Source organism: Theropithecus gelada, chromosome 1 (genome assembly GCF_003255815.1).
Source record: "Theropithecus gelada isolate Dixy chromosome 1, Tgel_1.0, whole genome shotgun sequence".
NCBI lineage: Eukaryota > Metazoa > Chordata > Mammalia > Primates > Cercopithecidae > Theropithecus > Theropithecus gelada.
Window position 1 is genome coordinate 222,794,485 of NC_037668.1, and position 141,662 is coordinate 222,936,146.

Below are 141,662 nucleotides of genomic sequence, written 5' to 3' on the forward strand. Positions count from 1 at the left end.
GGCTGTAAGGTGTGATACACAGTTCTACTTCTTCCTTCTCAGAAGGAGAGAGAGGACAGGTAGAAGGGAGACTCCACAGTCCTGCGGGGAACAGATGGAGAGGGGAGGCTTGTCCATTCTCAGCAACACGCCAAGCAATGGCTCTTGTAGCTGGGTGGACAGAGACCCAGAACCAGAATCAGTCTCTCCCCGGGGTAGGGCAGGAGTGTGGAACACTGGTTTTATTTCTCTGTCTGGGCAAAGCCAGTGGGGAGAGAGTCACAGGTCCCAGGTGCTGTCCCTCCTTCTTGCCACTGACTTGAATCTCCACTTGGCAACTTCTCAAAGATGTGCTCTTCCCAGGGCAGGAAAAGGAAAAGCACCACATCAGCGTTCAAAGGTCAAGCAGTGGAGCGCAGACCAGGCCAGGGGTTCTGGGCAGCTCTGAGTGATGGGCAGGAATGACACCAGAAAGCCTGCCTAACTCTGTGCCTGGTGGCGGTGAGCTCAGCCTCTGGCAATGCCCATTTCCAACACCTGCAAGCAGAAGTGACTCCTGCCCACCCCCAGCCCTTTACTAAGAGCAATTAGGACAGTCCTGCGTCTCTCTCGCAAAGCGGTGGTCTAGGGAAGACCTGGCTGTTCCCCACCACGCCAAACTCCGGGCCCCACACCCTGGATGCCACTCGGTGGCTTGCTGTGGACCACTGTCTAGTAATTTACAGGCGCTCTGGAAAACCTGAAGAAAGGCATTCTCCCCGCAGGCTCAGGCTCTGCCTCACTGTCCGGCCTTGGAACTACCACTGGTCCACTCTGGACCTCAGACTCTTCATTTATACAATGAAGTTGTGCTCCCAATTATCCCCACAACCTTTACATTTCTAGCTCCTCGGAGAGGAAGGGATACACACATTCCGAGATGTCACTCCTCATTCAGAAGTCACATGGGGAGCCCCAGGAATAAGAATGCACAGCCCGCAACTTTAAAGGGCTGACAGTTTGACAAGGACGCAGAGACGTAATGTATAGTAGTAGATACAGATCCTTGTACATTTGTTCACACCCATAGAATGCACAGCGCCAGGCTGAAACCCAAAGTAGACGACGGACTTTGGGTGAAAATGATGATACAATGTAAGGAATGCACCACGACGCATGTGTAGGGGGCATATGGGAAACCTCTGTACCTTCCTCTCAAGTTTTCCATGAGCCTAAAACTGCTCTAAAAACAAAGTAGTCCTTGTCCAGGCACAGTGGCATGCGCCTGTAGTTCCAGCTACTCAGGAGGCTGAAGAGGGAGGATCCCTTGAGCCCAGGAGTTTGTGGCCAGGCTGCGCAACAGAGTGAGGTCCGGTCTCAAAAAAAAAAAAAGTCTTTAATTTTAAATAAATTATCGTAATTCGGCCAGGTACAGTGGCTCATGCCTGTAATCCCAGCACTTTGGGAGGCCAAGGCGGGCAGATCACGAGGTCACAAGATCAAGACCATCCTGGCTAACACGGTTAAACCCCATCTCTACTAAAAATACAAAAAAAATTAGCTGGGCGTGGTGGTGGGCGCCTGTAGTCGCAGCTACTCAGGAGATTGAGGCAGGAGAATGGTGTTAACCCGGGAGGCGGAGCTTGCAGTGAGCAGAGACCGTGCGCCACTGCACTCCAGCCTGGGCAACAGAGCAAGGCTCTGTCTCAAAAAAAAGAAAGAAAAGAAAACTGCTAAAAGAGTAGGTTTCCAATGTTCTCACCATAAATAGTAAGTGTATGAGGTAATGGATATATTAATTAGCTTGATTTAGTCTTTCCACAGGGTCTACATATATCAATCTGTTGTACTCTGAGAGACTTTCTCAGGTTATGCTTCAGCTGTCACTGTGGACTTCCAGCTTCAGGGTTTCCTGGGGGGACGGGCTGCCCTCTTCTACCTCCAGGTAAGACTGATCCAAGCCAGCATGTAGCAGTGCTCCGTGAGGTGGACACACCAGAGACACACAGGGATGGCCCAGGACCCTGGAAGCAGAGGGCATCAGTTCTCAGCTCAGCCCCCGACCACTGCCTGGGGCACACGCCTCACTGAGTCAGGTGACTGCATCTGCAGCTGCCTTATGCACCCTTTGCTGGCAGCTTGTGCAGAGTAAACAAGAGAAAAAAAAAAGTCAATCTTGTCTGTACATACGTGATAGCTGCATTCTTGGAAAATTCAGTCCAAAAGCTATGTTGCCAAATGCCTTGCCTTTGTATGTAAAACTGCTTTAGATTCTAAGCCCCAATCATTATAACTTCTGTCCACCTAGACGTTCTACAGTCTGAGAGATTGGGACAATCTTTTGTTGTTCAAGACCATTCCCAAGGTTACAGGAGGTCTGACGTCCCTATTTCCTGCCCATGAAATGGCATGAATCACCACTGCCACCAATAATCATTGTTATCATGCTAAAACACCTCCATAAATCAGCAAAACACTTCCCAGGGGATTGCACCTCCCTGCTGACAACGGCTACCCGATGTTAAAGGGTTTCGTTAATGAAAAGGTCAATATTGACAGAAATAAAAAAGAACACATCCATCAGCTCTGATTGGTGCATGAGATGGGAGTTAACAGCCACAGATCTCCAAAAGAACATGTCAATAATTGTATAATCATATCTTGGTGTATCAGTCACATGGATTAGATTGTGTTGCAGTAGAAACCTTCACACCCTAAGTTCCAGGGGCCTAAGTGTCTCCCCCACACGCCATGTCTGATGGGCATTGACAGAAGCAGGCTGCTCATCCTTCCATCTCAGCACCTCCACCTGGTAGAACTTTAGCTTCCCATATGACTTCATTTTCACACTGCAGTAGAAAGAGGATGAGGTGAACCTCCTAAAGTGGCTTCTGAAGCTTTCCCTGAAACGTGACAAATGTCACTTCTTGCCAAAGCGAGTGAAGTGCAATCCAACACACATTCAGGAGGGAAATAAATAAATATTTAGTGACTAGCTCCAATGGCTGCTCTGATGGATTCCAACTCAGTGCCCACTTACTAACTGTGCAACATGCGCATATTGCTTGGCCTTTCAAATCTGTTTCCTCATCAGTAATCGCAGCAAAAATTATAGTAGCTGCTGCTTACCACTCCCTTATTGTGTGTACTAAACATTTGACATTTCACTGGATTGACAGAAAACTTACAGGGTGAATGAGGAAAATATATTTTAATGGCAATGTCATGAAAACTAAACAAGATAATCTATGCAAACAATAGCTGGTGCTTTAATAATTACAACTGAGTTCAGCTCTGTGAAAGGTACGGTAAGAGGTGGGGAAGAATAGGCCAGGAGGCTCAAGAGAAGACGTCAAGGACGGAGACATAAACTTCAAGAAGGATATGGGCATTTGGGAAGATAAGACATGAATGCAGAAAACTGTGAGATGTTCTTCTTGCTGTGGCAACTCTGAGGAAGAATAAAAACAGGTTTTGAGAAAGCAGAAAAGGAAGACTAGGGGACACCAAGCCAGGGTGAAGAATAAGCTGAGGTATAAAGACAGATTGAGATTCCAGGGTCCGGGGGAGGGACCCCTACGTCACATGCAGTGAGGGCCTGGAGAAGAGTTTCTGACAGTTCTCAGTTGTGCTGTGCTATCTGGAGTTATCCTCCTAATGGATCTGGGTTTTCCACATACTTGTAATCAGCTCCAGCTGGCACCAACATGAACACTTGTCTAATCCAATCCCCTCTTTTTCAGATAAGAAATCTGAGGCGCAGCAAAGATACAAAATCTGGCTGAAACTGAATGACAATTGATCTGGATTTCCTAATTCTCTCTAATGCCTGTTGCCCTCACCCCCACCAACTGCCATCCCTGGCCACTGTCCCATCTCCCCAGTTCTGAGATGAATATCCAGGAGTGTGCCCTTCTATCCATGCAGGGTCCAGAAGAAGATATTAATATGTCCAGAGAGTCACTGACCCTCCCTGGGGAACATTATACCCTCCTGCCTCATTGATGTCAGACTTGGTCAAATGACTTGCTCCAATCAGTGCAACGTGAGCAGCAGTGATGTGTGTTCCTCTGCAGCAAAGATTTGAGGAATAGTGTGTGGTTTGCCGTGCTCCCTTTTCATTCCACATGACAAACAGTGATGCTTCATACAGACTCTTCTCTATCAGCTGGGTCCCAGGTTAAGATGACACAGAGCAGAAATGCAGCTTACTCAGATAACATGAACAAGAAATAAGTATTTAAGGTTTTAGCTTCTGCACCTTGGGTCACTTGTGATAGCACCGTTACCTAGCCTACCCCGACTGAGAAATGTGACACAGCTGTTGTCTCTCACTTGCTGTCGGCACTGTTGGCTAAAGACGGTGAAGATTCTATGCCACAGCATGTACCTTACACAAAAGTAAAAGGTATGTTTCTACTCTCTAAAACCTCAAGATGTGCAACACAGACCAGGAGTGCAAAAAGGTGGAATACAACTGAGCAGGTGCATTCATCGACGTGGGGCACATTCAAATGGCCTAATCCTCTGGCCTGTTGATGGATAATTTTCTTCAGAAGGGTCTTTTGAGAAAGGTTAGAATAGTGAAGGGTGGTACATCCAATTTTCTCCGTCCAAAGAAAACGGCAGGAAGGAAGAGAAGCCTGGGCAGGGGCAAAGCTGTTCCTTAATCACTCTCATCCCAGGCAAGAAGTTTTATTGCTACCCTACCCTTAATAATATATGGATAGACACGGGTCAAAGAGATGAAGAGATGTGAGGGTGTCAGTCATCCAGTCCCCAGCCTGGGATCACCCACCACTTTCACTACCCCAGGCAGCCAGCCACCCAGGATAACAGGGCCTCGTGGAGTGTCTGCGGGTTCGTGCTCATGTTGACCAGGGACAGATGGTGTTTGCATCTCTTTCAAGGACAGACCCGTGTCATGCAAAGGTGAAGGAGGAAATAAAGACTCTGCAAACATACTTAATCCCCACTTATGACACCCATTTGTATAGCTGGCAGCTGACCAATTCATCAAAATTCTGCCCTTCCTGGACATGTAAAATGGGTGCAAAATAACAGGTCAAAGCTCAAGTGGCCAGGAAGGAACCTGGCTGGGAGAAAATCAGGCTGAGCATGGAGCAGTGTCCACGGTAGAGCCCATCCTAGAGAATCGGGCTGAGCAGGGAGTGGTGTCTGTGGTAGAGCCCATCCTAGAGAATCGGGCTGAGCATGGAGCAGTGTCCACGGTAGAGCCCATCCTAGAGAATCAGGCTGAGCATGGAGCGGTGTCCACGGTAGAGCCCATCCTAGAGAATCAGGCTGAGCATGGAGCGGTGTCCACGGTAGAGCCCATCCTAGAGAATCAGGCTGAGCATGGAGCGGTGTCCACGGTAGAGCCCATCCTAGAGAATCAGGCTGAGCATGGAGCGGTGTCCACGGTAGAGCCCATCCTAGAGAATCAGGCTGAGCATGGAGCGGTGTCCACGGTAGAGCCCATCCTAGAGAATCAGGCTGAGCATGGAGCGGTGTCCACGGTAGAGCCCATCCTAGAGAATCAGGCTGANAGGTCAGGAGATCGAGACCATCCTGGCTAACACGGTGAAACCCCGTCTCTACTAAAAAATACAAAAAACTAGCCGGGCGAAGTGGCGGGCGCCTGTGGTCCCAGCTACTCGGGAGGCTGAGGCAGGAGAATGGCGTGAACCCGGGAGGCGGAGCTTGCAGTGAGCTGAGATCCGGCCACCGCACTCCAGCCTGGGCGACAGAGCCAGACTCAGTCTCAAAAAAAAAAAAAAAAAAAAAAAAAAGAAATATGACCCATGACACAGCCGCAGGGAGTCCTGAGAACATTTGCCCAAGGTAGTTGGGCTACAACTCAACTTTATATGTTTTAGGAAGACGTACGACACCAATCGACACATGTAAGACGTACATTGGTTTAGTCCGGAAAGGTGGAAAACTCAAAGTGGGGCAGGAGGTGGGGCTAGGGGAGAAGAGGGGGGGAAGGAGTAGGTCATAGGTGGATTCAAAGATTTTCTGATTGGCAATTGGTTGAAAAGTTAAGTTGTTTAAAGACCTGGAATCAATAGGAAGGACTGTCTGGGTTAAGATAAGGGGTTATGATCCCGGCATATGGCTCACGCCTATAATCCCAGCACTTTGAGAGGCCGAGGTGGCAGATCACGAGGTCAGGAGTTCAAGACCAGCTTGGCTAACATGGTGAAACCCCATCTCTACTAAAGATACAAAAAATTAGCCAGGCATGGTGGTACACACCTGTAATCCCAGCTACTTGGGAGGCTGAGGCAGGAGAATCACTTGAACCTGGGAGGTGGAGGCTGCAGTGAGCCAAGATCACACCACCGCACTCCAGCCTGGGGAACAGGGCAGACACCATCTCCAGAAAAAAAAAAGAGACAAGGGGTTATGAAGACCAAGATTTTTATCATGCAGATAAAATCTCCAGGTAGGAGATTCTCGACAGAATATAGATTTTCCCCACAAAATAGCTATACAGGGCCTTTTCAAAATATGTAAAAGATACATATTTTGGGGTAAAATAATTTGATGTCTTTCAGGGCCTGCTATCTGTTATGTTGGTATGTTATTGCTATAAAGAGCTACTATGTCAGTCTTCAGGTCTCTGTTTTAATGTTAATGCTGGTCAGTTGCGCCTGAATTCCAAAGAGAGTATGTTATAGTGAGGCATGTCCAACCCCCGCCTCCCATGATGGCCTGAACTAGTTTTTCAGGTTAACCTCCCAACGCCCTTGTCCAAGAGGAGGAGTCTGTTCAGTTGACTGGGGGCTTAGAATTTTATTTTTGGCTTACAGCTTCATAAATGGAAAAGGGATCCGGAAAGCAGAAGAGAGAACTAAAAGAGCATTGGTCATTTCAAAGATACTTCCCTTGTAAAAGTTAAAGCAAAGGGTACTTTCTTATCATGTTAGCTAAAATTGGCTTGTTTGAGGATCTATTATCTCTCTCTCTTGATTTCCTGGCAAGTCAGATCAACAGCTTAGTTTGAGGCTGGGATTGAGGACCTTCAGCATGAGTGACTACTTCGGTTTGGTCTTTTGGGCTCAGTGGCGGGGGCTTAGTCTAAACCAATGGCCTGCTATACATTTTATTCAATGGGAGTTAAATAAAGGGAATGTGTGTTAAAGAGAACGTGTGGTATGGCTCCAGTATCTCTGTCAACCCCAAGGCCTAGAGGGCAGCAGGGCCTCCCACTGGGCAAGGCAGGAGATCAATAAAGGGTATTCAGACTGGATGGGCCTCTTCTGGTTAAAGAATGCCCCGGGGCAATGGTTTGTGTTGGGTCCTGAAACCTGAAAGAGAGGTTTAGATAGCCTTTTCTGAGCAATCTGCACGCCCTCTTATCTTAGTTCATTTATTGGTGCCATGTGTTTAGCAGAACAAATGGCTCCAAGACCTATCCTTCCTTAGTATAGCTGATTTACAGAGCAGTTATTGGGAATTAACTGTCTGGAGCCACAGCTGTCGATATCAGCCCTCACTATGAATTAAAGTCATATGTGGATCTTTAAACATATATCCATGTCCAGTTTATCCTCACAGATTCTGATCTAAACTGCCGGGAGAGGAGCCTTAGCAACTTTATTATTTAAGTTGGGCCTGGAATGTTGAATGTGTCGGTAAAATGGCAGATGTATAAGAAGTGCTCAGAAACGTGCCCAGCATTCTGTGGTCCAGCAGGGATCCCTGAAGGTGACTCTGCCCTTTCAGGACAGCCACCGTCCTTGCGACCTCCCAGGAAATGGCTCCTCAGGGGAACCAAGATCCACGCCCTGCACCTCGCCCAACTCAGCAAGATGGAAACTCTCCTCTAGACTGTTACAGCCAGGAACACAGGGCTTCCTCTCCCCAGTGCTCCCAGTCCGGGGCACATTTCTGTCAACCTACATTGACAGAGAGGGAGACTCTCTAACGAAAATGATGTTTATTTAGGAATAGAATTGCAATGGGAATATATGTGTCATAGAAAACTATGTGTGTATTCAGGGAGGTAACAGAAGACAGTAGTTTTAAATGAAAAGTGAGGAGGATTACATAATTGTTTTGAGCTAACTGTCCTTGGCTACAAGAATCAAATAATAAAGGTGGTGCCAGTCTGAGGTTGGACAAGCAGTTGCTGGGCAGACGTCTAAGCAGAATTATATTTTTGTGTAAGGTTGTGATGGCCTTTGTGCAAGGCTGTGGTTTTTGCAGAGCCTTTTGTAATAGTTCTTCTTGTCAGGCATTTTTGTATGAGAACTCTCTGTTCACAGCCTTTTCTGGCTCTTTTTGTCAGAGCTTTTCACACAAGGGACTTGTTTTGATTCTGGTAACTTTCACACTTTCCGGAGTAGGAAGTTAGCATGTCTCATTCTACCCCCAGCTTCTTCCTACTGAGGATAATAAATTCCAGGTGAGTATGGCTGACAGGTGAAGACTCCCTTCTTCCTTGCCACTCCTAGTCATGGGATAGAGAGGATCGACCTTGAGAATACTGCACATACTGCAAATACTGAGGCCCCAGTCACCATTGCCCTAGTTCACTGGAAGCAGTCCCATGCCAATAAAAGCCAATCTGAGAAATTCTAGGGCTGCTGCACACTGTTCTACTAAGTGTTCATCTCCTAAAGTGGAGGCGTCACTCAGGAGAAGCATGCCATGGCCTCCAGAGCCATGGCTCCGAGATTTTTACCCAGGGGCAGAAGCAGGCTATAGAACAGAGAGCTCCAGCTTTGTTTCTTTGAGTAGAAAACTCAAAGGAACAAACGTCACTTGTAACTGAGTGTGAAGTTCAAGTCTAAGAGTCCTGTAAATATAGGGGGAATAAGGCAGTGGAGGTTGTGGTGAAAGACAGTTGGGAAGCAATTAGTAGATTCATTGAAGATTGCTATGGACTGAATGCTTGTGTTCCCCCAAAATCGGTATGTTGAAATTATAACTCCCAATGTGATGATATTAGGAGATGGGGCCTTCGGGAGGTCATTAGATCCTGAGGGTGGAGCCCTCGTGAATGGGATTAGTGACCTTATAAAAGGGGCCTCAGCTCTTTCACCTTCTTTCCACCGTGTGAAGACACAATGAGAAGTCAACAGTCTGCAACCTGAAGAGGGCCTTCACCAGAACCTGACCATGCTGGCATCCTGATCTTGGACTTTCAGTGTCCAGAACTGTGAGAAATACATTTCTTTTGTCTCTAAGCCACCTAGTTTATAATATTTTGTAATAGCACACCAAGCTGACTAAGACAGAAATATAGGCTGAACTGCAGGCGGGCTAGTTTGCCAGAGAGAAACAAGAGACAAGACAGCTTCAAAGAGCCCTCCTGGAGTCACAACATATTTCAGTAACTTTGGCAACTGTCCCTTCAAAGGAGCCTGAGTTTGATTAGCTAAGCCTATAAGGCAATGTATGCCCAGAGCATTGTTAAAAACAGCTGAGTAATCAGCCTCCAATTAGGGAGTTTAACAGCTGAGTAAGGTCAGGAACAGAGAGTGAAAAAGCAATCTGCCAAAACCACTGTCGTCGCACAGTGACTGTGGGCATACCAAAGGTTGTGTGCTACGAGGAGCAACGTTAGAGGCTTCCCACTGCAGGGGATGGGGAAGGAGGAGGGTGGTGGTGGGAGAATAGGCTTCATGAAAATAATCCAGCTAAGCACTACACAAATAAGCAGGAAATAACAATCACAAGCCCACCAGAGGTGGCGGGCACACCTGGAGTTGCTTGAATACGTGATCCAAAATGTCCAGTTTCCAGCAAAAGTTATGAGACATGCAAAGAAACAGAACATATGGCCCATAAACTAAAGAAAAATCAGGAAACAGAAACTGCCTATATGAACGATATATTAGTCAGGATTGTCCAGGAAAACAGAATCAACAGGATGTTTAGAGACAGAGAGAGAGAGAGAGAGAGAGAGAGGGGTTCATTTCAAAGGATTTCTTCATGCAGTTGTGGAGGCTTGGCAGGTTCACATGTGCAGGGTAGGCTGGCAGGGCTGAAAGCCCAGGGAAGACTTGTCATTTGAGTCCAAAGCCGTCTTCTGGCAAAATTCTTCCTTCTTCCAAGGAGGTTAGTCTTTTTCTATAAAGGCTTTCGACTGATTTGAGGAGGCCCACCCATATCATAATGGGTAATCTGCTGTACTCAGCCTACAGATTTAAATATTAATCTCATCCAGTATATAACCTCACAGAAATTTCTAGAATAATATTTGACAAAATATTTGGATACTGTGTGGCCTAAGTTGACACATAAAATTCACCTTCACAAGTGACAAAGTCTTCATGGCTCACACCTGTAATCCCAGCACTTCGGGAGGCTGAGGAAGGCAGATCACATGTCGGGAGTTTGAGAACAGCCTGGCCAACGTGGAGAAACCCCATCTCTACTAAAAATACAAAATTTAGCCAGGCATGGTGGTGCACACGTGTAATCCCACCTACTCAGGAGGCTGAGGCAGGAGAATCACTTGAACCCAGGAGGCAGAGGTTGTGGTAGGCCGAGATCATGCCACTGTACTACAGCTTGGGAAAAAAGAGTGAAACTTCATCTCAAAAAAAGAAAAAAAAATCTTCAAAGTAGTTCAAAGAACTAAAGGAAACTTGATTAAACAACTAAAGGAAGGTATGATGATAATGTCACATTAGATTGAGAATATCAATAGATATAAATTATTTTTAAGTGTAAATTCTGGAGTTGAAAAGAACAACAGCTGAAATAAAAAATTTAGCAGAGGAGTTCAACAGTAGACTTGAATTTGCAGAAGAAAGAACAAACTTGAAGATTGATTGATAGAGATTTTACAATCTTAATAACTGGCAGAATAAAGGATTAAAAAAATGAACAGAGCAACAGGGGGGAAGTACCAAAAAAAAAGAGAGAGAGCGATAGAGAAGGAAGAGAAAGAAGCAGCAACAACTATTCAAAGAAATAATGACTAAAAACTTCCCACATTTATTGAAAAACATTACATATAAAGGAAACTCTCTCAACAAACTGTCTCTTCCTTGGGTCTACCTTACACATTTTGGACTTTGGAATATCATTACACATTTTTTAAAAAATCAATAGTTTGGAGCTCTTTGCAGCATGTCTATGGTGGGTAGCCTGCAAAAACTTTGCCCTAAGATTTCCTCTAACCTTAATTGGTAGATGTTAGAAAATGTTACTTAAATACTATGAGAAGTTTTCTGCATCAGCAAACCTGAAACTTCTAAGTTCTTTGTTCTGTGACAGCTGCTGTCATCGTTGCTTCAGCTGAAATGAGTAAAGAAACTCTCACTGAGTAGTCCCCTTCTGCTATCGAGTCGGCACCGTTCGAGTTGGTGAGAGGACCTTTCTCACTGCCTTTTCCCAGAATTTCTCTGTAAGCTAATGATGAGGTATCTAAGCAGCGTCTCCCTTGTAAAGCAATGGGGCATAGACGTTCACTACATGTGACTGGCTTTGAGGGCAGGGAGCTTGCTGGGGAAGATGTGACAAGGAGTCTTCTGTGGGGGCATATGTTAAGTTCTACATCGTACACCCCAGGAGTAGCCAAAGTATCAGAAGTTGCATGTCAGAGTCTGGAGTTGCACTGATGAGTGGCTCTGCTTTACTGATACCAGGGTGTCATTGCTTCTAAACCCTCTCAGCTTACTGATCAAGGAGATATATGAGTGTGTATTAACACTTATGTATACACATATTTATAAATATTTTTATATGTAACTCTCTATCCATATTAAGCTAAACATTAATTCATACCACTGTCTCCAATTTTAATCCATTAACATGTGAGTACTTCTAGCCTCCTCCCCTTCCTTATCTGTAACCTCCCAGTCCAACAGAGAAACCTGGCTTTCACTATCTGCCATCCATTTACTTAATTGTTGAATTCTAGCATACATGTATAGCAGTATCAGAATTGTTACCTCCATGGGAAACAATTTTATTTACTAGAGTTCAGTGCTTATGAACAATTTCTTTTGCCTTTTGTCTTACAGATTCTAATAATTTCCAAAGTTGCTTAGGGGTCAGGTGCAGTGACTCACACCTGTAATCTCAGCACTTTGAGAGGCCAAGGTGGGAGGATCACTTGAGCCCAGGAATTTGAGACCAGCTTCAGCCACTTGGTGAAACCCCATCTCTACAAAAAAATACAAAAAAAATTAGCCAGACATGGTGGCACATGCCTGTAATCCCAGCCACTCAAAAGGCTGAGATGGGAAAATTTGTTGAGCCCGGCTGGGTGTGGTGGCTCACACCTGTAATCTCAGCACTTTGGGAGGCCAAGGTGGGCGAATCATGAAGTCAAGAGATCGAGACCATCCTGGCCAATGTGGTGAAACTCTGTCTCTACTAAAAATATAAAAATTAGCTGGGCATGGTGGTAGGCACCTGTAATCCCAGCTCCTTGGGAGGCTGAGGCAGGAGAATTGCTTCAACCCGGGAGGTGGAGGTTGCAGTGAGCCAAGATTGCACCACTGCACTCCAGCCTGGTGACAAAGCAAGACTTCATCCAAAAAAAAAAAAAAAGAACTTGTTGAGCCCAGGAGGTTGAGGCTGCAGTGAGCTGAGATTGCACCACTGCACTCCAACCTGAGCAACAGAATGAGACCCTTTCTCAAAAAAAGCAAAACAAAAAATAGCTTAGATAGGTCCGCATCTTAATCCTCCAGCCCTTTGAGTGAGGTTACCTCATAAAACATTTAGATTACTTTGTCACGGTGTTCATTTCTTCTTGTGATTCTCCCCACCTCATAAATGATTTTTAAATTTTGCATACATTAAGGTAATTCTTTGTGCTCTAAAACTCTGTAGAATTTGACAAATACTTAATGTTTTGTGTTCACCATAACATGACCACACAGAAGTTTCACTGCCCTATAAATTTTCCTGTGCTTTACCTATTTAACCTTCACTTCCTTCCCCAAAACCTCTGGCACCTACTAAAGTGTTTAAGGTCTTTTAAGTTTTGTCTTTCCCAGAATGTCATATAATTGGAAGCATATATCACACAGCTTTTTTCTGGCTAGCTTCTTTCACTTCATAATATGCATTTAAGATTCTTTTATTTTCATAATTTGATATCTCATTTCTTTGTATTGATAAGAAGCTATTCCATTGTATGGATGCAACAAAGTTTGCTTATCCATTCACCTATTGAAAGACGTCTTCCTTGCTCCCAGTTGTGGGTGATTAGGAATCAATCTGTTGCAAATATTCACATGCAGGTTTTTGAGTGGACACAAATTTTCAAATCAGTTGGGTAAGTATTTAGGAGCGTGACTGCTGGATTACATGGTAAGATTATGTTTAGTTTTGCAAGAAAGTGTCAAATTATCTCCCAAAGTGGTTGTACCATTTTACATTCCCACTACCTATGAATGTGAGTTTATTTTGCTCTGCATACTTGCCACCAGTCAGTATTGTCAGTTATTTGCATTTTGAACATTCTAATAAGTGTATAGTGGTATCTCACTGCCATTTTAATTTTCAATTCCCTACTGACTTATCATGTTGAACACCTTTTCATATTTTTATTTTTCACCTGTGTATCTTTTTGTAAGGTGTCTGTTCAAATCTTTTGCCCATTTTTAAACTGGGTTGTTTTCTTGTTGAGTTGTAAGAGCTCTTTGTATATTTTAAATACAAGTTCTCTGTACATTTTGATATTATCAGATATCTATTGTTCAAATTTTTCTCACAATCTGTGGTTTATCTTTCCTTCCTTTGAAGCATGTCTTTAGCAGATCAGAGGTGTTCAATTTTAGCAAGTCCAACTTGTTAACTTTTTATTCCATAGATAGTGCTATTGAAAAACACACCATCAAACCCAAAGTCATGTAGATTTTCTCCTGTTTTTTTTCAAGAAGCTTTATAGTTTGGCACTTTACGTGTATGGCTATTTTAAGTTAAATTTTGTATAACGTGTAACGTCTCTGTCTAGGTTCATTTTTTTGCATATAGTTGTTCAATTTATCCAGCACTTTTTACTGAAGGCTATCTTCTCTCCATTAAATTGTCTTTGCCCCTTTATCAAAGTTCAGTTGACTATATTTATGTGGATCTATTTCTCTTCTCTATACTCTATTTCACTGATCTGTGTGACTATCTTCAATTAGTAATATGCTGTCTTGATTACTATAGATGTATAATAAGATTTGAAATTGGGTAGTGTCATTCCTCCAAATTTGTTCTTCTTTAATATTGTGTTGGCTACTCTAGATCTTCTGCCTTTTCATATAAAGTTTAGAATTAGTTTGTTGCTATCTACAATAACCTTCTGGGATTTTGATTGGGACTGCATTGAAAAAAGCCAGGGAAAATCTGTGTTCCATTTTAAAAATTAGTTTTAGTTATGGTAAAATACACATTACACCAAATTTACCATCTTAGCTATTTTTAAGTGTTCGGTAAGTGGTGTTAAATATATTCTCATTAGCATGCAACCAAACTACAGAACATTTTTATTTTGTGAAACTGAAATTTTATACCCACTAAACAAGACTTTCCCACTTCACCTTTTTTCCCTAGTAACCATCATTCTACTTTCTGCCTCTATGAATTTGTCTTCTAGATATCTCATGTCAGTTGAATCATACAGTATTTGTCTTTTGTGACTGGCACATTTCACTTAGTACAATTTCTTCAAGTTAGTCATTGACTTCTTATGTTAGTCTTGTATCCCATGACCTTGCAATGCTAACTTACTTCCATAAATTGGTTTGCTTTGTTTTGTTTGTCAATTCTTTGAGATTTTCTACATAGAAAATTGTATCTTCTGCAAATAGTTTAATTTTTTCCTTTCTAATCTGTAACTTTTTTCTCGTTATTGTGTTATCGCACTAGCTAAGATTTCCAATACAGTGTTGAATAGGAGTGGTAACAGAGGACAACCCGCTTTGTTTCCAACCTCAGAAGAGCATGCAGTTTTCATCATTCTGTGTAACGTTAGCTGTATGTTTTCCGCAGCAATTCTATGTTAAAGAAGTTTTACTAATTCATAATTTGCCGAGAATTTTTATCATAAAGGGGTGTTTGATTTTGTCAAACTTTTTTCTGAATCAATATAATCATACAGTTTTTCTTCTTTTGTCTGCTGACGTACTAAATTATATTGCTCAATTTAGAAAGCTGAATCAGTCGGCTGGACGTAGCGGCTAACACCTGTAATCCCAGCACTTTGGGAGGCCAAGATGGGCGGATCACCTGAGGTCAGGAGTTTGAGACCAGCTTCAACATGGAGAAACCCCGTCTCTACTAAAAATACAAAATTAGCCGGGCGTGATGGTGCATGCCTGTAATCCCAGCTACTCGGGAGGCTGAGGCAGGAGAATTGCTTGAACCTGGGAGGCGGAGGTTGTGGTGAGCTGAGATCACGCCATTGCACTCTAGCCTGGGCAACAAGAGTGAAACTCTGTCTCAAAAAAAAAAAAAAAGGAAGAAAGAAAGTTGAATCAGTCTTATATACCTGAAATAAATTCCACTTGGTCATGGTTTAAAAGTTTTTTACACACAGTTTGCTCTGATTTGCTAATATTTTATTGATAATTTTTACATTTATGCTTATGAAAAATACTGGTCCATTGTTTTCCTTTCTTTGGTGCCTTTATCTGATTTTGATTAAGATAATGCTGGCCTCATAGAATATGCTAGGAAGTGTTCCACTGCTTCCATGTTATGGAAGAAATTGTGGAAAACTAGTATCAGTTATTCTTTCAATGTCTGCTATAATTTACCAGTGAAACCACCTGGACCTGATGTTTTCTTTTTTGGAAGGTTAATAATTAATGATTTAATTTATTTAATATATAGAACTGTTCAGCTGACCTATTTCTTCTTTGTGAATTTTGGCAATTTGTATTTTTCAAGGAATCAGTCCTTTCATCAAAATCATCCAATTTGTGAGCATAGATTTATTCATATTATCTTTTTATTATCATTCTAATGTCCGAGGCATGATTAACACTCTTTCATTTATAAAATTGATAATTTGTCTCCTCTCCGTTTTTCTTGGTTAGACTGAATTATTAATTTTACCAGTCTTTTCAAAGAACCAGCTTTTGATTTTAATTTTTCTTTATTGTTTCTTGTCTTCAAATTTATTCATTTATGCTCTAATTTTTATTATCCCTTTTCTTCTGCTTCCTTTAGGCTCAATTTGTTTGTCTATCTCTAGTTTCCTAAGGTGGAACCCTGGGTTATTGATTTTAGCTCATTTTCTTTTCTAATATATGCATGTTACTAAAAATTTCCCTCTACGCACTCTTGCTGCATCCCACACATTTTGACAAGTGGCATTTTCATTTTCATTTGTCCTAAATATTTAAAATTTTTTCTTCAGACTTCTTGATTCGTTGTTTATTTAGAACAGTTTTTGTTTCATTTCTGAATATATTATAATTTTCCAGCTTTCTGTTATTGATTTCTGGTTTAATCCCATTATGGTCAGAAAACATACTTTGTATGATTTCTATTAATTTTGTCAAGATACTATTTTTATTATGGTAAAAAAAAAAGTAGATAACATAAAATTTACCATCTTAAGCATTTTTAAGCATATCATTATGGGTTTTTTTGGTTTGGGGGTTTGTTTTTTTTTTTTTTCTGAGACAGGGTCTTGCTCTGTCACCCAAGCATAGGGCAGTGGCATGATCTCGGCTCACTGCAACCTCCACCTCCCAGGTTCAAGTGATTCTCCTGCCTCAGCCTCCCGAGTAGCTGGGATTACAGGCACGCACCACCATGTCTGGCTAATTTTTATATCTTTAGTACAGACGGGGTTTCACCATGTTGGTCAGGCTGGTCTCAAACTCCTGACCTCATGATCCGCCTGCCTCAGCCTCCCAAAGTGCTGAGATTACAGGCATGAACCACCGCACCCGGCCACCATTCAGTTTTGCTAAAAATATTTACATTGCTATGCAACCAATCTCCAAAATTTTTTATCTTGTAGAACTGGAAATTTTTACCCATTAAACATCACCCCACTTTCCTCTCCCCAAATTCTCTAGTTACCACCGTTCTACTTTCTGCTTTTATAAGTTTGACTATTCTAGATACCTTATATAAGCATAATCATACAGTATTTGTTCTTTTGTGACTGGCTTGTTTCACTTAGAAAAATGTCCTCAAGGGTAGTCCATGTTGTAGCATATGTCAGAATTTCCTTCCTTTTTAAGGTTAAATAATATTCAATTGTATGTATATACCATATTTTGTTTGTCCATTTATCTGTCAATAGACATTTGGGTTGCTTTTACCTCTTAACTATTGTGAATAATACTGCTTCGATATGAGTGTGCAAATATTTCAAGAGCCTGTTTTCAATTTTTTTGCACATTGTACCAGTCTGTTCTCACATTGCTATAAAGAAATACCTGAGACTGGGTCATTTATAAAGAAAAGAGTTTTAACTGGCTCACAGTTCTGCAGGCTGTACAGGAAGCACAGTGGTTTCTGCTTCTGGGGAGGCCTCAGGGAGCTTCCAGTCATGGCAGAAGGCAATGAGGGGGGCAAGGCCAGGTGACTTGCTCTGGCCAGTGAAAGGTGAGTGAAGGGACAAGTCTTAGGAGCCATGTGCACTGTTTACCACATCCCTTCTACCTGCCTGGAAGATGAGGTTCTCAAACTCCAGGGAACACTAGAATCACTCTAAGGGTTTGTTAAACAGATGCTGGGGTCCACTCCAGGAATTTCTAATGCAGTATTGCTGTGGGCAGAGGAGTGGAGGTGGGGGGCTGAGAATTTGCATTTCTAACAAGTTCCAGGTGATGTTTATATTGTTGATCTCAAGAACACATTTTAGGAACTAGAGTCATAGAAGGATCCTCTCTGGGCCAGGGTCTCTGAGTGATGCCTTCCTATTGAACCATGCTTAAGATGAAGGTTGGGTGGGAAATAAACATTTTTTCTATCCCCATTTCATTGTGGGATTTTGATGTTTATAGGTGAAAGAACATATCCCACACAGAAGCATAAATCTCTCACAACCAGCCGGTCCTCAAGAAAGCAACACCATTTTGATTCGAGTGGCTTTAGTTTTCCCCATGCTTTAGTAATCCCCATGGAATTAATGGTGCAGAGCTGCAGAGAGGCTCTCAGCCATATCCCAAGGCATAGTCTCCTCAGTCTTCTCCCACCTGGCACATAGGATACCTACTTCCCGGGGGAAATTCAAGGATTTCCTAGGAGTTCCTAGGGAAACTCCTTTCCCCTGCACTTTCCATGGGTCCTGCCTAGAGCTTGAGCTGACTCACAGCATCTGGTTTCCTGTTGCTGGATGTCAAACACTGTTGGAGCCAACAGAGGGTGGGACGTGCTGAAACAAGACTCATCAGTGAGCTTCCTGATATCAGAGTCATAAACCTCTGGCCGGCAATCAGCTGAAGGATTCAGGTAGCGCTGGGAATGGCCACTTCACCTAGGAACTTGGAGACAGGTCAAGATAAGGAGGGCTGTAAATCTAACCTGGGCTCAGTTAGAGTCCTGGCACGTATGAGTATCATTTGTGCTACCAGCTCGGTCACCTGCCAAGGCTTTCCTCTTCTTATCTCTGATGTCCCTCCCTCCAGCATGAATTTTCACGTCTCTCTTCTCTGCTGCTTCACTTTTTTCACTTTCTCCAATTCTTTTGGGTTTGTCTAGCTGCAGTTTTCTCTCATTCTCATCATTTATGGTTCCAGGTCAATTTTCCTGTCATTCTTATTCTGCCTTTATCTCTGTCACATCCTCTCTGAATGTGTTGTTAAAAATATATATATATATGTGTGTGTGTGTGTATATATATATATATTTTGGAGACGGAGTCTCGCTCTGTCACCCAGGCTGGAGTGCAGTGGCGTGATCTCAGCTCACTGCAACCTCTGCCTCCCGGGTTCATGCCATTCTCCTCCCTCAGCCTCCTGAGTAGCTGGGACTAGAGGTGCCCACCACCACGCCCAGTTAATTTTTTGTATTTTAGTAGAGAAGGGGTTTCGCCGTGTTTCCCAGGCTGGTTGCCAACTCCTGAGCTCAGGCAATCCACCCGCCTCAGCCTCCCAAAGTGCTGGGATTACAGGCGTGAGCCACCGCGCCTGGCCCTAAATATATTTTTAACCAACTCAGAAAAAATTAAAAAGTATATCCCAGGTGGCAGGTGAACTAAATACTTGGTTCACTTTCTTTAACCTTGGGTTTGTTTTTGTTAGTGTTATGAAGACGTAGCTCCCCTCCTCCTAAGGGAGACCATCCTAAGGCCTCATGCCCTTTTCTGTTAACAGTCCCTTCCAATGGGGCAGCCATGGTAGCTATTGCCAAATGCAACTGTTTGAAGGGAGAGGATTGTAATCTGAGGCTTCTGAAATTCTACCCAAAGTGAGAGAGGGGATCTGGTAAAAGGGGTGAAGATCAGTTGGAGACAGGTCAGATGGGAGTACAGTAGGAACTGTTATATTCCCACCCTGGGCTGCAGAGGCAGGTGGGCTCCTGGCCACTCTTTCCAAGTTGAGTGGGAGGCTGAAACCATAGCAACACTGAGGTTAGCACAGAAGGGATGTGACATTAAGCAACATCCTCTCCTTCTTCCCTAAACCGCAGCAGCCCCTGAGAACCTGTACAGCTCCATAAGCCTCCTCCAGCCTTCATTCCTGCCCCAGGCCCCCAGTCCCTTAAGACTTCCTGCTGGAAAAAAGCAGGCCCTGGCACAACTTAGATTTCCTTGTGTCGATGGGAAGAGGATCCAGCCCTTCTGCATGTTATTGCAGAAATCACAAAGAGAGAGGAAGCAGGACGGGGTAGCCTAGAAGGAGCATGTAAGATGAAGCAGCAGCTGAGGAAGAAGGCAGCCCTGCTCCTCCACTCTATCCTAGACCAAGAAGGTTCCTCTTTTCTAAATGCAGAAGAAACTCATTTTGACACTCCCTTCCTCCTATGTTTGAATAAGTCAACAAGTTTATCTGCACTGTGCAGCGAAAGCCACCTGCCTGCCTGGAGAAGGAGAAACTACTGCCCAGCACTCTGAGCTCTTCGACCTCAGTGGATGATCATCATCTCACACCCAAGCAGAAACATCCAGCAGCCCTCTGCTGCCTCCAGCCTGGGTCCTAACCAACTCTGGACTTGCTCAGGTTTCTCATGCTCCAACCCCTAACCCTCTCTGCAAACACATGCACCATTTCACATCATCCATCGAAACTCCTCGCATGGCCCAGCCTCCACTGCCCGCTGTATCATTTTAGGGCTTTAGATAACCGTAGAGATTATCTACTGAGGCTGGCCACACTTCTGGCAGATTGGAACAGTGAGGCCCAGAGGAGCTGAGTGAACTTTCCCTGTGCACACAACCCCTTGTGGCAGGGGCAGGCCAAGGACAACCCTCTCTGAAGAGTGTGGTCGGTGTTTTTAACACCTAAGCTCTCAAATGAACTAATGTTCACTGAGTACCTAGAATGAGGGTGACCCTATATCCTAGATCACCCAAGCCAGTCCCAGGTTACACCTGTCCCCTTTCACACTCAGCTGTCCCAGTTTAGACTATACATCACGTATGGTCTCTGTGCATATGTCTATTGTGTTATGTATTGAGTGAGACGGAGTCAGGGATGATACTGACCCCTTCTTCTGAGGACTCAGGACCAACAAGAGACATGTCTACAACATCGGGCCCATTCTTCAGTAAGTCAAAAGAGCCATGGGGAACTTGAGAGTAATAAGGATTAACTCGGACTACGCTAGAGAGCTGCCTGTGGTTGAATCCCAGCTCATGTGGACTTCTGACCACATGATCTGGTCCTCAAACCACAGGCAGCAGTTTGACAGGTTGAGACTTGTGCCAAGGGTAGCACAAGCAGAAGTCAGTCAGTAGACAGCTGTTCGGTGAAAATTTCCACATTCCAGGTCCTGAGAACACCAAGATGGGTGAGACACAGGCCCTGGGAGCTCAAGACAGATTTAGGAAGAACAAGGACTGGAGCTAGGGGCCACCTCTCCAGTCTGAGACCAAGGGGTTGCTTCAGAGCTTCGGAGAGCAACGCCCGGCTGTAACCTCCCGGATTTCTCCTTGACTGCAGCCCTCAGTAGTTATCTACTTATTTTTAGAAATAGGTTCTCCCTCTGTCACCCAGGCTGGAATAGTGGTGTGATCATAGCTCACTGCAGCCTCAAACTCCTGGGCTCAGGAGATCCTCCCACCAGCCTCAGGAGTAGCTAGGACCACAGGTGCACGCCAACACGCCTGGCTAATTTTTTTACTTTTTGTAGAGTCGGGTTCTCACTATGATGTTGAGGCTGGCCTCAAACTTGGGCCTCAAGTGATCCTCCCACCTTGGCCTCCCAAAGCATTGGGATTACAGCTGTGAGCCATCATTCCTGGTCTGGTTATCTATTTTTCACTGCCCTGCACCACCTGTGCACACCTGCTTTCCTTACCTGGAAGACCCACCGTGGCATTATAGTTTATCGTGTTCCTAACAAGACCTACCACAGTGTTTGTACACTGAACCATCCTGGTGAACATTTCTTAGTAAACTACACATACCCATTTGCCAACCAGTGTATGGTCTCCTGGTTCCCTTATCCCAGGGCATGAGCAACGTGGTGCAGCCTGGGGCTCAAGAATGGTGAGCAGGCATGGGTGGAGAAATTTATAAAGAGGCTGTGGAAAGGGAGAGGGAAAAGACACTAGGGAGGCCCAGGAAGGAAGTGAGCTCTGAGGAGAACAGGCCGCATCTGCAGATGTGGAACATCTTACCTCCAAAGACCAGCTGCGCTGCAGACTCCAGCCAGCTCTCACACACAGTAGGCGAATCCGAGGACACATGGGAATGCAAGAGGCCCCTGAGAAGTACACATGGGGTTCCATTCTGATGTACACACACCCCCACCCTTCTATGTGCAGTTTTTCAGGCCCTTCTGCAAAGTGCCCATGAGGCTGACCACGCAGGCTTGGAGGGTCAACGCGCAGCGCGCGCAGAGAAACGCAGCGCAAGGCTCGGCGCACTTCCTGGCAGCTGCTGCCCCCTGCCGACACTGCAAGACCTTGACAGCCCAGGAAGGCCACCGGCCGCTCTTATCTGCCAGGCGGAGTAGGATCCTCTGCAGGTGGGTTCATTCCACACCCCACAAACACGTGCAACTACAATATGTCAATTTTAAAAGATGTCTAAAGGCTGGGAGCATAACCAGGCATGGTGGCTCATGCCTGTAATCCCAGCAATTTGGGAGGCCGAGGTAGGTGGATGGTTTGAGCCCAGGAGTTTAAGACCACCCTGGGCAACACAGGGAAACCCCGCCTCCAAAAGAATACAAAAATTAGCTGGGCATGGTGGGAGGGACATACCTGTAGTCCCAGCTACTTGGTAGGCTGAGGTGGGAGGATCTCCTGAGCTGGGAAGGTCGGGGTTGCAGTGAGCCAAGATCACATCACTGCACTCCAGCCTGGGCTAGAACGAGTGACACACACACACACACACACACACACACACACACAAAGGCAAAGAACAGGGGTTCGCGCCTCTAATCCCAGCACTTTAAGAGGTCAAGGTGGGAGGACTGCTTAAGTCCAAGAGCTCAAAACCATTTTGGGCAACATTGCAATACGTCTCTACAGAAAAAAAAAAAAAAAAAAATTAAGTTAAAAATTAGCGGGGTATGGTGGTGTGCATCTGTGGTCGTAGCTACTAGGGAAGCTGAGGCAGAAAGATTGCTTGAGCCCAGGAGTTCCACGCCACAGTGAGTTATGATTGCACCACTGCACTCCAGTCTGAGCAACAGTGCAAAACGCTGTCTCATAATAAAATAAAAATTAAAAATTAAATTTTTAAAAAAGGCAGTGGGGTTGTCATGCTTGTCAAAAATCACATCCAGACAAGGAGGGAAACACAACCCTTTTATAGAGTCCACGTGCCTAGGGCAAGATGGGATGAAGCCTCCGTAAGTTAAGCGCCCTGAGGCTGCAAAGAGTTGCTGCACCTCAGATCCACTGACGCAGCACGTGCCACAGGTGCCTCCGTGCTCCCATTTTATAGGCGATAAAATTGCAGGGTCACGAAATGTGAGAATTCCCATAGAGATGTGACCCTGGGATTGTACATCACCAGGTCCTGACCTCCGAACTGCTGTGCTGATTAACTCACCTGATACAGCTGTGGGCTAAGAGAAGGGGCAAGAAGCCAAAGCACATTTCCTGAGCATCTGTTGGTGCAGGGCCTGTGTCAGGTGTTGGATAGACTGAGGCCCCAGCCCCACACTTAAGGAAGATGAAGATCAGAACAATTCATTACCAACCAGCCAATATGACGTGTAACAGGACACGGTACAGGAATGGGGCATGAGGCCCTACGTCCCCCACACCTTGACCATCTCTTCCTCACCTTAAACAAAATTTCTGGACCCTCTTTGCTGGGAGAAGGAGCTAAGAAACAGTACTCCCACTTCTCAGCTCTTCTTCCCAGCAGAACCTCCTCGGAGATGACACCCACTTCCCCACCTCCTGTTCCTGTGAGCTCAAGGGCTCAAGTGTTTGGACTCTAGAATCCAAGCGCCTAGAGCAGCTGCCTCCGTCACCTTCAGCAAGGCTGAGTACCCCCACTGTGCCTTATTTTCTCACTGTGGAAAGGAAATCATAGTGTTTATCTGTTCCATAACAGTCTTGTGGAGATTAATTAGGGGTGTCCCTGGTACGTGAAATGTATTGGGTGAGTACAAGCTACTATGACGAGGATGGGAGCAAGGGAGCACTGTGGCTTCTGTTTTCTTCTCCTTAGAAGGTTACCATTGGCTGTAACCTTCCTGGTCTCTCTTCCCGCCTGCCTTATCTTGTAGGTGGTTTTGCAAGGAAAAACAGCATGTGCATGGCACAGCCCTTCTTTTCTGGGGCTCTTCTGCACCAGGAGCCTCACAGGTCCTGCCTGCCAGACTGGGTAGGGAAGTCCAGCACTGTGTGTCATCTCAGAAAGCCCCTCATTAGGACTATACATTATCATAGACTGAAAATTAGCTGAGAGTAGATTTTAGGTGGTTTTACAACAAAAAAAAGGGGGAAGGTAACTGTGCAAAATGATGTGTCAATTCGATACCTATTTCATTACGTACATCAAAATGCCATGGTGTACATCTCCTATACATACAATTAAAAAAATTTAAAGCCCACTCACCCAAAAACATAAGCCATGCATTTTCATAGCAGCTTCTCTAGTAATAAAATATTATGATACCCATCTGCCAAGTCAGGGAAGGCAGGCTCAAACTCCCGGACAGCACCCGTTCGAGGGCTCAGTGAGTGCTCAGTACACGGTGGCCCAGATGGCCCCTTGGATGGCGTCCACAGCCACCAGGGTCACTGCTCTGATGGTGTGCCTCCAATTCTTGGCCTTCATCCTGCCCCCTGACCGCCATGGTTTCCGGTCTTCCTCCCTGCCAGCACCTTCTTCTTCCCTTGGCTGACCTCTTCTCAACAAAACTCCAAACATTGGCACACCCCAAGTGCAGCTCAGGCTAAACAAAGCCTTTTGCTCTTCCTCAAAGCTCCTGGAGTTCACATCCCTATCCGATCTCCCACCTGTGAGTTCAAGTGCCCTCAAACCCCTCCCACCCCTCAGCCAGTCAAGTCCTGACTTGGAAGTCACCTTTTATCTAGGTTTTAATTTCAGAGAAACAATGGATAATTCATAATGTCACTTACATCCTAAACACTGCAGTGGACAAAAATACCACCTACCTGAAATTTAAGTGGATACACTATATTGATAAATCTGGCATCACTACTTTTGTCCTTCCTCTGTCTTCATGCTCACATCCAGACACATCTAAGATCCCACCCCTCTGGCACTCTCATCTCTTAGCTCAGAGCCCACTCCACCCTGCAGGCCCCTTTCTACCAAACCCTCTCCTGGCACCCGTCACCTCACACAGCATGGCCCCACGAGGCACCAACTCCTCCCCTGCTTGTCTACACTTGCCCTGTACATGACCACCCTGGCCATGGGGCCTTGCACGCCCCCAAGAGCATGCATAGCGTGGCTCACTCAATCTGGTACTTCACTTCCCTTCCCTGACCACACCATCTAAAGAGCCTGTCGCCTCACCCTGCTCTTTCCTCCCCCAACCCTTGCCTCATCTTTGCGCCTTTTCTCTTCCTCCAGCAAGGACAGTAGAAGTTAACTGTTACATAAACTACTTTATTTAAATAAAACCAGTAAAGACCCTTTCCCCCTTACACACCAGCACATGCACGCACGCACACCCACACCCTCCCTCCCTTTCTGCTCTCTGCCCATGGCCACCTCAAACCCCGAGGTTCTCATCGTGACCAACCTCCCTCGACCTGTAGACCCCGTGTGGAGTCCAGATGCCCACTCATCCCAGTCGCTGGCAGAACATGGGCCTAGACAAGAGCTCTCCACTATCCTGGGGTGGGTCAAAAGGAAGGACCGGTTCTCCCAAGGCACCCAGATCTGGTGTGGCTTCCCTACAAACTGGGAGCACTGTCCCAGGCAGCTGGAGCTGCTCCCCACGGAGGGCAGGACTTTTCACCCCAAGCCAACCCCTCCCTGTAACAAAGGAAGTGAAGAGGGTTGGCAGCCAAACTTGAGTGTGCCCCGAGGGATCCTGCGGTAGGTATTGAGTTTGGGTAAGAGCAAGGGAGAGCAATTGAGCACCAAATTCCCTAACCCCGCCCTGCAGGAGGGTGCTAAGTCAGTTCAGCATCCTCTACCCAGAAAAAGTAAACACAACTGTGCAGCAAGTGAGGGTGGGAATGACGGGCCTAAGCCTTCAGGACCTCGTGACTTCACCCCCACCACGGGCCCTCTTAGGGACCCACTAGCACCTTGGCAATGTTGAGGACCCAGCCCAGCGGAAACACCGCACCCACAGGAGCCAGTCTGGAGTGGGTGATGTTCCCTATGTTGACAGTGGGGTTGGGTTTCTCCCCCTGACACCAGCTTCCTGCAGGTTCTGTAAGCTCTGCTTTGGGGCACACATTGCAGAGCGCCTCGGCTCATGAAAGGGAACGCTGAAGGGAAAGGTGGTGTCTTCCAGAGGCACACAGCACGTCTTACAGGTTACACACGCGCCGGCTGGAACAGGACGGGGGTGCAGGGCGCAGCAGCATATCCAGGGTGCCCTCCAGAGTTGCCTTAGGAAGGGGGGTGGGGCCAGAAAACCAACGGGAGGGGTGCTTGTCTGTCCCCTCCGACCGGAGTACGCAGGCCCAGCACCCATTTCCTCTGATGAGCTTCCCAGTGCCTTCCAGACCCAGTTCCCTGAGGGAAAAAGCCAAACAGATGGAAAGAGAGGGAGCAGAAAGGGAAAGCAAAGGGTCAATGCCCTGCAGATTGTGATGAGCCAGCAGCAGGGGCAGGCAGAGCGCCGAGGGCAAGCCTTCCGGACGGGTAAGGCAAACAGAGCTGCCTGCTGAAGGGAAGGGGGAGGCTGTGAGAACGCCAGGGCAGGCACAGAGGACTCGACACAGCTAGCCTCTCCAGGGAAGCACTGGAGAAGGGGACCTCCGGGAAGCCAAGGCCCCAGAGGAGAGGGCGTGAGAAGCCTGGGGGCCCCGACCGGCCCAGAACAGCAGATTCAAGCCAGGAACGCCAGTCCCTCCACTACAGGCTGACACTGCGCTGATGCCGACCCCCACGGACTCCGCCGTCGCTGCCCCGGCGCCCTCCACTCCGGGTTCCCAGCTCTTGGCCGTCCAGACTGACGTGGTCCGAGAGGCCTCGCAAGTGCTCCACGGAGTCGCACTTCTGCAGGTCCGAAGCCACCGTGCGCAGGCTCAGCAGACTCAGGGTGTCGGTGTCGGGGGCGGGGCCGGGCCCCAGGCTGCTGCCCTCCTCCAGCCCCGCGCCCTCGGCCCCCTCAATCCCGCTGTCTCCGTCCTCTATGTCCTCAGGTCCTGCTTCAGCCCCCACGGGGGAGGAGCGCCGAGGGCCCAGCGGGTGGGGAGGCAGACCCCCGCGGCGCCGCGCGTGAATCTGCTCGCTGATCTGCTCCAGGTTGCGAAGGGCCACTGAGTAGCGCGTCTTGGCCTGAGCGACCTGCTGCTCCAGTTCTGTTACCTTGGCCTTGTGCTCCTGCAGAGGACAGAACAGAGTCAGGCGACCCGTGATGCACGCCCCACCTTACCCAGCACTCTGCACTGAGGTCTGAGGGCCTGCTCCCCCCAACCCCGAGTACCTGGACAGCTGGCTCAGCACCCACCACAGACCCACCACACCCTTCCCAGCTCCACTCGCTCTCTGGGCTGTTCTTCCCAGCAATCCTGCTCCTGACCTGGGCCCCACCTTCCAGGGCCTTCCTCTCCACCAGCTCCTGCTCCTCATCCTCTCCCCACTGTTCCCCTTCACCCCAGGGCTGGTTCTTCTTCCCCATCCCTGGGTTTCTACCAGTTCTTTTCCTCGTTTACCTCCCTTCTTCCAACTACGTTCGCGCCGTCACCAGCCCCCATCCCTGCCTCCCACTCCTGCAAGGTCATCTGGAACATGTGTGCCACCACCCTTCCCCACCACTGGCCGCTGGCCTCACCTTGGCCACTTCACCAAGATGGCCCAGAAAGGCCGACCAGCATCCCCTCCAGCTGCCCTCACTTTCCATGCCTGCCCCTGCCTGCACCCCTACCTAGCCATTCCTCCTCCCCCTCACCCACTCAGCTACCTCCAGGATCTGGCTGAACTGGGCCTTGAGCTCAAAGTAGGGGCGGCTCTTGCCGATGGCCCTCCGGAGCGTCTTCTGCAGGGCTTGGACCCGAGCCTCAGCCTGTTGGCACAGCCGAGTCACTCGCTGGTGCTCCCGCTCACCTCGAAGCCGTTCTTCCTCCGCCTCGTTCACCTGGCCCAGAGGGACACATCACTGAGCCGGGACCCAGGCTTCAGTCTCTGGCATCTGCCCCAGGCTGCCAACCTGAACAATGCCCTGGGGGGAACCCAAACAGGAACATCCTCTGCAAACCCTCAACTGTGTACAGAGCCCGAGACACGCAGGGGAACAGAGCGTCTGTGAGCCTCCAGAGAGCTTATTTCTGTGTCTCTTGGATCTGCTGCCTGACCACTGAGGACCACATCACAGGCACATGCCTCTGAGCCACCTCTTCCCATGTTCTTGCCTCCTGTCACCTGCACCACTGGCTACTCAGCTTTGCTGCTGCCAGGAAAGGGACGCTGGCGCCCACTCAACCACTTGAGCATCAAGGGAATGTGTCAGCACATCACACATCTGCAGCAGCCACTCTCTTCAGGGAGCCCTCAGTGCCAACGGTTAGGGATCTGGGAATGAGAAGAGCCCGTGTGGGGAGCCACAGCTATACACTGGGTTCTCCAGGTTTCCACACCCTATGTGGGCACCGTCCAGGACACGTGGGCCAAGGCTGGATGGGGCTCTGGGGTGCTTCTGCTCAGGGTGTTGGACAGTTGGCCCACTTGTCCTGGTAGACAGGGTGGCTGGAGCCCTCACCTGCTCCCTGTTCCGGGGTAGCTCTAGACTGTACACCATCCCCTAATCCCTCCCCCAGTGCTGTGTGCTCTCATTTGCATGAGCTCTAGAGTAGAAGTGAGGTGCCTGTTCTGTGCGAGGGGCAGATGAAGAATCACAAGCCACAAACACCCCCTGAGGAGCTGACACCTGCCCTGTGCAAGCTGAAGGTGGCAGACAGGGCCAATGGCAGAGATCCTTCCGCTCCCCAGTCCCCTTTCAGGAGCTTGGAAATGATACATAAATTATACTTCAAAACTCGAAGTGTATTGTCAGAGCTCAAAAGCAGGAAAGGGAGCAGATTCTGAAAACAGACGCGAGGAGTCACACAGCTAAACATAACAAAATGTGAATGTTGAATCCAGAGTATCCACCAGGGATGAATTGTTTGGGTTAGTCCCACACCTGGAGGCGAACGTTCGAGAGCCCAGGATGACATTCTAAGTCAGAGGGAGATGGAATATGGGAGGCACTGGAGGCCAAACAGGACAGAAAACGAGGACCAGGTTTTGCCTGAAACAGAATCAAAGTTGAAAGAAGGCGAGAGTGGAGGAAAGAGTGAGGAGGTGAGGTGATAAAGACATAGCACAGAATGGATGAGAACCAGCGAAGGGGACCTGCCGGCACCGCCCACCTCACCTTGCAGGTGGCATGGTTCAGCATCTCCTGCCACGTGGGGTCCAGTCGGTTCTTGTCGGCCATGACGCCCTGCTCAGCCACAAACACCATTTCCCGAGCAGCATTGTGCATGCTCACGGCTCGCTCATACCGCAGCGCTGCCTTCTGTGTCTCCTGCTGAGCCTGGGGGGAGAGGGATATCAGGACGGGGAATCCCGAGGGACCCCAGCTGCCCATGGAGACCCGTAATAGATGTGAGGATAAGAGAAGGAGGAAGGCCTACTAGCAATGTCGGCTTCATTTCCCAAACTGTGCTGAGGATAAATGCCAAGGAAGCAACATTCTATAAAGAATATTTCATAAGGATATGGACTAGAAGAAATAAAAATTTTGCCAGTGGAGGGTAGGTGTGTGAAATCCAGCACTCCCAAAGGCTGCTAGCCTTTTGCCTAGGGAAAACAAAGGAAAATACAAACCATTTTAGTGTAAGGTGGTTAGCAACATGGACAGAGTCTTACAGAAAAGATGACCTTGAGACCATCAATTCCATGTTCAGCAGGCAAGCTGAAGGAAATAATCGGACAAGTTCAGAGACAGTCATCACAGCCACACCAACCCAGCAAAAACCGAAACAAACCTAACTTTTCAGTTACAGGACATTGGTTAAATAAATAACAGTACATCTAATATAAGAAAATAAGCTGGGCGGCTTCTGCCTGTGAGCAGAAGTGGCTTCTGCCTGTGAGCCCATCTACTTGTGAGGCTGAGGGAGGAGGATTATTGAGCCTAGGAGTTTGAGGTTACAGTGAGCTATGATCACACCACTGTACTCCAGTCTGGGCAACAGAGCAAGACCCCATCTCTTAAAAAAATGAAATATTCACTAATCAGTCCTTTAAAATGACAGCATGGATGTATAGTGATTGACCTGGAACCATGTGATAATGCTAGTAAAAGAAAGAAACAGCACACACCGTGTAATCTCATTTTGGCGGATATATATATATATATATATATATATATACACACACACACACACACACACGGACACAAGACATGAGCACATGGTTATCTGTGCTCTGTTAATCGTACTTTTATTTTCTACACTTTACGACGCGTTGATGTCTGGGGGACCTTGCTGGCCAAGGAGAAAAGGCCCCTTCCAGGGCTACTTTCTAGAGACAGTAAACTCCCCTGTAAGTGTGTCTTTCATATGCAAACCAACCAACCAATCCAAAGCCTGGATCCCCAACTAGCTCCTTTACCTACTTCTCACCCACCAAGCCAATATTTCCTCTGCCCTAAGTCATCCCAGGGCCAGGTACTAGACAATTAGAGGCCACCCCTATAGCCCAGGGCCTAGCAAAATTATTCCAACTATCCAGTCCTAAGCTTATCCAAACTTGTCTACCCTGCCTCACCTACTCCTTTCCACAAAAATCACAATAAGGCTCCACGCTATGCTTTCTCCTTCACTTCTTCCGCCTCCTGAAGGACCCCAGTTGCTTCCCAGTGTGGCCCTGCATGGCATGGTATGTCCCCTCCTCTTGGGAACAAACTCTTCTTCCAAGGTAGTTGTCTCTGTATCTGTCACCTCAACATGCAGGATGAAAACAAATCCCAGGAAACAAAATGCATAAAACGTGCATGGTAGGATTTTGGGTGGTTTTTGTTTCCTTCTTATTTTATTATGTTTTTCCAAAGGTGAACACACACTACTTGTTAAAAATAATTTGTTACAGAAAAAAGGGGTGTGGGATGGGGAAAAGAGTGAGGAGAAAGCAAAGCAAAGATTCAGAAGAGAGACATGAACCAAAGGGAAGAGGAAATGGCAGTAGATGAAAACAGTAGGATGTTAGAACTGACATATCTGATATACCCTAAAGCCTGGTTCCTGATACGCAGAAGGCACTTAAATATTAGCAGGGCTGAACTAAATGTTCTCCCACACCCTCCCTCACCATTTTATAGACCATGAGCCCAGGGCCCACGGTGGTAAAGGAACCTCTGAGCCCACAGAGCTTGTTCCGACCAGCAGGTCTAGCCCAGGGTTCTGCCCTCAGGTCTGGTGCTTTGTCTCTCAGTTCACATAGAGACAGAAGAATCCATGGACAGGCTCAGCACGTAGCCTTCCGCAAACATGGGTCAGCCAGCCATACCTCCTTAGCCAGCCGCCGAGCCTCATAGTAGGGCCGGGCTTTCTCGATGCAGCTTCCCAAGTGGGAACCCTGTGTATTCAGTTTCCTCGCCGACTCCTGCAGGATCCTCCGATAGGTGGTCCTGGCCTCCTGGAAAGGAACAAGGCAAAGGAAAGGCACATGTTTGGGTCCCAGCTCCTCTCGTTTCTCAGACACACCCCTCCCACTGCCACTGCCTCAATCTGGGAAAGAGACAGAGATGCTTCCAAGGACCAGCCCAAGCACACAAGGAAGAAAACACTCACATCCAGCTGAAGTTCCACCTGGTTGATCTCCTCGCTGGCCTGGTTCAGGTGCTCCAGCTCCTCCTGCCACAGAGAGGGGTGGCAAATTAGTGCGGTGGAAGGAAGTAGCCTTGAGTGAACCGTGCAAGGCAGGAGCAACACAGAGAGAGAGAGTGCCCCACTTGCCCAGGGAAAGGAGGTGAGGCACTCAGGAAAGGAAAGAAGACATGGAGATTGCCACATACTTTCTTGTCTATCTGGGAGCTGACATATACAATCTCACGTAATCCTCACAACTCTACCTTGTTTTGGGTAGTAAAACCCCACTTTTCAGGATGAAGAAATTGAGGTTTGGAGAATGCAACACCAATATGCACAGCGTGCAGTTGTGGTGAGTCCTCACGCTCTCCATCAGATTGCGGCACTTCCTCAAATGGAGGGGTCTTCTTGGACCTGAGGGCTCTCTCTCTGAGAGAGGATGGCCACCTGGACCAGGGCAGGGCCACTCAGTCAGCACATGTCTACTGCATACTTATCACCTCTCGGGACCCTGACACCTGAGAATTCAGGACATAGAGGTGGCAGCTTACAGCCTGTGAGGAAACCCAGCAAGTCAGCCGCAGGCCCTGGGCCGTATGTGCAGCCTTGTGAGGGGTGGGTGTGGGTGCCCTCTGGGCAGCAAGGTCACCCACCTGGGTGGCAGCAGGTCAGGGTAGGATGCCTGGAACACTTGCTCCCCAGCTGGGAGGGCTTCATAGACACAAAAGTGCCAGTGGATGGCTGGGCGCGGTGGCTCACGCCTGTAATCCCAGCACTTTGGGAGGCCGAGGCAGGCAGATCACCTGAGGTCAGGAGTTCGAGACTAGTCTGAGCAACATGGTGAAACCCCGTCTCTACTAAAAATACAAAAATTAGCTGGGCGTGGCAGCGTGCACCTTTAGTCCCAGCTACTCGGGAGGCAGAGGCAGGAGAATCACTTGAACCTGGGAGGCAGAGGCTGCAGTGAGCCGAGATCGCGCCACTGCACTCCAGCCTGGGCAACACAGCGAGACTGTCTAAAAAAATTAAGTGCCAGTGAAGAACAAAGGGCCAAGGAACCAAAGGGGAGCAGGTACCCTGGGCAGACAAGTTGGCAGCTGAGAAGGTCAGTAAGGCTACAGCACCATGGGAGGTAGTACCAGGCGTTTTTGCAATGGCAAAAGGGTCTCTCAGAGCCTGGTGCCAATGTAACAAAAGCCTGGGGGAGCCAGGGAGAAAAAAGTGGAGGCTGGGACGGGCGTGGTGGCTCACACCTGTAATCCCAGCACTTTGGGAGGCAGAGATAGGCGGATCACTTGAGGCCAGGAGTTCAAGACTGGCCTGGCCAACAGGGTGAAGCCCTGTCTCTAGTAAAAATACAAAAATTACCTGGGCGTGATGGCACACACCTATAATCCCAGCTACTTGGGAGGCTGAGGCATGAGAGTCACTTGAACCTGGGGGGCAGGGGTTGCAGCAAGCCCAGATCGTGCCACCGCACTCCAGCCTAGGTGACACAGTGAGACTCCATCTCAAAGAAAAAAAAAAAAAGGTGGAGGCTGTCTGTAGTATTCCAGGTGGCAGAGGAGAGGGCAGATCCCAAAGAAACGCAGGACGCAGAATCACAAGGGCTTGGTGGATGACTAAGGTCAAGATTAGGAAAGTGTATAGAGTCCAAGAAGCCTTTGGCCTGCTTGGGCAATGGGTGACCATGACCACAGGTCCCTGCGGAGCAGATCCTGTGGGAGGGAGAGACCTGGGGAGAAGTCGCTGGACAAGCTGGTTTGAGTGTCTCCCTGGCCCCTGGAAGGACTGAAGAGAGAAGCAATAGAACCATCCAGGGCTTTCCATGAAATGGCAGAGAGCTGAAAGAGGTTCTGGCCTCAAGTCATCCTCCCTTGCCCGAGAAAACACAAAAGTTCCCAGAGCCCCTGGTGAGCCAAGGACACTACTGAGGAGCAGTGCTGGTCTGTGCCAAGGGCCTTGTGCCAGGAAATACCTGGTGCCGAGCTACAGGATTTGCCTTCACCAGCCCCTGCTGTCTCTGGACAGGAGGCTAGACAGGCCAGAGGGACCCAGCCCAGCAAGTGCCTGCTGCCCAGACCCATGACCTGCACTTGGCAGCAATCCCACAATCACTTCCCATTCACATGGCCGTGATGTTGGCCCCCACTCACCTCATTCAGGCCTTTCAGCAACCCAGTGCGGGAGTCAGGCTGACACGCGCAATCTTCCTTTTAGTCCCTTCTATCCCTTCTATCCTCCCCCCATCCCCTGCCTTGACCCTGCAAAGATTTGGGTCAGCAAGTAAGAATACAGGAAACCAGTGTAACATGTTAATTACAGGAAAAGGAAGAACACAAAGGTAGAAACCTGTCATGGAATGAGGATGAGGATATGAAACGCACACACCTGCAACAGTGTAGACCCTGCCTAAGGAGGGCCACAAATCTGGCTCTAAACTAGGGGTATCCAATCTTTTTGCTTCCCTGGAACACACTGAAAGAAGAACTGTCCTGGGCTACACATAAAATACACTAACACTAGCTATAGCTGATGAACTAAAAAAAAAAAAAATCGTGGCCTGGCACAGTGGCTCACACCTGTAATCCTAGCACTTCAGGAGGCCGAGGTGGGCAGACTGCCTGAGCTCAGGAGTTTGAGACCAGCCTGGGCAACATGATGCAAAGCCCATCTCTACTAAAATACAAAAACAATAGCTGGGTGTGGTGGTGCACACCTGTAGTCCCAGCTACTGGGATGGCTGAGGCAGGAGAATCACTTGAATCTGGGAGGCGGAGGTTGCAGTGGTCCGAGATTGTGCCACTGCATTCCAGCCTGGGTGAGAGAGCAAGACTGTCTCCAAAAAAAAATCACAAAAAAATCTCATCATGTTTTAAGAAAAGTTTACAAATTTGTATCAGGCGGTGTTCAAAGCCATCCTGGGCTGCATGCGGCCTGCAGGCCACTGGTTGAACAAGCTTGCTCTCGACTCTCTTGAAGAGACCTACTCAACAGAAATGTAACAGGAGCTGCACGTGGAATTTTTAATTCTAGAAGCCACATTTTTTAAAAGTAAAAAATAAAAACAAAATGAGTGAAATTATAAAAATACATTTAACCCAATATATCCAAAATATCATTTCGACTTGCGATCAGCATAAAATATTATTATTATCCATACTTACACTTTTTTAAACTAAGTCTTCAAAATCCATATGCACTTGACTCTTAGGACACATCTCAACCTAGACCGTGGCATGTGGCTCCTGTGTTGGATGGCGAAGGTCTAGAAGTTGTTGTATTTGGGTAGATGCATCTACAGTGTCACACAACGCAGTGTCCATAAAATAACTATTCTGGAAGAACAGGCAGCCAACACAGCTCAGGACCCCAGAGGAGGCATAGGGTCAGCACCAGCACTACCAGACACATAGAACTCCAGGTTTCGCTGTGCCTTCCTAACAGAGACATCACCATCCACTGACATGGTCACCCTAACTGGCCCTAAAAACGCAATGTCTGTCAAGGTGAAAGGCAACCTATCTCCCTGGGGGCCCAGCTTCCTGTGGCTTGACGTGGCCTACAGGGGCTTTTAGGCTATCTGGGAGACGAGTGACCAGTTCTTTCAGCACCTCCTCTGGAATATTCTTTCTCAGCTCCTTCGCATTTGATAGATGAGAAACAACCAGGCAGAAAATTAGTGACAGACTTGGGTCTGGATCCAGCACCAACCTTTGATCTCACTTTCCTTCCACTGTGACCACCCTCCTGGGACCGAGGACACCGTTGGAAGGACATCTCAGTACAGAAGGAAGTGCTGTCATCTAGGAAAACCACAGCCTGGGTAGGAAAAGGGCAGGGCTTGGAAATGCAGCAAACATTGACTGCGGGGGTTCAGTTGGTAAAGGCCACCCTGCAATGTTCATGTGGCAAATCAAAGTCCAAGACTGGACCCTCACTGGATTCCATGGCCTAAAACGCTCCCAGTCACCAACTTCCAGCTCCTGACAAGACAATCAACGCACCGGACGGCTCAGCATCGGCTGGGTGACTACTGGAAAAAGGACAGGAAGAGCTGTTGCTGTCTGCAAGTGGCAGGAGTGGGCATTATCTTTCCATATGGGAACTAGCATCCCAACAGCACCTCCAACAATTTACAAAAAGCCATCTGCTGATGGGATCTGTCCCCTCAGAGTCACAAAGCTCTATCTAACAGGACAAGAAGATGCCTGGGGAGCAAAGCAGCCTGGAGGGCAAGGTCAGCACGGGAGGGAGGGGGAGAGCCCGCCTCGGGGATACCCAGGGAAAGGCTGAGCAGGAATCCACTGAGGACCTGGGACGGTTTTGGGCAGTCAGCAACACATTCCATTTGGCCTGCTTCACCAGGGACTCCTGGCACTCAGCTGAAATGGAATTCGAGGAGGACAAAGTCTGAATCAGCATGCATTATCCATCAGTGAGCCAGCAGCCAGCAGGGAGGGTGACCTTCCCAGGGCACAGCAGTCAAATTCCCAGGATGCCAGGACACTGAATCAAAGGCATGGGGACTCAGGCTGCAGATGCTCCCACCCCACCTCGTCTTTTGTGCAGACCATCAAAAGACTCAAGCTAATGGTAACTGGGGCCCGGGTGATGACTGTCCTGTGAAAGCTAAATCCATACTTCTAGATGAGGTCACAGAGGTTGCCAAGTCACCCTAAAGAGTTTGGAAAGGAGCAGGTAAACGAGTGCACTCACAGCTGAGGAAAGAACGTAACACTAAGAGGAGGCTCAAAAGTCACAGAACAGACCCAGGTCCATCCTAGATCCACGCTCCTTTCCTCTTCCCTCCACTGGAGCCCTCTCGGAAGTCTGAGGATGAGCCTGGAGGACTCAAAAGAACTCCACTAAGATCGTGACATGCAGACACAGTCAGCAGCCTTCCCTGGAGGGACAGCACACTCCAGGTAGGCACCAGCTGACTTTCTTCCAACTTCCAGAGGAATTCCACCATAAATGGCCATGGAGTTGCCTGCCTGCGAAGGATCCCCAGCCCCAGGTCAGAGAGGGCCTCATCCTAAGGACAGCCTTTCTGGGAGGTTCAGAAAATATCGAAACAGGTGCCCTACCTTTGGGATATACCTGGCCCAGTGGATTTGGCTCTGACTGCAACATTAGAATCCCTTCTCACCCCACCCAGACTAAGAGAATCCACGTGTCCAGAAAGGCTCAGGTAAGGGTATTTTGGAAGCTCCCTGGTGACTTTTTATGGACTCTGGATGGAAATCCAGTAAACGCACTGAGAATCCAGAGAAACGAACACCCACTTAAAGCACTGAAACACGTGATCAGAGCAATGTGCACGGTCTGGTGAACTGTCAACACTAAAAGGGACCTCGAAAGACGAACACCCCAATCTCCTCCTCATCTTGAAGGCCCAACCACAGAAAGGCAAAATGCCACCGGCCTCCTCCAGGAAGGGCTACCTCTCTCCCACAGCAAGAAGACACTAACTCCCTGCTGAGGTCAGAGCACTGGCCTAGCCACACCTGTGTCATCAAATGAGGGAAGCTATTACTAGACCTTCCCTTCCTATACAACCTACAACACTCCACAACGTGCTGTGCCGTTTAGGAAGAGAGACCAGGGTCTGGTTTACCCTCCTTGCACCAGTGACACCACAAGCTCACTGGAGGCAAAGTAAACCTTACGCCAGCTCAGTGTACTCCAACTCTCACAGAGTGCATCTGATACAAGAGTCAGTGATGACAGAATGTTCTATTTCTGCACTGTCAGTATAGCATTGAGGAACTGCTTTTTTTTTTTTTTTTTTTTTCCCTGAGTTTCCTGAGACGGAGTTTCGCTCTTGTCACCCAGGCTGGAGTGCAGTGGCACAATCTCAGCTCACTGCAACCTCTGCCTCCTGGGTTCAAGTGATTCTCCTGCCTCAACCTCCCAAGTAGCTGGGATGACAGGCACCCGCCACAACACCCGGCTAATTGTTTTTATTTTTAGTAGATACAGGGTTTCACCATGTTGGCCAGGCTGGTCTCGAACTCCTGACCTCAACTGATCCACCTGCCTCTGCCTCCCAAAGTGCTGGGATTATAGGTGTGAGCCACCACGTCCGGCCGAGGAACTGCATTTTTACATGTTAATTTTAATCGATCGTGTTTAAGTAGCCACATGCAGCTAGTCCACCCTATTAAACAGCACGGTGCAAGTATGACTTCCTACTACTACCATTGAGGACACTGGAAAAATACACAGGAGTAGCAGAGGCCAAGTAAAGAGACCACAGTGGATTCTCCTCTGCAGAAACCTCCTCCGGAGCAGGGCAAGGAAGGCTGCAGGGAGGCACATAATGCACGTTACACAGCCCTCCTCCGCAAGCAACAGAGAGAGTCTTTCCCAAAGTGGTATCTACAAACTATCACCAAGGAACAAGCAAAAAGAGTTTGAGAAAGAACTGTAGACTTGTGTCAGAGCAGAGCAAGAATGAGTTGTGCAAATTAGCTAGACCAACTGCTCACTTTACAGATGAAGAAACTGAGGCTCACAAATGTAAAGAAACTTCCATAAAAATTATAAATCATGGGGTTGGAGGTAGCATGAAACTCAGCCCAAGGCTTTTTTCACTACAACTGATTTCCTCAGAGGATGATAAATCTGTAGAATTAGCAAGAGAAACTGGCTGTTTTCAATGCAATGTCAGGCACAGCAGAAATAAATTACTGACTCATGCCAGAAACGAATGGCTCACCACTGCTCCATTATAAGCATGGACACAGCAGAAGAGGAACCCACACACACACACATATCCCAGGAACCCACACAGAGAGAGAAGGAAGAATGCCAGGACTGGCTTTGATTTCTTCCCAACTCACTGGAGTAATCCCATAAAGGTTTGCTGACAGGTAAGCCTAGGAATTTGAGCCTTCGTACGTTCTTGCTCACCCATGGAAGAGTCACCTCCACAACATGAGAGTCTTGGAGATGTGACCGGACCAAATGGCAGACTCAAGCCCCAAACATGCAGAAGCATCCTCGTCATCACCTGCCCAAGCAGCTTCCTCAGGAAGTCCTTCTCAGCCAATCTCCTGAAACACTAACCCAGCTTTGACTGGCCAGGCATCTCTTCCACATGGAGTTGGTCTTCCTCACTTCCTCACCTTCCTCACTTCCTCACCTTCCTCACTTCCTCACTTCCTCACTTCCTCACCTTCCTCACTTCCTCACTTCCTCACTTCCTCACTTCCTCACCTTCCTCACTTCCTCACCTTCCCCAGGTCTCCTACACAAACATCTGCCTGTCCTACTAACTAGACTGTAGACACTCCAAGGCAATAAACTGCTCTTCCATTCCTTTAGGAGACCCACCATCCTGAGGGCCAGGTGTGTAAGTTACTAAGGATTGGCCACAACAAAAGTTACAAATCCTTGAACATATGGGGTTTCTTTATAGATCTCAAGTTGATGCTACCTTTATAACACTGGAAAGGTCTGTTTACCAGAGTGAAACACATTATCAGAGCAATGTGGGCTGCACATCCCTGGAAGGTACTGCTGAGAAGGTGAGAAAGGGGAAAAGATTCTCTCACGCAGCCTCAAAACTGCCTCCCAATATCAAAGTCATCTCCTCTCACACAGCATCCCTAACTAAGGTGGCAGCCCCTCTGCTTCTCTGCAAAGTACAACACTCCTACCCTCCACTGACCTGAAGTGTGCCTCCTCCGTCTGCTGCCAAGTGACACTTTGCTCCTTCAGTGAAGCTTTCAGCAATGCCTGCCAAGCACTCAGGCCAGGCCTTTCTCTGCACTCCCTCAGCACTTCAGACACACAACTCTTTTGGAACTTGTCACATTACTCTGCAATGATTTGTTGACAAACTTGTTCTCCTTTCCTGCCCCAGCTGACTGGGGACAGAATAAGTCTAAGCTCTCATTCATCCGACACTCTTCAGGGAGGCTGGAATCAGGGCTCTCCTCCTCTCCCTGCTCTCAGTGTTCTCACCTGTATTCTAGGATCCAGTTCTTCCTCCTCTCTTGGGGACAATTTGGCCTCACTGCTGCTGCTTCCACCTCCTCCTGGCTCTTCTGCGACTGGGCTCCTAGGGACTTCATCCTCTGCCACTTCAGGCCGCAGTTCCCCCTGTGGGGTTTCCCGCCCTCCTGGAACCTGTCTGAGCTCAGCCATGCTGACAGGGAGAGGGCAGAGCCCTATGCACAAGAGAGGACTGACATGCTGGGACCAGGGCCCCAGCTTGGGGCTTCCTGGGTTCTAGATGGCCAGGAGAAGGGTTTCTCTTCTCAAAAGGCAGAAAACGTGGGCACAGGAAGAACCTCACACTAGGTTAGAGGTTGACATTCAAGTTGTCAGTGGGGTTCTTAGAGCTGAAGCCTTGTCTGTGCAAAAGTTCTTCCCTTCCCGCCACAGGGAGTCCACTATGAGAAACCCGGAGCAACAGCTCCAAGGCGGGGGGCAAAGGGGGCTTGGATCCTGGGCCGAGGCCTGCTAGGAGGAGCACCATTCGGGAGGGTGGAGGCAGGCGCCTCCAGGCTGTGGTGGCAGCTGGAGAGAGAAGGTTGGGCCCGAACTGAGGCTGTAGGATGAGCGTCTCTGGCGAGCTGCAGAGAAACAAAGGCCAGGTCATGGCAGCATCAAAACCGCGGCCACCAGCCCCTTCCAACTCTACATAGCCTCCCAAAAGCTACACTCTCACCACGCCCCCACCCATGTATTCCGACCAGTCCCTACCTCAACTTCTCTCCTTAGCCTTCAAGGACTTCAGATTCTACTCTTCCTCCATCCCAGCTCCTCTCGACCCAGCGCCTCCCCAGCCAGCGCCTTCGAGACTTTCCTCTGCACCCCTAGGCTTTCCTCCATCTCCTGCGGTCCCCCGCTCTTCCCACTCCACCCCCGCCCGGCTTTGCGATTCACCTTGTAACCCCGAGCCCCACCCCACCTTTTCTGTCCAACCCCAGCGACGATCTAAGCCTCCCGTCTCCAATTCCACACTCTTCTGCAATCCCAAGGACCCTACTCCCGGCCATTCTACCCAGCCATGCGCAAAAGCCCCCTCACAGCCTTACCTCAGTTTACATTCCCGTCCGCGGAGCTTCTAGGCAGCAAACAATCTTCCCCCTCCCTCCCCGCAACAAGCCGATCCAACCACAAACGACCAGGCAGACCAGAAGCGGAAATACGTCATCGGTGAACAACGCCCTCCCCCCCACGCTCTCGCTCAAGCCGGGCCTCCTCGGGAGGCCTCACACGCCCCCGCCCTGCCTTCGGTTTCCGTACAAAATGGCGCCCCACGCTGCTCAGGCTGGTTCTAGGTTGCCTCCAGACCATCCTCCACCAAGGCTGAATGAAAGAAAAACATGAATGTGGCGCTGACGAAAATTCAGGCGCGGGATGGAAGTCGAGAGTAACTGGTGAGAAGAGGAATACTAGCTATAAAATGGAGATAATAGCCTCAGAGAGAAGTGCCATCTTGCTTTACGGAGCTGCGGCGGCGGCTGTCCGGAAGCCACTTCCGGCCTGGTCCGGGAAGGCGGGCGCGGCGCCGAAAGGGAGCTGGTCAAGTTCCGGTGGCGGCTCCTGAGGCGACTCCAGTCCGGACCATGGCGGACTTCGCCGGCGAAGCAAAGTCGATTTCCAAAAGTGACTTTCCTCCCTCCGGTGAAGGCGGCGGAACCCTTACTAACGGCGTGTGAGCGGACGGCTCGGATGGGTAAATCCCAGCCCTCGAGGCCTCTGGACCTTGCACTTGAACGACATTTTGGTGTGGTCACCAATTACTCCGTGAATACTCATCAGGAACGTAGTCAACGTTAACTCAGTTAATTCACTCGTGCACCCAGGGTCAGATGCCCGCGATGAGCAGGAGTTTGTTCCATGGCATTGTGTGTCGTTACCTGGGTCCATGAACGAGCGACCCGGTTGTCACCTCTACCTGTCGCTTGGTGAGGCGGGGGCCTAGGCCTAAGGGGAAGGGCTTCAGCGTGGCATGCTTTGTTTTTACAAAAGGCGTAACTTCCTCGGAGTCAACTCAAAGTTTGCCCTACAGATGGAAAAGGCAAATGGGCTGAGTTCCCCTTCTTTTTGGATCCTGGCAAAGATAACCCAGCTAGACACTGAAGCAGTGGAAAAGACTTTATTCAGTAACCGCTTACAGAAAGGGAAAGAACTGACCTCTGTTCCGATTTCTACAGAAGTGATTGGGCATGTCAAAGGGAGAATGAAGGAAGGAAGGTGATCAGGGCCCAACAGTGTCAGAGAAGTGAAAAGTTACAGAGTTGATTGGCATAGATGCGATTAGGCCAGATGTGTCTGCTGGCTAGCAGCTGTAGAAGTTAGAGCGCTACTCTTATTTATTTATTTATTTTGAGATGGAGTTTCACTCTTGTTGTCCAGGCTGGAGTGTGATGGCGCGATCTTGGCTCACTCCAACCCCCACCCCCGCAAGTACAAGAGATTCTCCTGCCTCAGTCTCCCGAGTAGCTGGGATTACAAGTGCATGGCAACACCTCTGGCTAATTTTTCTATTTTTAGTAGAGATGGGGTTTCCCCGCGTTGGCCAGGTTGGTCTCAAACTCCTGACCTCAGGTGATGCACCCGCCTAGGCATCCCAAAGTGCTAGGATTACAGGCGTGAGCCACCACGCCCAGCCTAGAGTGCTATTGTTGCACTGATATTGGGAGGTAGAGGCTCTGCCCTTCTTGACGATCCATTTCAGAGGAATGGCTCTCAGGTCCTTTAAAAGGACCTCTTGAGTTGTAGCAGACACATAAAACACCTTAAAGAGAAGAAAGAAGGATTCATAATTGTAAGCCCTTAATAAACGCCCTGAGAAAGGGAGATCACGAGCCTATCATCAGGTGTTGGCTAGAACAAACAGTAAATTCTCCTGTCTTAGCCTTGAGCTTTCTCAGGCAGGCATTTTCATGGGGGAGCTGGGGTTATCCTAGGGACGTGATCTTATACTGCTAGAAGGCATGCTAAAGTTTGTCTCTTAGTAACTCAGAGGTTTGGATGGAGTCATGTGCCAAGAGTTCTACAGTTCTCAGTCCATTTCTTCTATCCCTTCATCCCATGAATAACGATTTTTTTAATTGAGCAGAGCAAAATATATTCCTTTAAAAGAGGTGATTGAAAACAGAGATTTTCCATTAAATTGGAGGTTTTGTTTTTAAAATTACAAAAGTGATTTTTCTAATTTCAGTAAGTCAGCAGGACCTTGAGTAACATTGTCTAAGTGGACAGCTTTGATGGATAATAATGCCTCAGTCTTCTACTACAGTCCTTTTTGTTATTAAAGTGCCATACAGAAACCATAAAAATTAAATATAAGGTGATAAACATGATTTATTTGTTTTCTACCAGTCACTTTAATTTTGTAGAACTAGAATTTCACTGTAATAACCTCATTTTATCTAAGATGTTCTGTTTACCCTAGCCTGAATTCTCCAACCTTTCTTATTCAGCACTATTCCAGTACCTGTCATTCTTATACCCCACCGCATAGCTCCTTTTCTCTGTGTAATGCTTAGCAATCACAAACTGCTGCCACTTGTTACAGATCTTTGGTGGGAAAACATTATGAATACATAGAATGCCCAGACCTCTAGATCATGTCCTGAGCTTTAGCATCCCCTTTAAAGTCTCCACTGGCCTCTTCCAAGGTTGACTCTCACCCACTGAGACCAGATGTGAATCTATCATCTATAGATTGTAATATAATCCCACAAGAGTTTTTCTGCTGGGTTTGGATAATGGTTTAGGTAGGAAGAGATTGGGCGATGCTGTGCATTGATTTAACCTAAACTTGTTTATTGAAGCCAGCCACAAACATGATGAATTAAAACTTTTGTCTAGAGCTGCACTGTCCGAAAGAGCTTTAGGCAAAGAAGGAAATGTTAATCAGCTCTGCACAGTATGGGAGTCTCTAGATACATGTGGCCATTTAGAACTTGAAATGGAGCTAGTGTGATTAAGAAATTGTATTTTTTATTTTAATTTAAATAGCTATGTGTAGCTAGTGGCTCCTTTCCTGGGCAGCACGTTTGTAGAACCTACCTTTTCTATATAATTTCTTCAGAATACATACTGAACTTTCACATCTTCAATACAAAACAGCCTCTCAGTCTCCAGTCTCATTTGTCTTTTCTCCACTTCCTTTCCCTTCCCATTCACCTCTACAGTCTGGCTCCGGATGCTGCCAATTCATAGGAATTACAAAGATAAGGTGATCCATGCTCTCAATATTGTCACATCACTGACATCTGACACTGGGTTATTTCTCTCTTTTTTCTTGTTATTTAACTTCTGAGTCACCTTTATACTGGGTTTCCTCTTCTCTGGCTTGTTGATTCATTCCTTTATGCAATATGTCTTTACTGAGTGCCTAGTATGTGCCAGAATTTCAGGCAGTGTTGAGAAAAAGGACACTATCTCAGTTCCCATGTAGCTGATAGTCTATGGTGCTCATTTTATTTTTATTTATTTATTTATTTACTTACTTATTTGTTTGAGATGGAGTCTCACTCTGTCGCCAGGATGGAGTGCTAATGGAGTGATCTCGGTTCACTGCAACCTCTGCCTCCCAGGTTCAAGTGATCCTCCTGCCTTAGCCTCCTGAGCAGCTGAAACTACAGGCACATGCCACCACGCCCCGCTAATTTTTTTGTATTTTTAGTAGAGACAGGGTTTCACCATGTTGGTGAGGCTGGTCTCCAACTCCTGACCTCAAGTAATCCACCTGCCTCGGCCTCCTAAAGTGCTGGGATTACAAGTGTGAGCCACCACGCCCAGCCGATGGTGCTCATTTTATAAACTGGTGAGATTCAAACTAATTGGAAGACAGCCCAGATACGTGTTTTACCTTGCAACCCAGTATACATATATGTGTGTAAATATATTCATTAAAAAGGTACAAGAAAAGATCTTTACCCAAATTATATGTAAAGCACATTAATATTTTTATACCATTTTTAAATGCTGGTGGAGATCTCTTTTGTTGATTTCATTACCTATTCACAGTTTGGAAACCCTGTCCTAAATGTTACTGTGTCCCAAGCCCTGATGTTAGCTTCTGCCCATCTCATGCTGCCTACTTTCCCTGAGTGCCCTTACCCTAGTGCATGGCTGTAGTCCTTACCCATGGCTACTGTTCCTTCCTTGGAGCTCCGTCTCCACAGACTTTCCACAGATCACATTCTGAGATCCGTCAGCCTTTGAGATACAGCTGGCCTGTCCCAGAGTTGCCTCTCTGTCAGTGAATCCAAATCTGATTTCATCCCCTTTCCCAGATCCTGCTCTTCTGACATTTAATATTGGTAAATGGTTCTACAGTCCATCTCTTTACCCTAGGGGAAAACCTAGAAGGCACCCCCCACATTGCTTTTCATCACACTGAGTATCTCAGAGAGATGCCTTCTGTTCATCTCATTGCTGTAGCTTCAGCTTAGACTCTCCTCATTTCCGTCATAGGTCACAACCTCAGAAGTCTTCTAAATCAGCACTTAAGGTCGCACTTAAGCAATGACGGAAGTTACTATAGTTGCACTGTCCAACATGGTAGCTACTAGTCATGTGTAGCTCTTGACCGGGTTTAAATAGCCACATATGGATCCTGTCACAAGCATCCCTCCTAGTTCCTGGCACTAATAAACAAGCAACCCACCCCTGTAGCCTGACTTAGTGAGTGAAATGTAAAAATATGAAAGCCATATGAAGATGTTAGCAATACCGTCAATTACAATGTAATATCACAAATCAACTTTACTTCTTAGTTAAATAATTTTTTCATAAATTTTTACTTGCAACTTTTATTTCTAATTTTCTCACATAAGTACCCTAAATTGCCTCCATCATTAAAAATTACCTTTTTTAGGTTTTTTTGCCTACCAATATAAGCTATCTTTTTATAGTTCTTAACTTTTTTCCTACTGTCAATTATATATTTAATAAATACCACCATTAATTGCTGATTAAACATATTAGAGTTGACAAATATATAGTAATAGAAAGCAGATCAGTGGTTGCATGGTGGGGAGGTGGTAGAGATTACAAAGTGGCATGAAGCAACTTGTGGGTAGTGGATATGTTCTCCATCTTGATTGTAGTGAGGGTTTCTTGAGGGTATATATGTATATGTCAGAACTTTTCAAACTGTACATTTCAGTGTGTAATTTGTGTATCAATTATACCTCCCTAAAACTTTTTTAAAAATCCAGTTGAAGGCCGGGCGCGGTGGCTCACGCCTGTAATCCCAGCACTTTGGGAGGCCAAGATGGGTGGATCACGAGGTCAGGAGATCGAGACCATCCCGGCTAACACGGTGAAACCCCGTCTCTACTAAAAAATACAAAACATTAGCCAGGCGTGGTGGCAGGCGCCTATAGTCCCAGCTGCTCCAGAGGCTGAGGCAGGAGAATGGTGTGAACCTGGGAGGCAGAGCTTGCAGTGAGCAGAGATCAAGCCACTGCACTCCAGCCTGGGCGACAGAGCAAGACTCCGTCTCAAAAAAAAAAAAAAAAAAAAAATTCCAGTTGAAAACTTGCTCCCAGAAATATATAATGTAAAATCTACTAATAAATGTTAATGAAAGGGACAGCCTGTATTACACTTATTTGTTTAACTTTTTAGAGACAGGGTCCTGTTTGGTCTCCCAAGTTGGAGTGCAGTGGCCTGATAATAGCCCACTGCAGCCTCCAACTCCGGGGCTCAAGCAATCCTTTTGCCTCAGCCTCCCAATTAGTGAAGACTACAGGCCTCCACCACCATGCCTGGATAATGTTTTGATTTTTGTTTTTGTAAAGATTGGGTCTTGCTATTTTGCTCAGGCTGGTTGTGAACTTCTGGGCTCAAATAGTCCTCCTGCCTCAACCTCCCAAACCATTAGAATTACAGATGTGAGCCCCCATGCTTGCCCTGAACCTATATGACTAAAAATCTTTATTTTTACCCTTGTTAAATCTGCTGAGTTTTCCAGAGGTAAATTACTTCCCCGAGTTGCTCATTACATGTCATAATAAAAACAGCAAACACTTAGGCAGTGTATGCCTTGCACCAGGCACTGTTCTGGTTTATTCATTTGATCCTCACAAAAACCAACTACAGCAAATTGTACCTTCATTTTACATTGAGGAAATTGACAGACAAGGAGATTAAATAACTTGTCCAAGGTCATACTGCTACTAAGTGGTGGAACCAGTCTTTAAACACAGACACAAGTATTTAAGATTTTTAAAAATAACTTATAGTGACACATCATATGTTACGTTTAAATGTATCTACTTACATTTTAAATGCTCTAATTTGTGAAAATAACCAAAATCAAAATATTTTCTAAAGATCTGACAGGTTTGAGGCCGGGCGCGGTGGCTCAAGCCTGTAATCCCAGCACTTTGGGAGGCCGAGTTTTTTTTTTTAATTTTTTTTTTTTGAGATGGAGTCTCGCTCTGTCGCCCAGGCTGGAGTGCAGTGGTGCTATCTCGGCTCACTGCAAGCTCCACCTCCCGGGTTCATGCCATTCACCTGCCTCAGCCTCCCAAGGAGCTGGGACTACAGGCACCCACCACCATGCCCGGCTAATGTTTTCTATTTTTTAGTAGAGACAGGGTTTCACCGTGTTACCCAGGATGGTCTTGATCTCCTGACCTTGTGATCCGCCAGCCTCGGCCTCCCAAAGTGCTGGGATTACAGGCGTGAGCCATAGTGCCCAGCCCCTATACTACTGTTCGTAACCTTTTAAAGTGGTTTCAATTATAAAAACTGATTTTATCCTACCTTGCATTTTACTTTGAAACTGATTTTTCCCCTGAGAGTTCTGCTTTGTGATTTTAATTCTGTATTTTATTTTGTGAAACACTGAGTCTAGATATGACTTTTGAACATAATTTTTATATAACATAACTCAAAAAAAATTGTCGTTAAGGACTAGGAAGCAGTTTGTATTTTAAAGGAAGTTGATCTTCAAATGTCCTCTCAACAGATATTCTACTTTTGTGCTATTTCAATTTCATCTAGTTTACTGTAGCTCTTCACAGTTAGTTTCCTGTACATGTAAAAATAAGTAAAGTAGCAATCTCTCCGATGGAATCGGTGTCTGAGTCCTTGAAGTTGACCACAGACTGTAAGTAGCACAAACTCCAATCGTTTTCTATTAAGGTTACTATTTAATTTAAAAGACATTAAATCCTCTGTGTCAACCCATTAAGATTAATATGTGTGTTATTGATTCAATTTATGTTTTCACTTATCTTCTTGTTTCCTGAAATCCATTTTGGTATGGCTTTACAATATGTTTACAACTTGAAATTAATACAAACCCTTATTCCTTAAACACCAAATAAAACCTTCATTTCAGGATTTAATCAGTATAGTCTTTCTGGTTCTTATTATTCTAAATTGTTAGATTTCACTTTTCTGTGCTTGGTTCTTTCCTCTATTTGAAAACTGTGTCAGTTGACATCTGTGGAGTTATTCGGGGAAGAACTGGGAGCTACCGTCCTCTAGAAGCCAGTATTTTTATTGTAACTGAAATTAGAATGTTTGAAGAATGGAAAACATTGTATTTAGCAATATAGGAACAAGATGCATGAAACCGAAACAGTCTTCTCAGTCCTTATACCACTAGTAACATGGTAAGGCTTCAGCATCTGATTTTTGGCATTGTGAATACCCACTGGGCTCACACTTCAGACAGGGATTTGAAATAGTGGTGTATACCTTAGCCCTACTTACTTGCCTTTCAGTTGCCCGCAACTCACTCTCTCAGTCTGGATTGAGTGCATGCTCACTCCTTTCCTGTTCATCTAATCCCTCTGCCCGACCCAGTCCCATCACTATATTGCAGAAATCTCCCAGTGGGGGTGTGTGTTGGGAGATGAAAATCATTGTCACCTCCATCCACAGACCCCTATACAAAATCCTGGCTACATGCTGAGCCAATGAAGTTTACTGATGACCTACTGCAGAATTACCCTATTCTTCCTCTTGTGCCTTTACACCACTTGGTACTTTGCACATGATGGGATGGCAAGGTCTGTGGGGGCGTCTGCCCTCCCTCAGCATGTCCTCAAAGGACTCAGTCTCCATTTCGTCTCCAACACTTAGCCCATTTCTTTGCACATACCAGGTGTTCGGAAATGTGCACCCAGCCTCTGACTGACTCTGCCCTCAAGCTTATAATTTAGTAGGAAAAATAAAGTATGCACATTATTCTAAAGTACATGGTGGCCAGTCATGGTGGCTCTTGCCTGTAATCCTAGCACTTTTGGAGGCCGAAGACAGCAGATCACTTGAGGCCAGGAGTTCAAGACCAGCCTGGGCAACATGGTGAAACCCCATGTCTACTAAAATTACAAAAATTAGCTAGGCATGTTGGTGCGTGCCTGTAGTCCCAGCTATTTGGGAGGCTGACACACGAGAATCACTTGAACCCGGGAAGCGGTTTCAGTGAGCCGACATCATGCCACTGCATTCCAGCCTGCATGACAGAGCAAGACTCTATCTTAAAGTACATGGTAAAGGATGTAAATAACAGAGAAAGTGTCTTATGTGTCTTGTGGCTTGCAAAGACAATAAATACTTTTACAATTTCTGGATGAACAATACTAGTTGTCTTCAGAAAGAAGATACAGTTTTCACTTTGAGAGTGGGTTGGCATTTGAACAGAAGCCTGAAGGATAAGTAGGTCTTTGGCAGACAAGAAAAAGTGGAGGAATAGGAGAAATGTATGCCAAGCTGAGAGAAATGCAGAAGGTAGGTGGGGAGTGATCCGGTTTAATGAAGAGTTTAAGAGAACAGAATGGAAAGACAGGTTGGAATAGGTGAAAGAGGGTCTTGAATATTACACCAGAAGAGTAAACTTCATTTGGTGGCTGTACAGACTTTTTTGACTGTTACTGAGCAGGAGTGTGATGCAATCAGAACTTTAGGGAGATTCATCTAGTAGGTTCACAGCTATTATCTCCAACATCTAGAATACTACCTGGCATATAGTAGACCTTCCATAAATATTTTGAATATTTACAGAACCACATTAAGAGTTGTCATTTATTGATGTAGATGTGTAGAGAAATAAAACAATTTGGATGTGATATTTTTAGTTGACAGATATACACATAACTTCATCCTTGACCTTTCTTTCACTACCTTTGGCATTCCTGTTACAATTATCATCCCCCACTGTGATGACTTCCATAACATAGGAAACCTAAATCCAGCTTCCTGTTCTTTCCCGGCATTATTTGAGTTTTTCCCTCCAAAGCTACACAGAAGAAAGTCATCTAATCCAGGCCTCTTTCACGTGAAAGTTTGTTAGAATTTGTGTACAGTCATTATGTGCACAAAAAAGATTTCTCTTTCTAGGTTAAATATCCCCAGCCGCTTTAATTGTGTGACCATCCTAGTCACCATCCTCTTCATGTCTCTGGGATTAGCCAAGTGTGTCAGTGCCCTTAAAAACATGACATCAATACTGAGCAATGAGTCCAGAAATGTCTAAATTAGTACATTTCTCTGGCTTAAAGACTCTGGAAATATCCTCAACTAATCATTCTCTATATAATACTACCTTATCTGTGTATGATTCTTTACAATAAAAATATATATACTTCAGGCGCATTTTCCATGTCTCTCTCAATGTTATCGCTTCCTGGTTCAGGTCCTCATCACTCCAGACCTGCATCCTGTGTCTTGCTTTTCAGCTTTCTTGCCTGCTGCTACCAGATTTGTGTTCCTTAATCCGTGTTGTCATATGCAGGTCAGCAAGCACTCATTGATCATCTGTGGTGTGCTGGCCCTGCGCTCATGCCTCAAGGGATCAATTGTTCATGAGTAGGACAAGGCCTGTCCCTTAAGCTATGGGGGAACAATATTCATCTGACTATAACAACAGTAACAACATGCGGGAGGTTGCGCTGCAGCATGGATATATCCCCAGGACTGAGGACAGAGAGGGGCATTCTAGCATAGGTTTATGGAGATAGCATTTGACTAAGCTTTTACAAATTAAAACAGAGAAGAGGGTAAGAGTTATCCAGTCCAAGCATGGCAGGTCTAAGTGTACACTAATTTAGGGGACCCCCTGAGCAGAGCTCAGGATGTGTAACAGGAAGACTGGTACTAAGTGACCTGGAAAGGAAGATTAGAGCAGTAAGGAAGGACCTTGAGGGCCATCCCTGGGCGTCTGTTCTGATGATATAGGCACACTAAAGGACGGCCAGGCTCCCAAAATGCATCTCCGGAAAACAACACTAGTAGCATTTCCTAGTAGAAGACATTAGGGTCAACATTTGGACAGGCAGTTCAACCAGCAAGCTCATGGAGAGGCAGCTGGCAAGCCGACCAGGAGTAACCCCTATCCCTGCCATGGCAACTTTGGGCGTATCATTAACTTGTGGGGTCCTCACCTAAAATATAGGATAAATGCTCATATTTCCCCTGGCAGGGTTGTGGTGAGGTCTGAGAGATAATGGGTATCCAGTCCGGCCTCGCTTACAAGAAGGCGCTGACTTAACTTCGGGGATGGCTGCCGCGGCCGGGCACTGGCTACCGCGCCGGCAGCACCGAAGGGTACACGTGTCCGGGTCCCGCCGGCGGCCGCGGGAGGAGCCGCTGGAAGGCTAGACGGTGGGCCGCCTGGCTCCCGGAACTCCGCGGCTGGCGGCTGAGGCGCGCGCCGCGCTCGGCGCCCTTTGCTCTGATTGGGCGGGACGAGGCCCAGGGGTGGGCCGACAGACAAAGGGGGAGGCAGGAATTGGTCAAGTCCGGAGAGAGGGCGGGGCCTTGGCGCGCGCGGGAGGCGGGAGTGGAGTCCCCCGGGCTTTCTCTCTTAGCCCCGCCTCCTTCCCGGCTCCAGCCGGGGCCGGCGAGGCTGAGTGGCCGCTACGCTGCTCGCTGGCCTCCCAGTCTTCCCAGCAACCGGTGACACTGCCCGCGCGAGACTGACCACTCGCCGGCGCGGGCGAGAGGGACAGGAGCGTGACCTCCCCATCCCGAGGGGCCGGACGCTCGGGCGCCTCCGCGCTCCCCCAACTCGGAGGCCTCGCGCGCCGTTAGCCCCTTCCTCGCTCCCCCGCCCCAGTCCCGCAGTCCGGGAGGCGGGGGTCGGCGCCGGCTGAGTGGGAACCGCGCGGTGTCTGAAGAGCCAGTCGGCGACCGGTGAGGGGACTGAAGGGCAGGGGAGGGCACGGGTGGCGCGGGGCAGCGGTCCTCAGCTGTGGCTATTCTCCTCCCACCCGCCTCGGGCGACTGTTGTCAGCGGCGGTCGGGAGCGCCGCCCGGGCTACGAGTGACGCGGAGACACTGCGGAGCGAGCGATTGGCCGGACACGTCCGCGCGGCCTGCTCCTCCCAGGCCTTCCCCTCCGCCTGTCCTCACCGGTGCTCCCCGGGTGACCTTCGGGGCTGGCGTCACCATGGCGAACGTCGCCAGGCTGAGCCGGCTTAAGGGGGAACGGCCGGCACCGAGTTCTGGCAGCGTTAGACGCTCCCCACTACGTCTCTGGGGCCCGGTCTCGCCCTCCGAGTCGGCGGGCGCCGCAGGCGAGGGGCTAGGGTAGGCTCGGGGTTGGGGAGGGGCTCGCCCGAAGAAAGTTTGCCCAGCAACTTGTGACGCGCGCCGCCTGAGGCGTCCCCGGATTGGCTGCGCTACTGTGGGTCACGGAGAGCGACCTGTTCAGGTGCTGTGTTCCTCCTCCCGCGAATAGCTGTGCCCCGCTCTTAAGTACCAGGCACCAAGTCCCAGATGAGTGGCCAGCTTCCCTTCTTTCATGTTGGAGCGCACAGTTCGCGCAAGTGGAGCTATGGAAGTCCCATGCTGTGCTGCTCTAATCCTGTGAGGGATTCTTAGGGGTTGAGCGGGGAAGGACCGAAAAGGGCTGCAGACTGTTTAGGATGCCTGGAGTGGAGACCGGAGTTAAGCCCCTTACTCAGAGGCCCTCTTAAGAACTGTTCAGGGCCGGGCACAGTGGCTCATGCCAGTAATCCTAACACTTTGGGAGGCCAAAGTGGGAGGCTCTCTTGAGCTCGGGAGTTCAAGACCAGCCTGGGCAACATGGTGAGAACCCTCGTCTCTACAAAAAAAAATAATAATAATAATGATAATTAGTCGGGTGTGGTAGCACCTGCTCATAGTCCTAGCTCCGCAGGAGGCTGAGGCTGGAGGGTTGCTTGAGTCCAGGAGGGCGACGCTGCAGTGGGACAGTGATCAAATCACTGCATTCCAGCCTGGGTGACAGCAAGACCCTGTCTCAGAAAACAAACAAGAAAGACTGTCCTAGGGAGAGTAAATCCTAAGCACCGGATTTCTCAGTGTTAGCAATTTATTTTTTTATTTTTTTTCTGAGACGGAGCCTTGCTCTGTCGTCCAGGCTGGAGTACAGTGGCGCGATCTCGGCTCCTTGCAACCTCCGCCTCCTGGGCTCAAGTGATCCTCCCACCTCAGCCTCCCCGGTAGCTGAGACTACAGACGAGTGCCAGCACACCCGGCCGATTTTTGTATTTTTAGTAGAGACAGGGTTTCATTATGTTGGCCAGGCTGGTCTCGAGCGCCTGACCTCAAGTGATCTGCACCTTGGCCTCCCAAAGTGCTGGGATTACAGACATGAGCCACCGCGCCTGGCGAGACTTAGCAATATTTTGACCTTTCCATATGAAACACTATAATAATAGCTTTTTTTTTTTTTTTTTTTTTTTTTTTTGAGATGGAGTCTTACTCTGTCGCCCAGGCTGGAGTACAGTGGCATGATCTCGGCTCACTGCAACCTCTGCTTCTCAGGTTCAAGTGATTCTCCTGCCTCAGCCTCCCAAGTTAGCTGGTACTACAGGTGCGTGCCACCGTGCCCAGCTCATTTTTTGTTTTTTTAGTAAAGACAGGGTTTCACCATGTTGGCCAAGCTGGTCTCGAACTCCTGACCTCAGGTGATCTGCCCCCCTCGGCCTCCAAAAGTGCTAGGATTACAGGCGTGAGCCACCGCTCCTGGCCAACTTTCTTTACTAAAGTTTTCCCAACCGGGAGGATCAGACACTCCAAGTCTGCTATCGTAAAATCAGACAGCTAGTAATGGGAAGAACCAGAATTTGGATGCCTGCCTCTCTGGTTCTGCTACACAGGTTGCAGGCTCAACCCAGTAAACCAAAGCAGAGTATTTGTATATGTAGTGGGTAATGCTATGGAGGATAGGACGACTGTAGTCAGGTCCTTTCCTCCAGGGACCTAACATTTGGGAAAATTGGATTCCGGACTAATACATCACTTTTAAAAAGCACTGAATACCTTCTGTGTGCCCAAGTCCTTGCTAGGCCGAGGGAAGCTGCAAAAGATCTTATAGTCCATTCTCTCTCATCGGGGATGCTCTGGCCACTCTGGGCTTCAGTGTTGCCTGTGTCTCAAAAGGACAGGACAAACTCCCACTATGTATGTTCTCTCCTTGTCTACATCCATACCTTCTCTATACTTCCCAGATTTCACAGGAAAATCTTTGTGAAACCAAAACTTCCAAAAGAATGTATTTGGACTGGGTATGGTGACTCACACCTGTAATGCCAGCACTTTGGGAGGCTGAAGCAGGAGGATCACTTGAGGCCAGGAGTTCGAGACCAACCTAGGCAACAGGGCAAAACCCTGTGTCTACTAAAAATGCAAAAATTAGCTGTGGTAGCTCGAGCCTGTAATCCCAGCTCCTTGGGAGGCTGAAGCACAAGAATCACTTGAACCTGGGAGACAGAGCAAGACTCTGCCTCCAAAATAAAAAGAATGTGTTGGCTCATGATCACACTTAAGCACTTGAGCTGAGAGCGAACTGTCATTCCTATTTCCACCAGCTCCTTAGACATAGACTGAATCTGAAGCTGGAAGGAGCAACTTCTTTTGAAGTATTGGATTTTGTTTGTTTATGGGGGAAGGAAGCAAGGAGTGGCAGTTCTGGTGCTCTGAATTCCATTCCCCATCCGCACCTCCTAGAATAGGACTTAAATCTTTCTGGAGTCGACAGGAATCCCTGTTTCCTGTTACATTCACTGATTAATATATGCTCCTTCCAGCTTCAGATTCAGTCTGACATGTCTAAGGAGCTGGTGGAGACAGGAATAACAGTTCGCTCCTACCCCAAGTGCCTAAGTCTGATCATGATCCAAATACATTCTTTTGAAAGTTTTGGTTTCACAAAGATTTTCCTGTGAAATCTGGGGAGTATAGAGAAGGTATGGATGTGAACAGGGAGAGAACATACATAGTGGGAGTTTATCCTGTCTTGTTGAGACATGGGCAATGCTGAAGCCCAGAGTGGTCACAGCACCCCAGATCAGGGAGAATAAAGCTGAGCAATGAGTAGGAGGGAGGTCTGGAGGCAGGGGGAGCCTCTCTGAGAAAGGGTAGAGAGTCCTGAATGAAGGAGTGAGAGGGCTTTGCCAGTAGAAGGAACTGTAAGTGGCAAGGCCCCAAAACTGCCTCCTGAAAGCCAGGGAAACTTCTACTCCACACCTATCTAGAGTGGGGAATGGATAGTTTGCTTCTATCTCATCCAGATTTCAGGGCAGTCTGGGGGTATCACAGAATCCTGGAGACAGCAGCATCACTCAGGTCCTGAGGGGTAAGAATACAAGGAGAAGCCAGCAGAAGAATCACCGCTCCTGATGCAGCTACAACTCCCACCCTCCCACCGCCAGATCCTGCCCCTCTTCTCATGGAGACCATTCCATTCCTGGGTCAGGGCCCCAAGATGAACACAGTGCACACGGAGCATTCCCTGGGGCCCCAAGTGCTGGTTCTTGGGGTTGGCATTTTACCCTCTTGTCCCCTGGCTGCCTGGTGCTTCCCTGTGAATTTCACAGCCAGGTCTTTCCCTGCTGCTCAGTGAGCTGCTGCAAGCCTCTTGGGGCCTTTACGAAGGGGTGGGGCTGCCCTAGGGAGAGTGAGAGATGGGCTACATGGCCTGCTGACTTACTCCTGTCCCCAGACCCACCTGCCCACTTGTGCTGGATGACTGGACAAGCCTGTATAGGAAGCCCAGGTCACATCGGGGTTACTAATAACACCCACCTCAAAGGACTACTGGGAAGACAAAAGGGAGACACATGTACAAACATGTGAGAGTTCTTGTGTGTTAATACCAGTAACAACTGGTATGGTTTCACCTTCTGAGAGTCGCAGTGAGAGAAGGTTTTGCATAAGTCACAACCCCAAGTCCCTACCAGGTCTAGATGTCTAGTTTCCAAAACAGCAGGTAGACTTTTCTGGAGAGGGTGGCTAGGAACTAGGGCCTTGGAAAATGAGAGGAACAGCTCCCTCTATGCTTACTGAAGGTAAGGTCAGACAGGGTGAGTGACCTTTCCTCAACTAAAGCCCTCCAAGGACTGAGGTGGGCTAGCCTCCCTTCAAATGTTCCAGGATTTGGAAAGGCTATTTGGACAAGCACTATTCAATAAAAATAAAATATAAGCCACATTTATCATCTTAACTTTTCTTTAAAAATGGGTAAAATGTATTGTGATTTATTTCATTTAACCTAATATATCCAAAAATATTTCAACATATAATCAATGCTAAACATTATTAATGAGGCATTTTCATTCTTTTTAAATACTAAGTCTTTGAAATGAGGAGAGTATTTGGCTCTTACAAACCAACTCGGTTTGAACCAGCCATGTTTCAAGTGCTCAGTCACCACATGTGGCTCTGGGCTACTGTAGTAGACAGCATAGCATGGAACAGTTCCCCTCGGCCCTATTCCCTGCTGCCCAGACCAGGTTTACCAACTCTGACTTCAAGATGACCACTGGTGTCTTGTGAATCTTGACTTTTTGAGGTCTTTTGTCCCACCCCAGAAATGCTGGCATGGCAGAACAGATAACCAGGGAAGAAACATCTTTATTCTGATTGAAAATAAAGATTTTCAATTATTATTCAATTATTCAGAAACAAAATGACATATGAAACTCAGAAGTTTATCTTGCCCCTATTGTAAAGTTTTTCCATTAGCTTATCTTCCTTCTTAGTACCTGTTTTGTTTTGTTTTTTTAGTTATATGTATAGTATTTGTATTAAATGCTTGAAAGGTACTTACATTATTCAACAATGAGAATTTTCGCCTATTTGTACATATTTCCCCCTTCCCTCTTTCCGAACTTTCCTGTACTTTTTTTCCAAAGTGAAAGAGATTTGGTGGTATAGCAACTTTAAAACTCACATTCAGTCAGGAGAGTGGGGATTACAATGATCTAGAAGTCACTCTTTTTTTTTTGCACAGGAATAATTTTTCTTTCAGGTTTCTACTTCAAGCGTGATCCCTTTGCTTGTGGGATGAGCTCCAGCATGGGGTGAGGTACAGAAGAGAGACTCGAAGAGCCTGCCTTGGGACTTAAGCGCCAAGCCTGTACCCTAGCAAGTGTCTTACTCCACATCCGTAATGGAAGGAAATGGTACTGTTGTGTATATGCCGTTTAAGTGTTAAGTGTGCATGTTGGTATGTGTGCATTTGTCTTCCTTGGGCATGTGCCCTGGGAGAGGGTGGGCTCCTAGAAACATGGTTTGAGAGGTGCCATGGTCTCCAGATACCCAAGGAGGAGGCAGAGCACTCAGTGGGGCATGAGCATTGCTTTCTTTGGCATTTGGGATCAGCCACTGAGTCTCCAGGGAAGTTTTTATTTTCAGGAGGGCAAACATTCCTCTGAACTGACATCTAACCAGAATCAGCAGCCAGTGTCTGGATTGAAAGTCTGTCTGGAGGAACCAAGAATCTCTAAAGTCTACTTCAGCCTGGGTGTGATGGCTCACGCCTGTAATCCCAGCACTTTAGGAGGCCGAAGCGGGTGGATCACCTGAGGTCAGAAGTTCAAAACCAGCCTGGCCAACATGGTGAAACCCCATCTCTACTAAAAATACGAAACTTAGCCAGACACACTGTCATGCGCCTATAATCCCAGCTACTCGGGAGGCTGAGGCAAGGAGAATCCTTGAATCCGGGAGGCGGAGGTTGCAGTGAGCTAAGATCGGGTGACTGCACTCTAGCCTGGGCGACAGGGCAAGACTGTCAAAAAGTCTACTCCAGAGCTCCTGCTTGCATTTTTTGTTTAAAAATCATACTAATCATACTCTTTATATAAGATGTCTGGAATTTAAAATACTCTAGAGCTTCCCCCAACCAAAAAAAAAAAGTGGAGTGGTGGTGTGGATGAAACAAGAATGGTAAAATGGTGAGTGATTTGTGTACTATTCAGTTTTTTGTATTTTAAAATGTCCATTAAATAAATACCCTCCTCCTGAAAACATTTCCCTCCCTTTCTTCCCCTGCTCATTGTAATTCACATTTTCCCTTTTACTTCATCTCTGCTGGGCACAGCACATCCTACTCCAGAGGCACAAGAGGAGGACATCCCATGCTGGCTACTCCTGCCCAGCGTGGTGGGGGAGCAGAAGCTCCAGAGCCCAGACTTGCAGGTTTGCTGTTTTCACTTTACCCCATTTGTATCCAAAACATAAGGACCCTGTCTATGGGGGTATTTTAACCAAAGGTCTGAGTATTTATGATGAACTTTCATCTGCTAAGAAGAAAGTGACAGCTGACTAATTTATTTTGCGTCCTCTCCCTGATCTGTTGAGCAACAAGGGGCTATACTGTACTAGCAACTAGACCTAATCTCCAGTAAGGCTGGAGACTGGCCCGTGGGCCTTGAGAGAAGTAGTCAGTGCTGAGGCTAGCCAGGTGAGGAGGGCAGCCACATTGTGCTCTTGACTAGAGGGCAGGTGAGGTTTTGTGCACATACTACAAAGGCTGACCCTGCTCCCAGACAGCTGCCCGGAGCAACTTGTCAGAAGAATTCAGGGATATCATGTGAGACAAATAGGATAATAGAGCAGATTTGGTCTCCATAAAGGAGTTTTTCTGCTACTCCAGATTCTCAGATTCCTGTGGCTGGGACAGTGAGGAAATGCTGCAGAATGTTCATAAACAATATGTTTTTCTTGATCAGATTCATCATATTCAAACCTTCACAAACAACTTGGATATCCTGACAATTAATTATAGAAAGGATGCCCCTTCCTTCTCTCCAGCCTTTCCTGAAAACGGGAAAAGTGTTTCTCAGATAATGCCACCAACTTCTAATAATGTTTTTTGTGAATTATCTATGCTCCCGTTTTACCCCTTCCCTGGGTCCTGAGTTGCTTTCTCAACTTTGGGGCTGTATACTGGCATGGGGTAGTGTGTTTATCAAGTGCTGTCCAAAGCCAAGGAACAATATTTTGGAGTTTCTCAGATACCTTCCCTTGGCCAGGCCCCAGCCCCTTCTGTAACTTCAGGGTCTGAACCCTTTGCTTAGGCTGTGACTGTGCTTCATCACATTACCCGCTTTGTTCTTCCAGCCCAAGCCTGGCTGGGTTCATGTCAGTGACTCAGGAAAGCTGGGTCTTGGAGGAAGGCGTTGGTATAGTCTAAACGCAGGGGACTTCTCACTGCCCCATCCCGCCTTGGTCATTTCCTAATGTATCCCCAGACAAGGATCCCCATCTAAGGCCAGCAAACAGGCTTGGCGTTCCCTTCCCTCAGAGCAGTGTTGATGGTTCCCATGCTAATGCAAGCTCCCCTTTGAATCCATTCCTGTTTGTTCTCCAGGACACTTGTAGTTTCCCTCCTGCCCTTCCAAGTGGTTCAAGGACACCCCCTCCGTATTTCCGGGATGCCCATGGCTTTGCTTTGTCTTGGGGAAGGGAATCCTGGAGATGGACTACCTAAAGAAGTTATAACAAATAGGGAGTTCGTGTTCCCCTCTCCATTCCTTAGGAGCTGCTGCAGAGGCTCACAATGACCTTCTCCCCACAGGCTCACGGTGCAGGGTGAACCTGGCCACAGCTTACCTCTGGAACAGCCGCAGTGTCTGCCCTTAGAGAAGAACCCTGAAATCAGACCCGTTTTTGCGGCCTCCCCGTTTCCTCTCTGTTACAGTGCCCTTTCCAGGCCTTAAGAGAAGTAAAACTTAGCCGCAGCGTCAGGAGGTGGACCCCCGAATGTGAGCGGCACCGTTCCCTGTGAACCCATCCTCACCATGTTTGCCACATCTGGGGCAGTGGCAGCGGAGAAGCCTTACGCGTGCAGCGAGTGTGGCAAGAGCTTCTGCTACAGCTCAGTGCTGCTGCGACATGAACGAGCTCACGGCGGTGACGGCCGCTTCCGTTGTCTAGAATGCGGTGAGCGCTGTGCACGGGCTGCCGACCTCCGAGCGCACAGGCGCACCCATGCCGGCCAGACCCTCTACATCTGCAGTGAGTGCGGACAAAGCTTTCGCCACAGCGGCCGCCTTGACCTACACTTGGGTGCACACCGGCAGCGATGCCGCACTTGCCCCTGCCGCACATGCGGCCGCCGCTTCCCGCACCTCCCGGCGCTGCTCCTACACCGGCGTCGTCAGCACCTGCCAGAGCGGCCCCGCCGCTGCCCGTTGTGCGCCCGCACCTTCCGTCAGAGCGCGCTGCGCTTCCACCAGGCGCGGGCGCACCCCCCGGGCACAACCTCTGACCCTGCCGCCCCTCCCCACCGCTGCGCGCAGTGCCCGCGAGCCTTCCGGAGCGGCGCCGGGCTGCGGAGTCACGCGCGCATCCACGTGCCCCGGAGCCCCGTGCGACCCCGTGCCTCCGACGCCCACCAGTGTGGCGTATGCGGCAAGTGCTTTGGCAAGAGCTCTACGCTGACGCGACACCTGCAGACGCACTCCGGGGAGAAGCCCTTCAAGTGCCCGGAGTGCGGCAAGGGCTTCCTGGAGAGCGCCACGCTGGTGCGCCACCAGCGCACACACACGGGCGAGAAGCCGTACGCCTGTGGCGACTGCGGGCGCTGCTTCAGCGAGAGTTCCACGCTGCTGCGCCACCGGCGCAGCCATCAGGGCGAGCGGCCACACGCGTGCGCCACTTGTGGCAAGGGCTTCGGGCAGCGCTCCGACCTGGTGGTGCACCAGCGCATCCACACGGGCGAGAAGCCCTTCGCGTGCCCCGAGTGCGGCCGCCGCTTCAGCGACCGCTCGGACCTCACCAAGCACCGGCGCACGCACACCGGCGAGAAGCCCTACCGCTGCGAGCTGTGCGGCAAGCGGTTCACGTGCGTGTCCAATCTCAACGTGCATCGGCGCAACCATGCCGGCCACAAGCCACACAAATGCCCCGAGTGCAGCAAGGCCTTCAGCGTCGCTTCCAAGCTTGCACTACACCGCAAGACGCACCTGGGCGAACGGCCAGCGGAGTGCGCAGAGTGCGGCAAGTGCTTCAGCCACAGCCGCTCGCTGTCGCAGCATCAGCGGGCCCACACGCGCGCCCGCACCGCTGCCGCCGTTGCCATCCAGTCCGCAGTGGGCACTGCCCTCGTCTTCCAGGGGCCGGCTGAACAGGAAAATCCAAGGTTCTTTGTGTCCTAGTTGAGGGAGGCTTGCTGAGGCTTCTCTAAAGGTGGTTGGGAAGCACCTGTATACCATGGGGACAGCTGAGGCAACCTGTAGATGGAGGTTTGGGAAAAGACGATGTGGCCTCCCGCCTTTCCAGTTTCTGTTGGCCGCCCTTCACTTGGCCTCCTGCCTCGCCTCTACACCTACTCCCTGTCCGCCCTTTTGCCATCCTGTCCTCGTATAACTCGGATTCTCTCCTCAGGTGTAGGTGCAGGGAGTCCAGGAAACGGACTCCCCTGAGTGCAAGAGCCCAGGTGTTGGTGTGTCCCTTTAACGCCACTGTGCTCTCTGGTGTTTCCGATTTTCCTGCCTTTGTTCTGTCTTCTTTTGTCCCATCTCCTTATTCCAGCCCGCATCTTCTCCTTTCCGGATTACTTTTGTTGTCCTGCCTCTTCAGGTAATGGTCACAGATTTGGCTGTTACCAGCCCTGTGGCTTCTTAACTCTTGGTTCCCTGTTAACTCTCTGCTTCTGAGAAATGTGGGTATGGAGGTGGGAAAGCTCACTTCCAGGCAGCAGGATGTCCCCATGCTAGGAGCTGCCTGCACCCTGGCAGAGGTGGCCACTCACGTGAAGGTGGGCAGGGCCCTTAGCATGGCCACACGTCCCCCAGGCAGATCAAGGGGCCTCTCAGAACAATGTTCCCCAGCCAGGTGAGGAACATTTTCACTGGGACTCAGGCCAAAACCACATGGGTCCAAAAAGCCAGGCACTGCCAAGTGGAACATGAGGTTATTTCCAAATCATGGGAGCCACCAGGAGAGAGAGGGCAGAATGGAAAATCCCCTGGAGCTGGTCAACAACTTTTTGCTTATGGCTAGTGAAATAAAGTTGTTTGTTTGAGTTCTAGATGCCAAGCGCCCCCTTTGTCAAACCTAAGGCTGCTGACCAGAGTTTGGAAGTGATCCATTCAGTTCCAAGGTCTCTTGTACCTTCCCAAGGCAGCTCAGTCATCTTGTGTGGAGGACCACTGATTCCACACTAAAAGGTGAGACTTCAAGGCCTACACATGGGGTTTTCTCTGTTAATGGCAAGTACAAGATGGCTCAGAATCATGTCTTTCTGCTCCAGCCAGTCTGCCAGGAGTGACCCAGCACTCTCCAGATTATCTCTGCCTGCTCTATTTGAGTGTGAGGGTGGGTGTCTTACTCCTCAGGAAAGGGCTGCAAAGTGTCAAAGTGAGTCTGGAAAGCGTCAGCGGTGAGGGCCTGCACCTAAGCTGCATTCTGGTACATGGTTTCAAAGGGATCCAGGATTTCTGCACCTCAGGTGCCAAAACACTCGCTCTGCCCACACATGCCTGCATAAAATACTCTGTTTATTTTGTCCTTTAGGAAGACTAAAGTAGTCCAGCTCCCCTACAGCCCAGTCTTGTCCCCATCCTACACTCTGTCCCCTTAGTTCCTGGGGACCAAGCATCTGGTGTTTCTCAAGCAGACCCTCTCCTCATTGCTCCTTTTCAGTCCCTGGAGTCTGGCTCCCCAAAGCCAAAGCTGGAGAGCTCATTGCTGAGGAAGCAGGATTGGAGCCTGAGGAGATGCAGAGGGCCTGGACCCCTCGCTGGATCCCAGAGGCCCAGGGGCAGAGATGCTGGGACAGGGCTCTAGGGAACCACTGGGTGACTCTTGAGGGGCCAGGAGCAGGACTGGGTGACTTTTGCTACGGTGGGCTGCAACACTGTCTGGCTTCTCAAAGCGCTTGCCGCAGAATTCGCAGGGGAAGCGCAAGGCAGCCACCGTCTCTGCATGCTTGCGCTGGTGCCAGTTCAGGGAGGCCTTCTGGCGGCAGGTAAACCCACATATCTCACACCTGGAGTTAGGGACAGAGGAGGGAAGGAACAGACCTCAGGCCATCTTGACTTCCCTAGGGGGTTCCTCCTGCTCCCCAATGCCTAGGTGTCCTATATATGCCTAGCTTCCAGACTCCACCTCCTCCCTTCTGGCCCCTGGCCCTCAGACCCCAATCCAGCACTCACTGCAGGGGTTTTTCTCCAGTGTGGATACGTCGGTGGATGACAAGGTTGCTGCTAGTGCGGAAAGACCGGGCGCAGAACTCACAGATGTAGTCCCGGGTGTCTGCAGGCATATGAGGAACACTCCAGCATCTGCCCCCACCCTGTGGCCCCTCCTTGGCCCACCCCACCCACTATCCCTCACCGGAGTACACCAGTATCAGACGTCAGGAGGCTCAGGTTCTAATCAGTTGTTATCTGATCATGGAGCCCGTCTGGACCTCCCTTACCTGACGGGTCATGAGGTCCCTTGACCTGATGGGTCAAGTAAGACATGAACCCAGCTAAAAGACCTCATTATTGTCCACCCCACCTCCTGCCCGCCAATCACACTCAAACCAATGAACTCCCGATGGAGATGCACCACCCCACCTCAGCCTCTAGGCTGGTTCTTTCTCAAAGGAGACCCATGCAATGGAGAGCTGGGTCCTTATGTATGACCTGAAGGCCCTGGGCGGCAGCCAAGCAGAAGCTGGGAGTCCACAATGGGAATTAGGATTGAAGCTCAAAGCCCAAGGACAGACTCTGGCACCTGGAACCATCTACCACCTATTCAGGCTTGCATATCCCACCTGTCCCAGACCCTATCAGTGCCCAGTGGAACTACCTGTCTGCAGGCAGCCAGTCCCCTCTCCTCTTTTTTTTTCCTGAAACTGCACTCCCTGCTTGTTCCAATAGCACCTGCCTGTTGCCCATGGTCAGTGTTGCCAGCAGCTCTCACAGGCTGCTGTGGCTTCTCTAACCCACCAAACCTCAGGGTCTACAGTAGAAAAGGCATCTCTGCTTTTCATGGTGCCCTTTAGACCACCTCTAACATCACCACCTCTCTGAAGACCCCACCATCAGACCACACACACACACACCTGCAGCCTCTTCCTTCGGCCCCATCACTCCCCATCCACGTAACTCTAGGTTCAGCCCCTCTACTCCTGTCAGCCACTACTCCTGCTGTCGATCAGCACTCCAGCCCTCTGTTCCCTGACCTCGCTGACCTCATCGCCCACCCTCCTTAGTCACCAGTCTCAGGTCACACCCGTGCACTGCACCACTTCAGAAATTGCTATTTCTTCTAAGATACAGTGGGTTGGGGGGAGAAAAAAAGAAAGTGTGATTTCAAACATCCTGGTTCCTGCCAGGGCCTCCTAGCTTGTGCTCTTGCTATGATAATCCCATGACTCCAGGCCAGTCCACTGGCCCCACCATCTTCCCTCTGAGCCCCATCCCCGCTCACCTGCATTTCCACAGCCATCTTTGTTGCCTTCTTTCATTCACACTACCAATCTTCCTGTCCCTCTCTCCGTCCACTGTACCTGCTTGGTTAAAGCCCAACTCAGGATAAACACAACTTTTGGTCTGCTCCAGGCCTGCACGTGTGTACTGTAGGGGGCACAGTCTGCCTCTTGGCCACTCTCTTCATCTAGTCACAAATCTTAAGGCCCCCTTCTTGCCCTACTGCGTCTGCATTTCCCTCATCAGTTTACTTTTCCAACTTTCTAGAAATACAGAAGACATTTCACACCACCTCCTCTCTCCACCAGCCTCCACCACCCCCAGCCTACCAGCCTTACTCAGCAGGGCTCGTTTCTAAAGTCGCCAAGAAACTAGAACACCCACATCTTCTGCCCACCAAATCCACTATTCAACTTGCATCTGTGCCTATATAAACAACTACTCAAACTGTTCCCCCCGGCAGCCCTCCACTGTGCCCCTCAAGACTGACCCCTTCTCACTTGAGGTCCCCCACTCCACTCCAGCATCAGCAGTAAGCCTTTCTCTATGGAATCATTCCCATCTCTGTGCCCTGAGCCCACAGCCTTCCAGCTAAGGCTCCATTTCTCTGCCCATCCTCAGAGCAAAACACAGAGCTGTCCATACTTGCTGTCTCCACTCTGCCTTGAACGCACATCTGGTCACCTGTTCCCAGCTCACATTTGGCCTGTCGCACTGGCAATCATCCCCCCTTCCTCCCTGAAGCATTTTCTATACTCAGCTCCTCAGATACCACTCTCTCCATCTTCCTCACTACTCACCTGGCTTGTCCTCTGATGGCTGGAGTGCCATGACACTCACTTCCTCTATCTAGGGACACTCTGGCCTCATGGCTCTAAATACCACCCATATGCTCATGACCCACACATTTATATTTGTATTTTTGCCGGACATCTTCCCTGATCTCCACATTCACATCTCCTGGATGTTTAATTAGCACGTTTCAAATCAAATCTCCCTTCCCAAGACCATTTCTCCCTTGTTTTCAGAAAAATCACATCACCTTCGGCATGGTTGCTGAGGCTGGAATCCTCCAAATTACCCAACTCCTCCCTGCCCACTCGGCTGTAGCCAACCCATCCTTCCCACAGCAGCCCATTTGGCTGCATCTGCACACACACTGGCCTCCAGCCACTCCTCACTGACTCAGCTGCTACCAGCAAATCCAGGCACCACCTTGCCCTCTTGCGCATCTCTGCAGTCATCTCACAGTTGAGTGCCCTGGTTCTGCTCATCTGAGGTCCCCCTATTCACACAGCAGCCACAATGGTTTTTTAAAAAGTCAGCCATGTCCCTCTGCCATTCAAGACTGCGACGGCACCCATCTCACTTAAAGCAGACGCCACACTGTCCTGTGGATGGTCTGAGGCATCCACCAACTATGTGACTTCTCTTCCTTTCTCAGCTCCTGGCCTTCCTATTCCTGGAACATGTCACCCAGATGCCACCTAAGGGCCTTCCCACAGGCGCTGTCCATAGTCTATAAGGTGCAGGTCTCCATTCCTCACTTCACTTCAGTCTTTACTCAAAGCATCTTCTCTTTCTACAATAGCAACTCCTCCTTATGCTCTCCTCGTTTCCCTAGCTTCCACTTTTCTTCATAGCCCTGGATCACTAAAGTGGATGTCTCAAGAGGGTTAGCGCTGCCTACTCTGTTCATTGCTGTACCCAGTACCCAGAACAGTTTAAAACAAGCAGGTGTTCAACACACAGGGCATGCAGGATGAGTGAGAGTCATCCCTCGGAGGGAGGTGAAGAAACCCACAGAGTGGGAGCTGCCAGGACCCCGTAGAGGGGGAGGTGAAGAAACCCAGAGCCCGGGGTGACGGGGCCCAGAGGAAGGTGGAGCTCCACCACTCACCACTGTGCAGCTTCATGTGCTCCTTCAGGTGTTTCTTAAAGTTGAAGGACTTCCCACAGGCTGGCTCTGGGCAGGAGAAAGACTTCTGGTGGATGTGCTGGTACTTTTTGTGGTGCTAGAGAAGGAAGTGGGTGGTAGGGAGAGAAGAGGCAAAAGGATAGCCACCCCCCACAGGGAGATCAATTGAGCTGACCCAGCAGGCATGCTCCTCTGTCCCCTTCCTGGCCCTGTGCCCCAGCAGTTCTCCCTGTCATGGCTCATTTCCTTGAGGCTCAGTCCTCACCTCCACCATGAGCCCCACGCCCATCCCATCCTGACCACTCAACTCTCCTGTCACCCTGTTCTGTGCTTGACTTCCATGATCTCAGCTCCTTGTCACACTCTCACCCTGCAATGTTCCCTGTACAAAGTATCACTCTGGGTGACACCCCTGGTTCACCTAATCATGAATGCACTACCTGCTGCGGAGGGGAAAGCAGTTTGGGTAAGTATGATGATCCTATTTAATGTCAATATTCACGTGCAACAGTATCTCCCCAACTGCCTGCTTTTTAATACTTCGCCATGGATATTTATATGATTTTCTTCTAAATCTGCTTGGGAAACACACACACACACACACACACACTCAACCTAGAACACTATTAAGGGTAACAGGCTCTTCAACCTTAACTCCTAAATATCGAAGTCATTTCTCTTTTCACTGGCCTAAGTTGGCATCCTCGCTCACTAAACTGCATGGGCTGTCCCCTTCTTTAGAATCCCGTTTTTCCACAGTTACACTTCCAGGGGCTGCTTTGGTCTCCTCCATAACAGACTCCAGAAGGTCTGACATGCCCTGCTGAATGCTCTTCGCAGCCTAGAGCTGCCCTGTCATCCCGGTCGTTCTCCCTTTTCACTTGACTCCTCTGTCATCTCCTGTGGGCAGCACTCTCCCCGTCTTCTACCCTCACCTCCATCGCAGTGTCTGTGGCCCTCCCCAGCCTTGGCACCTGCTGTTCCAAGTGCTCTGTCTGACTGTAGGGATTGGACCCTTCCCCCTCTGTGCCTCAAATTTCTCAGCCAGCGAGTAAGATTGGGGACAGGACCATCTCCTAGCCCACTTCACTCTAGGAATAGCCTCTCAAGCCAGGAGATGAGGCAGCCCAGGCATGGACTCTGAAGCCAGGCCACCAGGCTCAGAACCCTAGCACTAAGACACACTAGCTGAAGAGCCTTGAGCAACGCCTAACCTTTCTGTCTGCAAAGTGGGAATAATATCAGCACCTAATCCATGGGGATATTGTGAGAACCAGAAGACTTCACACATGTCAAGTGCCCAGGACTGTCAGCACCTCCAGGGGAGCCTGATGCATGCCACTTCATCTCTGTGTGGCCTCCACGGAACAAGCAGTAGAGGGCCGCGGCTCTGTGCGCCTGAGGCATGGTTTCATCTACCAGTTGTCTGACTCAATGATTACTAATTATAGGAAAGCTCTGCATGTCCCTCATAACCCTCTGCTTCCCAGCTCTGAATCCTCCCATGCCTTAAGATCCTTTTCCTCAGTTTCTCTTTTAGCCCTTTTCCCTCACCCCAGCAGCCACACAGGCCCCAACCTGTGCCCCTCACATTCAAATACTGCCGGTTGGAAAAGATCCTTCCACAGCCAGGGAAGTCACAAGGCATCAGCTCTCTTTTGGCAGCTTTCCTGGGGAGAAGAATGGAGAGGAGCAGGATGACTCCTGCCTGCCCTTCTCTGCCTCCCTCCTGTGGGCCCTCCCCAGAACCCCATCTCCCCAAGTCCTACCTAATTCTCTTGGGGCCAATCTGTGCAGTGTCCTCATCCCAGGCCGGGGTTGGAGCAGACTGGGCCTGACTCCCAGTGCTATGGGCAGCAAAGAGGGAGCAGAGGGCCTCGAGGGAGGGCCACATCCCAGAACGCCCCTGCCCTTTCTGTCTCAGCCATCAGGTTACCTGGCCAGGGCCTCAGTCTGCTGGGCCGCTTGAGGGGTCCTGCTGAGCTCTGGCTGCACCCCGACTTCTGCAAGTGGAGGAGCTCTGGAACCCAGTGAGGACGCTGACAAGGACGGCACAGCAAGAGGAGTGGAGAGTGCTGCAGGGGCTGGTGGTGTCTCCCCCTCTTTAGGCGTGCAGGTGACAGGGGAAGGGAGTAGTCTGGGGGCATCAGGCTCACTACTGAAAGGAGAACAAAGAGGAAGATGGCATTAACTCTCTGGGCAGTCAGCTAGCCCCAGCCCGACCCTAGCCCCTAAACTGAAAAGACCTCAAACCTGAAACAACCCTACCCCCACCCTAGGCTCCCCATTCATATCTGCTTTCAGCCCTCAATCTCCCTGCGCCTGACTTCACCCCTTTTCACCCACGCAGTTCAAAGCCCCTAGTTCTTTTTGCCTTCCTCAAAACCCACCCTTCCCTCCACACCAAGCCCTTCCCTCTAGTCTGTAAAGCTATGAACTGCCAGGCCAGCTGCCTCCCTCTCTTGCTCTGCTCAGCATTCTCCCTCAACCCCAACTTGCTCATCTGGGGAAGAGCTGTAGGTCCATAAGCTGGCATCACTGAGCATCTCCTCTTCATCCTCATCATCGTCCTCTTCTTCCTCACCCTCTTCCTCTCCTGGAGGTGGGAAGGTCTCTGGTGGGGGTCCCACCCTCCTGCAGGCCCAAAGAAGGCAAGTCTGAGGTCCTGCTCCCTCATCCTACCATCTATGCAATTCCGCCCTTTCCCTCCTACCCACATCCTCACCTGGGCAACCTGGCCTCTTGAGTCCTCTCATCATGCTCAGATTCCAAATCTGTGGGACAGGCAAAGTCAAAAGGGAAGGAACTCTGGACTCAAGGGATGAGGACATGTAAAGTTCTAAGGTCTGAAGTGATGGGAGACTCCTTTTTTTTTTTTTTTTTTTAAATAGAGATAGGGTCTCACTGTGTTGCCCAGGCTGGTCTCAAACTCCTGGGCTCAAGCAATCCTCTTGCCTCAGCCTCCCAGAGTGCTAGGACTATAGGTGTGAACCACTGCACCCAGGCAGAGACTCTTGAGGAGGAGGGAGCAGAGGCTATTGGAGTAGGAGGAGCTGTTCTATTTCAGAGATGATATTCACACAGTTCACAAAACTATACAGTCAAAAATCTCCTTTCCAATACTGTCCCCCCATCGCCTACTTCTTCCCACAGGCAACCTGGTTTCCTATGTGCCTTCCAGAGATATGTTATACATTCACAAGTACTTACACACACACACACTCATTTTCCCCTTATTTGTATTTTTCACCAATGATAGCATACCATACACTGTATTTTGTTCTGCTTTTCGTGCCCAACAATGTATTTGATGATATATTTCTTTGTCAACATAGAGTTTTTCCATTGAAAAAGGATGATTTTTAGAGAACAGGGTTCTGAGCTACAGAAAATGGGAAACCTCTTTCCTCCCTTTTCTCCACAACTCTGCTTTTTCCCAGCCTACCTGCAAGCTCCTGCCCACTCGTGGCCTCAGAACACCAACTTCTCCGGGCAGTATGTGGAAGGGAGGCTGGCTTGGGTGCCTCTGAAGGTGTGGGGCTCAAAGAGGGTCCCCAGGAGAAGGTATGGCCTGCTGAGCACTCCCACACAAGCCCCCCATCTTGGCCGCCAGGCCCCCGAAGGCCGGGCACCAGGCTGCACTCTCGGCTGTGGGCATGAGACAAGAGCACCAGATACTGCAGACGTTTTGGAGGCAAAGGCTCAGGACCTGGAGGGGTGGGGGAAGCAGTCAGGCTGAACTGGGAAGTCTCCTCCTCTCACCCTGGAAAGCCATACCCAGGGAGCCCTGTTCCCTCAAACCCCAGGGCAACCTCAGCCACAGTCCAATTTATCATTCTTCAGAACCTAGACACACTGGATCCTGAGACATTGCTCCCTTCCCCACCCAGAGGTTGCTCCCATCAAACTACCCCGTGCTCCCCAACTCACCCCACCCTTCCCAAACTCACTCAGGGCTCCCTTTGAAAGGAGGGTGTTTCTGGGTCACCCTGTGGCCCCTCTTCCCTCTGGCTCTCACCCCCTGCCATCCCCTACCTACCTGCACAGAGGACACAGCCTGAAGAAGTGTACCTGCCAGGAGGAGAAGAGGCAGGTCAGGACTCAGGTGGCCAGCCACCCTCGGCCCTGGGCACTCACACATGTAAGGGGCCAGCCCTAAGGGCCGCTATTCGCTGAGACCATGAGGAGGGGAGCAGGACCCTGGGAGGCCACAAGTCACACAGGCCGTCCTGGTACAGTGAGAAACCTGAGGGTGGAAAAGAGCAGCAGGACAGGCCCTGGAGAGGAGGCTAGGGGCTGCTGCCTGGGTACCCTCCCCCAAGCCCCTCTCCCGGCCCCTAACCGGTCCAACAGGAACTTGGCGAGCTGCGAGTGCAGGGAGAAGCCCAGCCGCTCCTTGAGGAGGCACCACTGCTCCATGTGGCCGCCCAGGCGGATGCGGCACTTGCTGCGGCGCGCGTCCAGCTGCCGCCGCTTCTCCCGCCGCCTGCAGGACACGTCCACCGCCGGGGAGGAAGCCATGTGCACCAGAGGCTGGAGGGTGGAAGATGTCTTCAGCGCCCAGCCGATCCTGGGGGTCGAGGACCCGGCTCCACCTGTCGTTGGGGCCTCAGTTTCCTCATCAGTGAGGAAGACTCACTGATCTATGCAATTCCGGGGCAAGACTAAACTATTTCAACAGCAGTGGCAGGTGTGGAGCAAACCCCGTCCTTCTGCGCTACAGGGTGTGGAAGCTCAGCGCTACCATGTGGGTGTCGTCGGGGGGGAGGCCGGCAGACACAAGCAGGCAGAACAAAGGCCTGCGCCCTCCAGTCCACTGAAGTGGAGCCGTGGGGAAGGGGCGAGAGACTTTCACGGGAAATTTCAACTGGGCTGGAGGGGTCCACACATTTCATCTTGAAGAGGGCAGCGGCCTTTACCGCTTTGTAGGGGAAGGAAAGGTCGCGTCCTGGCGTGCTCCTGGGAGCGCTCTTCACAGTTGGGACGAGTGACGGTGGGGCCGGGGTCAGAGGCCTGGAAGGCGCCCCCCACCCCGTCTTGGGCACCCCCACTTAATGCTGGCAGTGAGTGGAGCGGACCAATCCCAATGGCACCTCCCAGGTTGCCCAGAACCCCGTCGCGACCCACCCCCACCCCGACATTACCTGTGCGCCCCCACTCGCCCTCACCCCGACTGCGCCTGCGCCTGCGCCTCCCGGGCGAGGCGAGCAGCCCCGGAGCTGCTGGAAGACAGGGGCCCACCTCGCGCGCGCAGCGTTTCTCTTTTAAGAAGAAACGGTGCTTCTCGGCGTCGGCTGCGGCATCCCGGAACTGAGGCCCGCGCCCCAGAGGGAGGGGCGAGTCGGAGGCCGACGGCGTGCGCCTGCGCACTGGGTGCCCCGCGCAACGCCCGCCGGGAACCGTGGTTCCCCGACTCGAGTCGCCCGCGCGTGTCACGGAGCCCCGCGGCAATTGTGGTTGCGTCGCTTCTGTGGTGAGCGTCTGCGCTTGGTGACCAAAGGTTTGAGGGAAAGTGGAAGAGACAGGGTCAGGCCTCCTGCGCTCCAGCCCCAGCCCATCGGCCTGTCTGGGGCGTTGCCTCTTCGCTTGTTCCAGTTTTGCATTCACCTTCCATTTCCCCCTCACAGTTGCCGCCCGCAAACGTGATGCAGAACCAGACACTTTGAAAGCCAGCTGGAGCCCTCTGACCGCAGAGTCCCACAGTCACAGCCCACTTCTATTAGCATCAGGATTCCTCCTCAAAGTCGCCTACATGCTCTGTGGACTCTCGCTTCCCATCCTCTTCTCTTCAAACGGCCCTGATGGAGCTTTCCTCCCCGCCCAGCCACTGCAGTGGCGCTCCACAGGGTCACTGGCGACGGTCATCTTGCCACATAGCAGCTGTCAGTTCTGTCCGCCTCCCTGCCCTAGAAAGAGCGCGACCATGTAGCTCGCGTCTTCCTCATGCTTATGGCTCCCTCTACACTTTTTGGCCCCAGTTTTACTTCTGTGACTTCCTATGCTCCTGGTTTTCCACCCTCCTCACTGGCTCCCTCTTTCCTTTTTTTGGATCCATTCCCTCTGTTCTGCCAAAAGATGAAGTGTGCCCTGGCTCAGGCCTTGAACCAGATCTTCTCTCGTCTGCAGATGTTCTCTTGGGTGATCTAATTAGGTCTGTGGATTTAAATACACGATGGCTCCTAGCCTAGCCTTCTTTCAACTCCAGTCATATATCTTACTGCCCACTTGACTTACCTGTGTTAACTGAGCTAACACATGTAACGAATTTAGGACAGTGCCTGGCATGTAGAGAGCACTGACACATGATAGCTGATATTTTCTCCAACATAAATATGGCAAACATGTAACAATAACGCCTGTACCCTCCACCATGTCAGTAAACGATGTCATCATCCACCCCCTTGCTCAGAAAAAAAGGGAATCAGTCTTATTTGCCTTTTATGACACCTAAACTATATACATCAGCAAATCTTGTTGATCCTGTCTCCAAAAATTTATCTTAAATCCAATCACTTCCGACCCTCTCAATTGCTAAAACCCTACTCCAAGCCACTGGTATTAATTTTCTGTAACTGTTGTAATAAATTGTGTTGTTTTCAGCCACAAACTTGCTCCCTTTAGGCAGATTTATTTTCTCATGGTTCTGGAGGCCAAAAATCCAGATCAAGGCATCAGCGGGGCCACGGGCCATATAAGGGCTCTAGAGGAGAACCCTTTCCTTGCTTCTTCTGGCTTCTAATGGTGGCCAGCATTCTCTGACTTGTGGCCACATCACTCCAATCTCTGTCTCTGAGGTCACATTGCCTCCTTCTGTGCCAAATCTCCCTCTGCTTCTCTCTTACAAGGATGCTTGTGAATGCATTTAGAGTCCATCCTTATAATCCAAATAATCACTTCATCTCAGTATCCTAAAGCAATTACTTCTGTAAAGTATTTGCCATATAAAGTAATTGGCTGCACATGGTGGCTCACGCCTGTAATCCCAGCACTTAGGGAGGCTGAAGCGGGTGGATCACTTGAGGTCAGGAGTTCGAGATGTGCCTGGCCAACATGGTGAAACCCTGTCTCTACTAAAAATACAAAAAATAAAAATAAAAAAATTAGCTGGGCATGGTGGCATGGACCTGTAATCCCAGCTACTCCGGAGGCTGAGGCAGGAGAATTGCTTGAACCTGGGAGGAGGAGGTTGCAGTGAACCGAAATTGTGCTACTGCACACCAGCATGAGTGACAGAGCAAGACTCCATCTAAAATAAAATAAAAGTAATCTCCACATGTTCTGGGGATTAGGACACAGATATCTTTTCCAGGACTATTTTTAAGCCTACGATACCACTATCATCTCACCTGGTCTATGGCTACATCTTCCTAATGGATCTGCCTCCTACTTTAACTTGTACCCTCACAAAGCAGGGATGATTTCCTCAAAGATCAAATCTTTTGCTTAAAATCTGTAAGTGGTCTCCAGTGCAATCCAAAACCCTTATCGTGGCCTCAAGGCCCAACTTAATCTGGCCCTTGGCTTCTTCTCTGGCATCATCCCCCAACTTTTCCCACTTTGTCCTCCCACCTTTTTGCTATTTCTCAAGTGTGCCATGTATGCTGGAGGGAGTTCTTTTGTCTCTGCAGCACTCATTTCTCCCCACAGCCCCCACCCCGTCCCCCAGCCCACCACCCAACTTTTCATCTGTTTGCTCCCTTATTGTCATGTGAATCTCTATATAAGATCACCCACTCAGCTATGAAATCCCTTATTCAGAAAGCTTCCTTTCCTCAGTCATGGTCTACTTCACTGTGCCCTATTGTATCTTCTTTGTGGCACTTACTTTCTGAAATCATCTCAGGGACTTGTCTGTGTGTTTGTTATTGGTATACGATGATTGTTGACTAGCCCAGCCTTCTCCTCTGCAGCCTAAATATATCAAATGACATGGTGTCCAAACATGAACACCCTTAGGGTGAGCCCAGTGTGTGCTGTGCATATTCCTTTTGATTTGTGGTATCAGTGACTCAACCTACTTGTCTGACTAGTGTAAGGTAGGAAAGAAGATGTCCCAGCTACTTTACTCATTAATGAAAGTGTAACTTTTACATCAAAAGAGCAGGACTCCATCAAGAGCAAACTTTATCCTTTCCTCAAGGTCCCTAAAAGATATCTGCAAAATCCTTGTGATTTCATCAAAGGGAATGAAAGGTCTTATAACTCTTGGTTACTCTTAGAATGTTGGGTCTCACTTTGAGGTTCAAGAACATTCTTGATTCTCTTGGTTTGATCTTCTTTAAAATAATAAAATGAGGCCGGGCGCGGTGGCTCAAGCCTGTAATCCCAGCACTTTGGGAGGCCGAGACGGGTGGATCACGAGGTCAGGAGATCGAGACCATCCTGGCTAACACGGTGAAACCCCATCTCTACTAAAAAATACAAAAAACTAGCTGGGCGAGGTGGCGGGCGCCTGTAGTCCCAGCTACTCAGGAGGCTGAGGCAGGAGAACGGCGTAAACCCAGGAGGTGGAGCTTGCAGTGAGCTGAGATCCAGCCATTGCACCCCAGCCTGGGCGACAGAGCAAGACTCTGTCTCAATAAATAAATAAATAAATAAATAAAATAAAATAAAATAATAAAATGAAACTACTGCCAATGCCCAGCTCTTCAATAACCCTCTCCAAATAAATCTCTCAGCCTCTTTTTAATTTCTTATATCATCTAGGTAAGGAATGAGCCAACTCTCTCAAAAACAGTCACCAGCCCCTTCCTTTGTAATTGCTGCAAAGGAGTGCTAACATTCTAAGGAGGGGTTATCTGTAAACATTGGTTCTCTGCCTTTAGTGACCTCATTGCAGTCTGAGACCTTGAATTCCATCTTAGCATCCCATTACAAAGGCTAAGATTAAATGCAAGCTATTGATAATGTTATGACCGTTGAGCTATACAGTTTGCAGACTGCTGAAACTGCCAATTCTTTTATACACATCAAAGGCTCCATGTGGAGGACACATTTATCTTCATAACATTTATTTTTCCTGGACTACGCATGGCACCATAGCACTCTTCTTATCTCCTGTCTTGGCATAGCCAAATCTAATATTGCTGTACCCTCTGAACTTTTAGTATCTTCTCTCCAAAGAGAAAAACTACTTTCCATTCCCCGGGTCCAGGGAGGAATGAGCCAAATTGCTACACAAGTTGAGTCAACCCACTGCCCTCAAATCCTGAGAGGTATTCCCAGTGGGAAAAGGAACACTCCTTCAGGACTTTGTGCCCCAAATTCCACGAGACCCCCGGACGCCCTCCGCCCAGCCCAGGCTCCAAGTATTTGCATGAATTCTCTCTCTTTCTCAGCTCTCATCCTCTCAGTGACTGGTGTCTTCATCCTCCAACCAGTCATCATTGCTGGGAGTGCAATTCCGTTTCTCCTGAGCCCCTGACAACTGAAGGGTGATGCCTCTACCCTGAGTCTGATGACGCCCTAGTGCGGCGGACCTCGGCCCTCTGTGATGCCGTGTGGCCCAGGTAGGGCGGAGTGGTATATAAGAGATGCCCTTGGCCGGGCGCGCTGGCTCAAGCCTGTAATCCCAGCACTTTGGGAGGCCGAGACGGGCGGATCACGAGGTCAGGAGATCGAGACCATCCTGGCTAACACAGTGAAACCCCGTCTCTACTAAAAAATACAAAAAACTAGCCGGGCGCGGTGGCGGGCGCCTGTAGTCCCAGCTACTCGCGGGGCTGAGCCAGGAGAATGGCACATACCCGGGAGGCGGAGCTTGCAGTGAGCTGAGATCCGGCCACTGCACTGCAGCCTGGGCGACAGAGTGAGACTCCGTCTCAAAAAAAAAAAAAAAAAAAAAAGAGATGCCCTTGCCCTTGCTCCTGGCTGGCCCAGCTGCCTGGGTTGGTGCTGTTAGCTTTGGCTCCGGGCCGGAGGGCAGACGACGTGAAGGAGGAGGAAGCCAGCCGCCAAGAGACTGGCCCTGGGAAATTCGGCGTCTGGGGGGTGCTTGCCGCTGTGGAGCTCGCGACGCCGGCCGCGGAGCGACACGTTGCTCCTGGTGCTGAAGCAGTGCCTGCGCCCCTCGCTGTGGTTGTGCTGATGGCAGCAGCAGCCCGTCTAGAGTGGCCACTGCCGTGTGCTGGCTGCGGTGGGGGAGGCGGCCCGCTGCAGGAAGCGAGTGGGAGCCAGGAACAGGCAGAAGCCCCGCCCGCTCCTGAGTTGACTGGGTGGGAGCTTGGCGCTCCTGGGTGCAGCTGCTGCCGCCCTGCTGTGGCTGCGGACCCAGGCCTCCCTGTGCTCTTGGGGGCCAGAAGCAGCCAGGAGCCCCGCCCTCCCAGGCAGAGCTACTGCGGCTCAAGCTGTGGCTGCAGACCCAGGCATCTCTTCAGTCTCCAGGGGCGGCCCCTCTGCCCGCGCAGGCCCAGACATGCCTGGCTGTGCTGCCTGGTCTCTCCCCGCTCCTGGTGCCTGCTCCACGGGCTCTGAAATGCTTGCTCCCACTGCCTGGCTGCTCCCCGTTCCCAGTGCCCAGTCTGATCTCAGAGCAAAGTTGAGGCCAAGGCCGGCGCTACTGCAACCGGGCCAGGTGTGCGCACACTCGGGCAGCACTGACATGCCAGCCGCCTGCTGCCTCGGCCAATGGGCACAGGAGGGAGGCCGAGATGAGGGCTGAGGGCAAACCAGCATTGACCTGCAGGTGCCCCTCAACACGAACAGCCTGGGTGCTCTAATGTTGTTCCTTCTGTTTTACTTCTAATTGCCCTTCCTCCTCCTCCCCTCTGACTCTCTCATTGCATAATTTTGCCCCCTCTTTCTCTCCTTCATCTTCTCCCCTTTTTCTTGCCTCATCTCATTTCCTCCCTCTGTACCTAAAAAGTTTTGCATTTGGGCTAAAAAATGAACCCAACCATTTCTCTTCAGCCATCTTCCAGCATTAAGCTTCTAATACAGAAGAGTTTGTGAGCTACCAACAATTTGAAGACATTTCTTCTAGTTCTACTCCTGCTGCATTCCCCTCCTGTTTAGTCCACTCACCAGACTATTTTTGGGTTGTTCTCTTGCTCTCTCTCCATGCTTCCACCCACCAGGACCTGGTAGATCTTACCCTCCTCACACTGCTCATTCAGCTGGTTAGAAATGAAGCCCTTCCCACCAGTGAGAACTGGGAAACATGGTTGGGACTAAAGAATTCTCTGTCTCCCCTTTCCTCATTGTTAGTCTTCAGTTCACTCTCTCCAGGAGCACCTAAAACAGCTCGTGACTAAACATCCCATTTGGAGCCCTAAGCAGAGACTGTGATCCACTAGATTAGGGCCTTGGGCTTCAAGCCTATATTTATTTCAAGCCTTTGGACTATATTTAGACTTTCTGGGTACTCATGCAGAGGCTAACTACACCATGCTTTTTCCCCTAGGCCAGACCATAATGAAAGATGCTTTACCTTGAAAACTAAATGGACAGGACTTGATCACAAAGCATCACCTCTGCCCTGGACTCCAGAGGATTGTTCCTCACTGCTTACTTGACATATCTATTAGGTATCTCAAACTGGAAGGTCAAACTGAACTCTCTCTCCTCCATAATCTGCCTCCCCTTAGCCTTCCCTTTGTCAGTAACTGATGAGGTTTTTCCTTCTATTGCTCAGGCCAAAAAATCCTTTTTGTGGCTCATTTACTTCTTGCACATCAACAAATCCTATTAGCTCTACCTGCAAAATACACCCAGAATTCAAGTCTTGCTCACCACCCGGCCTGCTTCCATCCAGTCCAGACCAATGTGGCTTGCAGCACCTCTCAACTGTTCTCGCTGCTTTACTCTTGTATTCTAGAGTCTACCCTCCACACAGCAGCCAGAGGATCCTTTTTGTTTTTCTTTCTTGAGACAGTATCTTGTTCCATCACTGAGGCTGGAATGCAGTGGCACAATCACAGCTCACTGCATCCTTGAAGTCCTGGCTCAAGCAATCCTCCCATCTCAACCTCCCAAGTAGCTGAGACTATAGGTATGTGCCAACATGCCCAGCAAATTCTTTAAATTTTTTGTAGAGATGGCCTCCCGCTATGTTTGTCCAGGCTGGTCTCAAACTCCTGGCACAAGTGATCCTCCCTCCTTGGCCTCCCAAAGCTTTGGGATTACGGCATGAGTCAGGATTACAGGCATGAACCACCATAACCAGCTCAGGGGATCCTTGAAAAGCAGGAAAGATCTTATCACACAGCTCAAAACCTTCCTTTTCGCTCATTGTCAATCCAGAGGCTAGCACCAGGCCCTCTCACTCAGTTTCAGCATATTGTCTGTTTTGCATTCCTTGTTGGCATTTTCTTCTGCTCTTCTCTTTCCCTGGAGCCCTCTTCCCTCAGATATTTTATCTAGTCACTCCTTGACTCTTGAAATTTCTGCTCAAATGCCACATACTGAGAGACCTTCTGAAGCACTTGCATCTCTCCCTAACCTCTTTCTATGCGTTATTTTTCTCAACAGTAAGTATCACTACCCATCCCCACCAAATAATTATTTTATTTATTCTAGGTCTTTCTACTGGAATCTGAGCATCTTGAGGACAGATAATTTGTTTTATTCTCTGCAGCATCCCTGGTCCATGGGGCTCAGCTAGAGCAAGGGAGTTTTCTGGGCAAGGTAAAAGGAACAAAGACAGATCAAGCACCTTTAGGAAAAGGCACCAAGCTTGCTGGGGCGTATGGGAGACAGGGAGGTGAGGTCAGGCTGGCCAGCAGGGTTTGAAGGCCAAATAGGCCACCAGAAGCATTAGGATATGAGGGTAATAGAAAACAACCCTCCTCCATTTTTCACTTTCTCCCTTCAGACAGGACTCCAAAGTGATAAAAAATTGACCACCTTAGGGATAGAACAAGATGACAGAAAAGGATTCTCCATTTCTTTCTTTCTTTCTTTTTTTTTTTTTTTTTTTTTTTTTGAGACAGAGTCTTGCTCTGTCACCCAGGCTTGCGTACAATGCTGCGACCTTGGCTCACTGCAACCTCCACCTCCCGGGTTCAAGCAATTCTCCTGACTCAGCCTCCCGAGTAGCTGGGATTACAGGCCCGTGCCATCATACCCAGCTAATTTTTTGTATTTGTAATAAAGATAGGGTTTCACCATGTTGGTCAGGCTGGTCTCAAACTCCCGACCTCAGGTGATTCCTCCTGCCTCAGCCTCCCAAAGTGCTGGGATTACAGGCATGAGCCACTGTGCCCGGTCCAGGATTCTCCATTTCCTATACCCCTGTAGATACATCAATTTGAACTACTATTCACAAATGAAAATATTTTCACAAGAAGTAAGGAAACCATGGCCCGGCATGGTGGCTCATGCCTGTAATCCCAGCAGTTTGGGAGGCTGAGGCAGGAGGAATCACCTGAGGTTGGGAGTTCGAGACCAGCCTGATCAACATGGAGAAATTCCGTCTCTACTAAAAATACAAAATTAGCCAGTGTAGGTGGCACATGCCTGTAATCCCAACTACTAGGGAGGCTGAGGCAGGAGAACTGCTTGAACCCGGGAGGCGGAGGTTGCAGTGAGCTGAGATTGCACCATTGCACTCCAATCTGGGCAACAAGAGTAAAACTCTGCCCCAAAAAAAAAAGAAGTAAGGAAACCAGACGAGAGACCACAGACCACAGCACCTGGATATAGCAAAGAAATAAGAAGAGCGGCATTGGCCGCGCATGGTGGCTCATGCCTGTAATCTGAGCACTTTGGAAGGCTGAGGCAGGTGGATTGGTTGAGTTCAGGAGACCCCATGTCTACAAAAAATATACAAAAATTATCTAGGTGTGGTGGTGTACACCTGTAGTTCCAGCTACTCAAAGGGTTGAAGTGGGAGGATGGCTTGAGCCTGGGAGGCAAAGGTGTGGTGAGTCAAGATGCCAGGATTGCACCACTGTACTCCAGCCTGGGTGAAAGAGCCAGACGCTGTCAAAACAAACAAACAAAAAACACAAAAAGGAAGAGGGGCATCGAAGATGGTAGGAAGGACAGTTTTACATTTGCCTACATCACCCGTTCTTCAACCTCAAGCAGCACAGCAGAGAGAGATACTTTCCACTTGGAGAAAGAAGAGAGAAGTGAGCACTGGACTTTGCCTTGGACCCTAACACTGAGCCCACCCAAGTCAAATCCAGCACCAGGAAGGCCCCCATATCCCCAGACTCTAGGCCAGTACATGAGGTCTGAGCCTTCAAGCGTGCCTGGCCCCAAGCTGGATCCTGCATCCCCAGGTTCCAGACCAGGGACTCAGTCTCTGGCCTCTGGGCCCACTCCAGCACCAGGTCAGCACCAGTGGCACAGGCCTTCAAGCTCACCCAAGCACCAGGCCAGGCCCTATAGACTCAGTCTCCAGACATACCCCAGGGTCACGCTGACCCCGGTAGCCCAAGGTCCTAGGCCTGTCTCTGCAGCTCCAGGCTTCAGGCCCACCCCAGAGCCAAGTTAGCACATCTAGCCTCCAGCACCAGGTCAACACCCTTAGACATTAAAGACCTAGTCTCCAAAAGAGCACACACACACACACACCCCCTTAGCCTTCAGGCCAACCCCTGTAGATCTAGGCTTCAGGCCAGCCCCCGTGGATCCAGGTACCTGGTAAGTACGTATAATCCCAGGCTCCAGTGGAGTTGGGGTCCAGGCCACCCCAGCAGACCCTGGAGCCAGGCCAGCCTCTGTGGACAGAGGATCCAGTGATACTGCTGCAGATTCAGGCCTCCAAGCCAGCCTCTGTGAACTCAGGACATAGGTTTACTCCTATGGACTTAGGCTCGGGGACACAGACTCCAGCCCCATCTCAGTATCTGGCTGGTCCCTGCAGACTCAGGCTCAAGGCCCACTCCAGTGGCAAGTCAGCCCTTGTAGACCTGGGATTCAGGTTTGCCACAAAGGACACAGGTTCCAGGTCCACCCCAGCAAATCCAATCAACAGGTCCACCCTAGTGGATCCAGCCTTCAGTCCTGCCCGCCCGTTCATCCAGTCACTAGACCAGCCAACCCGAGGACTTAAGCAGCAAGTTCACCCATTGGCCACAACAGGCAGCCTGCCCAGAATTTCTGGACAGGCTGACTGATAGATAAAGGGTGTTTTTAGATAATCAAGTCTTCAAAAAATGGAATAAGTAGCTATTTCTTCAAATATGCACACACCAATGCATGGAAGAATCAAGAACAATTAGAAATATGCATCACCGGCTGGGCGTGGTGGCTCACGCCTGTAATCCCAGCACTTTGGGAGGCCAAGGAGGGCGGATCACTTGAGGTTAGGAGTTCAAGATCAGCCTGGCCAATATGGTGAAACCCCATCTCTACTAAAACATACAAAAATTAGCCAGGTGTGGTGGTGCATGTCTGTAGTCCCAGCTGCTCGGGAGCCTGAAGCAGGAGAATTGCTTGAACTCAGGAGGCAGAGGTTGCAGTGAGCCAAGATCATATCACTGTACTACAGCCTGGGTGAGAGACCGGGACTCCATCTCTAAAAAAAAAATATGCATCACCAAGGGGACAAAATAAAGCACCAGTGACTGACTCTAAAAGATGGAGATGTATAAATTGCTTAAAAAGAATTCAAAATACTTGAATATGAATGGATTAAATTTTCCAATTAAAACACATAAAGTGGCTGAATAAATTAAAAAAAACAAAAAAGTCCCAACTGTATGTTGCCTACAAAGGACTCACTTCACTTCTGAAGACACACCTATACTGAAAGTAAAGGGATAAAAAAAGATACTCCAGGCAAATGAAAACCAAAAGACAGCAAGATCAGCTATACTTAGATAAAATAAACTTTAAAACCTTAAGTCAAAAACTGTAAAAAGAGACAAATAAGGTCACTACATAAAAATAAAGGGATCAATTCAGCAAAAAGATACAATTATAAATATATATTCACTCAACATTGGGATACCTAAATATATAAAGCAATATTAATAGAGGTAAAAGGAGATACAGGTTGCAATATAATAAGAGTAGGGGAATTAAACACCCCACTTTCAGCAATGGACAGATAATCCAGACAGAAAATCAATAAGGAAACATCAGACATAAACTAAACTCTAGACCAAATGGACCTAACACATGTACACAGGACATTCCATCCAACAGCAGAAGAATACATTATCTCATATATAGAAAACCCTAAGGGCTACATTGAAAAAGTCTGTTAGAACTAATAAATTAATTCAGTAAAGTTGGAGGATCAATATACACAATCAGTAGCATTTCTACACAGTAACAGTAAACTATCCCGAAAACAAATCAAGAAAACAATCTCATTTACAATAGCTAAAAAAAGATAAAATACTTAAGAATAATTTTTTTTTTTTTTTTTTTTTTTTGAGACGGAGTCTCGCTCTGTCGCCCAGGCTGCAGTGCAGTGGCCGGATCTCAGCTCACTGCAAGCTCCGCCTCCCGGGTTCCCGCCATTCTCCTGCCTCAGCCTCCCGAGTAGCTGGGACTACAGGCGCCCGCCACCTCGCCCAGCTAGTTTTTTGTATTTTTTTAGTAGAGACGGGGTTTCACCGTGTTAGCCAGGATGGTCTCAATCTCCCGACCTCGTGATCCGCCCGTCTTGGCCTCCCAAAGTGCTGGGATTACAGGCTTGAGCCACCGCGCCCGGCCTTAAGAATAAATTTAACCAATGAAGCGAAAGAGCTTACACTAAACACTATAAAAGATTAATGAAAGAAATTGAAGAAGAAATGAGTAAATGGAAAGATATTTCATGTTAATGGATTGGAGGAATCAATGTTATTAAAATGTCCATGCTACCAGAGCAATCTACAGATTCAATGCAATCCCTATAAAAATTCCAATGATAGTTTTCACAGAAATAGAAAAAGCAATCCTTAAATACCTTTGGGGAAGAAAAAACAATCCCAAAATTTGTACAGAATCAAAAAGAAACTGCTCAATGATACGAAAACAAATAACCCACTTAAATAATAGGCAAAGAATCTGAATAGACATTTCTCTAGGGAAGACATACAAATGGCCAACAGCTATATGCAAACATGCTTAATATCAGGAATCATCAGGGAAATGCAAATTAAAACCACAATGAGATATTACCTTCTGGCTAGGCCCTGTGGCTCACGCCCATAAATCCCAGCACTTTTGAGAGGCCAAGGCAGGTGGATCACCTGAGGTCAGGAGTTCAAGACAAGCCTTTCCAACTTGGTGAAACCTTGTCTCTACTAAAAACAAAATTGTGCTAGGTGTGGTGGGGCATGCCTGTAATCCCAGCTACTCAGGAGGCAGAGGCAGGAGAATCGCTTGAACCCGGGAGGTGGAGGTTGCAGTGAGCCTAGATTTTGCCACTGCACTCCAGCCTGGGTGACAAGAGCGAACCTCTGTTTCAAAAAAAAAAAAGAGATATTACCTTCCATCTGTTAGAATGGCTATTATCAAAAAGACGAAAGATAACTAGCATTGGTGAGGATGAGGAGAAAAGGGAAATCTTGCACACTGTTGGTGGGAATGTAAATTAGTACAGCTATTATAGACAACAATATGGAAGCTCCTCATAAAACTTAAACAAAATTACCATATGATCCAGCACTCCCACTACTGGGTATATATCCAAAGTAATTGAAATCATCGTGTTGAAGAGATGCCTCCACTCTCATGTTTATTGCAGCATTATTCACATGGGTAAGATATGGAAATAACCATAATAGCCATCAATCCCTTTGTGGGATTGTTTCCATTGGTATGTGCACCTTTATTAGTTTTTATTGACTTGGCTATTTTGCAGCTTGGTAGTGAGGTAGAGGTTAACTTTTAGAAAACTAATAGTAAGGAAAATGGTTTCTGTCTGAGAGCAAGACCAAGGATAGCAATACAAATAAAATTTGTCAAGAGACACAACTGATTTATCTCTGGCAAAGAAAAGATAACCCTGAAGTAGAAATCCCAACTTCCAATATCACAGTTTATTACTCAGGATATTAACCCAACTTTAATCTGTTAGCAACCTCTTTTCAGCCTTCATTTGGCTGAATTATTATTTTAAAAGTCTCTTGAAATTCTCCTTTTAATTAGTTGTAACATTGATAACTTTGTATAGGTCACTGACAAAAACCTTCCTTGACCAAATTTTAGTCAGACTCCTCTGATTCCTCTTTTTGATTAGGCCTCCACTTTGGCCCCTATCCTGTCTTTGGCCTGTAAAGTCGTCTTAGCAAACAGTCCTGCTATTCAGTTTAGTGTGAATTCCGCCAGCCTTGATATTGATCAAGTTACTCATTTCTCACCTTTGAATTTCTCACCTTTGATGTCTAAGTCTTTGGCCTCCATTAAGTAAGAATCTTTTAAGGCCTGTTTAGCTTATAGCCCCTACTCCTATTAGTCATTTTTCCTCCCTCCCTTCCTTCCTTCTTTCCTTCTCCCGTACCCTTAATATATTCTATTAGTAATTTTCTTTCTTTGAAATTTCAAATTTCTTTGAAAGTGAGCTTGATCATAGCTCACTGAAGTCTCAAATTCCTGAGCAGAGGTGATCCTCCTGCCTAGGCCTCCCAAAGCACTGGGATTACAGGCCTGAGCTACCCCACTTGGCCCATTCTCTTAGTAATTTTCCATCCACTGATACCCCCACACTCTGCTCCTTGGCTTTAAATTTCTGGCTGTCTTTGTTGATTTGGAGTTGAGCCCAATCTCTCACCCCTATTGTAACGGTCTGAATAAAATTCTCCCTTGCTGTTTGAACGAGTATCAGAATAATTTTTCTCTTTAAAATTACTATCTTTCATCATTAGCTAATGGAATAAAATCTTGACACATGTGGATTTTATATTTGCATGACATATATTTTAGTTTTTGAAAAAATTTTAGCAAAAGTCAGTTTAGTGAGGCCTTACTTAACTGCCCAGTCTAAAAATAGAACGTCTCCACCGCTTCATTGCTTTTGTTTTTTCCTCACTCCGTACATGTCATTGTGCTGGTTATCTCCTTCCCTAGCAAGTCAGCTCACCTAGTAGGGGCTTTGTGTATGTACCGTTGTGTTCGCAGTGGACACTCAGTGTTAAGGGAACGAGTGCCAGGCCGGGCGCGGTGGCTCAAGCCTGTAATCCCAGCACTTTGCGAGGCCGAGGCGGGTGGATCACGAGGTCAGGAGATCGAGACCATCCTGGCTAACATGGTGAAACCCCGTCTCTACTAAAAATACAAAAAAAACTAGCCGGGCGTGGTGGCGGGCGCCTGTAGTCCCAGCTACTTGGGAGGCTGAGGCGGGAGAATGGCGTGAACCCGGGAGGCAGAGCTTGCAGTGAGCCGAGATCAGGCCACTGCACTCCAGCCTGGGAGCCCAGCGAGACTCCGTCTCAAAAAAAAAAAAAAAAAGGAACGAGTGCCTGGATGAGTGGTATCCGGGCTCACAGGCAACCTCACAGCCAGCCGGGAGGACCCTGCCAGAGCTGCTCTGCAGTGCGAGTCCCGGGCCTTCCCACTGGACGCTGAAGCCCCGTTCACTGCTGTGTAAACGCAGCCTGACTGCCCTCACCTCAGCCCAGGCCCGCCAGGCCCCTCCGACCTGGGACTTCCCGATCCCGCCGTTACCGCCAACCGTATCTGTGTGGTTTCCTGGAGGGGCGCCGTGGACCTTGAGGGGAGGGTATGCGCAGGAACAATCAAGCAGAAAGCCGCTATCAGCATGATGATAATGAAGACAAACAAAAGCATCCGTCTGTCACTTTGTGGCAACCGTTTTTCCAACTACTTTCCAAGTAGTAACTGCTTGTCAGACACTTTCCCCAGCGAGGGCCGGAGTGTGAGGCGGAAGCTGGTGCTTTGCCTGTCTCAGGCATCGTCCTGCGTTTGCCGGGCCAGGCGCTGGCATACGGTCACTAACCCCCGGTCGTTAGCTTCGATTCCCGGCCCGGGAGGGCGCTATGGGCCACACCGGGCTACGTTGCAGCCGCGGCTTTCTCCAGAGCTCCGCCGGGAACAGGAAGCGCTGAAAAGTCGCGACCAGTCAGCAGGATTCCCGCGGCCGCAACACGGGTGTGACGCGACAGGCCGACACCAGTGCACACAATTACGAGAGTAAGTGACAAGCGCTTCGCTTCCGAGTGTCAGGATGGCCGAGTGGTCTAAGGCGCCAGACTCAAGGTAAGCACCTTGCCTACGGGCGTTCTGGTCTCCGGATGGAGGCGTGGGTTCGAATCCCACTTCTGACACATCCGTTTTAGTAACATTTTATTCCCTTGAAGAAACCCCAGAATTTCCCCTGACTCTGTTGGTATTTTATTGTCTTCTCCAGGACGAAGGTTACAACTCATCTTTGCTGCCTAGTTTTCCCTATCTGCCGCAGCCGGGGGATACTACCAAGGGGAGCCAAGCGCGGTCAGCGTATTCCCAAATATCGCGAGAAAACCGCGTCCAATCCTACGCCTCTATAGGATAACGTCACAGGGTATTTATTTAGTATCGAATGTTGCTAAGCTACTTACCATGGCTTCCCTGGTGGTCTAGTGGTTAGGATTCGGCGCTCTCACCGCCGCGGCCCGGGTTCGATTCCCGGTCAGGGAAAGAAAGCCTTTTAAAGTTGTTTTAAAGACTCTATTGCTAACCCATAGGCAATTCTCCTAGAGTCAGCTGTGACGATCTCTAAACAAAGGGCAAAGTGCATCTGGTTCCCTTATTTTGCAGAGTAGTTACCTGAAATGGACTCTACTACGGTTTATGAGTGCAGTCTATGTAGTCAATGTCTTTACTCATGCATATCTTAAGAACGGAGAAAGAATGCCAACAGCACAAAATGATCCAGAAAGATAGCTCTGGGGATGCCAAAAATGGCTGGTCTTAAAATTATGTCACAGGCTTCAAAAAGTCTCTCTAGGTGTCCAAAGGGGCGGGTCAGGGCCGGTCCTAGCTCCTTAACGACGACGCTTGGGTAATTGTCGCTATGGAAAGAGATTAGGTGCTTCTGAGATCTGTATGGCCGGGCGCGGTGGCTCACGCCTGTAATCCCAGCACTTTGGAAGGCCGAGGCGGGCGGATCACGAGGTCAGGAGATCGAGACCATCCTGGCTAACACGGTGAAACCCCGTCTCTACTAAAAAATACAAAAAACTAGCCGGGCGAGGCGGCGGGCGCCTGTAGTCCCAGCTACTCGGGAGGCTGAGGCAGGAGAATGGTGTGAACCCGGGAGGCGGAGCTTGCAGTGAGCTGAGATCCGGCCACTGCTCTCCCAGCGACAGAGCGAGACTCCGTCTCAAAAAAAAAGAAAGTTGAGATCTGTGAAACGTTCCCCCCAACTTGCAAGTCGCAGATATGACATTATTCCATGTCACACCTAAGAAAATGGACATTAACATGCTATCATATGCTAGTCTACATTCTAATTTTCCCCAATTGGTCTTAAAATGTATTTTATAGATGCTTTTAGTTTTTATTCTAAGTTTTTTATTGCCCATTTTTTTAAATTTGGGAAGCCTGTGAAAATTATTTTAATAATTAAAAACTCCTAAATCACATTTAAGTTCTATCTTAACATTTTGTAATATTATGAGCCTATACTCCTAATTTGTTACTGTTTTCCGAAGTTTTATTTCTCTCTGGGTACCTTTTTCAGATCTCCAGGCAAAGGCTGTGCTATCATACACTCTACATGATCAGACAGAACCAGGTCCATGCACGTTTGTGTTTTACACAGTGTTTAAAATCAAATAGGCCTGTTTTAACTTCCTGAATTTCTGCTTCTTGTACTGCTGAAATGACTAGTTTCAAATAATTCAAATTGCTACAAATATTATAGAAATTTTCTTAAATAATATTTATCTATTTATCTAGTGGTGGTAAGTCTGGTAAAATGAGCTGTTTGTCACATCCTTGTTCCTAGAGCTGTATACATTGTGCTTGAATATATGTGACTTTAAACTGTTCTCTTTTTTTTTTCTTTTCTTTTCTTTGAGATGGAGTTTCACTCTTGTTGCCGAGGCTGGAGTGCAATGGCGTGATCTCGGCTCGCAGCAACCTCTGCCTCCCTGGTTCAAGCGATTCTTCTGCTTCAGCCTGCGGAGTAGCTGGGATTACAGACATGCACCACCACGCCCTGCTAATTTTGTATTTTTAGTAGAGACGGGATTTCTCCATGTTGGTCAGGCTGAGTCTCGAACTCCCGACCTCAGGTGATCCGCCTGCCTCGGCCTCCCAAAGTGCTGGGATTACAGGCATGAGCCACCAAGCCCGGTCTAAACTGTTCTTTTATCAAAAATATTTTGACTCTCCTAGGTGTTGATTTGTAAATTAATCTTAATAGATTAATTAGAATAGGTTCTAACACTTTAGGTGGAGGGTTTGTTATTCCTTTGGTCCACTGTGGTTTCCAGTGTTGTGTTCTTAAGCAATGTGTCTTATTCTAGCATCCTGTCTTATTGAGACCATCCTGACCAGAATAAGAATAATGTGGCCGGGCGCGGTGGCTCAAGCCTGTAATCCCAGCACTTTGGGAGGCCGAGACGGGCGGATCACGAGGTTGGGAGATCGAGACCATCCTGGCTAACACGGTGAAACCCCGTCTCTATTAAGAAATACAAAAAACTAGCCGCGCGAGGTGGCGGGCGCCTGTAGTCCCAGCTACTCGGGAGGCTGAGGCCGGAGAATGGCGTGAACCCGGGAGGCGGAGCTTGCAGTGAGCTGAGATCCGGCCACTGCACTCCAGCCTGGGTGACAGAGCAAGACTCCGTCTCAAAAAAAAAAAAAAAAAAAAAAGAATAATGTCTTATTCCAGCATTATGCAAGGTTCAGGGTCCCATCGTTTAACCTTGCATTTTGTAAAAGAGATGTCTCTAGCTATAAATATAGGTAAATGGAGACTAGTCTTGTTCTATTTTGTTGAATAGGGAGTTGAGCTGACCACGTAACCATATTCCATGACCCACTGGATGGTTGGGTCATGGAGAAAAACTAATTTGACATACCTGGGTCTGTTCTTGTGACTTTATCCATATTTATTTTAGTTCCTAGTGTTTCCCACCAGTAAACTGATTTAAATTGTATGCTATCTCTACATCTTTGAAATAAAAGTTTGGATCATTCTGAATTTCCATTGGGCACATTGGAAAAACAACATGATTTTGTACATATTTGGTTTTTCTAGTAAATTTGTCTAATATAGTCATATTTTTTGGTTCTTTTATGTAAATAATGTGCTGATAATCTCTGTCATTTTGTGTGTGATTGTAAATGGTCCAAATACTGTGGTGAGTTAGATTGTAGCAGATTATAGGTCTCTAGTCTGTGAGTACATGTGAATATTAATTGTCCCCGAAAATCACATGTAATATTCACATGTACAAACAAAAGTTTGGTTGTAATTTATTAAAGCAATACTTGTATCCAGCGGTGTCCAGGACCACCATGAGTTTCTGGAAGATGCTGACCCCCAGCAAACAATAAATTTAGTAGGAATTTTGTATGTTGCTGTAGCTACTGTGATGATTAGGAATTGGTGTGGTTTTCATGGTTATGTCCAAAATAAGCCTGTTTTAGTTTCTGTTACACGCCATCACAGAGTGAAGTTTCCAGTTATGATGACATATCTGTCTATGTTTTCTATAAAGTCTTGGCCTAAATGTCATTTGTATACATTGTGGCCAAGTTTCCCATGGCTCACTGCAGCCTCGACCTCTGAGGCTCAAGAGATCCTCACACCTCAGCCTCCCCAGCAGCTGGGACTACAAGCATGCACACAAATTTATTTAATATGTATCCACAGGAGCCTTCAGAATAAAGACCCAGCCTCCCAATGCCATACAGAAGCTTATGTACCATCTTGAGGTTACAGAAATAATGGGGGCTTGGATCCTGGTAAAACAGGTTATGGGAGGGGGAGAAGAAGGATTCTATTTAAGGGGCAATAAATGATTACTAGGGAGACTGATTGGATCAGGGAACAGAAATTAACTTGGAAATATAGTTCTCTTTGGAATTTAAATAATCCTCGGATACAGTCATTATCTTGAGAAAGGGTGTGTTATTATGATGGCTAATAGAGGGTGAATGAGAAAGGTGATAAGATCAGTCGAGAAACTACACAAATTTGTAGGCACGTTGTCTCAAGTGAGTAAAGTATTTGATTATTCTGCTGATGGCTAGAAGTGATGTTGAAGTTAAAAATATGGGGTTAGTGGCAAGTAAAATTGAACTGAAGTACACTTTCCATTAATTTTATGGAGAGTATTAATGCAATGACTAAAACAGTGTAGCACCAATATTGCAGAAAGTGTGGTAACAAATCTAGGTCTAGTAGAATTTGGAGAAAGGTTGGAGAATGGGGAATTGTAACTTTCCTCTTTTTTCTCTAGTCCAGTAAGTATTTCTGCAACCATTGGCCATGATGTCCTGTTGGGAGATAGTATTGTCATTTAGTGTAGTGCTTACCTTATGAGTTATACTCTTTGTATCATTGTTTTCCATATCTTTTTTTATTTTTATTTTTATTTATTTATTTATTTTTGAGACGGAGTCTCGCTCTGTCACCCAGGCTGGAGTGCAGTAGCAGGATCTCGGCTCACTGCAACCTCCACCTCCCGAGTTCCAGCGAGTCTCCTGCCACAGCCTCCTGAGTAGCTGGGACTACGGGGCCTGCCACCACACCCGGCTAATTTTTGTATTTTTAGTAGAGACAGGGTTTCACTATGTTGGCCAGGCTGATCTCGATCTCCTGACCTCCTGATCTGCCCACCTCGGCCTCCCAAAGTGCTGGGATAACAGGCGTGAACCACCACGCCCAGCGTCTATATCCTTTGTGACCAATAAAGGCAGTTGATTAAGGTGAGAGTGGGGGTTGCTCTTATAAAGTCTTTCTTTCTTATTTAAATTAAAACATCCCAGGTTAAGAGCTTGTTGGAATGTGCTCATTTTGTCTAAGGTTTTAAGTTCTCTTTTCGGTAATCCATTTAATCTCTCTTTATATTCTGCTGCACTGGAATTAAAAGACACTTGGAAATTCCATTGTATAACCCATTTATCTGCTAATGCTTCTGTAGTCTTTGATCTAAAATTAGTTTCCTGGTTACTTTAAATTATTTTGGAAGCTCCATAGTACACTGCCCAATTTTCTATGGCTAAGATGGTGTATTTGGCAAACGGGTGGCTCGCCACTATTGTTATGCCAATCTCTGTATATGTATCCACTGTTGTTACTGCATATTTTTGTTGGTTGGGGTGATATAATGGTCTTATAAAATCTATCTGTGGGCAGAAGTTAAAGGTGTTGGGTTTGTATGTATCTATGGTTTAGTGTATCCATATTTCTCCAGGTTAGTTTTACATTGCTCACAATTAGCTATATAGCCTTTTAAATTTGATGTCTTGTCACCTTTTGATTTCTGTCTTAACAGCCATCTGAACAGTGAGTGTGTGCCTAAATGTCCTTTCTGCTTATGTAATTATATGAATGTTTGTGGAGTGTAAGCTGCTCACAGCGTCTGTTTACTTTTAAATTCATCTTTCTGTTTTATTATAGTTCCTGGGGGTACTTGGGGTATGTCCCATTCATAGTCTGATTTTCTTCTGAGTTGTAGAGGTGGTAATGAACGTCTTCATGAGTTGTGTGGATTTCTGTGTAGCTTTAATTTGGGTACGTTTTGTGTGTCAATTGTTATGTTCCTTGTTAATTCATCTAATTATCTATTAAATTGGTGGCCTTTGAATGATCTTTTTGTTTTTTGTTTTTTGAGATAGGATCCTTCTCTGTCACTCAGGCTTGAGTGCACTAGCATGGTCTCAGCTCACCGCAGCCTCAACCTTCCGGGCTCAAACGATTCTCCTGCCTCAGCCTTACAAGTAGCTACGACTACAGGTGTGTGCCACCACGTATGGCTAATTTTTTTCTTATCTTTTGTAGAGACAGGGGTCTTGCTGTGTTGCCCAGGCTGGTCTCCAAATCCTGTGCTTAAGCAATCTTCTCACTTCAGCCTCCTAAAGTGTTGGGATTATAGGCATGAGCCACTGTGCCCAGCCTAAGTTATCTTTTTGGTATGCTGATATGTGTCATAAATATCTTAATTCTCTTTGATGATTGATATAGTTCCTCTCAGTAAGATTTGGACCGTATGTCATTGTCATTAATTTTAAAATTATTTTGTTTCCATTTGTGTGATTATGGGGCTACTTCGTTGTGACTCCTCATGAATTTGTGAGTATATACACATATATACATTCCTTCGATTTTCTGATACTGAGTGTCCAACTGCTGTAACAACTGCAATCAGTTCTGTATGCTGTGGAGAGAGTAATTCGACTCCTTCAGGATTATATGGTCCTGGAGTCTGAGTGCTGCTGCTGTTCACTGGGTCTGGCCTTTTGGGTCATGGAAGCTGATCCTTCCGTCAACCAGGTGTTAGGCAAGACATTAAACCCGACCAGGACACATTTTCCTATATTGTCACGATTTTTCTTGTCTGCAGAATAAATTCTGGCAAATCTATTTTAGTTTTGTGAATCTGCTCCCTGAGAAGAACTGGTTGACCCTCAAAGCTGGTGTCTCCACCCTGGATGTATCTGTTCCGTGTGAGCAGTTTTGGATCAATTTGGATACCTGTTGGTTTTCCAGGACTCAATTTTATCCAGTGGAGAAAAGGCATATGGCATTTTATTGTAATGTTGTTGCCAGTCAGATGCTTAGTGTTTGTTAGGGCTTCGTGTATAAGCCGTACGTATTTTTGAATGGGCTGTATTTGTTGTTTGAGTATGGGAATTTTGCTGTCTGAAATCCAATCAGACGGAAGATTTAGAATCTGATTTCTATGTCCATAATGATCACGTTCTATTTTCATCACTCATCAGGACTTTCAACCCAAGTTGTGAATCTGAAGATGGGTAATGCAGTCTTTGAAATGTGCTAATGTAGTCTTTGAGTGTTTTAGTTCTTGTCCCTATGTGAAGTCTTGGGATTTTCTAGGTATATTGGTTCCAAGATGATGTTTAAGTAAGGTGGACGCCGTCTCCAGTATCTGGATAAAACTGTTAGTCTTTGTGCTTCTTGTTTGTTTTTGGCAGCTTAAGGGCTTTTATTTTATCTGTTACTGTGGTTGAGATTTTTCTCCCTTCCGATAATCATCAGACTTCTAAAAATTTGCAGTTGCTGCCTGGGCTTGTGTTTTTATCTGTATTAATAGTCTATCCCAATAATCTTAAATGTGTTATTAATTGGGATTTTTTCCTGTTTAATTTGTTCCTAGTCGTTATTTACCATTATGATGTTATCTGTGTATAATATTATTAGTGACTTGTAGCATGATGTGTCCACCACTGGGTTACTTAAGGGTGTGCGTCTGCTGCCTGAACCCTGAAGGCTGAGCAGTGAGCCAAAGCCAGGGTGCCCAGCCTAGGAGCAGGTGTCCCTGAGAGCCCAGACATCCTGTGGAGTATCTGAGAACCTTCCGAGAAAACAGTCTCATTGCTTAAACACAGTAGGCAAAGAGCCAGAAAATTAGCTTAAGCAGTTTAGAAATGATAGGTGGTGTGGATCTCCACAGCTTTCCTACCACCATCCAGGAGTCCCTGTATGTAAGTCCTAAGTCCTAATACATTCATTTACTTCTCGAACTGGACTTGTCCAAGTCATTCTTTGGTTTCTTGGTTTCTTTCCAGTTTGGGGGATGCACGTCACAGTCCCAAGTTTTTCTTGTTATAGATGTGTGTGTGTGTGTGTGTGTGTGTGCGTGTATATATATATATATATATATTTTTTTTTTTTTTTTGAGGCGGAGTCTCACTCTGTTGCCCAGGCTGGAGTGCAGTGGCCGGATCTCAGCTCACTGCAACCTCCACCTCCCGGGTTCCCGCCATTCTCCTGCCTCAGCCTCCCCAGTAGCTGGGACTACAGGCGCCGCCACCACGCCCGGCTAATTTTTTGTATTTTTAGTGGAGACGGGGTTTCGCCGTGTTAGCCAGGATGGTCTCGATCTCCCGACCTCGTGATCTGCCCGCCTCGGCCTCCCAAAGTGCTGGGATTACAGGTGTGAGCCACCGCGCCCGGCCAGATGTATATTTTGATTGGTCTATGTGTGATGATAACATGGAGTGAACTATTATTGAACTATTTAGATATCCCTGTGGTAATCTTTTGAATTGGTATTGTTTACCTTCCCATGTAAAATTGGTATATTCCTGGCTTTCTTTATTTATTGGTGTGGCAAAGAACACATCTGACATGTCATGATTGTATAGAATTTGTCACTATGATTAATGATCTTATTAATGAGCTCTTCTACATCTGGTAATGCTCTTAGCATTTTAGTTGAGACTTTATTTAAATTTCTATAGTCAATAGTTAATCGATAGCTCCTGTTTGTTTTTAAGACAGGCCATACTGAACTATTAAAGTTATTTGAAATGACAATTGTAACAATGTCTTCCTCGAGTAGTTCTACAATCTTTGTTGTTATTTCTTTAAGTCCTTTCTTTAATGAGTACTGTTTGGTGCATGTAGCCTGCTGTGGTGTAGGCAGTCTTATGGACTTCATTTTCATTTGTACTAGGTTAGAAAATTTTAGTTCATTTAGTTTCTTAATAGACCATTATAAGTTAAAAAGGTTTGGAATAAGATTTGTTTCTGTAATGTCTTACAATTTGGACAAGCAGTAAAAAGTGCAAGGTATAGCTTTAGAGTCACAGAACAGACAGAAGCAGAGGCAAGAAAGCCTCAAGTTGACTTACCCCTGAGTCCTTCTGTATGAATGTTTATGTCAGAATGTGGTGCATTGTATTTTAGAAAGCTTACTTGTGATCCAGAGCCTTAAAAAAATGGTATGTATGTATATATTTGTCAATTTGTATATAGCTAATTGTCCATATGGTCTGTTATCCCCAGGTTTGAGCATTATATCCTGCACCTGGAGGGTTTCTAGTTTTTAAAGAGTTTTGTTTGTTTGTTAGTTTGTTTTTTGAGACGGAGTTTCACTCTTGTTGCCCAGGCTGGAGTGCAATGGCGGGATCTCGGCTCACCGCCACCTGCGCCTCCCGGGTGCAAGTGATTCTCCTGCCTCAGTCTCTTCAGTAGCTGGGATTACAGGCATGCGCCACTACGCCTGGCTAATTTTGTGTTTTTAGTAGAGACGGGGTTTCACCATGTTGCTCAGGCTGGTCTCGAAATCCCGACCTCAGGTGATCTGCCGGCCTCGGCCTCCCAAAGTGCTGAGATTACAGGCGTGTGCCACTGCACCCTGCCCTGTGCCCATTTTTATTTTTTATTTTTTTATTTTTTATTTATTTTTTTTTTTTTGAGACGGAGTCTCGCTCTGTCACCCAGGCTGGAGTGCAGTGGCCGGATCTCAGCTCACTGCAAGCTCCGCCTCCCGGGTTCACGCCATTCTCCGGCCTCAGCCTCCCGAGTAGCTGGGACTACAGGCGCCGCCACCGCGCCCGGCTAGTTTTTTGTATTTTTTTAGTAGAGACGGGGTTTCACCGGGTTAGCCAGGATGGCCTCGATCTCCTGACCTCGTGATCCGCCCGTCTCGGCCTCCCAAAGTGCTGGGATTACAGGCTTGAGCCACCGCGCCCGGCCCCTGTGCCCATTTTTAAATGGAGTTATTTGTTTTTTGCTTGTTGATTTGTTTCAGTTTCAGTTCCTTATAGATTCTGGATATTAGACCTTTTTCAGATGTATAGTTTGTGAGTATTTTCTCCCAAACTGTGCACTCTGCTGATAGTTTCTTTTTTTTTCTTTCTTTTTTTTTTTTTTTTGAGACAGAGTCTCGCTCCTGTCGCCCTGTCACCCAGGCTGGAGTGCAGTGGCACGATCTCGGCTCACTGCAACCTCAGCCCCTCGGGTTCATGTGATTCTCCTGCCTCAACCTCCCGAGTAGCTGGGACTATAGGCGCCCCTGGGACTATAGGCGCCCGCCACCACGCCCAGCTACTTTTTTTGTATTTTTAGTAGAGACGGGGTTTCACCGTGTTAGCCAGGATGGTCTCGATCTCCTGACCTCGTGATCCACCCGCCCCGGCCTCCCAAAGTGCTGGGATTACAGGCGTGAGCCACCACGCCCTGCCCTAGTTTCTTCTACTGTGCAGAAGCTCCTTAGTTTAACTAGGTCCCACCTGTCAATTTTTGTTTTTGTTGCAATTGCTTTTGAGCACTTAGTCATAAATTATTTGCTAAGGCTGATATCCAGAAGAGTATATCCCAGGTTTTCTGCTAGGATTTTTATAGTTGGAGGTCTTATATTTAAATATTTAATCCGTCTTGAATTAATTTTTGCATATGGTAAAAGGTAGGGTCCAGCTTCATTTTCTGCATATGGCTAGTAAGGCGCCAAATTTGTGTTAAACTGTGTTGTGAAAAAACCAAACTCTGTAAAATATTTTAAAGTGGTTTATTCTGAGCCAATATAAGTGATTTCAGCCCAAGGAAACACAGTCTCAAGGAGTTTTGGGAAAGTGCCCTTGAGGTGATCAGATTACAGTTTTTTGTTTTTGTTTTTGTTTTAAGACAGAGTCTGGCTCTGTAGCCCAGGCTGGGGTGCAGTGGCGCCATCTCGCCTCATTGCAACCTCCGCCTCCTGGGTCCCGGTTCAAGCAATTCTCCTGCCTTAGCCTTCTGAGTAGCTGGGATTACAGGCACGCACCACCATACCCAGCTAATTTTTGTATTTTTAGTAGAGACGGGGGGTTTCACCATTTTGGCCAGGCTGGTCTTGAACTCCTGACCTCGTGATCTGACCCCCTCATTGTAGCTTTTTAAAACATTTTCAGGAGGCAAGAGTTACAGGCAAATACATAAATCAATACATGGAATGTTTACATTGGTTTGGCCTGAAGAGGTGGGCTATCTTGAAGCAGGGGCTTATAGGTTATAGATATATTCACAGATTCTTTAATTTCAGTTGGATTAGTAAAACTCTGTCTAAAACTTGGAATCAGCAGAAAGAAATGTTTTAAGTTAGGATAATAATGCTATGTAACAAGATTGATGACCTGCAGGTGTGACTTAAATCATGCCTGGCATGGTCTTAGGTCTTTTTTTTTTTTTTTTTGAGATGGAGTCTCGTCGCCCAGGCTGGAGTGCAGTGCCGCGATCTCGGCTCACTGCAAGCTCCGCCTCCCGGGTTCACGCCCTTCTCCTGCCTCAGTCTCCCGAGTAGCTGGGACTACAGGCGCCCGCCACCACGCCCGGCTAATTTTTTGCATTTTTAGTTGAGATGGGGTTTCACCATGTTAGCCAGGATGGTCTCGATCTCTTGACCTTGTGATCCACCTGCCTCGGCCTCCCAAAGTGCTGGGATTACAGGCATGAGCCACCCCACCCGGCCCAGGTCTTGTTTATAATTTGATATCTCATTACCACAATGAGTCTGTTTTGTCAATCTTATGATCTCTATTTTCAGATGAATCCTGGTCAGTTTTTGTGCCTTTAATTTAAAAGTAAGAGGGTAAAATGAGGTGTGTCCTACCTCCCTCCTCATAGTGGCCAGAACTGTTTTTTAAGTGAGACTGCAGACTTTTTTGCAGACCCCTTGGCCACAAGGGGTCTCTTCTGTCAGTGGAGGGCTTAGGATTTTATTTTATTATCATTTTTTTTAGAGACAGGATCTCACTCTTTTGCCCAGGATGGAGTGCAGTGGCACAGTCATAGCTCACTGTAACCTTGAACTCCTGGCCTCAAGTGATTCTCCCACTTCAGTTTCTTGAGTAGCTAGGACTACAGGCATGAGCCACGATGTCTGGCTAATTTTTAATTTTTTTTGTAGAGATGGGGTTTTGCTGTTTCCCAGGCTGATCTTGAACTCCTAGCCTTAAGCTATCCTCTCACCTCAGCCTCCTGCATGGCTAGGACTACAGTGTGTGACCCCATGCTCAGCTAAAAATTTTATTTTTAGTTTACATTTGTTACATCAGGAATAGAAAATTAATATAGTACCCAACAGTTACAATTATTTTAATTTCAAAACCCAGTCTTGGTTCAGAAGCCAGACCTCCTTCGAATTAAACATGGAACTAATGAATGCACCCTCCAACCAACTCTATCCCACTTGAAGATGGTGAGGGTAGGGCGCCCAAGAGAAACAGATTGACAAAGACAATCTTACGAGTTCTGTAACCCCTACACTCATCCTGTTCTTTGTATATTTGAAGCTGACCATAAGGGAGGAATCACGGACCAGTTCCCTGGCCACTTCCTTCCTAAATTCTGCATTGAGAGATCTGTGGTATCTGATGTATCTAAATTGGCAATTCAAAGTACAGCAGAGATGCATTTTAATAGCCTGCTACATATGCAAATAGTAGTTGCTAAATAAACACATGCAGGCCTTGAGACTGAACTATGTGTCACATTTTCACATCTGCTATTAGAACATAATGTCTTCCTTCTACAAAGCAAACTTTCCTACCCTGTCAGTTTACTCCTCAATAATTTGTCTTAAGTTGTGACAAGGATACAAATCATGAATGAAAAAAAAAAAAAAACTTGTCTTATGATATTTTGTGCAAATAATGGTTGCCAAAGAAAGGCCTTGCTGATATTAACTACAGTTTGCACCAACTTGCCCCATGTCCAAACTAGGAAAGTGACGAAGACAGATCTCTCAGTGGCTGCTACATGCTAGTTTTTTTCAGGAAGATTTAAATTTTGTTACCATAAAGACAGGAAATAAAAACAGGCATGTATGAGTTATTATTATCAATATCACCAGTCTGATACTTGAGTGAAATATCATTATCTAAATCAATCTTAATGTGATCACCTAAATGAGTTCTCACCTCTGAGACTAATTGCTTTCTTGTGCTGAGAAGTGAAGATGACTGTTGATTTAGTACCAAGAGATTAATTACTTTCAGGGCTCCTTCAGAGATCATTTCTACTCCATCTGAAAGATTGATCTGTTTGAATTCAAATTATACCACTCAGATATTGAACAAAAAGCAGCTGAAGAGAAGAAAAATACCTTCCTAGGCATTGGGATAAAAGGTGGGGGTTGGGGAATCTGATTTTCATGTTGGAGAATTGCATTTATGGAGTTTAAACTGCCCAGCTCCCGTCAGACTCATCCTGGACTCTTGCCTTTTGCTTCCTCTGCCTGGGGAGACAGCACTCTGTGAATGCATGCTCCAGCTGTGTGGCCCCAGCCTGGTCTTCTGGGAATGAGGAGTGTTGGCAGGAGGTGAGGAATCACCATAATAAGCTCTTACTAACTGATGTCTCTTGGGATTCTCCTTGGCGGGTTCAAAAGGAAACTTTAAAAACATTTACTTCCTCTGATAGAGCGGTCAACAGCAAACCTGTAGTGAAAGGATCACAGGTTTCCAGAGAGCAAGCTAATTAGAAAATCCCAAGGGGGTAAAACTCTGCAGCATGCCGGTGACTTGGTTGCCAATTATGATATATATTGTACTCAGGATTACAGGATATATAATATTTATATATGTTTTTATACATGCATATGTATATGTGTATATGTTATACACACATAAGCTTACTATTTATTTTGAAAATATTTTAGACTTATAGAAAAGTTACAAAAATTAATTAAAAATAGGCTTCACTCAGCTTATCCTAAGGCTAACGTTTTACCTGATCATAGTATTGTTTCCAAAACCAGAAAGTTATCATTGATACAACGCGATTGACTAAAATACAGGCCTTACTCAAATTTCCCCAGCTTTCTCACTCATGTCTAATCCAGGATCCCACACTGCATTTGATTGTCACAGCTTCTTAATCTCTTTCCATCTCTGATGGTTCCTCAGTCTTTCCTTGTCTTTTTAGACCTTGACACTTGCTAGGAGTTCTACTCAGTTGTCTTGTTGAATGGCCCTGCGTTTGAGTTTGTTGGCTGTTTGTTCATTATTAAATAGAGGACATGCATTTGGCAAAAGTGCCACAGAAGTTATATTGTATGCTTCCTAGAGCATTATATCAGGAGGCATATAATACCAATCCATCTTGTTAGTAATGATGTTAATCTTAATTAGCAAAACTGAGTTTTCAGTTAGGAGATGATTGGGGTCGAAACACACCAAACCGGTAGAATGCTCTAGCCTGGACAAGAAACTGGCTTGATGGAAGCCAATAGCTTTGTAAAAAATTAAATTTTAATTTCAAATTCAGGGGGGGTACTTGTGCAGGTTTATTATTAGGTTGGTGCAAAAGTGATTGCGATTTTTGCCATTACATTCAATGGCAAAACCCACAAACACTTTTGCACTAACCTAATACAAGGGCAGATTGTGTGATGCTGAGGTTTGGGCTTCTGATGATCCCATTACCCAAAGAGTGAACATAGTACTCAATAGGAAGGTTTTCAGCCCTTGCTCCTCTCCCTCACTCCCTCCTTTTGGAGTCCCCAGTGTCTGTTGTTCTAACTTTATGTCCATGTGTACCCAGAGTTTAGCCCCCACTAGTAAGTGACAACACATGATATTTGCTTTTCTGTTTCTGTGCTAATTCACTTAGGATAATGACCTCCAGCTGCATACGTGTTGCTGCAAAGGACAAAATTCTATTCTTTTTTTATGGCAGTATAGTACTCCATGATATATATGTACCACATTTTCTTAATGCAATCCATTGTTGATGGTCATCTAGTTGATTCTATGTCCATGCTATTGTGAATAGTGCTGCAATAAACCTATGAGCTCAGGTGTCTTTTTGGTAGAACAATATATTTACCCTTGAATATGTACCAGTAATGGGATTCATGGGTTGAATGATCGTTCTAGGTTCCTTGAGAAATCTCCTAACTGCTTTCTACAGGGGCTGAACTAATTTACATTCCCACATAAGCATTCCCTTTTCTCCACAGCCTTGCCAGCATCTGTTATATTGTTACTTTTTAGTGATACTCATTCTGACTGGTGTGAGATGATATCTCATTGTGGTTTTGATTTGTATTTCTCTGATAGTGATGTTGAACTTTTTTTTAACGTATTTGTTGGCTGTGTTTATGTCTTCTTTTGAAAATTGTCTATTCATGTCCTTTGCCCATTTTTAAATGGAGTTATTTGTTTTTTTGCTTGTTGATTTATTTCGGTTCCTTACAGATTCTGGATATTAGACCTTTGTCAGATGTATAGTTTGTGAATATTTTCTCCCATTCTGTAGGTTGTCTGTTTATTCTGTTGATAGTTTCTTTTGCTGTGCAGAAGCTCTTTAGTTTAATTAGGCCCCACTTGTCAATTTTTGATTTTGTTGCAATTGCTTTTGAGCACCTAGTCATAAATTATTTGCCAAGGCGAATGTCCAGAAGTGTATTTCCTAGGTTTTCTTCTAGGATTTTTTATAGTTTGAGGTCTTACATTTAAATCTTTAATTCATCTTATTTTTTGTATACGGTGAGAAGTAGGAGTCTAATTTCATTCTTCTGCATATGGTTAGCCAGTTTTCCCAGCACCATTTATTGAATAGGGAGTCCTTTTCCCATAAGCACTGGCTTTGATGCATTCTAAGTGTTTCTTACTTTTGACCATGACCTATAATAACAACAATAGCAAGAATGATAAAAATAAAAAATAAAAGACATAGGCTGGGAACGATGGCTCATGCCTGTAATCGCAGCACTTTGGGAGGCCAAGGTGGGCAGATCATGAGGTCAGGAGTTCAAGACCAGCCTGGCCAACATGGTGAAACCCGTCTCTACCAAAAATATAAAAATTAGCTGGGTGTGGTGGTGCACACCTGTAATCCTAGCTACTCAGGAGGCTGAGGCAGGAGAATCGCTTGAACCTGGGAGGCAGAGGTTGCAGTGAGCCAAGATCATGCCACTGTATCCCAGCCTGGGTGACGGAGCAAGACTTCTCCGTCTCAAAAAGAAAATAAATAAATAAATAAATAACACTTACTGAGCCGGACACTGTACTAAATGTTTTCCATTTAATATTGTTTTCATTTAATTCTTACGACAAATTATGAGATAGGTACTGAGAGAGCAGGAGCACCGTCATCTCAAACAAACACTGCCACTTTAAGTTCCAGCTCCCTTTCTAGCTTCATGCATTTCAAGGAAATCACTTCTAACTACAAGCAACCAGAAAAGAGCAGACAGTAACACACAGATAAGACAACTCGGGGACAGAGAAAGGTGGGGCGGAAGTCTCTTAAGTACTGCCAAACTTCACCCTCATACACTGGAGCCCCAGTAAAACAGCGGGCCTTAGTAAGCACATTCCTTTCCCTTCAGGTGCTCTAAGATAGGGAAGCCAAAGGCAGACTCGGGGATATGCCTGCAGCTGCAGAAAAATGTATGGGAACAGACACACAACTGTCCCTCCCAGATAAGCAAAACAAAGAGTCACAGAAGCAATCCAAGCCTCTGATAAACTCTCCCACCCTGAATCCTTTTATGTATTTATTTATTTTGAGACGAGTTTCACTCTTGTTGCCCAGGTTGGAGTGCAATGGCGTGATCTCAGCTCACCACAACCTCCGCCTCCCGGGTTCAAGTGATTCTCCTGCCTCAGCCTCCTGAGTAGCTGGGATTACAGGCATCTGCCACCACGCCCAGCTAACTTTGTATTTTTAGTAGAGATGGGTTTCTCCATGTTGGTCAGGCTGGTCTCGAACTCCCGACCTCAAGTGATCCACCTGACTCGGTCTCCCAAAGTGCTGGGATTACAGGCATGAGCCCCTGTGCCAGGCCTGAATCCTTAAAAACTCTTACTCTGTAAGAGAGTGCAGCTTCTGACCCAACTAGGTCAGAAGTCTCTCACGGGTTTGTTTTCTGAAATAAACCTGTCTACTGTCGAGCCACTCTTCGTCCTTCTCTCCTCTTTCTTTAATTCTTACAGGTACTATTATTGTGTTCACAGTTTTTATGTGAAGAAACAGATGCAATGGGATTCGGAATCTTGCCCAAGGTCACAAAGTTCCTATGAGCCAGTGTCAAGATGCAAGTTTAGGCTGCCTGGCTCCTGACTATTCCACACAAATCATGTGACCTCTTAACAGCCCAAGGGCTACAGAAGTAATCCATGTCATGAAAGGATCCAGCCCACCTACAATCACTCACCCCACACACTACATGCACCACACACATACCACATGCATACACATTATACACGCACCACACATACCACACATCACAGATACACACATGCACCACACACACCACTCACCCCCACACACACCCACACCCAGCTACACTACAGACCACGTACACTACACATCATACACTACACACACCCCCACACCACACATCACATATACACACATGCACCACACACCACACACACCACAACATACACCACACACACCCACACACACCACACACCTCCCCACACATCCACAGCCCCCTATCACACCGCAGATGCTATGCATCCCAGATACACAGATGCACCACACACCACACCTCCCCACACCCCACACACACACCTCACAAACAGTACAGCCCCCAAACCCCACACACCAACACCTCTCTACACACCACAGACATCACACATCACAGATACACACATTCACCACCCACCACGCACCCACAGTACACACGCAGTCATGCACATACCACTCACAAATCACACTCACACACGGACGCATGCACAGTAACATAGACATACTCTGAAGAAAAGTTATGCAAACAAAATTTGTCTCTGTCAGATGTGATGCTCCAAGATTTTGTTTTGTCTTTCATTTTATTTTCTAGAATGCTGCACACTGCCCACTACATTAATGGCTCTCGCAAGGTGGGGCAACCCTACCTGTAGCCAACTAGACTGAGATAACAGTATTAGCCTCTTCTCTATGTATCCAATTTGAGGCCAGACAACAGAGGCACCTGGGTGGGTGAGGACAGTGTAGACTGGCTGTGCTGTAGACATTTTTGAGAAAATTTGTGATTGTGAGTGGGGTATGTGGGTTATACTTTTTGGGTTTCATGATATAAATTTTGAGAATGCTTGATTCAATGATTTGTCATCTCTTTTGCTTAATAAGAGATACACACTTTGATGAAGAGCCACAAGAGAATGTCTAAAATACTTTTAAGAAATATTTGTGGGCCAGACACAGTGGTGCACACCTGTAATCCCAGCCCTTTGGGAGGCTGAGGCAGGCGAATTGCATGAGCCCAGGAGTTCAAGACCAGCCTGGGCAACATGGCAAGAGCTCATCTCTACTAAAAATTTAAAAATCAGCCAGGCACAGATGCCCTGTATTTCTAGCTACTAGGGAGGCTGAAGCGGGAAGATGGCTTGAGCCCTGGAGGTCGAGGCTGCAGTGAGCCAAGATTGAGCCACTGTATTCCAGCCTGGGCAACAGAATGAGATCCTGTCTTTTTAAAAAAGAAAAAAAAAGTGTTTTTGAAGAAAAGTCCAATCTCTTGTAAATAAAGTCTTTATACTAATTTATACTTTCTAGGTAATGACTAACACAATGAAAACTAAGCTCTTTATGAGGTCTTTGCAGTAAAGGGTTGATTCAGCAGAAAAAAAAAGCCTTGCCTGTGTCAACCCCAAATAACCAAAAGGATCAGAATCTATTTTAAAGAGAGTTTATTCAAGCACAAAGTTGAGGATAGGCCTGCCTGGGAAGCACAGATTCCAAAGAATGGAAGTCACTGCTCCAAAGTGTAGAATTTGAGATTGCTTGTATAGACAAAGCGTGCGGAAGTGTAACAGACTTTCAACATCTTTCTGTATAAGGGTTAATGCATAGTTATGACAATCTGAGTAGGTCAAGGTAGTCTTGTTCCTTCCTTCCTTCCTTCCTTCCTTCCTTCCTTCCTTCCTTCCTTCCTTCCTTCCTTCCTTCCTTCCTTCCTTCCTTCCTTCCTTCCTTCCTTTCGTTCCATCCTTCCTTCTTTCCTTTCTTCCTTTTACTTTCTTTCTTGGAAACGCATATTTAGCATTCTACACTGAAGATGTAACGGTCATAGAGGGACTTGGGTGTCATCTGGTCTGAGTTAGGTACAGGACAATAAAAGAGGCAGTTAATCTAAACATCAGTGATTGGAAGGAGGGGTGAAGGTCTGGTTTCTGGTCTCCTAGTCATTTATAGAACAAGAACAAAAATGAAGAGAGTTAAGCTGTAATCTAAGAAGCACAATTGTAAACATTCTATGTGATTCAGTCTCCAGGACTTAACTTCTCCTTTGGCATAATACATTTACAGGGTCCTGAAATTTTATTTTCTTTCACACCTGGCTATTAAGAGGCTACGTCTAAGCCCTTGGAATATCCTGCCTGATAAAAATGTTTTTATTTACTTGGGGTTTGGGATACCACAGACAGTCTATGTGAACAATATGATTTATGGTGTGGGCCTTGGCTCATGCAGTACCAGCTTGGCCTTCGGATGGGTTGGAGACTCAGGTTAGCCACTCCAGTAGTCAGTCATATCTATTTGACTCACCTCTGAGAGAAACTCTGGACACCCAGGCTTGAGTTTCCTTCCCTGGTTGACAATAGTCTATATGCATTGTCATACACTGTTGCTGGGAGAACTAAGCACTGTCTATACAACTGCACAGGGAAAAGACAACTGGAAGTCTGTTGTGGTCTTTTCTGGATACTATGTATGTTTTACCTTTGGTCATTTAATTTATTTTTCCCAGCTTTATTGAGGTATAACTGGTATCCAGAAAATGGCACATAATTAATGTATACAATTTGGACATAGGTACATACTCATGTTACCATCACCTCAATAAAGGTAATGAACACATCCATCAATTTCAGAAGTTTCCTTTTATCCTTTTGTTGTTGTTTTTGATAAGAACATTTAACATGAGAAAAATCCTCTAAAATTTTTAAGTGCACAATACCTTATTGTTAACTTATGCACTATGTTGTACAGCAGTTCTTCAGAACTTATTTTATGTAACTGTCAATTTATTCCCATTGAATAACAACTCTCCATATCCCTCTCCCCCATCTCCTGGTAACCAGGATTCTATTGTCTACTTTTATATGTTTGACTATTTTAAATACCTCATATGAGAGGAATCAGGCAGTATCTGTCCTACTGTAACTGACTTATTTCATTTAGTATCATGTCTTTCAAGTCCATCTAAATGACTGCAAATGGTAGGATTTCCTTCTTTTTAAAAGGCTGAATAATAGTCTGTTGTTCGTATGTTTGTGTATACATATGCGTATTTTCTTTACCCATTCATCTCTCAATAGACATTTGGGTTGTTTCTATCTTGGCTATTGTGGATAATGCTACAATCAATGGGAGTGCAAATACCTCTTCAAGATTATAATTTTTATTCTTTTGGCTGTATACCCACAAGTGTTATTGCTGGATTATTTGGCAGTTCTATTTTAATTCTTTTTTTCAGGAAACTCCATTCCATTTTCCATAATAGCTGTATTAATTCACATCTCCACCAACAATGTATAAGGGTTCCCTTTTCATTACATCTTTGACAATACTCTTTTCTTTTTTGTTGATTGATTGATTAAGGACATTCTAACAGGTATGAGATGATATTTCATTGTGGTTTTGATTCCTGTTTCTCTGATGATTAGTGATGTTGAGCATCTTTTTATATATCTGCTGGCCATGGCCATTTGTAGATCTTTGGAGAAACATGTGTACTCAGGTCCTTTGCTCATTTTTATATCAAGTTATTTTTGTTTTTGCTATCGAGTTATAGGAGTTCCTTATGTTGGAAATTAACCCATCATCAGACATGTTATTTGAAAATATTTTCTCTCATTCTTTGGGTTGTCTTTTTATTTCATAGGTTGTTTCCTTTGTAATGCAGAAACTTTTTAGTTTGATATAGTCTATTGTCCATAGACAAAAATAGTCCACTTGTCTATTTTTGCTTTTTTATTTTTGCCTGTCTTTTTGCTGTCAGATATATTAAATCATTGCCTGGACCTAGGAAAGTCAAGGAGCTTTACCTCTATGTTTTCTTCTAGGATTTTTAGGGTTATATTACTTATGTTTTAGTGGTTAATCCATTTTGAGTTAATTTTTGTGTATGGTGTAAGATAAGATTCCAATTACATGCTTTTGGATGTGGATATACAATTTTCCTTATTTATTGAAGAGACTATCATTTTCCTATTGTGTATTCATGGCACTCTTGTTAAACATCAGCTGACGATGCATGCATGGGTACCTTTGCTGATTTTAACCTGTATTCTTTCACCCTAATAAGTCAAAACTCACTGTAATGAGTAGATACATTTTCTTTTTTCTTCTTTTTCCTTTTCTTTCTTCCCCCTTCCCTCCCTTCTTTCTTTCTTTCTCTCTTTCTTTCTTTTTCTCTTTCTTTCTCTCTCTTTCTTTCTCTTTCTTCCCTTTCCCTTCCCTTCCTTTTCTTTCTTTCTTTCTTTTCTTTCTTTCTTTCTTTCCTTTCTTTTCTTTCTTTCTTTCTTTCTTTCTTTCTTTCTTTCTTTCTTTCTTTNTTTCTTTCCTTTTCTTTCTTTCTTTCTTTCTTTCTTTCTTTCTTTCTTTCTTTCTTTCTTTCTTTCTTTTTCTTTCTTCTTTCTTTTTCTTCTTTCTTAGATGGGGTCTCACTCTGATTGTGTCACTGGTTGGAGTGCAATGACACAATCATAGCTCACTGCAACCTCAAACTCCTGAGCTCATGTGATCCTCCTGCCTCAGCCTCCTCAGTAGTTGGGACTCCAGGTGTGCATGGCCTGCATCTGGCTATTTTGTTGTTGTTTTAGTTTTTGTAGAGATGGGATCTTGCTATGTTGTCCAGGCTGGTCTCTAACTTCTGGTCTCAAGCTATCCTCCCACCTCAGCCTCCCAAAGTGTTGGGATTATAGGCTTGAGCCATCACACCCAGCCTATAACAACTTTTCTGAGTTCTGTAAGTCCTTCCAGCCAATCATTGAACCTGAGAGTGGTCTCTGGGTCAACCAACAACAGGCCAATGTTTGGGAACTTAACAAAGAGAAAGAAGCCAGAGGAGTGTGACTGTGGCCACAGTCTGGTTTTCCTCTGATTTCACAGAGACAAGTCCTGCCCACAGAGTGCTAGCTCTCCTCTTTGGTGGTAAGTGGCCCCCATATGTGGCCATACTGGCAGCCCAACCTGGCACACAAAGAGGAGGAAGGACAAAGAGGAGGAAGAAGGTCTGAGTAGCAAGGGGTCTGCTGCTCAAGAAAGCAAGACTACCTTTAAAAATTGGCTCCTGTTCTGCTTCTCAATCCAATCGTCCTCATGTCTGGTGCCCTTAGACATTTAAGGAATTAAATATCTTAATGATATTTAAGGCTTGCAGGGTATTTTTTTTTTCTTCAATATTTTGGAGGAAACAGGTGGTTCTTGGTTACATGGATAAGTTCTTTAGTGGTGATTTCTGAGATTTTGGTACACTAAGATTTTGGTACCTGAGCAGTGTACACTGTACCCAATGTATAGTTTTTTGTTGTTGTTGTTTGTTTGTTTGTTTTAGACAGAGTCTTGCTCTGTCACCAGGCTAGAGTGCAGTGGCGTGATCTTGGCTCACTGCAACTTCTGCCTCCCAGGTTCAAGCGATTCTCTTGCCTCAGCCTCCCAAGCAGCTGGTACTACAAGCACGCACCACCACGCCCAGCTAATTTTTGTGTTTTTAGTAGAGACGGGGTTTCACCATGTTGGCAAGGATGGTCTCGATCGCTTGATCTCGTGATCCGCTCGCCTCGGCCTCCCAAAGTGCTAGGATTACAGGTGTGAGCCACCGCGCTCGGCCCACTGTATAGTCTTTTATCCTTCATGCCCCTCTGACCCTTCCCCCCATCCCGAGTCCCCCAAGTCTATTATATCATTTTTATGCCTTTGCATCCTCATAACTTAGCTCCTTTATAAGTGAGAGCATACAATATTTGATTTTCCATTTCTGAGCTACTTCACTTAGAATAATGGTCTTCAACTCCATCCAAGTTGCTGCAAATGTAAGGCTTACAGTTTTATGCAGTTTTAAATAGGCTCCCTGGTTCTCAGGCTGTTGACTCAAACTGGAAATACAACACTGGCTTTCCTGGGTCTCCAGCTTGCAGACAGTAGATTGTGAAACCTCTTAGTCTCCATAATCCACAAGCCAATTTCTCATAAATCTTTTCATATCTATATCTATATCTATATATCTATATACTTTCTTGATTCTCTTTCTCTGGAAAACTGTAACTCACACAATCGTGCATACATTTATCATTCCTTATGGATATTCTTTTTCTTTTAGAAATGGGGTCTTGCTCTGTCACCTAGGTTGGAGTGCAGTGGCACGATCACAGCTTACTGTAGCCTCAAGCTCCTGGGGCAATCTTCCTGCCTCAGCCACCTGAGTAGAGCACACCTGTAGCTCCAGCTGCTTCTAATCAGCCATCTTGGCTCCTCCCTCCTACAAAAAACCTTGAGGGAAGGGACAAAATTACTGATTTTGCAGCTGAAGAGCTGCACTCTTCAGCTCTCACCAAGAAGAGTGAAAACGGTGAGTGCATTCTATGCCTTCCACTAAGGTATCCAGTTGGTACTGGATGCTGGCTAGGCAGTGACCCATGGAGAGCAAGGAAAAGCAGGGCGGGCCGACAACCCACCTGGGAGCTGCATGGAACACGGGGATCTCCCACTCCCAGCCCAGAGAGGTGGTGAGGGATCGCGCCACCCCACCCAGGAAATCACGCTTGTCCCACGGACCTTTGCAACCCATAGATCAGGATGTAAAAAGTAAAGTAGAAGTTCCTCTTCAAAGACTTTCCTCCCCATTCCCCCCCATTTAATTGGGAATAAATAGTAACTTCTCTTAGAAGCAAAATGTATTCAAAGACCTGTGCTAACATTCTTAAATATCTGCTAGCCGTGGTAAAGAAATCAATGTACTTTATGTCCTTAGCTCCCACACTTTAGCCTAAATATTTGCCCTGGCATGCTTATACTGGTCCAAGCAAGCATTAGGTCATAGCCTGTTCCTCTTCCTTATGTGAAGGTGTTTTTACCTTTCTCAGCATTCCACAAGTTACTTCCTTCTTCCTTTGTTCTCCTCTGCCTTTGCCTCTTTAAAAAAGTTCTAAGTTGCCAGCTGATCGGAACAAATACAGAACGTGAGGTCCCGTTCCAGCCAATGGAAACCGGACACAGCAGTAGGGTAGACACGTTAGGTTATAAATGACCCTGTCTTCTTTGTTCGATGTACACTCGTGGCAAAACTGCTGGCAAGTGCACCCTTTTCGCAGTAAGTAAAAATGGCCTTGCTGAGTAAATTAAATTTATGTTTAAGTGCTACTTTTATGGCACTGGGGAACAAGCATTTCAAACAAGGAGATTCCCTCTTGATCCTACGCCACCAGGGCCTTGGGTCCCACGCACAGAACTGTGCAGACCTGGTGGCCGCTTCAGTCAGCAGCTGCTCAGGAAGGCACAGAGATGCAGGAGGTTTTGCATACTCAAGCTTGAAAATTCCTGTGAGGCAGGAGATCTGTCTGTTCCTGTAGGAAGGGGACCGAAGCCAGTGGGCTCGGTCCCACAAAACCTTACTAGCTAAGACCCACTGGCTTGGAAATCCCCGTGGGCCAGTGGCAGCAGACTGCAGACTGCCTGAGATGACCGAGTTCCTGGGGAAAGGGGCAGCTGCCATCTCTGCAGCTCCAGTTGGCTATTTTGCCCTCCTAATGCTGGGGAGACTGGGTGGTTTGGACTGGGAGGAATTCCCCACAGTGGAGCTCAGCAGCTATGGCAGGTTGTGGCCAGATTGCTTCTTTACACGGGACCCCGACTCATTCCTCCTCACTAGGCGGGGCCTCCCTGGGGAATTTCAGCAACTCCAGCCAGGGTTTCATGGACAGAACTCTGATCTCCCTGGGATGGAGCCCCTTGTGGGAGGGGCAGCCACGGTTTCTGCAGTTCAGCCGACAGCCTTTCCTGCCTGCTGGCTTTGGAGAGTCTGGGCAGTCCAGATGAGGGGGGTTCTCCCCAACAGTGTACCAACTCCACCAGGGGAAGCCAGACTACTTCTTTAAGCAGGTCCCCAATCCTATTCCTCCTGACTGAATGAGACCTCCCAACAGGGGTCTCCAGACACCTCCAGGAGCATCTGGGCTGGCATCAGGCCAATGTTCCTCTGGGAAGGAGCAGGCTGCCACCTTTGCTGTTTTGTACCCTCCACTGGCGATACCTCCAGCTGAGAGAGGGACCCAGGCGAATAGGGTCTGGAGCGGTCCTCTGGCAAACCACAGCAGCCCCACGGAAGAGGGGACTGACTGTTAAAAGAAAAATAAACAAGCAAACAGAAAACAACAACAACAACATCAACGAAAAAGACCCCACAAAAACCCCATCCGAAGGTCAGCAGCCTCAAAGACTGAACGTAGATAAGCCCACAAAGATGAGAAAGAATCACAGCAAAAACACTGAAAACTCAAAGAGCCAGAGTGCCGCTTCTCCTCCAAATGATTGCAGCGCCTCTCCAGTATGGGCACAGAACTGAGCTGAGGCTGAGATGGATGAATTGACAGAAGTAGACTTTAGCAGGTGGGACATAATAAACTTTGCTGAGCTAAAGAAGCATGTTCCAACCCAATGCAAAGAAGCTAAGAGCCATGATAAAACATTACAGGAGCCGACAACCAGAAAATCCAGTTTATAGAAGAATATAAATGACCTAATGGAGCTGAAAAACACAACACAGGAACTTCACAATGCAATCACAAGTATCACTAGGTGAATAGACCAAGGAAAAATCTCAGAGCTTGAAGACCATCTTACTGAAATAAGACAGGCAGACAAGAATAAAGAACAACAACAACAACAAAAAAATGAAAAAGAATGAACAAAACCTCTGAGAAATACGGGATTATATAAAATGACCAAACTTACAAGTGGCTGGGGTAACTGAAAGAGATGGGAAGAATGGATGCTAATTGGAAAACATACTTCAGGATATCATCCAGAAGAACTTCCCCAACCTAGCAAGACAGGCCGACATTCAAATTCAGAAATTCAGATAACCCCAGTAAGATACTCCATGAGAAGATTCTCCAAGGTTGAAATGAAAGAAAAAATGTTAAGGGCAGCCAGAGAGAAAGACCAGGTCACCTACAAAGGGAAGCCCATCAGACTAACAGTGCATCTCTCAGTGGAAACCCTACGAGCCAGAAGAGATTGGGGGCCAATATTCAACAATTTTTTTTTTTTTTGAGACAGAGTCTTACTCTGTTGCCCAGGCTGGAGTGCAGTGGCAAGATTGGCTCACTGCAAGTTCTGCCTCCCGGGTTCACGCCATTCTCCTGCCTCAGCCTCCCGAGTAGCTGGGACTACAGGCGCCCGCCACCACGCCCGGCTAATTTTTTGCATTTTTAGTTGAGATGGGGTTTCACCATGTTAGCCAGGATGGTCTCGATCTCTTGACCTTGTGATCCACCTGCCTCGGCCTCCCAAAGTGCTGGGATTACAGGCATGAGCCACCCCACCCGGCTCAACATTTTTAAAGAAAAGAATTTCAGGCCGGGCGCGGTGGCTCAAGCCTGTAATCCCAGCACTTTGGGAGGCCGAGACGGGCGGATCACGAGGTCGGGAGATCGAGACCATCCTGGCTAACACGGTGAAACCCCGTCTCTACTAAAATACAAAAAAAATTAGCCGGGCGAGGTGGCGGGTGCCTGTAGTCCCAGCTACTCGGGAGGCTGAGGCAGGAGAATGGCATGAAACCGGGAGGCGGGGCTTGCAGTGAGCTGAGATCCGGCCACTGCACTCCAGCCTGGGCAACAGAGCCAGACTCCGCCTCAAAAAAAAAAAAAAAAAACAAAAACAAAAAAACAAAAAAAAAAAGAAAAGAATTTCAAACCCAGAATTTCATATCCAGCCACACTAAGCTTCATAAGCAAAAAAGAAATAAGACCCTTTTCAGATGAGCAAATGCTGAGGGAATTCATCACCACCAGGCCTGCCTTGCAGGAGCTCCTGAAGGAAGCACTAAATATGGAAAGGAAAAACTGTTACCAGGTACTACAAAAACACACTGAAGTACACAGACCAAGAACACTATTAAGCAACTACATAAACCAATCTACAAAATAACCAGCTAGCATCATGATGACAGGAACAAATTCACAAATAACGACATTAACCTTAAATGTAAATGGGCGAAATGCCCCAATTCAAGGACACAAAAGGGCAAGCTGGATAGAGTCAAGACCCATCAGTATGCTGTATTCAACAGACCCATCTCACATGCAGAGACACAAATAGGCTCAAAATAAAGGGATGGATGAAAATTTACCAAGCAAATGGAAAACAGAAAATAGCAGGGGTTTTTTGTAGTTTCTGACAAAACAGACTTTAAACCAACAGAGATAAAAGACACAAAGAAGGGCATTACATAATGGTAAAGGGTTCAATTCAACAAGAGGAGTTAACTATCCTAACTATATATGCACCCAATAATAGGGCACCCAGATTCTTAAAACAAGTTCTTAGAGACCTACAGAGAAACTTAGACTCCCATACAATAATAGCGGGAGACTTTAATACCCCGCTGACAATATTAGACAGATTATAGAGACAGAAAATTAACAAAAATATTCAGGACCTGAACTCAGATCTGAATCAAGTGGACCTTATAAATATCTACAAAACTCTCTACCCAAATTCAACAGAATATACATTCCTCTCATCACCACACAGAACTTACTATAGTTGAATACGTAATCTGAAGTAAAACACTCAGCAAATGCAAAAAACTGAAATCATAACAGTTTCTCAGAACACAGTGCAATCAAATTAGAACTCAAGATTAAGAAACTCACTCAAAACCACACCACTACATAGAAATTGAAAAACCTGATCCTGAATGACTCCTGGGTAAATAATAAGGCAGAAATCAAGAAGTTCTTTGAAGCCAATGAGAACAAGGAGACAACATACCAGAATCTCTGGAATGCAGCGAAAGCAGTGTTAAGGGGAAAATTTATAGTACTAAATGCCCACATCAAAAAGCTAGAAAGATCTCAAGTCAACACCCTAACATCACAAATAAAAAACTATTCCCAAAGCTAGCAGAAGACAAGAAATAACCAAGATCAGAGGAGAAATAAAGGTGATAGAGACATCAAAAACCCTTCAAAAAATCAGCAAATCCAGGAGCTGGTTTTTTTTTTTTTTAAAAAAAAGTAAAATAGATAGACTACTAGCTACACTAATAAAGAAAAAAAGAAGAATCAAATAGATACAATTAGAAACAATAAAGGGGATATCACCACTGACGCCATGAAAATATGAAAAACCATCAGAAAATACTGTAAACACCTCTATGCAAATACACTAGAAAATCCAGAAGAAATGGATAAATTGCTGGATATATACACCCTCCCAAGACTGAACCAGGAAGAAGTTGAGTCCCTGAATAGACCAATAATGAGTTCTGAAATTGAGGCAGTAGTAAATAGCCTACAAAAAAACAAACAAACAAACAAACAAAAAAGCCAAGGATTAGAAGGATTATAGCTTAATTCTACCAGAGGTATAAAGAGGAGCTGGTAATATTTCTTCTGAAACTATTTCAAACAATTGAAAAGGAGGGACTCCTTCCTAACTCATTTTATGAGGAAAAGCATCATCCTGATACCAAGACCTGGCAGAGATACAACAACAACAACAACAACAAAATGGAAATCAGGCCAGTATCCATGATGAACATCAATCCAAAAATACTCAATAAAATACTGGCAAGCTGAATCCAGCATCACATCAAAAAGCTTATCCACCATGATCAAGTTGGCTTCATCCCCAGGATGCAAGGTTGGTTCAACATATACAAATCAATATATGTAATTCATCACATAAACAGAACTAAAGACAAAAACCACATGGTTGTCTCAATAGAAGCAGAAAAGATCTTTCATAAAATTCAACATTCCTTCATGTTAAAAACTGTCAATAAACTAAGTATTGAAGGAAAAGACCTCAAAATAATAAGAGCCATAGATGACAGACCCACAGTCAGTATCATACTTAATGGTCAAAAGGTGGAAGGAATCAAGCAACTTGTAGCTGAGCTTTAATTGCTGCTATGTACTACCATCATTAACCACAAGGTGTTATTTAGTCAATGCTTGATGGACATGAGAATTTTTATAATATATATGTAAAATCTCACCCCATACATACACACAAAAACATGTGCAGGTGAAATAAACTAAATGACATAAATTAATAAATGTATGTTTAATTCCCCAAGTCCATTTTCTTCTTCTTTTTATATATTTTTTCTTTTTTTTAATTTGTTAACTCCCTAAAGCAAGATAGTATCTATAAACAAACTAGGCTGCAAGGCTTTTATGAAATTTACTCATAATACACATAATTTAAATATTTTCCCCCCAATTTTTTCCTTAAAGCTTATTTAGCCTATTTCTCAAAGACAACTTCAAAATATATATTTTCCTCAAAGGATTCTAGGTTAACAGGCTAAGTTTTTTGTTTTGTTTTTTCCCAATTCCTATTATGCAGTTCTGCGATTCTACCCAAAATTTGACATTGTTTTCAAAGATTTGACTTTGTTTTTAAACGTAGCTTTATTCAAAGCAATGCACTGAAAATGTCTAGATGGGCTCTTTGCAGCTCCATAAACACTTACACTTGGTCCTGATCTTTTTATTAACTTTACATATGCAAGTATCCAAATTGCAGTGACAATTCTCTCTAGATCATAAAGGTATGGAAGAAACAGCCAGCAAGCACACTATATATGTATCTTACTACTCCTTGTTCAACTCACCCCCTCTTTGACCTCATTTCTTTGACTCTCTTCGTTCTTTTGTCTCCAGCCATTCTCAAATGTGCTAGGCTTGCTTCGCCTCAGAGCATGTGCACATGCCATTCTTTCTGCTTCAAGTATTTTCCCCCTTGAATTCTGCATGGGGAATTTGCTCTTCATATTCTTTGGCTTTTCCCTCAAATACAACCTTCTTACTTACCAACCTTCCCTGACCAAATTATTTAAAACTGAGTTCACAAGTCTTATTGGTCCCCTTTGCTTCCTTTATTTTCTTCCTAGCACTTTCCACTTTGACACACCATATATTTTGTTTATTGTCTGGTTCTCCCGCTGAAATGTAAGCATCATGACAAGAGGGTTTTTCTCTTGTGCCTTTATTTTTTTCACTGTTCTAACAGCACTGCCCAGAGGAGTGACTGTCATAGAGAGGACACTCATTTAACACTTGAATGAATGAATGAATGAGACACAGGATCTGGGGAACAAAGCAAGTTAGAAATACCACTCTACCTCACCTAGAGTAGCACTCCCATTTTCCCAGGGCTCATGATCTGTCTCCTCAAATTGCTCATATGTGGAATGAATGATGACAAACTTATACGTGCCCTCCGCTCCAGAATCCCACAAATGAGCATGATTTTTTTTTTCTTCTGATGCAGGTGTTTTGGAACACACTTTACAGTGACCAAATAACATTTGTGAAGTGTCAGGGTGGAGAAGCAAATACAAAGTCTTCACTAAGTGGCCCTCTTTTTGAATGTTAACAGGGTCTGGTCCCAGGGATTTCTGTGTTCAAAGCCTTTCAGGGCAAGGCAGTTTGCTGTGGAGTACACTGTCCTATATACCTAACAGGCTACTAGGTTTCAGCTGGACAAAGTCCTTATAGAGCCGTGATTCTCGAGGGGTAGGGGGAGACACTTTTGTCATAACTAGAGTGGAGAGAGTGTGGTGTGCTACTGGCACTTAGTTGCTAGGGGTGCTCAATATCCTACAATTAGGGTTATTTTTACGAAGTAAAACTATAGGTAGGTAAGGTAGCCAGATGAAATACAGGGATTTCCAGTTAAATGTGAATCTTAGATGAACAACACTGTTACCTAAACTCAAATTTAACTGTATTTTATCCGTGACCCTGCCTCCTGTAATGCACAGGACAGCCTCCTTCCCTCTCAACAAAGAATTATCCAGGCCCAAAATGTCAAGAGTGGAGGCTGAGAAACCCTGCCATACAGCAGTGGTTCTCAAGCCCTAGTTTGTTCCACAATTACCTTCAGGGTTGGTAAGCCCGATTACTGGGCACACCCTCAGTTTCTGATTCAGTGCCTGGAGTGGGGCCCCAAGAGTTGCAGTTCCATCAATTTCCCAGGTGAAGCTGCTGTTAGATTGGGGCCACATTTGAGAACCACTACCCTAGAAAGTCCCCATGCTCTCCTGATTAGAAGCGAGGAAAGTTTCCAAGGGAGGCCGGGGGTGGGAGGATAAGGGAGAGTGGCGGGAAGAGCCGGCCCGCTGGGGTGGGAGACGTTATTTCGGCCGTTCTGGCCTCGCAGGCGTTTTCGGGATCCCTCTAGGCGCCGCGGAGGTCCCGGAGTCTCGATGGTCGCTCGGGCCGGGGCGTGGCCTGGTTCGGGGGCGTGGCGTGGAAGGCGGGCTGAGGTGCGGCGAGCGCTCTCGTGCCGGACGTTGCGCGGCCGCGACGCCCGACGCCAACGCAAGCGCAGCGCTCCGGTTCGGCGCGGCTCACGGTCCGGTTCGGGCTCGGGAGGCTCCGTCTGGGCCAGGGCAGGTAGGCATCATTGTGCTCGCGCCGCAGGCAGGGCTTAGCTTGAGTGCAGGAGCGGTTGGCCTTGATGTTGCGTTTTCTCAACGGCGTCCGAGGAGTTCGTCCTCCCTGCTCCGCGTCCACGGTGGGCTGGCGGGACCAGGACAGGAACAATGGGATTCCGAGGGCCGCAAGGGGGCGCTCCCTCTGCGGGTTGGGGTGCGAGGCCGGAGGCCGGGCCCTGCTGAGCGGGGGGCGGAGCAGGAGGCGGAGCGGGGTGGGTGGGGACCAGGGCGGGGTCGGGCTAAAGGGGGATGGATTAAGGGCGCGGTGGGAGGGACCAGGTCAGGCTCGGGCGGGGTGGGCGGGACTAATGGGGCGGGCGGCCTGAGGCTGGCGGCCGAGCTGCGAACGCCGCGTCAGGTCCCGGGGCGGGGCGGCTCTGCGCCGGGGCGCGCTGGGGACGGGTCGTTCTTAACTTTGCGTCCGCCTGGGAAGGCGCTGAGGTTTCTGAGGGTCTTTGTTTGCCTTTCTTTCCCTTTTGCTGTTGAGATGAAGAGAGGGGAGGAAGTTCCTCCGTATCCCACAAAAGCCCTTCTGAGCTGTTAGGCTCCTGGCTGAGCTTTGGGGTGCTGATCTATAAAATGTCTTTTGAATAATGTTTATCTTGAAATAATTTCAGAATTTCAGAGTGTTAGAAAACAAACAAAAATTCCCATGTACGGTTCGCCCAGATTTCCTAGGGATTAACATCTTTTTTTACAGAACAGTCAACAAAACCAGGATATTAACACCTACAGGCCTTATTCAAATTCCTCTACTCTCACCTATTTCCGTTTTGTAATTTAGGCGCCAAGACAGCATTGGGTTGTCCTGTCTTTCCTTGGAGAAATTTACATTTTAAACAGCAGCTCTCCCGCCTCCCAACCCCCTAGGGCCCTTTAGAGTGGCCTGGGGAGCTCCAGGTCTCACACCAAGGTGCTTTTTCTTGCCGAGTGCCTGGACCAGTTTAGTTGAGAATGCCCAGTTGGACCTCAGGGCAGCTCGTGACCACCTCCTCCTCCCAGTGCTGCTCGTTCCTCCTCCCAGTGCTGCTGGGCTTGGTGAGTGGCACCTCTGTGCACCAGCCATAGGGTGCCAGAATCTAGGAGGCTTCCCTGATCAGCTTTCTCCCCTGCCCTACCCCCTCAACCAATTATCCAGACTTGATGGTTTCACATTTTGAGTCCTCCTTAGGTGTGTCCATTTCTCTCCATAGGCCCCACCCTTTTGCCGTAGCCTTTTTGTCCGTCTCCCTTCATCAGCGTTGGGGCCCTGCATACTCAGTTGTCCATACTGCAGCCAGAATAAGCTTGTTAACATGCACCCTTCATTCTGTTATGCTCTGCCTGTAATTTTTTTTTTTTAAACTTCCCACTGCTCTGATAACGACAGGCCTCCTTAACAGAGCCTTCAAGTCTCTGCAGGGCTGGTCCAGCCTCTTGTACCGTCTCCCACAGATTCCCTACCCTGGCCGGACTGCTTTGCTTCTCCTGTGCTGTACCTTTTGCCTGGGGTGCTGTTCCCTGCCTGCTGAGGGAGTTGTTACTCTTTCTGCAGCTCTCCATTAGGTTATCTTTTCCTCAGGGAGGTATTCTCTGACCTCCCTGACTAGGTCAGTTTCCGTTTTATGGGTTCTGATAACACCTCCTTTCCTTCTTAGCCCTGTCATAGTTACAATTTTATGCATACATGCCTGGCACCCAGTATATACTTCAGATGTTTGCCAAAGGAATGAAAAGGTGATAGTGTGGCTGCCTAACAGCCTGTCTAGACATTATTCCCTTTGTGAGTTTGCTTGGTATGTGGGGGCACTGGCTACCGATGTCCCCTTCCTCTGTTGGTCGTCTCAGGCAGGGCAAGAAAGATGTAGGAGCCCCATGTGAGGGGATGGAGGGCCTGGGGAGCACAGTCTGCAGACTCCTGAAAGGTAGAATGGGTTTTTGCTGAGCTTCTTACCTATGTATCCCCCTCTGTCCTGGTTGAGTCCACTGTAATTATTAGACTCTTCACTGACATATTTCCTATGCATGGTTTCAGAGACTCTTTTAGGAGTATATTTTAGTTAGGGTCAAGCATATATCAAGAGCTTCTGGTTCTTTTCTAAATAGTTGTCTCAAAGCCAGATAGTAAAGATGAAAATGAAAAGTCTGCGGCAGGTTGAGATGGATGGGATGCCCTGGAATGTGGCCATTTGGCTCTGTGGCATGATTAGTTTGGTTCAGCGAGTATTTATTGAGGGCCTGCTGCATGCCAGATGCCATGTTGCCTTCTTGGGATACAGAGGTGGGGTCGACCTGAAGATGGATTATTAATTTCAGTCTATTGTGGTGAAAGCTGTGATAAGAGAAGACTTGATTGGAAGCCTGATGGATGAGAAGGACATTCCAGGGGATCCCATAGGCAGGGAATAGCACCCCAGGCAAAAGGCACAGCACAGAAGAAGAAAGCAGTCAGGCCAGAGTAGGGAACCTGAGGAAGACAGGATACAAGAAGAGACTGGACCAGCCCTCGGGAGTGGTCTGAACCTACAGGCGGAACTGGGTGGGGATAAGGCTAGGGACTGGGCTGTGAATGACTTTTGATTTTATTTCAGAGCTCTGTTGGATTGTGACCCAGGGCAAGCTCTTGGTAGGCTGTGAAGATGGGCTCATGCCCTAATGGCTGGAGGCTGTCAGTCTGTATGTTAGCAAGTGGATGGGGCCAGCCTAAGGCACAGTGGAGGAAAAGGTGGTAAACTGCCGAGAGGTGGAGCAACTATGAAATGGTAACACAAGTCAGGCTTCCTGACCCAAACCTGGCTGGACCTGGGGAAGAAGTCAGACTGTTTGAGTTTTATCAGTCATACTATGCATCCCTTAATGAAACATAATTTCTGCAGCAAAATGTGTGGATATTTATAGTAACAATTAGACTTTATGAAGAGCCTCAGGTCAGTCCAGGTTTTGCTGCCAAAGAGTTTGTTGCAAAGTTTTGAAAGAAATTTAGTTTTTAAAGCATATTTGGCTTTTGGAATTGTAGGTGAGGGGTTGTGGACCTGAAATTGTAGTTAACACTTGGGAAGCCAGGCCTGTGGTGTCTGCTTTACACACATTGACTCTTATTACTTTCACAATGCAATGAAGGTAGGTACCACGATGATCCCATTTTACAGGTGAAAGACGAGGGCACCAGGAAGTCTCTTTGCTAAGTGACTTTCCAAAATCACACAGCTCGTCACTGGTGGCTCCATATTACACATTTTTCCTGGGCTACAGACTTGTGAAAGGGGGTCGGGAGAGATTGAGGGACTGAGGTCTTTCTTTCGCACCTCACACACCTGGCATCTGCCTGCAGCAAGCCTGCCTTAGTGCCAAGAAGGTCAGAGCAGAAGGGGAGCTGGAGCCCCACAGACATCACAGTCACACACTTGGATTTACTGAAGGCCCATGGGGACTCATGTCCGTGATTACTGGAGCTTATGATCTAATCAGGTGATGAGCTTTTCTCACAAGCCATAGAGGAATTTAAGTGTGATGTCATGCGGACCAGAGATGGTCAGAGGCCCTGTGTATGGATAAGTTGGGATGTGGGCTGGCTGGGCTTTGAAGAAATTCAGGTAAACGATTTTATAAGGATTTTAAAAAGAGATTCTTCATAAGGGACACAGACTGTTACATGGGGAGATGACCTAATTTTCTTCTAGCCGTGCAAGATGTGTGTGTTCTGAAACATCACAGATGAACATCTTTTGCTTGCGACTCCCTCATCACTGCAGAGCAGCATTCCCATCAGGTACTGACTGGGTCAGCTGGAGAGTATTTGTTCAGGTGTTTCTTTGCAAGTGCCCCCGTGCCTGTGTGTGTTTGTGTGAGTGTGTAAAATATACATACCAAAATATATAAAATGCACAGGAACAGTTTAAAGAATAATGAACAACTCTGAATATCCTACTCAGTTTAAGAAATTGAACCTTGGCCGGTCGCGGTGGCTCAAGCCTGTAATCCCAGCACTTTGGGAGGCCCAGACGGGCGGATCACGAGGTCAGGAGATCGGGACCATCCTGGCTAACACGGTGAAACCCCCCGTCTCTACTAAAAAATATAAAAAACTAGCCGGGCGAGGTGGGGGCGCCTGTAGTCCCAGCTGCTTGGGAGGCTGAGGCAGGAGAATGGCGTAAACCCGGGAGGTGGAGCTTGCAGTGAGCCGAGATCCGGCCACTGCGCTCCAGCCTGGGCAACAGAGCGAGACTCCGTCTCAAAAAAAAAGAAATCGAACCTTATGAAAACTTTATTTTTTATTTCCATAAGTTTTTGGGGAACAGGTGGTATTTGGTTACATGATTTTTTTTTTTTTTTTTTGAGACAGAGTCTCTCTCTGTTGCCCTGGCTGGAGTGCAATGGCATGATCTTGGCTCACTGCAAGCTCCGCCTCCCGGGTTCACGCCATTCTCCTGCCTCAGCCTCCCGAGTAGCTGGGACTACAGGCGCCCGCCACCACACCCGGCTAATTTTTCGTATTTTTAGTAGAGATCCGTGTTAGCCAGGATGGTCTAGATCTGACCTCATGATCCGCCCGCCTCGACCTCCCAAAGTGCGGGATTACAGGCATGAGCCACCGCGCCCGGCCATGAGTAAGTTTTTTAGTTGTGATTTGTGAGATTTTGGTGCACACATCACCCAAGCGGTATATACTGAACCCAATTTATAGCCATGTCCTTCTCATCCTTTCCCCTGGAGTCACCAACGTCCATTGTATCATTCTTTACCTTTGCATCCTCTTAGCTTAGCTCCCACTTACGAGTGAGAACGTATGATGTTTGGTTTTCCATTCCTGAGTTACTTCACTTAGAATAATGGTTTTCATTTCCATCCAGGTTGCTGTGAATGCCATTAATTCATTCCTTTTTATGACTGAGTAGTATTCTGTCTTATGTACATACCACAGTTTCTTTATCCACTCATTGATTGATTGGCATTTGGGATGGTTCCATATTTTTGAATTGTGCTGCTATAAACATGCGTGTGCAAGTATCTTTTCTCATATAATGACTTCTTTTCCTCTGAGTAGATACCCAGTAGTGGCATTGCCAGATCAAATGGTAGTTCTACTTTTCGTTCTTTAAGGAATCTGCACACTGTATTCCATAGTGGTTGTACTAGTTTACATCCCCACCAGCAGTGCAGAATGTTCCCTTTTCATTGCATCCTGGCCAACATCTGTTATTTTTTGATTTTTTTGATTATGGCCATTCTTGTGTGAGGAAGATGGTATCGCATTGTGGTTTTGATTTGCATTTCCCTGATCATTAGTGATGTTGAGCATGTTTTTCATATGTTTGTTGGCCATTTGTGTAAATTCTTTTGAGAATTGTCCTTAACCCACTTTTTGAGGGGATTTTTTTTTCTTGCTAATTTGTTTGAGTTCATTGTAGATTCTGTATAGTAGTCCTTTTTATTCTATTTATTTTGAACTTACTAGATATACACAATTTAAAAATTACTATATTTTCCTGATTAGGCAAATCTTTTCTCACTGTAAAATGACCCTCTTTCTCTGATTTTTTTGTTTTTATTGTACTTCATTTTTATATTTTTAATTGTAAAAAACATACAGTTTACCATTTTAACCATTTAAGTGTACAGTTTAGTAGTACTAAGGATAATCACATTATTGTGCAGCCAATCTCCAGGAACTTTTTTATCTTGCAAAACTGAAACTATACCCATTAAACATTGACTTGCCGTTTCTCCTCCACAACTTCTGTTTATCTGCATTCTACTTTCTGTTTCTCAGTTTTGACTACTTTAATTACCTCATGTAAGTGAAATTAAACACTGTTTCTCTTTTTGTAGTTGGCTTATTTCACTTACTATAATGTCCTCAAGGTTTATTTATGTTGTAGCCTGTAACAGGATTTCCTTCATTTTAAGGCTGAATAATATTCCATTGCATCTATCAATTCCATTCATTCATCAATTGACACTTGAGTTGCTTCTGTCTCTTGGCTGTTGTGAATAGTGCTCCTTTGAAAATGCACTATAGGCCAGACGCAGTGACTCACGCCTATAATCCCATCACTTTGGGAGGCCTGAGGTGGGCGGATCCCGAAATCAGGAGATCGAGACCATCCTGGCTAAAACGGTGAAACCCCGTCTCTACTAAAAATACAAAAAATTACCCGGGGATGGTGGCAAGAACCTGTAGTCCCAGCTACTCAGGAGGCTGAGGCAAGAGAATCACTTGAACCCGGGAGGCGGAGGTTGCAGTGAGATGAGATCACGCCACTGCACTCAAGCCTGGGCAACAGAGACTCCATCTCAAAAAAAAAAAAGCGCTATAGACATAGATTTCTGAGTTCCTGCTTTCAGTTCATTTGTTCAACATAGTATTGGAAGTCTTAGAGCAATTACTGAGAAAGTAAGAGCCATCCAAATTGGAAAGCAGTAATTACAACTATCTGTGTTTGCAGATGACATGATCTCATATGTAGGAAACTCTAAAGATTCTACAATTGCAGAATTGCAGCAATTTATATTTGCAGCAAAATTCACAGCAAATTGTATTTGCTGAATACAGCACAGTTGCAGGATACAAAATAAACATGCAAAAATCAGTTGCAGCCAGGCACAGTGCCTCAAACCTACAATCCCAGCATTTTGGGAGGCCAAGGCAGGCAGATTATTTGAGCCCAAGAGTTTGAGACCAGCCTGGGCAACATGGAGAAACCCCATCTCTACAAAACATAGAAAAATTAGCTGGCATGGTGGCATGTACCTGTAGTTCCAGCTACTTAGGAGGCTGAGGTGGCAGGATCACCTGAGCCTGGAGTGGTAGAGGCTGCAGTGAGCCATGATTGTGAAGTGGGGTCACTTGTCTTGGGAAATACCCAAGGTTCGTTGTCTCACGCTAAGGAAAACGAAGATGTAGACGCACAAGGTGTGCATTTAAGAGCAGAAAGTTTAATAGGCAAGATAAACAAGAGCAAAGCTCCCCCATATAGAGGGAGAGAGGTTCCAGATGGATCTCGCTGTTCACAGTGGGATGTATTTGACTTTAGAGAGGGGCTTAAGAAGGTGGTGTCTAATTTACATAGGGCCTCGGGGATTGGTTGGGCCAGGTGTGCCACTTACGTAGCCCACAAAGAGGCTGGCCATCTCACCCTAATCTTTTATTATGCAGATGGCGTCTCGGCCTTGCTGGGGCTGTGACACCCACACATGTGACTTTGACAAAGAGAAGGGAGGAGAAAATTTCCACGCTGGATATACCTGGCTTCTGGCACACCTGCAGGCATTCACCTATGCAAGCTTCCAGCTTACTTATCTGTGCTTGAGGCTTGATTTTTCAGGCTGCTTTCTGTTAGAAAAGAAAGGATTTGGGGGCTGCTTTTTATTAAAAGAAAAACCTTACTGAGGACTTCTGTACCCTCACTAACTGCTTGAGTAATTTATTTTTAACTCCTAAATCAATTGTCCCACCGTATTCCAGGCTGGTCAACAGAGTGAGACCCTGTCTTTTTTAAAAAAAAAAAAAAAAAAAAATTGTGGTTTTTTTAAATATGAAAAAAAAAAATGTTTAAAAGACAATGTAGAAATTACCACACTTTTTCCATAGTGGGTGCATTATTTTTAAATGCTATCAACAGTGTACAAAGGTTCTAATTTTTCTGTTTTTTTGTTTTTTTGAGGTGGAGTCTCGCTCTGTCACCCAGGCTGCAGTGAGTGGCGCGATCTCGGCTCACTGCAAGCTCCGCCTCCCGGGTTCACGCCATTCTCCTGCCTCAGCCTCCCGAGTAGCTGGGACTACAGGCACCTGCCCACCATGTCTGGCTAATTGTTTGTATTTTTAGGAGAGACGGGGTTTCACTGTGTCAGCCAGGATGGTCTCGAGCTCCTGACCTCCTGATCTGCCCGCCTCAGCCTCCTAAAGTGCTGGGATTACAGGCGTGAGCCACCACATCCGGCCCAAAGGTTCTAATTTTTCTACATTCTTGCTGATACCATTCTCTGTTTTCTTGATAGTGTCCAGCGTAATGGGTGTAATGTGATATCTCATGGTTTTGATTTGTATTTCCCTTATAAGTCTGACTTTTAAAACTTTTCTTAGGTAGTTTAGTTTTTATTCTTATTTGTTGTATTTGGTTCTTTTTAAGTGTGCTTGACCTTTTTTTTTCATTTCAGATTTTATGTTTCTTGTTCATATTGTTTCTTACAATATATTAAACATATATATATTTTGTATTCTATGATAATTATGACATTTATAGTCCATGGGTCTGATTATGCTGTCCATTGTTTCTGCTGACTCCCATTCATGGTGCTTTATTTCCTTGTTTACTGTTTTATTTCCTTGTTTACTTTGACTTTTTTTTTTCCATAATGTGAATTCATCTTTGGAACTGTTGTCAGTGGAACTCTTCAATGTTTTTGTTGGGGATATATTCCTCCAGAGAGGTTTTATCTGTTTTCACTATTCCTGGGGAAGCACTGCTAATGAAGGGGACTTTGGGTTAAAATTTTTGCTTGAGGTTATTGAGCCCATTAAGCAGTATCAGTTGGCCTCATAAACCTTCATAGTTACAGATTCTTCGGAGACACTCCCCCCCTGACTTTTATCCAGTGGTATGGCTAAGCATCTTTATTTTCTGGTCTCTTCTTCAGAGTTGGGTTACTTTTCATTTATCTTTGTCTCTTGGGTGCAGCCCTTTGGTAGGCCCTTTGTGCAGGCCTATTTTCCTAGCCCTTTGTGCTGGCCTGCCTTTAGTTTCCTCTAGTTTTTATACTCCATATAGTTCAGAATAGGAGGATTAATGTCACCACAATTCATGAGAACGCCTCAGAGTGAAAGCTAACTGAAGACTCCCTTGCTCCTTAGACTCCCTTGCTCCTTAGGGCTCCCAGATTGATTTTGCTTTTTGACCCAGTGAGATTCCATATTTTCTTGTCAGGTCAGTGCAGCACTTAAAATTTTATCCAGCTCTTTTAAGTTTTCATCAGGAGAGTTTTTTTGGGGTCTGTGGTCTGCCATACTTCTGGAAATGGAATTTAGGCATCTCATTTGATGGGTGTCTTTCCTACTTCCCCTTACTCCTGAGAGCCACCTTGAGGCAGAAGCAAGGGGCCCATAGGAGTGGAGGTCACTGATTGCAGGAGTTACATGTTCTCTTATCTTCTGTGTCGGCAGAACCCAGGCCAGGATCCACCCCCCAGGACGTGCCAGCCACGGTTACTGCCTGACCACAAAAGCTTGAGAGTGAACCTACAGAGACTAGAAATTGGGTAGTTGGGGAGAGGAAGGTAGAATAACGTCAGGAGGAAAAGATATTTGTCATCCTTTCTGGAGCGCTAAGGGGGCATAGGAGGTGTGTTGGGGCAAGATTGATTGTAGGTATGTGCATGCATAACTCTTAGAATTGGCTGCAAAGGGGCAGATGGAGTCAGAATTTGCTGAGTGCGGTTTGCTTTTATGGGTTTGTAGGTAGACAGTTCAGTGAGCTTCCTGGCAGACTGGCAGGGCAGAAGTTCATTGGCGAGGCTGGGCTTAAAAGCTGCCTGAGATAGCATGGGGAGTCTGTGGGATTAGTCCTTTGGTAAGGGCTCTGGCCACACAACATTGAAATTGTATTTTCAGGTGACCAGGACAACCAGTTGATGATGGGGTCATTTGGGCCATGGTTTGCGTGTAGGGTACTAAACAACTCCTAACACTCTTTTTCCTGGCCACATAGCATTTTCACTTTATCGCTGTCTATGTGCCTTGTGGTTTGGGAGCTGTTGGTTGGCCCCTGAGAACAGCCCACTGAGCTGGTGGATGGAGGAGAAAAGGCTGGAGGCATTAATGTTCCCCTGCTCTGTCCCTGTTATGGGAGGAAATGGACTCGAGGAGCTACTTTACTGAGTATTTTTGCATTCAAGGCCCTGGGCTCTGTAGTTGAGTCTTAAGGATAGGGGCAAGTGACCCTTTGATGGTACCTGCCTGAAACGGTCTCAGCTAGGGGATAGCAGAGGGGGCAGAGACCTGCTATGTCTAATATGTTAAAGAAAATTAGGAAGCAGACCCGGGGAAGATTAGGAAGATGATGCTGAAGGTTTTATTTTAGCCTTCAGGAGAGGCCTTTGGATTCTCATAGAAAAAAATAACATTCTCAAGTCCTCTCCTGACGGTACTGGCCCAGCTCTTGTGTCCGCTGGACCCTGTAAGCAAGCACTGTGTGTATATATAATGTAGATCAGACCCAGCTACTATGTAAGTGTTGTATGTACAGTTGTGATCAGGCTCAGCCTCCCTCTGAGTGTGCTTTGGATATATAGTGGAGATCAGACCGAGACTAGAGCAGATAGTATTCATGAAATGGTCTCACAAACAATAAAAGGAGACTGGTTTGTGAAGGGCGTGCTCTGAGTAGCTGACAAAGGGAGCCTTGGCTGAGTTATCGAGAACTGGTCAGAAGCAGTGTGACTGAGCTGACTTCAGGGCCAGGTGGGGCTTCATTTGGTGGGGGTAAGGTAGAAATTAAAATGAATTTTAGACAAGTAAGGCCATATTCACCTGAATGGTGCTGACACTTGTTCTTTGTATTTGGCATTTTTATGGAAGGGTTACATATGCATATGTCAAGCCACCGTGAATGCGATGACTGCAGGTACAAAAGGACCTATGTGTGTTGCATTGATGATGACTTGTGTCACAAAGACTGATACTATTGGTAACGTAATTTTTCAAAATGGTCAACAAGCGTTGGTAAAGTTCTGATAAAAAGATCTTCGTTTTCTCTACTATTAGTATGTTTACTGTACTATATTAAAATTGTGCAAAAGGTGTTTTATATTTATGTAAATCTGAGTTTGGTTCTAAGCCCAAGTTAAATCATTGCACATAGGTTTTGGTAGGACAGATGGAAGTTGTGAGGGTATGAGACAGGTGTGGTTGTGGGACTGACCCACACGTGTGGGATCGCTGTAACCCTTTCCACCCCTTCTGCCATTGTGACAACCAACCTTCTCCCCCAACAAATTTTAAAGCACCTCTGGGTGCTCTGCTTCCTCCCTCCACTAACCGCTGCTGTTCTGGGTCTGCAGGGAGACCGAGAAGGATGTGACGCCAGGCGGGAGAGCTGTTGAAGACGTGCAGAGTGGGGTTGTTGGTCTATTCTTGCTGTTGTAAGAGTGGCCCAGAGTGAGTTGTCCAGACACATTAAAATGCATAGAAAGGTTAACATCTTAAAATGAGAAGTTAACTTGAATCAGCTGTCCAGGTGGTTTGCCGGCAATCACACCATTTTGAAAATATTGGCATGGGGTCCCTGTGGTGCTGAGATATTTCCATAGCCTGAATCCTTGTGGAACTCACATCATCATTGTGTGCAAATGCAAATCCCCTACTCCGATAATTAATTTCTGTGAGCTCTGGATAAACAGGGATGCCTCCTGACTTCTGTTTGCATTTCCCCCCAGTATTACTGCATTTTATCAGTTTGTTGACAGGGTGAGGGTGACTGGTTTTCCATTAAATTTTTCAAGCGTGACTGTCTAATATCCTGGAAAACTAAGTAGATGCCCTTGGACACTAACACTTGCCAAATCTGTTGTGATTTTGTTCTGCATCGCTAGGCAAGTCACTTCTTTCCAGGCCTCAGTTTCCTCAATGGTTAAATGGGGGTTATTACAACCTCAAGAAGTTATGAAGGGAATTAAATGCATTGACATCGGTAAAAATGCTTAAAACAGTACTCCACACTTAAATGCTCACTTGCTAAAAGGGTTTCTAATGTCTTTACTCCAAAATATTTCAAACATACAGAAAATACAGAGAAAAATATATCAATATCCATGTCCCCACCTCCCAGATTTAACACATTAACACATTTTACCATATTTGATTCAGATTTTTTTTTTAATATGGAGCACTTACGAATTTTCATGTCATCTTTGTGGACAGGCTATGCTAATCTCGGTATTGGTCCAGTTTTAGTACATGTGCTGCCGAAGTGAGCACTCAGATTGTGTAAAAAGAACTAACAGATCTGGTGGGCCTTTCTCTCCCCGCGACCCCATCTCATCTTCCACTTCCTCACTCCAGTTTCCCTCCCTCCCCTGTGGGTACCCCCTTCTGTGAAGAGCTAGCGTGTAGCTTTCCAGTTCTGGTTTTATACTCCTATCCTGCACATAGTATCTGTTGACAACACAGGGAATTTCTTGTGGGTATTTGTAGTTACATAAGTGGTGTTCTACACTTTCTCTCTGCAGCTTTGTTTCATTAAGTGTTGTTTTCAGGATCCTTATGCTTTCTTGGTTGTTCATTTGTTTAAACTTCTATATAATATAATTATATTCATCTCCCAGTTGGTAGTCTTTTAGGTTTTTCTGATGTTTAGCTGTTACGGACAGTGCAGCGGGATGTTCTACTGGCATCTATTAGTAGAAGCCGGGGATGCCATAAACATCCTAGAATGCAGTGGAAGGCCCTCTGCCACCCCACAAGCAAAGACTCATGTAGCCCCAAATGTCATCTACTTTAGAATGTATTTTGGTGTGAGTTTTGAGATGAAGGATTTGTTCTTTTTCCCTCTGAATAACCAATCGACCCACACACTGTTAAGGTAGTGAATTTTAAGTCAGAGATATTTTTCCCTTAAATGGTAGAAAAGATCCTGTTGCCTTGCTTCTTAAGATACAATTTTTTTAAATTGACCTTTCTTGTCTTACAGGTTCTTAGACTCTGTGAGTAAAGACAGCTTCGTCTTCCCAGTTCATCATGGCTTCAACATCCAGGTAGGAGTGCTGTTTGATCAAATGTTTTATTGAAGAATTTATTCCCCTATGTTTTTGAAAGGCCAAGTCCATGACATTTTTAGCTCTTGGCCTCAGTATAACAGTTGGTGTCCAGGAAGTATAAAGGAAGAAGGGAGAGGAGATGGGAGAAGAATGGGGAAAACGGGAAAAGGCCGATGGTTGTGTGGTATGGGTGTGGTCATGTAGCACTAATGTGTACACTCGATAGAAAACCATGACTTCACTTTCCTCATCTTTCAAGATAAAGACACCAGATGGTTACTCCTGGGGCCACCTCAGTCCCTGCAGGCTTTCTCATGCCCGGGGTTTGAACAGTCATGTGCAGAAGTTGTTTGAGGGTTTGGGGGTGAGGAGGAGCTTGGGCAGTCAAAACTGGTAGAGACCTTGAGCTTGCAGCCCTGGATCTACCCCTGTGAACTGGGTGAGGCCAGGTCAGGAGAGTGTGAAGATGGCTGCTGTCCAAGGCCCATGAGAAGGGCTTTGAATTTCCTTTCCCTTCAAACTGGTCTCTTGTCCTGGCCCATGCAGAGGGGGAATGAGTGAATACCTCACCTCGTGGAGGTGAGCATGGCGGCTGACAGTCAGTCTCCAGGCAGTGAGGTTAGAGTGAATTTCTAATGCAGCCTGAACTCCAGAGTCCATGGGCAGGTCTGCGCTGATGTCACCTCTGTGGTAAATCCTGTTGCCTTCCTTTGGGATGCAGGTTCCTCACGTGGAGGTTGGGGTCTGCAAAGGGGCACAGGGAAGCTGCAGGGACCTCTGTGCCTACCCTCCCTGCTGAGTCCATTCTCACAGCCAGGGCGATGTGTTTACAGCCTAGATGTGACTCCTCACTGCCCTGTTCCATGGTTTACCCCCACCCTTGGGGCTGCCTATGGTAGCTGAACACTGGAAGTCCTGGCCAGGGTCTGTGGAGTCCTGTGGGGCTAGTTCTCTCTGGCTCTGCTCTGCTCTCTTGTCCTCATTGCACCTGCAGCCTCGCTGACCTCCTTGCCGTTCTGCAGATGTCGAATCCCTTCAGTGTCAGGGCCGTGTGCCTGTGGTCCTTTCTGTCTGCCTGGGACATCTTGTCTCCAGCTGTCTGCAGGGCTCATTCTCTCATCTCCTTCAGGCCTCCCACCCTGTGAGCCTTCTCTCACCATTCTGTCCAAAATAGCACCCCTGGCTCTACCCCTTTGTTGCATTGTCCCTTATCTGGGGCATTCGGCATTCGTTGCTACCTGACACCGTCCTGCATAGCTACTTGTTTGTTGATCTGTTGTCTGACTCCTCCAGTTAGAAATAAAGTGCTGTGCAGGTTGGGAGTGGAGTTTACCCGTTGCCAGCCCCTGAGCAGCACCTGCTCACTGTCTGTGCTCAAATGCAAGTACAGAGAGTCTCCCACTTAGCATGGTTCAACTTAAGATGGTGTAAAAGCCAGATATATTCTGTAGGAACTGTACTTTGAGTATCCATACAGTCACTCTGTTTTTCACTTTCAGTCCAGTAGTCAATAAATTATATGAGCTATTTAATACTTAATTATAAAATAGGCTTTGTGTTAGATGACTTTTTTTCCCAACTATAGGGTAATGTAAATGTTCTGAGCATGTTTAAGGTAGGCTAGGCTAAGCTACGATGTTTGGTAGGTTAGGTGTATTAAATGCATTTTCGACTTATGACGTTTTTAACTCATGAGGGGTTTATTGGGATGTCACCTGATTGTAAGTCAAATTGGGATGTAACCTGATTGTAAGTCGAGGAGCACCTGTATCACTCACCATCCATTTGGTTCCTGTGTCCACAGGGCCAGAGAGTATCCGGAGTTTCCATGTTTTCCAAATTGATTTGGCTTCTGAATTGCAGTTAGCATACAGTAGGATAGCTGCAAGGGAGCTATCTGAAAATCCACATCTGCTCAGTTCTTGAATTTGGGTAGTGAGAGTTCAAGTAGGGAGAGTTTGAGAATTTGGGGAATGAGGGAAACTTCCATTTGTCAATAAGAGAGGGAAGGTATAGTAAGACAAATGTAATTGCGGAGCTCCTAGGGCTATTGAGTCTGAGGGGACAGGAGTGGGTGTCACTCCAGCTGACCAGGGCTCCCTGTTGCCAGTTTCTGTTATCTGGAGTGATGACAGCAGCATCTGGATTCATCACTAAAGAGGATCCTCTGTTTTAGAACACATCATTTAAGAAGGAAAGGAAGTAGGTAAGACCTCTTTATTCTGTCTCCCATTGTCAAAATACTTCTGCACTTAAAAGCATCATCTGTGGGCTGGGTGCCATGGCTTACGCCTGTAATCCCAGCACTTTGGGAGACTGAGGCGGGCGGATCACGAGGTCAGGAGATCAAGACCATCCTGACTAACATGGTGAAACCCCATCTCTACTAAAAATAAAAAAAGGTAGCGTGGCGTGGTGGCATGCACCTATAGTCCCAGGTACTCGGGAGGCTGAGGCAGGAGAATCGCTTGAACCTGGGAGGTGGAGGTTGCAGTGAGTTGAGATCGCACCCCTGCACTCCAGCCTGGGTGACAGAGTATGACACCGTTTCAAAAAAAAATAACAAAAAGCAGAATCTGTGTTTAGCTGGAAAATTTACTTACTGAATGCTGTGCCTTGTGGTGCCAGATCTATGAAGCCATTCAAATGAAAGTGTTTTGTAGAGAGAGCGTCCTCCTCTTTTCTGCTGAAGCACTGGCTTTTTGGCGTGGCCTCTTCCTGATTCTGTTTCCTGTCGTAACAGAGATGTCATTGCTGGGAGAGGTATCCACTCAAAGGTGAAGTCTGCAAAGCTGCTCGAGGTTCTGAATGCTATGGAGGAGGAAGAGTCCAACAGCAACAGGGAAGAGATTTTCATTGCACCTCCCGACAATGCTGCGGGGGAATTCACTGATGAGGACTCAGGTGATGAAGACAGCCAGCGAGGTGCTCACCTGCCTGGCAGTGTGCTGCATGCTTCAGTCCTGTGTGAGGACTCTGGCACCGGCGAGGATAATGACGACCTGGAGCTGCAGCCGGCCAAGAAGAGGCAGAAAGCAGTTGTGAAACCTCAGCGCATTTGGACAAAAAGAGATATTCGTCCAGACTTTGGCAGTTGGACGGCATCAGATCCTCATATTGAGGATCTGAAAAGCCAAGAGCTGAGTCCTGTGGGCCTTTTTGAGTTGTTTTTTGATGAAGGAACAATTAATTTCATTGTTAATGAAACCAATCGTTATGCTTGGCAGAAAAATGTCAATCTGAGTCTTACGGCTCAGGAATTGAAGTGTGTTTTGGGCATTTTGATTTTAAGTGGGTACATCTCTTACCCAAGGAGAAGGATGTTCTGGGAAACCTCTCCTGATTCACATCATCATCTTGTGGCCGATGCAATTAGAAGGGACAGATTCGAACTAATCTTCTCATACTTACATTTTGCAGATAACAACGAACTTGATGCAGGTGATAGGTTTGCCAAGGTCAGACCTCTCATCATCCGGATGAACTGCAATTTCCAGAAGCACGCACCCTTGGAAGAGTTCTACAGCTTTGGCGAGTCTATGTGTGAGTACTTTGGGCACCGGGGGTCCAAGCAGCTGCACAGGGGGAAGCCGGTGCGACTTGGCTACAAGATTTGGTGTGGGACGACCAGCAGAGGCTACTTGGTGTGGTTCGAGCCCTCACAGGGCACACTTTTTACCAAGCCAGACAGGAGCCTGGATCTAGGAGGCAGTATGGTAATAAAATTTGTGGATGCGCTTCAGGAGCGTGGTTTTCTGCCATATCACATATTTTTTGACAAGGTTTTTACAAGTGTTAAACTGATGTCCATTTTGAGGAAAAAGGGGGTGAAGGCCACAGGAACTGTTCGTGAGTACAGGACTGAGCGATGTCCCCTAAAAGACCCCAAAGAACTGAAAAAAATGAAGAGGGGTTCATTTGATTACAAAGTCGATGAGAGTGAGGAGATCATCGTGTGCCGCTGGCACGATAGCAGCGTGGTCAACATCTGCTCCAATGCTGTGGGCATAGAACCAGTGAGGCTGACCAGTCGTCACTCTGGAGCAACTAAAACGCGGACTCAGGTCCACCAGCCATCACTGGTGAAGCTGTATCAGGAGAAGGTGGGCGGTGTTGGTAGGATGGACCAGAATATTGCCAAGTACAAGGTGAAGATCCGAGGCATGAAGTGGTACTCAAGCTTTATTGGCTATGTCATTGATGCTGCCCTCAACAATGCATGGCAGCTGCACAGGATCTGCTGCCAGGATGCCCAGGTGGACCTCCTTGCCTTCCGGAGATACGTCGCCTGTGTGTACCTGGAGAGCAATGCTGACACGACCTCTCAAGGAAGGCGAAGCAGGCGGTTGGAGACTGAGAGCCGCTTTGATATGGTTGGACACTGGATTATCCACCAGGACAAGAGGACCCGATGTGCCCTCTGCCACTCACAGACCAACACCCGGTGCGAGAAGTGCCAGAAGGGTGTCCATGCCAAGTGCTTCAGGGAGTACCACATCCGGTGACATCAGGAGACATACTTTTTTGGTTTATAATGAGATGTTCACAGTTAAATACAGATAGCAGTTGATTACTTCTGTTTTGTGTTGGAAAAAAGACCTGAATTTCTGATGACTTGGTTTTCTCTTTTCTCCCTACCCACAATTGTTATCTTTTTTATTGTGTTCTATTATGCCTACATGTGATATCAATTAATATTTATATTCATTTATATTTATATTTTTGAACTTATTTATTTAAAGTTGTGGGACCACTTTTTATTCAGATAAAAGTTGTGCTTTGGGGTATATTTGAATTCTAGGAAGAAGAATCAAAGGAAAACTTGCAAGAACAGTAAGAAGACTTGACCATTGCATGCCATGGTTTATAATCTAAGATAGGCAATAGTGTATAAATATCATGTAAATGTGATGGATTTCTTAATCCTATTTATTTCATATTAATCTAAGGTTATCAAACTTTCCAAGGATAGATAATCTGCCTTGTATTTAGTCAGAGGGCTAGAGTTTCAGAGTTCATATTTTCTTGATAAAAATATTTTCCTAATATATATCAATGTGGGATTCATTTTATAAAAAATTATTTTTTTAATTTTTGTGGGTACATAGTAGGTGTGTATTTTTATGGGTTACGTGAGATATTTTGATACAGACATGCAATGTGGAAAAACCACATCAGGGTAAATGGGCTATCCATCCTGTCAAACATCTGTCCTTTGTGTTACAAACCAATTATACTGCTAGTTATTTTAAAATGTACAATTAAATTATTTTTAACTATATTCACCCTGTTGTGCTAGCAAATACTAGGTCTTACTCATTCTTTCTATTTTTTCATACCCATTAACTATTGCCACTCTCCCCCACCCCCTAACCACCCTTGCCAAGCTCTGGTAACCTTCTTTCTACTCTGTATGTCCATGAATTCAATTGTTTTCATTTTTAGCTCCCACAAATAAGTGAGAACATCTGAAGTTTGCCTTCCTTTGCTTGGCTTATTTCACTTAACATAATGACCTCCACTCCCATTCATGTTGTTGCAAATGACTGAATATCATTTTTTTTTGTGGCTAAATATTAATAATACTTCATTGTGTATATGTACATTTTCTTTATCCATTCTTCTGTTGATGGTCACTTAGGTTGCTCCCAAATCATGACTGTTGTGAATAGTGCAGAAGATAAACATTGGAGTTCAGATCTTTCTTCAGTATACTGATTTTTTTTCTTTTGGGTGTGTACTTAGGAATGGGATTCCTGAATAATATGGTAGCTCTATTTTAGTTTTTGAGGAACCTTCAAACTGTTCTCCATACACGTTGTACTAATTTACATTCCCACCAACAGTATTCGAGGGTTCCTTTTTCTCCACATCCTTGCCAGCATTTGTTATTGTCTGTCTTTTGGATTAAAGCCATTTTTTACCGGGATGAGATATCTCAATGTAGTTTTGACTTGCATTTTTCTGTTGATCAGTGATGTTGAGTACCTTTTTGTATACCTGTTTGCCATATGTACTTTTTGTTTTTGTTTTGAGATGGAGTTGCCTTGTCACCCAGGCTGGAGTGCAGTGATGCGTGATCTCGGCTCACTGTATCCTCTGTCTCCTGAACTCAAGTGATTCTCCTGCCTCAGCCTCCCAAGTAGCTGGGATTATAAGCACCCACCACCACACCCAGCTAATTTTTCTATTTTTAGTAGAGATGGTGTTTCACCATGTTGGTCAGGCTGGTCGTGAACTCTTGAGCTCAAGTGATTTGTCCACCTCAGCCTCCCAACGTACGTCTTTTTTTTCTTTTTTTAAATTATACTTTAAGTTCTGGGGTACATGTGCAGAATATGCAGTTTTTGTTACATAGGTATACACATGCCATGGTGGCTTGTTGCACCCATCAACCTGTCACCTACATTAGGTATTTCTCCTACTGTCATCCCTCCTAGCCTCCCACCCCCCGACAGGCCCTGGTGTGAGGTTCCCCTCCATATGTCCATGTGTTCTTATTGTTCAACTCCCACTTATGAGTGAGAACATGCGGTGTTCAGTTTTCTGTTCCTGTGACAGTTTGTTGAGAATGATGGTTTCCAGCTTCATCTATGTCCCTGCAAAGGACTTGAACTCATCCTTTTTTATGGTTGCATAGTATTCCGTGCTGTATATGTGCCACATTTGCTTTATATAGTCTATTAGTGATGGACATTTGGGTTGGTTCCAAGTCTTTGCTATTGTGAATAGTGCTGCAATAAACATAACGTGTGCATGTGTCTTTGTAGTAGAATGATTTATAATCCTTTGGGTATATACCCAGTAATGGGATTGCTGGGTCAAATGGTATTTCTAGTTCTAGATTCTTAAGGAATCGCCACACTGTCTTCCACAATGGTTGAACTAATTTACACTCCCAACAGTGTAAAAGCGTCCCTATTTCTCCACATCCTCTCCAGCATCTATTGTTTCCTGACTTTTTAATGATCGCCATTCTAACTGGCGTAAGATGGTACCTCATTGTGGTTTTGATTTGCATTTCTCTAATGACCAGTGATGGTAAGCATTTTTTCATATGTCTATTGGCTGCATAAATGTCTTTTTTGAGAAGTGCCTGTTCATATCCTTTGCCTACTTTTTGATGGGGTTTCTTGTTGTAAATTTGTTCAAGTTCTTTGTAGATTCTGGGTATTAGCCCTTTGTCAGATGGATAGATTGCAAATATTGTCTCCCATTCTGTAGGTTGCCTGTTCACTCTGATGATAGCTTCTTTTGCTGTGCAGAAGCTCTTTAATTAGGTGTTTTAGACATGAAGTCTTTGCCCATGCCTGTGTCCTGAATGTTATTGCCCAGGTTTTCTTCTAGTATTTTTATGGTTCTAGGTCTTACATTTAAGTCTTTGATCCGTCTTGAGTTGATTTTTGTATAAGATGTAAGGAAGGGGTCCAGTTTCAGTTTTCTGCGTATGGCTAGCCAGTTTAACCCAACTCTATTTATTAAATAGGGAATCTTTTCACCATTGCTTGTTTTTGTCAGGTTTGTCAGAAATCAGATGGTTGTAGATGTGGGTGTTGTTTCTGAGGCCTCTGTTCTGTTCCATTGGTCTATGTATCTGTTTTGGTACCAGTACCATGCTGTTTTGGTTACTGTAACCTTGTAGTATAGTTTGAAGTCAGGTAGCATGATGCCTCCAGCTTTGCTCTTTTTGCCCAGGATTGTCTTGACTATGTGTGCTCTTTTTGGTTCCATATGAAATTTAAAGTAGTTTTCTCCAATTCTGTGAAGAAAGTCAGTGCTAGCTTGATGTGGATAGCATTGAATCTATAAATTACTTTGGGCAGTATGACTATTTTAATGATATTGATTCTTCCCATCCATGAGCATGTTTGTGTCCTCTCTTCCTTCCTTGAGCAGTGGTTTGTAGTTCTCCTTGAAGAGGTCCTTCACATCCCTTGTAAGTTGTATTCCTAGGTATGTTGTTCTGTTTGTAGCAATTGTGAATGGGAGTTCACTCATGATTTGGCTCTCTGTCTGTTATTGGTGTATAAGAATGCTTGTGATTTTTGCACATTGCTTTTATATCCTGAGACTTTGCTGATGTTGTTTATCAGCTTAAGGAGATTTGGGGCTGAGACGATGGGGTTTTCTTTTTTTTTTTGACACGGGGTCTTGCTCTGTCGCCCAGACTGGAGTGCAGTGCAGTGGCACGATCTCAACTCACTGCAAGCTCTGCCTCCCAGGTTCATGCCATTCTCCTGCCTCAGCCTCCTGAGTAGCTGAGACTACAGGCGCCCGCCACCACGCCCAGCTAATTTTTTGTATTTTTAGTAGAGACGGGGTTTCACCATGTTAGCCATGATGGTCTCGATCTCCTGACCTTGTGATCCACCTGCCTTGGCCTCCCAAAGTGCTGGGATTACAGGCATGAGCCACCGTGCCTGGCCAAGACAGTGGGGTTTTCTAAATACACAATCATGTCATCTGCAAACAGAGACAATTTGACTTCCTCTCTTCCTATTTGAATACCCTTTATTTCTTTCTCTTGCCTGATTACCCTGGCCAGAAGTTCCAATACTGTGTTGAATAGGAGTGGTAAGAGAGGGCATCTTTGTCTTGTGCTGGTTTTCAAAGGGAGTGCTTCAAGTTTTTGCCCATTCAGTATGATATTGGCTATGAGTTTGTCATAAATAGCTCTTACTATTTTGAGATACATTTCATCGATACCTAGTTTATTGAGAGCTTTTAGCATGTAGGGCTGTTGAATTTTGTCGAAGGCCTTTTCTGCATCTATTGAGATAATCATGTGGTTTTTGTCTTTGGTTCTGTTTATGTGATGGATTACATTTGTGGATCTGCATATGTTGAACCAGTCTTGCATCCCAAGGATGAAGCCGACTTGATCATGGTGGATAGGCTTTTTGATGTACTGCTGGACTCGGTTTGCCAGTATTTTGTTGAGGATTTTTACATCGATGTTCATCAGGGATATTGGCCTGAAATTTTCTTTCTTTGCTGTGTCTTTGCCAGGTTTTGGTATCAGGATGAAGCTGGCCTCATAAAATGAGTTAGGGAGGATTCCCTCTTTTTCTATTGTTTGGAATAGTTTCACAGAAGGAATGGTACCAGCTCCTCTTTGTACCTCAGTTAGAATTCGGCTGTGAATCCGTCTGGTTGTGGAGTTTTTTTGGTTGGTAGGCTATTACAGCCTCAATTTCAGAACTTGCTATTGGTTTATTCAGGGATTCGACTTTTTCCTCATTTAGACTTGGGAGGGTGTATGTGTCCAGGAATTTACCTATTTCTTCTAGATTTTCTAGTTTATTTGCATAGATATGTTTATAGTATTCTCTGATGATAGTTTGTATTTCTGTGGGATCAGTGATGATATCCCTTATATCTTTTTTTATCACGTCTATTTTATTCTTCTCTCTTTTCTTCTTTATTAGTCTGGCTAGCGGTCTATTTTGTTGATCTTTTCAAAAAACCAGCTCCTGGATTCATTGATTTTTTTTTGAAGGGTTTTTCGTGTCTCTATCTTCTTCAGTTCTGCTCTGATCTTGCCACCAGCCCACCTGGCATCATCATTTACATGGAAATGTTGGGACTGAGCTGACCTCATACCTCTCAGTTCCCAGCCAGCTTTCTCTGCCTCTGGCTCTTAGCCAGCCTGTTAAACATTAAATAATCAGTAAGACAATTGAAAAACACCCTAGTGTTCTAACAAGTTACACATAATTAATTGCTTGCTTACCAGTTGTCTACGTCAGAAGTTTCTTTTCCTCATAGAGTCAATATAATCATCTATTTTAAATTTGACTTTTGCCATTTTACAGTCCAAGATTCAGGACTTTGCATGGGGCATGGATGGATTTCCACAGTCAGCATGAGGATGGGAGAAGAACAGGGCAGATCCAGCCCCACTCAGTGAGAGTTCTGGCTGGAGTTACTTGGCCGGACCTCACTCCAGAGAGAGGAGACCTTCCTCTGGAGCAGCTACCAAGACAGCTCCTAATTGGAAAGTGTTTTCTTCTAAGGTGAGATGCAGCCCCCACTGGAGAGGAAGACACCAGAGAGTTTCAAAAAGGAAAAACCAAGGTAAGCCGGTATCAGTTTCTTGACAGGGGACACAGCAGAGTCCACCCAGTTGGGGTGAATCTCCACAGTTCCCCAATGGGATGGCAGGCGGGAGCCCCAAGTCATTGGCCCCTGCATTGTGGGAGCAGCATGAGCCATCTGCAGTGACATTGTCTCCTCTGGCAGCAGCCTCCATCCAGAAATCCATCTCAGGGTCTGTCCTCACAGGAACCTGATGCCAGAGCTGTGCACTGAAAGTATTTGGACACAGGTATTTTGTGGAACTGGGCATTTTCCAGGTCTTGCTGGAGGTCATTCTGTGTGAACTCCATGGAGCTCTTTCTCATGGGCTTTTTTTCCAAGTGTGGGAGAGCATGGCCTGCATGACTGCTGGCTTCCAGCACGTGGGTTGCAAACCCAAGCCAGGATGTGTAATTCACTGTAGCCCTTGACAGAATAGTAGGGGATAAAAGTCGTTTTTTAGTCTTCTATTTGTTACCCTCAGCCAACTAACTTCTGTCTACAGTAGAAGATATTTTGCCAATTCTTTTTTTTCAAAATGGAGAAATACCTCACTCTTAAGTCTTTTAGAGGCACAGACTTCTCAATTTCATTACATTAAAACCACTGAAAGATAGAAAAAAGTGAAATTCACATCAAAGAAATTCTCTTTTGTCAAAATACTCTGTTTTGGTTTGAAATGTTTGTGAATTTTCCATGCATGTGTCCAGATGCGTAGGAAGTTTATTCATTCAATGAAGATAAAAAATTAGATAACATGGTAAAGTCAAAAAGTAGTAAAGACACATTTTTGTTTCTGTTTCTGTAACTGAGAAAACTGATGCCTCCTGTGTGCGAGCACAGTGTAGCTGATGCAGATACAGAGACCGAGGTTTTCTTACTTGCTGCCGCTGGCCTGGGCACTGGAGGTTGGCTCCGGGAGGGCAGAGTGTCTGTTTTTATTACCACTCAGCAAGTGCCACACAAATAAACACGGGTGTGCCTGCCCTCTAGTGGATGCTGGCAGGCACTGTTCTTATTACCACTGAGCAAGCGCGGCAAAAATACACAGGGGTGTGTCTGCCCTCTAGTGGATGCTGGCAGGTGCTGTTCTTATCACCACTCAGCATGTGCCGCACAAATACACAGGGGTGTGTCTGCCCTCTAGGGGATCCTGGCACGCACTGTTATTACCACTCAGCAAGCGCCACACAAATACACACGGGTGTGTCTGCCCTCTAGTGGATGCTGGCAGGCACTGTTCTTATTACCACTCAGCAAGCACCACGCAAATACACAGAGGGGTGTCTGCCCTGTGGTGGATGCTGCCAGGCACTGGGAGCAAATGTGACTATAAAAATAATGAAAGATTTTACAAGTACCTATTATCTCCAGAGGGGATTTAATTCTAACCAGGGGGCTTT

The 141,662-nt window shown here is 46.5% G+C and overlaps 4 protein-coding genes and 3 non-coding genes across 27 annotated transcripts; 4 read left to right on the forward strand and 3 right to left on the reverse strand.

Moving 5' to 3' along the window:
* Nucleotides 1-25,082: 25,082 nt before the first annotated feature.
* On the reverse strand, nt 25,083-41,456 carry SH3BP5L (SH3 binding domain protein 5 like). Of its 3 annotated transcripts, XM_025400329.1 has the most exons (7): nt 40,528-41,456; nt 39,449-40,062; nt 31,457-31,519; nt 31,173-31,301; nt 29,035-29,196; nt 27,583-27,756; nt 25,083-27,002 (listed from the first exon to the last, which is right to left on the reverse strand). In XM_025400329.1, exons 2-7 carry the CDS (start codon nt 39,629-39,631, stop codon nt 26,532-26,534), a joined length of 1,182 nt encoding a protein of 393 aa, XP_025256114.1. In that variant the 5' UTR covers nt 39,632-40,062; nt 40,528-41,456; the 3' UTR covers nt 25,083-26,531. The 3 variants fall into 3 exon arrangements, with proteins under 3 accessions (XP_025256114.1, XP_025256122.1, XP_025256127.1); XM_025400337.1 differs by lacking the exons at nt 39,449-40,062; nt 40,528-41,456 and adding an exon at nt 31,622-31,704; XM_025400342.1 differs by lacking the exons at nt 31,173-31,301; nt 31,457-31,519; nt 39,449-40,062; nt 40,528-41,456 and adding an exon at nt 29,297-29,314.
* Nucleotides 41,457-51,042: 9,586 nt separating this feature from the next.
* ZNF672 (zinc finger protein 672) lies at nt 51,043-61,726 on the forward strand. Of its 12 annotated transcripts, none has more exons than XM_025377806.1 (5): nt 52,106-52,130; nt 54,983-55,040; nt 56,715-56,868; nt 57,789-57,886; nt 59,268-61,726. In XM_025377806.1, exon 5 carries the CDS (start codon nt 59,491-59,493, stop codon nt 60,847-60,849), a length of 1,359 nt encoding a protein of 452 aa, XP_025233591.1. In that variant the 5' UTR covers nt 52,106-52,130; nt 54,983-55,040; nt 56,715-56,868; nt 57,789-57,886; nt 59,268-59,490; the 3' UTR covers nt 60,850-61,726. The 12 variants fall into 12 exon arrangements, 11 of the variants coding, with proteins under 11 accessions (XP_025233571.1, XP_025233562.1, XP_025233577.1 ...); XM_025377812.1 differs by lacking the exon at nt 52,106-52,130 and adding an exon at nt 52,150-52,285; XR_003118286.1 differs by lacking the exons at nt 52,106-52,130; nt 54,983-55,040; nt 59,268-61,726 and adding exons at nt 51,043-51,610; nt 58,420-59,070.
* A 446-nt stretch (nt 61,727-62,172) lies between these two features.
* On the reverse strand, nt 62,173-71,377 carry ZNF692 (zinc finger protein 692). Of its 6 annotated transcripts, none has more exons than XM_025377749.1 (12): nt 71,179-71,377; nt 70,377-70,567; nt 70,074-70,105; nt 69,480-69,743; nt 68,760-68,808; nt 68,534-68,668; nt 67,971-68,189; nt 67,804-67,881; nt 67,626-67,704; nt 66,017-66,131; nt 62,851-62,950; nt 62,173-62,684 (listed from the first exon to the last, which is right to left on the reverse strand). In XM_025377749.1, the coding sequence occupies exons 2-12, from the start codon at nt 70,553-70,555 to the stop codon at nt 62,378-62,380; spliced, it is 1,557 nt and encodes a 518-aa protein (XP_025233534.1). In that variant the 5' UTR covers nt 70,556-70,567; nt 71,179-71,377; the 3' UTR covers nt 62,173-62,377. The 6 variants fall into 6 exon arrangements, with proteins under 6 accessions (XP_025233534.1, XP_025233524.1, XP_025233551.1 ...); XM_025377739.1 differs by having other exon boundaries at nt 67,971-68,192; XM_025377766.1 differs by having other exon boundaries at nt 67,971-68,192; nt 69,985-70,280.
* Nucleotides 71,378-86,099: 14,722 nt separating this feature from the next.
* TRNAL-CAA lies at nt 86,100-86,205 on the forward strand. Its single transcript has 2 exons — nt 86,100-86,137; nt 86,160-86,205. It is a non-coding gene; the product is annotated as a tRNA-Leu (tRNA).
* Nucleotides 86,206-86,485: 280 nt separating this feature from the next.
* On the forward strand, nt 86,486-86,557 carry TRNAE-CUC. Its single transcript has one exon. It is a non-coding gene; the product is annotated as a tRNA-Glu (tRNA).
* Nucleotides 86,558-116,606: 30,049 nt separating this feature from the next.
* Nucleotides 116,607-135,463, forward strand: PGBD2 (piggyBac transposable element derived 2). 3 transcript variants are annotated; one of them, XM_025399189.1, is made up of 4 exons: nt 117,335-117,412; nt 130,116-130,179; nt 130,729-130,848; nt 132,926-135,463. In XM_025399189.1, the coding sequence occupies exons 3-4, from the start codon at nt 130,841-130,843 to the stop codon at nt 134,685-134,687; spliced, it is 1,770 nt and encodes a 589-aa protein (XP_025254974.1). In that variant the 5' UTR covers nt 117,335-117,412; nt 130,116-130,179; nt 130,729-130,840; the 3' UTR covers nt 134,688-135,463. The 3 variants fall into 3 exon arrangements, with proteins under 3 accessions (XP_025254965.1, XP_025254985.1, XP_025254974.1); XM_025399180.1 differs by lacking the exon at nt 130,729-130,848 and having other exon boundaries at nt 116,607-117,412; XM_025399200.1 differs by lacking the exon at nt 130,729-130,848 and having other exon boundaries at nt 116,607-117,412; nt 133,603-135,463.
* LOC112615667 lies at nt 129,301-129,403 on the reverse strand. Its single transcript, XR_003117439.1, has one exon. It is a non-coding gene; the product is annotated as a U6 spliceosomal RNA (small nuclear RNA).
* Nucleotides 135,464-141,662: the final 6,199 nt, after the last annotated feature.

What these genes read in the sequence shown, in the direction of transcription:
- ZNF672 (XM_025377786.1), top strand. Translation starts at nt 59,491, where the DNA reads ATGTTTGCCACATCTGGGGCAGTGGCAGCGGAGAAGCCTTACGCGTGC.
- ZNF692 (XM_025377732.1), bottom strand. An exon ending in GAGTGGGCAGGAGCTTGCAG is followed by an intron (nt 68,809 to 69,479) that starts GTAGGCTGGGAA and finishes CCTGTCCCACAG; the next exon opens with ATTTGGAATCTGAGCATGAT. An exon ending in CAGACTGAGGCCCTGGCCAG is followed by an intron (nt 67,882 to 67,970) that starts GTAACCTGATGG and finishes TGCTGCCCATAG; the next exon opens with CACTGGGAGTCAGGCCCAGT.
- SH3BP5L (XM_025400329.1), bottom strand. Translation starts at nt 39,631, where the DNA reads ATGGCTGAGCTCAGACAGGTTCCAGGAGGGCGGGAAACCCCACAGGGG. An exon ending in TGAACCATGCCACCTGCAAG is followed by an intron (nt 27,757 to 29,034) that starts GTGAGGTGGGCG and finishes CCTCTGGGCCAG; the next exon opens with GTGAACGAGGCGGAGGAAGA. An exon ending in AGTTCAGCCAGATCCTGGAG is followed by an intron (nt 27,003 to 27,582) that starts GTAGCTGAGTGG and finishes TGTCCTCTGCAG; the next exon opens with GAGCACAAGGCCAAGGTAAC.